At 40.9% G+C, this 144,179-nt stretch overlaps 1 protein-coding gene across 1 annotated transcript; it reads left to right on the top strand.

Moving 5' to 3' along the window:
* Positions 1-31,497: 31,497 nt before the first annotated feature.
* Positions 31,498-135,648, top strand: TGFBR3 (transforming growth factor beta receptor 3; the record flags this gene model as incomplete). Its single annotated transcript, XM_080623449.1, has 16 exons — positions 31,498-31,558; positions 68,102-68,286; positions 88,885-89,022; positions 101,696-101,879; positions 107,569-107,737; positions 109,825-109,972; positions 114,256-114,445; positions 115,675-116,000; positions 116,662-116,811; positions 118,597-118,728; positions 118,959-119,126; positions 121,382-121,681; positions 122,498-122,618; positions 126,702-126,737; positions 128,546-128,653; positions 134,893-135,648. 16 exons carry the CDS (start codon positions 31,498-31,500, stop codon positions 135,009-135,011), a joined length of 2,535 nt encoding a protein of 844 aa, XP_080479575.1. The 3' UTR covers positions 135,012-135,648.
* Positions 135,649-144,179: the final 8,531 nt, after the last annotated feature.

The raw sequence follows: 144,179 nt of genomic DNA, 5'->3' as shown, positions 1-144,179 counted from the left end.
TTACAAGACACTGCATTTTGTGTTACGCTTTTGGATGTATTGCGTGTGCAAGGGTTACAAAAATGTCACTGTATGTGCATTACTGCTGTACCTTCGTATTTATCTACATGCCAAGATTAATCCAAGATGCAGTAATGTTTTGCCTTAGAGCAATTGTACCAATGAACCTTAACCCTGATCTTAAGAGACTTCCTCTCTGTTCCTGTGACAGTTTGTTTATTCTTCACTTCAGGGCCTCTTTTGAGCTAAAAGAGCCATTAAAGGCAAATTGTTCTGGACAGCTTTTCTGCCTCTGAGTAACAAAAACTGCAACTTACTTTCATGTTTCTTATACCTTTTCCAGGTGATTCCTGCAAACATAAATCCACTGTTGTATCCATCCAACGCTGGAATATTCTAAATGCAGGAAATGATGCGACTCATTAACAGTGTGACCTTTCAGCACTCTCTCAGTAGAACTTGCTGCCTGCAGGAGACAAATCCCACTGTACCTTGTGTACTTTTCACTGTGAATACAAGGTGTACAACGTACATGCTGGAGGAAGATATTTCATCCAGGTACTTTGTATATTTTCAGTTATTTGTGCAGGTTCTTGTGGTATGTGAGTGGCAGATAAAATTACAGCCATATTAGAATCACAGAACCACCTAGGTTGGAAAAGACTGTTAAGAGCATTGAGCCCAACCGTTACCTCAGGACTGTCAAGCCCACCACTAAACCATGTCACTAACGACAAACTGATCTCCCGTCATGGCTGCCTCTCGTGGTCTCCAGTCACAGCCATCCCTCATCTGCCCCTTCATAGTGGCCCACAGTATATGGCTGCTGGCCCTGCCCCTCATGGCCACCCCTCACAGCCCATAGCTGCCTGTGATCTCACCTCACGATCTCCCCTCACAACCACCCCAGCACTCCCCTCATGATCTTCCTCACCTCTCATGGCTGCCCCTCCTGTACCTTCACAACTTCCCCTCATGGCTGCTGCTCCTGTCCCCTCATGATCTCCCCTCACCACTCATGGCTGCCCCTGCTCTCTTCTCGTGGTCTCCCCTCACCAGTCATGGCTGCCCCTGCTCTCCCCTCACGATCTCCCCTCACCTCTCATGGCTGCCCCTCCTGTCCCTTCACAACTTCCCCTCATGGCCTCCCCTGCTCTCCTCTCATGATCTCCCTTCACAACCGCTCCACCCACTGCCCAGGGCTGCCCTGCTTTCCCCTCATGACAAGCATGAATTCCTGTGTCTTGTATGGAATAACCCTATGGAAATATACTCTAGAAGAATGTTCTGTCTTGAGGGTTTAGTCCTAAAGTAGATTTAAACTGCTGTGATTCAGTGGAAGGTGTAAGTGCTCTGTATTTATTCAGGTATTTGATTAATCCAGTTAATCAACTTAAAAATTATTAAAACATATACAAAAGAATAAGCAATATCAAAAAGTGACTGAGAAAAATCCCTATATTGGGCAGGAAATATTCTTTATTTTACTTCATTCTAAACAAACACATTATGTGTGAAAGGGTAAAAGAACAGAAATGAAAAAGGACTCTTCGCTTGCAGTACAGTGGAGATATCAAGGGAAAAAAAGGAACCCACTTCAGCTGCTGTTAAAGGTAGTAAGAGCTGGATCAAACCTAGGATTTGTTACAGCTCTCATGAAGCACCATAGCTGTTGACTTCACTCATCAAGAATTAAAACTGAGTAATTATGAACTGTATCTTTCTATTCACTAAAGAAGAAACAACTCCTGGGTAGATTTAACATGGTAAAACTTGCTTTATTAAACCAAATATTTTACATTAGTTTAGGTCCTGCTATACTTATAGGAGTATATAATATATTAGAATATATATATAGTATTCTCTTATAGGAGAACTACTGAAACAGAGACAAAGGTCAATTTAGGAATATACAACTCTATATTTTAGACTTATATCTTAAATAAAAAGTTAATCAGAGATAAAAATATCAATCAAGCTAAAATCCCAGGCTGACAGTGCAGGTAGGTTTATAGTAGAATAATAAATCATTTACTGCTCTTTTTAAAAACACATTTTGTTGAATTACATTTGCAGCAGAATTTGCAAATTGCTGGAGACAGAATCTTTTTTTAATGTTTGCATTTTTCTTTGTTGCTGCCACAGAACAGAGGCAGCAGTTACAGCTGTAGCATGGCAAGTACTCTTCCTTTCTGTAACCCTAACATAACTGAGACATTGCACTGCTTAGAATGAAGAACAAATGCTATACATGTGTAGATCCATATGTATAATATTTATGCAATTACTGATTTTTAATAGAAGTATTTTATTGCTAACAGTAACTGAGAGTTCTGTTTTGCCCCCTCTATTTCCATTTATTAGAAATGGTGATCTAGGAAAACATGAACAAGTAAAAATCTGATCTAGCATTTCGTATTGCATCTCAGTAATTTTTAAGTGTCATTGTAAACTCTACAGTAATAATTGTGAACAAATTTATAGGCAGTTGAGTAGATAGAGGAGCTGAAGTGGAATCTTACAGGATACTTGAGCTATTCTGTGAACACACTGTACTGCATGCATTAATGATAGATTTTGAGAAGTGCTACACGTTGATGGATGCGATGAACAGAGCTGGCAATAAGCTTCATTACAGCTGCAGCAGTTTGTAAATATGAGGTTCATGCCAGCTTAGAGAAGCTGGAACTGAGGAGTTCTTGCAGAGTAAGTGCCTGCTCATGGGCTGTGCTACCATGAAAAATGAAACATTGAGACAAATCTCAGCCTGGTGTTTCTGTGCAAAATCTGCTTCGTTCTGGCATTATTGCCCTCTACTGGGGGTCTGAGCACCTCAGCAGGTTTTATCACATGAAGAAATCTTGTCTTGTCTGTATGATTTTACACAGAATATGGAAGTTTTTCAGATGGTGCTCAGTCAGCTACAGTTTTCAGCAGAATTATGTAGGAACATAAATAATTCTAATAGTTCATGAAATATGAATAAAGGCCTATTCAATGCTTTCTCTTTTTTTGTGGCTCATGGGAAACCTAAATTGAATGATGTTGCTGAAGCTCTTTTGAAGAGATATTCTGTAAAATCTTGAACATGCAAACATACTTTTCCATTACTTTGAAATAGTTTTCAATTCTTTCATTGTTCCCTTTGAATTAAAAGTGTTGTCAGCTGCCAGTCCTCAAGTTGGGCAAAGTTTCCAACAAGAGCTGTTGAACTTGTCCTAAAATGCTTAACCTTGGTGCTAAAAACATTTCACTTTCTGCATTGCTGCTTCTTGTTATTACAGAGTAAATGTAATAACTGTTGGGCAAAATGCTTTGCCCCTAAGTAAAATTATATTGTTACTTGTCTGACATCTCTGAACACAGAAAAGGCAGTGCTGGTGATTCCAAGCCATCTTCAGTTCCCATTGTATCCATTCATGCAAGGGGCTTTCGCTGCGTAACATCCTTGTGTACTGTGAATTAACAGGAGCAGAAAGGACAGAGTTGATATGTGTTGATAAGACTCCTGCTGCCACAACATCTTTCTTGCCCCAAATTACAGCAGGCTGCAACAAGATTAGTTTGGTCAAAAAAAGTGCTAAAAACCAGAAAAGCTTTCAAACTGAGAGGTAAAAAACTACAATTAAGGTAAAGGAAATACGTCCCCTTCTATGTGCCCCTGCTTTACACTGTTAAGAATTTCATCTGATAGTTAAGAACCAGCATGAAGATGAAAATAGAAACCTTGAAAGTGCTTTAGAGTAAATGAGGTGTTCAGCATCTTATTATTTACTGCTGAAATATGATTAGTGATATATAATGTTATTTACTGTGAAAGCTGGATGCATTTAAATATAATATCTCCTCAATATATATGAGTTGCCCAACGTGGATGCTTCTTATGCATTCTTGTTTTTGGCAGCCGATTTCATACATTCTAAACATAAACTCCCATATTTTCTCATTACTGCTGCATGTCTGAATTCAAATCTCTCTCTTATAATTCTGGGTGTGGTTTTACTTGCCTTATCATTGCCATTTCCAATAGTTCTCTGGTGGTGATTTGGAACCTGAATAATAGAGACATCCCAGCTCTAAAGTAACAGTAAAATCATAAGAAAACTAGAGTGTAATACTGCAAAATTAAACACCTTTTACCCCCTTTGTCCCTCCCTGCCCCCAGGGCTGAAGCTGGCTGAGCCACAGCTAATTCTAGTTGAGAAGTTTGTTTACAGTCTTGTGCAAGGGGCTTTTATTCTGCATATGTTACAAATAATAGCTTTGGACTAATAGGAAGATCCTAGAACATTACTCTGACATCTGTAAGTCATTCTTGGAAGCTACATTCTTGGTTGAAGGATCTCTCCAACTCTCCCCTCCTCCCCTTCTCCAAGATCTCTGCTGGAAAAAAAGCCAGCCCCTGTATGTTTGCAGAAACTGGTTCTGGTATCTCTTGTACTAGCTATGTGGATAATCCTTATGGTAGAAGTCTGATCTCTCTCCTGTGTGTCAACAATGGCTTAACTACATGACAATTAGTGTGATAAAATTAAAAACCCCTAACTTCTTGGAGAGCAGATTGTCTGGTGAACATATGTTTAAATGCTAAAGTTCATAGGCTCTTTAATCTGAAGTGGCCTGATTCAGCCCTTCTTCCTTGTGTCAAGTAATGTGTGAATTTTCCCAGTAAGCAGAGCTACCAGAACTGGGACCTCAGCTGAGTAATACAGGATTCTGCAAGGAACAAAATGCAGCATCCTACGAAATAGTATGTACTTTTTTCTCTGCTTATTTTGGCCTGAGTCTCATTTTTGTTTGAGTCTTGGTCTTTGGCTAATATTTGTTTGTTAGTACCACTAGGAGATCTGAACTCATGTAAACTGAAATAGTGAGGGGTTCCAATTTGCATCTCTTCAGGCACATGACCTCATTACAGCTTTAGTCAACACAGACACTCAAGCAGTTTAATTAACTCTGAGGGGAGCAACTTATAAACTTACTGGTGAACAGATCAGTAACTGGTTAAACTGGACCTTAACAAGATGTGTATTATGGGTCAAGTTCCCTAAAAACTTCACTGGCAGACATGAGTGAGATGATGCCCTAAATCAGAATACCAGAATAATCCATGCCTTGTTCCGGAATGCAGAACAAACATAAGTTAATACTAAAAGTAGTGAAGTAAAATCACTTTGTGAAAGTTGGCTTCTTTTGGGAGTTTTTTGACATGTAGTGTACAGAAAATGGAGAGAGCAATGTAATTAGATACTATAATGAAAATGTTTTATGAATGTCCTCGAATTAGCTGACAGTTTTTCTAAGCTCTTTCATCAGATCCATAAATCAGATTAAATTGATTTTTGCTCTTTTATTATTGAAAGAAAAATACTTAATTTGTCCAGTTTTAGTGTATGCAGAAAACACATATGATGTTTAAGCAGGAAAGACTTGCAGGCTATTTGTATGTGCAATTGATGGCTTTTTATTTTCATACATGCTAAGTTTAAACTAAGTTTAAAGTGATGGCACATTTTCACAGCACGCAATTGGTAAAAATACATTAAAAAATGTATTAAATACATTAAAAAATTACAATTCTGAAAGTTTTCAAAATAATGCTTATTCTTTGGAACATGTTACAAGGACTGTAAGAAAACAGGAAAAGAGGTGACCTAAGAAAAGATTGCTCACATTTACATAGCTAAATGAACAGTGGGCTTGTATAAGGCTTTCCTTTCTAGTGTGTGATATGCCCCATGTGCAGTATCTGTATCTGTTGGCAGATGGAAGATAGGAGCAGAGGGAGGTGTTTGTCATTTAAATGGATCTGCTTTCCTGTTTTTTAATAATAACCAAGAAATAAAGTATACTTTTAGTGTGCTTGGCTAGATGTTCTTTGTTGCTTAAAATTGCCCTGAGCATATTAATAGTGTAGCATAGCATTCAAGTAATCACTTGTGGTGGGTGTGGGAGTGAAGACCTTGTAGCTGGGTTTGGGAATATATATATACCATGGGAAATCTCTTATGAAATAACTGTTACTTCATTCAGTGTGGTCCATTCCAAATGCTAACCATTTACTCTTCAGATATTTTTCATGAGCCTTGCAGATAAGATATCTCTGTGGAGACTGATTTAACTGCCTTCAGAACAAGCTCTCAGCAGAAATGGGGCAATCACCCCACCTTTCCTTCAATTTGGTGAATAGAATATTAACAAGGGGAGTGTTGGTCTCTGGAGCTTCCCCCCCACCCTTTAACACATCAGATTCATATTAGCAGTATTTATTATCTAAAAAGGGTGACTCAGTGTCAGCTGTTTTCAGTTTTGGCTTACAGCACCCTGGAGGAAAATGTATACCTAAGTAACAATTTACATTCTCATTTCTGTGTTTCATTGTGGTGGAGCTGGTCACACTGCCATAGTAAGGGTTGCTTTGCAGATTCACTTTTTGACAGTGTTTGATTCTTTGCCATGGTGGAGGTGGTTAAAAGACTTGCTCATGGTAAGAACTGGCAAACCTGCAATTCGGAATAATTTAGTTCTATTATTTCATCGAAGGAATTTAAGCAAGCAGGGTCTGTCTTTATTTAAAGGAAGCCAAATATTTACAAAAATAAGTAAAAAAGATCTATCCAGTGCATTATTTTGCTTCAGGATTTGCTTCATACATAATGTGTGTGCATATTATGTTCAACAGCATGTGCACTGTGTAAAGACAATTTTACAACTTCCACAGCTGCTCACCACATGTGTGGCTGCATGGGGAAAACAAGCATGAGCTAAGAATGGTCCCCAACTTATGCCCCTATGAGAGATGTATATGGTTACACTAAAAAATGTATGTATAGGCGTTGTTAATAAAATGCTAATAGTTACCAAGGACTAAGTTTTGAGTAGCACAACAAACCTGTATATCAAACACTACATGTAGAACACGAAGATTCAACTAAACTGCTGAATATGTTGGTTGGGAATTTTTTTACCCACAGAAATTCAACAAATACACAAAACTCAACCTGGGCTTTAGTTTTACAACTTAGGATAGAAATTGCTTTCAAACATTAACTGCATTTCTTGTAATTAGAAAACAAAGCAAACAGCTCAGTCATGTTTTTTCTGTCTTTTGCATCCTTGACCTAACATTTGCTAACTTAGCCTTTCTGCTGGATGGATGGCTTCGTTTGTTGCCATCACACTTTTTTACATATAAGGTGACAGAAAATACGTTGCATCAGAGAAACCACTCTTGGTTTTGGTTTTAAAAGAAGTGTTCTCATACCTATGCTAAGTAAGTCTGTTTTATCATGAATGTACGTGGGATTTACTGTGCAGCTTTTAAGAAACTACCTTTGTAATCTCTTCTGGATTCTTTAATCCAGGCTTTGCTACATTTTACATTCCGAACATTGAAAATTGGACCCAAAGAATCCAGCTGCTTTTTCGTACGAGATCTGAATTCCATCGCCTGCCATGAAATAGGACTGTGGTTAAATGCTTTTACTTTTTCATTGTAAAAATATTCTAGAAATAAAGGTAAGCGCAAGGCAGTGTCTCCTGTGGTATATCTGCCTTATACATACAGGTATGGATATGTAAGGTTCCCAGTGTAATGGAAAAGTCATTTGTGTTTTGTTTTAGAGGAGAAAGAGGATTGGAAAGAAGGATTCTACAATTTCTTCACAGACGGTCAGTGAAGATCTCCCCCACAGAGAGCCAGTACAAAGCCTGGACACTGCGCTGAGTCACAGTAAGAATAAAGAAGGACAGAGCAGTACATAAAAGCTGTTTCTCTGCATCGGCACAGATTTCAATGCTTACAAGCAGAGGTTTTAAATGTTTCATGAATTTGAATTCACTTTGAGTGAGAATATCTTAGAATGGTATTAGATGCATCAATTTGGCAAGCAGCAAGTGTTAATGCTGTCATTGCCCTGCAGTGTTCTTGTCTGTTAGTTTCTCTGGCCCATGTGGGTCCCTGTACAGCAATTAGACTAAGATTGTGTTCTGTGAGGTATTTGGGATATGCCTACTTCAGCATTTTAGGTTGGATCAGGAGCAGGGTTTGGAAATTAACCTCCTGGTCATTCCCATATTTGGGGCTTTGGTTCACAAGATGGTTTAGTCTTAGAGTACACAAACAGGATTCCTCCTGGGTGAAATTAAACTGTGACCTGGGACCTAACATGCTTCAGCAACTAATGGACATGTAGTCCACTCTGAAATTGGTTGGAAGTAACTCCCCAGAAACTGCATCTAATGTAGACATCAGAGCCTCAACATACACGATTTTGTTCTGTAAACCCCTTCCCACTGTACGGTGCTAGTTGTTAGTAGAGAGATACTTGCAGTCTGATCATGTCTTGCTCCTTTTAAAAATGGTTATGGGAATCTGTTCTTGTACCTCCTGTCCCTTCTGGAATTAATTACTGTTCATTAACAAAGTGGTTGGTCTATTTCATGGGAGAGACGGGATGAGACAAATGGAGGCCAGCCAATGTTATTTAGCATGAGGCCTTTCTCACCCTCATAGTGATAGTTTTGTGGCTCACACATTAGGACAGTTTTCAATGTAGTTAACTATTCTGCTTCTGTTGCCTTTTGATATCCAAATATCTTGATGTCTTAAGTATATAGCTGTCTAATTAACATGAAAAAACGGGTTCTCTTTATCCGTGAGATAACAAAGAACTCTCTGGTTTATAGATTCTCCTGTCTGTTGGTGTGTACTTGGATGTATCAATGTATTTTGTAGAGTGGGTAAATGCTATCCTTCCATGTTTTAAAAAAGAGTATGTTGTGTAGAAATTATTTGGGGAGTTTCCCCTTCTCTCTCCCCAAAAAAGTAACTGAATGAAATTAAGTATCAAAATGAAAATGCAAGTTCATAACGTTTCTCTCGTAGTAATTTTGGTCACACCTTATATAAGTTGAACTTTTTAGGTACATTTTGGCTAGTTCAGAAAAGCATGAATTTTTCAGTATGAGCTTTGAAACCTCCTGCAGCTCTATATTGCTGTGGTGGACACCTACCATGCCAGCCTGTAAATACCTCAGAAAAAAGAGTTTGGTGCAGGTGGAACTCCCAGTCCTCAAGATAAAACTAATCCTTAAGGCAGTGGCAAAATTGAAGGACCTAAATAACAAATTTACTAGATACATAAATTTATGATCTGTGCTAAATGTATAACTTGCCTTTGATGGTTTCTGTCCATGATTTTCAACAGCACTGAGCGTGGAATTTTTTTGTCTGTCTGACAAACTTCAGATGGTTCAGCAGATGCACAGCTCACATGTGGTGAGTGTAAGCAATCTGTTTTGTACATAAGGTTCTCGGTCCAGTGATATAGCAAGGTCTGGATTGTCCTTGCTTTTAAGTGATTTCCACGTGGTAACACTGGGGGCACTGGCTGTGACGTGCTTAGTTTGCTGGTGTCCTTCAGCTCATTATTGCCTTTGTGTTTGACATTGCCGGTTCTCGGGAACAGATAACTCAGAAACACAGACAATGCTTTGTAAATTGTGCAATCTTGGGGAATCTTGGCGGGTTACAAGAAGCAGCTGTCAGAATTACCAAGGCTTGTTTGGGCCCTTAGCGAGGAATATTAATGAAAATACAGCTAGTTGAATGTACTCTGAGCTGCTTGCGGACTGACAGTTCACATTTTTTGTCTTTGGAGCTGTGCTATGATTGGTGGTGTTGGTCAGTTTATTTCAAGGTTCTTTCAGCTGCATGTTGAATGATTGTGTTTCTCCACAAGCCCCATTCTCACTAGTGCAGTCAAGAGACCCAAGAATTGGAAAGACTAATCTTTCTCTTGAAGTTTGGTAAAGGAGCAGGTAGGAGGCTGGGTGACTTTTCCTCCTTTCTCTCTTTTGTCAAGACCTCTCGTGATCATCTATGTATATGCAAAAGAAAGAGAGACATCTGGCTTTTTTAATGTATGAATGGCAAGCAAGAATGGATTTTGATCGCAATTCACACACATCTACACTAAATAATTAATACTTTGTGAATCAATGTATGACATGTAAGTCTTTCAGCAGCAAATCATATGTCAAATTTAAGTGTAAACCCTTCAAATATTAAATGTATGCACTTGTCTTACATCTCCACTCACACTCGGTGAAGGACAGTGAAGATTGAGAGGTCGCGTTCCCTGGCACGTGTTATTGTAATTCCAAGGATGATGAACTAACATGTGGGAAAAACAAACAAATATCCAACATAAGGCATTAACCAGTAGCAGTCTAAAGCAAAATAAGGAATGTAACATACTACAGATCACTTGGAGGGATGAAATTGAGATCTTAACACTTGCAAAAAAGACTAATTCTTATACATATACACAAAGACAAAAGAATATACCCTCTGAAATAGCTAACACTGTACAGTATATATGAAGAAAAAACTTATATTAATTCATAATTACAGCTAGATCTAAACTGTAAATCACATAGGAAAATACAAAATTAAACACTTCCACGCATTTCTTTTGCAGTAGTATTGGTAATTTCCATTGCAAAAGGAGAACAGAGGTGTTTTCTCCAGGAGGAGTTCTAAATGTGAGCACAGAGCAAATTCCTTCCTTGAACTTCTGCAGTCCAAACAAGAAATAAATTGGAGCCTGGCAATACGTTACTCAGTGATCCCCATATCCAGAAATGTTGCCACAGGTTGGTATTTAAGATCATATAACTAGTAGGTTTAAATGGGTGACTTTTGCCTGTGGGGGGGCAATTTTGGAAACAAACTGTGTACTAAAAAGAGGCTTATTTTATGGTTCCACTTTAAAATGTGATTACCTAAACTGGGCTCCAGAAATATCCTGCTATATCACTTTATAAACATCTCATGACCTCCTCGTTCTCAAGCCCCTTTGCAAACAGACTGATAACAAAGCAGTAGCTTTATTTAATAAAATAAGGACTTGCCCTTCTGGGATTTTCTTTGTTATTAGATTTGTTTTGGTTTGGTTTTTTACTTCACATGAAATTTTCTGATTTCACTGGGATTTATAGCTAGATCCTGAACTTTTAGCCAATTCATTTATTCTGGGATAGAAATACAGCTTAGGCAGACTTAATTCAGGCATTTTAGTGTGCTGGATGAAATCTACGTTACGGAAGAGAATAACTATGTATCTACCTGCTTGATTTTTGGCTCTGCTTCATATTGAGGAAGGAATTGTATTTGAATCTCCTTCTATTTCTGTGTTATGACCCAGTGGATTGTGTCCTTGGTATCAAATTGGATTGGAAAGGGAAAAAGAAGAGAAAAACAAGCCAACAAAAGGTAAAAATGCTAAACCAATATCCAAGCCACATAGCTAATACAGAGTTTCAAACTTCAATGCCCATTTACTTTGTCTTGCATTCCTTTCTTTCACTCACCTTTGCTAATTGAAGTTGTTCACTGTCTATACAGCAGCTTTGTCTTGATTTTTTTTCAGTAAAACATTTGGCACCCTGTGGATATTACATAAATAAAAAGATAATAAAGTAATTAGGCCATTATAACCATGAGAAGATTTTAGCCTGTGACATCCTGGCTGCAAAGAATTCCATCACATAACATGATCTTGAAACCACAAGCATGCCATATAAACTTCAAACCAGAATCCAGCAGTTTGGGACCTGATCCTGCAAACCACATGTGCAATTTTAGTCATATGTATAATTCCATATTTTGAGTATTAGCAAGGGTGAATATGAGTTATTTAATGTATAGGCTTGAATCTGAAAGTATGTGTTTAAAGGTTTTTGTGGGTTGGTTTTTTTTTTTTTTTTTTGTTTTGTTTGTTTGTTTGTTTGTTTTTATATGACTACTTTCTAGGTTTGTTTGATCAAACGTAAAGAGAATTACTGTCCAGAACTGAAGAGTTGACTTCTGCCTACTTGATTAGTTTTTGGATTGGGCTATGAACAGACAACATGCAATATGAGGAATGGGATCCAGCCAGAAAAAAGTGATTGAGCACTGAAGGTATGCTAGTTTCACATACTTCTTGTTTGATCTTTTGTTGATTTCCCCTTCTCTTATACAATCTGTCTTTCTTTCCTCCCTCTTCTGGTCTGTTGTGTTTGCACTTGTTAGGTTGAGGGCCTGTAAATATCTTATCAGAAAAATGTTGGAAGGAGGGTAAGAGGCATATCAGAGTCAGTGAAAGAGGAGTGCTGGGTATAGGAGAGCCTCTGCAAGGCATGCAGGTGAGAATGGGAGGCACGAAGGGGATGGCTAGTCATGCTGGGTTTTGGTCTTTTTCTTTAATGGGAAATCTTTAAAAATGTGTTATTCGAATTGGATATGTAACATCAGTTTTGAGGTCAAAACCCATGGTACTTTTAATGGCTTGTCTGTGTTTGGAGTTATTCCAGATTTGCTGCTGCACTTGAAATTCATTCCCTACCTTAATCCAAATTAACTTTCAAGTGTAGGCAAGCTGAGCAGTTCAACATTAACATTTATTTACCTTTGGCAGAAGTTTTAGGTGTTCAAGGAATGCAGAATCATTCAGTGCGGAATGTAGAATTTTACCTCATTAATTTGCATTAATGAGTTATTTCCTAAAAAGCTATTACTGATTTAATTTTATTAACTGAACCTTCATATTAAAGGTTGTATAGGTAGAGTCATATAACTGTAATGATGCAGCATAACAAGCCATACCTCCTCAGCAACTTACAGTTAAGGCTTTTAGACCTTTCCTTTCCCTGCCTCCAGCTGTACAATAAAACACTTCAGCTTAAAGTTAATTTTAAATAATAGCATTTTACCTCAGAGAGGAACAAAATTGGTCACCTGGCGAAAACTGCAGTCATCTGAACACACTGCTTGTGCTTGATCCCAGTTCGAAGCCAGTTTTATGTACGAGATGATACCCTTGCAGGATGCCTATTCATGCATTCCTGTTTTGAAATGTAGTGAATTGGGATATTTACTCTTTTCTGAGCATTGAAAATTACCAATGCTTCCTTAGCATTTCAAGAGCATGGATGCTGGCCTGTTTTCAGGAGCAAGGGTTACAGAACCTGCGTTGACTTAATGTAGAACATGATCTATAAATTTAAAAGCAAACAGTCAGACAGTTCTTAGAACAGTGTGGTCCTTCTCATCTTTGATTCTGGCACAGTATTTTAGCCTTGAAAATATTCTAGACACTGTATGAAGTAAGATGGAGTTTTGTGAGGGTAAGTCTGAGTATAATTTCTGTGATCTTGAAATACTTTATGACAAGAAAGCATAAATGGTCCATTTACGCATGTCCGTGCTTTCAGGATTATATTCTCCAATTCTAACCCAATTGTTATTCTCAATTTGAAACTAAACATTTTGTAGAGCTTTTACCCTCTATTTCTTTTTGGTGGGTGAAGTACTTTTAGTGCTATAGTGCATGAATTATAATTACTATTATGTAATGTATACTATATATATAATATATAATTATAATTACTGTAAGTGCTATACTAATAGTGCTATAAATAGGCAAATGATCATTAGAAGCCAGCATCCTGCAGCAGCTATTTAAAGCCCACTTGTACTTGTGACAGTGGATTCATCATAAGAGTATGTTCATTAGCAGGAAGTATATTCAGTGCTGTACCAGCTACAGCACGTAGTCCCCAACTCCATGTTTAGTCCCAAGTTCGGAGCGCCAATACAGAGAGCAGAGAGGATTTTGTGTTCCTTAAACCTTTGGAAATCACCCAGTCAATAATGGTTTTAGGATGGTAAAGTTTTGATCAGAAGAAATCAGATTTCACAAGAAGTTGTACGCTGTGGCTTTGATTCAATACATGAGCGTTGGTTAACTATAAATAATGCTTTATTATCTTCAGTAGTGTCTGCTTAAAACTTCATGCTTGAAGTTATTTGTTGAATCAGTGGTAAATGTGCTAAGCTGAGCTCCTTGCTGGATATCCCGCATGTTGGGTGCTCAAGAACCTGGCTAATGCCAAGTCTTCAGGCTCCTGTAAACCCAGAGTAATACAGGATGTATGTGTACCTTGAAGAATGTGATGTGAAGGCCTTTGACCTAAGGCTGATGAAGGCTGGTATATGTATGCTGCTTGTTACTGTAAAGGTCTAAAATAATAAGAAAGGCTGAGAGAGCTAGGCTTGTTCAGCCTGGAGAACAGAATGCTCTGGGGAGGCTTTAGAGCAGCTTCCAGTGCCTAAAGGGAGCTTATAAGAAGGATGGGGACAAACTTTTTAACAGGGCCTGAAGCGACAGGACAAGGGGTGATGGTTTTAAAGTGAAAGAGGGTGGATTTACACTAGCTGTAAGGAAGACATTTTTTACAATGAGGGTGTTGAAACACTGGCACAGGTTGCCCAGAGGTGGTAGATTCCCCACCCCTGGAAACATTTAAGGCCAGGTTGGATGGGGCTCTGAGCAACCTGATCTGGTTGAAGATCACCCTGCTCATTGCTAAGAGGCTTGGACTAGATGACTTTTAAAGGTCACTTCCAACTCAAACTATTCTGTGATTCTAGGAATATAGAGTGGTATCCAAATTCCTGTCCCTGGGAAGGAATAGTTAGTGCAGGTTGAGTGCCCTTTTAATGGATTGATGCTGTTTCTGGTTTGGGTCATGTGAACTCAGCTGACTCTTCAGTGCAAGTTAGAGCTTTATGACCATAATGTGCAGTTAGTAATTGAGGCTGGCTCGTAATTTTGTGTGAATAGTGAATTAGAGGTTGTTACCCACAGAAGTATCCCTAAAGAATTTCATGGGCTTGTGCAAATAGAAGCATTGGTGCTAATGACTCAGAGTTGATGCTGTCTAAAAAAAAAAGGAAAGGAGGGACAAGAACTTAATCACTAGATCAGCAAATACATAAAAAGTAAGTAGAAATGTAAATTACATATGTAATTGTGTTCCGCAGCTGCAAAGATTGAACGCTACAGCTAAGACTACAGGAATTTTCCTTGTTTTTAACAAGAAATTGAGTGGGTTTTGTTTATTGTGCCATGAAATGTTTCTGGGTGAGCCAACCCATGCGTATAATTGTACTTTCATGTAGCAATTTTTCACATCTTCAGCCTTTGCACTCCATGTACATCAACTATGTATTAGTGTTGAGCATGTCCTGGAGAGTATTGAACTTCTTCAGATGTCAGAGGAACTGGTGTGAAGTCTGAACTATGGTCAAGGATGCTCAGTACCTAACAGAGCTGGTGCCAAGGACAAGAATCAGTTCTTAACCAACATCAGTGAACATAGTGAAAACAATTTGGCTGGGTTCAGATCTATGTACAAAGAATCTGATTTTGCTAAGACTTGTGCACACATTTGACTTGACACACTTGAACAGCTCTCATGGCTGCTCATTTGAGTGAACCTAATCTATTTAATTTAATCTTTGCAGGACTGGGACCTCACTGAATATTTAAAATAATTGGTTTGCTTAAGTTTCAATCCCATTTTTAATCAGCACTCTGGAATTTCGGCTAGCGGAAATAGAGTAGACACACAATATGCATTGCAATACATATGTTGCACTGAGTGCTGTAGAATATTAATTTTCTTCTTTGCTGAAGGGATTTTCCCCGCCTCCATATCTCTCTTGCAGAGATTTTGCATCCTACGTATAGACATAGAGTGATAAGAGTGTGTCATGCTCCAACATGCACAACTTCTCAAACACTAAAAATAAATCAAAACTTATGTAAGCGGCCCTAGGCTGCCAACAGGCAGTCTGAACTTGCATTTTACTTGTTTCTGCAGGTTTTATAAGCCTGTTCACCGAAATATTTAATGTAGACTAAATGCTTTTTACAGCAGCATTAGATTTACTTGCTAGAGGTCTCATACACAGATCATGTAGATGTTTTGAGGTCTAGTCTTGGGGTGCTGAGCGCTTCGCAGGGCCCATCCAGTTACTGGTGTATGGCATGTGCAGCAGAACTGTGTAAGACTCATCCAAATAGGTAGAGATCAAAATTAGGTGTAAGTGGCAATGTTTTTTTCTAGGTTGCAAGCTGGCATTTCAAGAGTGGCTGGATAGTGTCTGAATGCTCTTAACATACCTCTTGGGTAGGTGTAGGAACTCATCATCAGTGGTTCAGGGACAAATGGCCTGATTGGTAATGAACAAAACCAGCACTATAAAAACTGTTGACACCACCCTAAGTGAGAAACCACATTAAACTAGTAAAGCTTTATTAAAGTATCTTGGAAGTCCTTTGCATTTCTCTGTGTCTCAGCATGGTCTCGATGCCTGTGCAGGAATATTTGCTTTTTTGGATGATAATACAATTAGAGCTCAATGTTGAGATGGGAACTTTGCTGTATTAATGTTTGCAAAGTGCTGGTAGCACTAAGAATTACCATGACTTTTAAAAGATACCTATGTAATGAGAGCAGTAGAGCAGCACAAATGAGTTCTTGTAGTCTTGGGAGACTCTATCAGAAATGAACTCTCAGCTTATCCTTGCTGAAGGAGAAAATTATTGTGTAGCTGGGCTATGTGTAGAAAGGCCTCGTCCATGGTGCGGCTGCCTTAATGATGGATTTTTGCTCCAGAATTCAATGGCTTCGACATTGTTGAAATGACAGAATCAGGGAGTAGCATGGGTTGGAATGGACCTTCAAAGCTCTTCTGTTCCAACCCCCTGCAATGAGCAGGGCCATCTTCAGCCGGATTCTGGGCAGCCCGTGCCACGATTTTACCACCCTCATTGCGCCAGCCTGAATCTCCCCGCATTTAGCTTAAAACCATCACTCCTCGTCCTATCGCAACAGGCCCTGCTAAACAATCTCTCCCCAACTTATAGGGCCCCCTTTAAGTCCCTCACACGGCTTCGAGCTCTTCGAGCCCCTTTGTGGGGCGGGCGGAAGAGCCCGTCACGGCGCCGTCCCCGCCCCGAGCCCAATGGCGGCGCGGCCCCTCCCGCCGCCGGCACCGCCCCGCCCCGATCGCGGCGCTTCCCCGCCATGGGGTTACTCGCGAGCTGGGGGCCGGGCGGGCGGCTGCGCGCCTCCTCAGCGTCCGCCTCCTGCCGCGCAGCGCGGGCCAGGCAGCAGCGGCTGGCGCTGGGCGGCCTCGGCGAGGGCTGCCCTCACGTCCCGTCCCCTCCTGTCCGTGTCCCCCTCCCGGCCGCCGCTGCGGTGCTCATGGCGTAGCCGCGCAGCTGCGCGCCTGCCCCTGAGGGACGCGGCGAGGCCAGACCTGCTGCCAGGTAAGCGCGGCGGGCGCGACCCCCGGCCCGGCCGGGATCGGGCGGAAGCGCCGGGTCCCCTGGGACATGTCACCCTGGCCGCGGCGGGAGGGTGGCGGTGGCCGCCGCGGGGCTGCCAGGCGCCGGGGGCCGGTCAGTGTGTCCGCGGGTGCTGTGAGGAGCGCTGGAAACGGCTCTCCCGTCCTCCCTGTGCAGGCGTGCGGGCTCCGTCCGTCCGTCCGTCCGTGCGTGCAGGGGTTAAGCGCAGGGTCGTGAGGGGCTTGTGGCGAGTAGCAGCTGCAGGTGTCTCAGCGAACGTGGGCTCTGTCAGGCTGGATGGGACGTGCCGGGCGAGTTACTCGCTGGCACGGAGTGAAGCCCTCTGCAGATGCTAACACTGCTGTGCGTGTCGAGGTATCGCACCCGTAACGAGCCCAGCTGGGAGCTTAGCAATGTACTAGCAGAGTGTAAATTCGGTGTGTGTTAGAAAAGTACAAACACCGGTAACGTGTCACTTCAGTACTCTTTCACAGAGCAGTTGTTTGGTTTACCGTAGGTTGTAGGGTTTACCGTAGCAGGCTTTGTAGGGGATGTGCTGAGGTCAGTTCCCTGCAGCCTTCTGAGTTGCACCTTTCCAAGCAGTAGCAGAAGTATGCCATTGAAATTAGATGTAAGTTAAATAACTTTTTCAGCTTTCCCCAGTTTCAGATGTACTTGGAATTCCGGAGATACTGTCATTGAAGTCAAACAGTACAGGAGATGATACTTCCTGTCCCGTTGAACAGAAAAGACTTCAGGTGTAGCTGTGTGTGTGGTTGCTACTTTTCCCCTGGTTGTGGATGTAACCAGATGTAAAGCTACTTATTCCAGTTCTGTTAAGCTGTAGGTGTTAATAATTTAGTTCCATCCTTTATTATTCTCAGATGTTTGATTGCCAGAACAGTTGTTTCAATAGAAACCTCTTGATAGGTTTGTAACCAATTAGAGTTGGATGAACAAGTGTCATGATTTGTTCTAAGAAGGGAATTTTCCTGGATGGGTCTGTATTTATACCAAACTAAGGATATATTTACTGCTTTTGGAGGAGGCCAAGCAGGCTGATATTAGCCTCCATCTGGGGAGAAAACCCATAATGAGAGAGCTGCCTGCTCTGTGATTGTAGGTCCGGTTAGGTTTGGCTCATGGTGTCTGGGAGCGCTGTTGCTATCGTAGTCTCGCATGCAGAAGACTTGAAACCACACGTGTAAATACAATTTCTTACAAAGACAAAATGTATTTGTTCATCACTTCTTGCTAGGAATACTTTGTTTCCCTTACAGACCACATCTGTTTCAGTGAATGCCAGGGACAACATAAATTGCTTTTAATTAGCATAGTTTTTAATTAGCACCTGTCTAATTTAATTTAGGCAGGTGCCCTGCCAAAAGTATTTCCAACAAGAGCATTAGCAAAATGTTAATGGCAGATGCTTATTCCTTTGAATGGCTCCAGCTGAACCCATGGAAGCTTACAGAGCTTGAGTGCTAGCTAAGGAGGAGCTGCTCTTCTTAGGACGCAGATCTGAGCTGACACCAATGGCTGCAGCCAATGCTCGGCATTCCCGGCTGGCTGGGGGAGGAAGGGAGGGACGGGTGTTGGAGGGGGAGCAGGTTGTTGGCTTCCTTCAGTGAAGAGTCCTTTACTCTGAATCTTGCTTCCCCCAATTGTTTGCTATGGTCCAACCTTGTTAAGTTTAAAGTGACACTTCAGATTTTTCTCTTCTACCATGCTTTCTCTCTCTGGGGAGGTCTTGTTTGATTGTTGGTTCTGATGCATGTTTTGGGTCTCCATGGCATCACCTAGTCAGAGCATGTGAGTACTATCTATTATGAGTGTGATTTCTTTTAAACAGTAAGCTTCAGTTTTTCTTCTCTGGCATGCAGAACATCTTTTAATACCTCAACATCTTGATGCCTACCTCCAGGAACAGTGTTTTGAAGTTAATTGCTAAGCCAGCAGGGGGAACACAGATCTCTCTGTCTGTAAGGTCTCTCTTCCTACCACAGTTGCAGTTTGTTAAAATGTTGGGCCTATATTTTTGATAGTATTTCCTTAGACGATGATTATCAGTTTACTTGGGAGAAAAACCCCAACACTGGAATAAACACATCATTTTTGAATGTTTGATATTAGTTTGCTAACAGGCATGTCTCCCACTCTTCTGAATGGAATTTTTGTCATGTTAGCCAGAACCAAACTTGAAAAAAGCATTAGAGGTTTATCTAAGTGAAGATAAACCTCTTTGAAGACGTTTGAGGTGAATTAATTAAACCCAAAAAAGAAGAAATATTTTGAGCAATCCTGTAAAGTTTTCAAAAATTAGCTGGACAAAATATTTCCACACTAAAACTGTTGGTGTAGCATGTTTGTGATTGCATATAGAGCTCTTGAAAGCTAAATTTGAGTTGCAAAAAAGCTGTACTCTCACAAGAAACTATTCCTAGTATTTAGGGTTTCCATAAGAGAGAGTATTTTTAGATATTCTCTTAGGTTTTAAGAAGTCATTACTAGCTTATTTTTGTAAAGGTCAAGTGACACTCCCAGCACAGATCAATAAGTTTTCTTTTTGATTTGTATTGGTGTTACAATTGATTACATCTTGTGTGTGAGGAATACTGAATGCAAAGTCTTGTGCCTGAGAAGGTCACCTGGATGACTTGCATTGATCCTTACTGCTTTCTAGTCTGTGAAGCATGAGTATGATACAGCCAAATGGCAAATACTTAAGGTACGAGTATACAAACAGATTGCTGAATGCTAAGTGAAGAACGGGAATTTGCAGCATGTCAGCTATTCCCCAGTGAGAGCCAGGGAACAGACTCTCACCCTGCAGTAAATGTGAGTTGTCTTGCTGCTTATACTTGGGATTAAGCTGTCTGTCAGTGATGCTGAGGTGAAAACGTGTTTGGGAGCATATACCATCGCGTAGCTGGTTTGGTACTTGTGAGTGATAACAATTGTATATTCTGCTAGCATCAGGAGAAGTGGAGACAAAATACATTTCAACTGAAATGAACAGTCACCGGGTAGGTTTAAAGGAAGAGATACAAGCTCCTCTGGTTTTGGAATTGCACTGCCTGAATACTGAGATATTGAGTGCGTATGAATTTTGCTCCCATTATTTTAGTGACCATGTGTATGCGTATCCCAGTGGCTGTGCATTCTTCTCCGAGAGCGTTATGTGATGTTGCCAGTTGCTGAAGGTACAAAAAGGTGCATGCTAGGTTCCACTGACAGTCTCTCTCTTCCATTGTTTTTGTGGAATCACAAAACTTCCTCCCGTTTACCGTTCTCTGAGATGCTGAAGTAAGTGATGTGTAAAGTCAAAGTTAGATTTCTGTGTGAATGTCATTGGAAAAGAGCATTAAAGCTTTGCCTAAGTTGTCTCAGAAGTCTTTTGTTTGATATTTCCAATAATATTCTGTTAAAATACAAATGACCAAGTCTTGGGCAATTGTAAATCTCAGAAAATACTCTGTGGGACACTGATTGCAAATATCTTTGCAATCATATTGCTTTTGATCTAGTTCCACAGCATTCTTGTGTATTATACATAGGCGTTACTTGGACAGCAGTAATATTTGGGGTGATCAACAGCGGTGTGCTAGTTTCTAGCCACTTCATGAATAGAAGCATGTTTTGCCATAAAAACATACTAGCAAAGAAGCGGTGCAATTGGAATTGTTTTATCCTTAACTGTGGATTCACATTTTTATGTCCTGGCAGTCATCCAATAGAGCAGCATTTCTTGTGCTATTTATTTACAGCAACAATTAACTCTGTGGTAGCCAAAAGGAAACAGATTCACATGTCTCTGGAAATCACTGAAAGAGGGACTTTAAAGCTGCTACTTTGTGTATATCCCACATTTTTTGTTTCCACTCTGGCAAAATAGAATTTTTTTTTTTTTTTTAAGAACAACCTTTATGACTTTGAGTATCTAAATGCATTTGTCAAGTTCAGCAGAGAACAGTTTCTGTATTGCACTGTGGCTGTTAATATTGTTGTACTCCTTACAAATAATCATGTTTGGCAAAATATGCTCTTTTATTGTATTTATAATAAATTAATTTATTGAGGAAAATGTGAAAGTATTTCATATTCATTCTGTGTATAGTACTTTAACAACAGACAGATATAGGTCATTTTAACAAATTTAATTGTATTACATTTAGCACTTTAATAGTCTAATTTCAATACACTCAGTGGCTGAGTTCAGATACGTTTTTTTCTTCCTGTTCCAATATGTTGTAAAATTTTGGGAGTTGGCTGGAGAGGGGCCCCTCTTCTATAAATTCAGTTGTGACCTTGCAAGAGACCTATTTAGATTGCAGAAGAATAGCTTATCTAGAGGTCATGGGTCTGAAACAGGTTAATTATAGTGCTAACATGTATAGGTTGTTTTTCTGCACAGGAGGCAATAGGGGCTGTGATTTATAAGCTGTCTATAAGAATTAGTGATTCTGAAAAAGAATAAAGAATGCCAATGCACTTATGCTTTGATTTCCTTTGTAAGCACAGGCATTTTCTGTTGGACATTATTGTGAGTTGGGGACAATTAAAAAAATCCCAAACTATCCAGTGAGCTGACTGCATAATACAGATCTGCTGAATACGTGTGTTTCTTTGCCAGGAAGCTGGAGGTGGATTGAAGGCTTCTGTCCTCTTTCTTTTGTCTTAGTTTTATAGAAGTCGTTTGTTAGACTAGAGCCATACTTTACATGTAACTGAGAACTATGGTGGTATTTCATCAAGAATGTGACGAAGAATGTTTTTGACAATCATTTGAGTAAAGTAAAATTCTGCTGATTTACAAAAGAGCTATTGCTATATTTGAAAAGGTGGGCCTTTTCTTTTGTTAAACCTATTACATTAATGGACCAAGTCACTCCTCCAGTATGTACAGCTTATGGTATGTGAGGGATTAGTTCCTCCGTCCGGAATTTAAATGACCAGTGTGTCTGAATCTGTGTAAATTTGGTGATGTGGTTCACTCCAGTGATGAGGTGTAGTGATTTCCTTCTGGCATACGAGATGCACAAATTATTTATATGAACACAGGAATTTATTGTGGCCTTCCATCTCCCTAAGCTTGTGTTCAAAGCTTTTTACGGTCTTCTTAAGTGCATTTAATATAAAATACTGAAAGACAGGAAATTCTATATGGTAAAAATTTTAGGGGAGTGGAACATGACAGTGATGTGTGTCTTGATCAAAACAAATTCTCAACGCAGTGCTTGTAAGTGATAATTTGTTATGAAAAAGTTTACCTTGTCCTGAATATGTTTCTCTGCCCAGTAAATTAAATTACACTGGTTATCTGGCTGACAAATGGTGAGAGGGTAGGTTACCCCTACACAAAGCGAAGAAGCTCCTTTTGACTCATTCTTTGAACTGTGAGGCAGTTTAAGGCCTTCCCTATTTGTGTGGGAGAAGTTTCCAATCTTCCATATACGCATCTGAAAATGTAGTGGCTAACAGCTGACCTTAGATAAATGCATTTATCTTCTTGTTTGGCAACCCAAAGAGATAATCTATTCATCTACCTTCTTTCTTGACTGTGCTTTATTCTAGAGAGCAAAACTCAGTACCTTCTTTTTTTTTCCAAAATGTGGTTTTGATAATGCATGCGGTTAAAGTATGTACTAGTTAAAATACTAACCTGTTACTTTACATCTTATAGTATCTTGTGGACAGTGGCAGTGGGGAAGGCTGATTTGTATCACCTCATCCAGTTCCCCTGTAATGGGAAATGCTGGTTTTCAATTCTGTTCAACCTTTGCTGTCCACCTTTCTCCTCTCCTCCCTCTTCCGCCTCCCAGGGGATTGCATCTTTATATAGCAAATCTACGCTTAATGATATTGTCTTGCTTTTCATTATTACCCCTTGTGGGTTTCTCACAATTAACCCAGAGAATTTTCAGGTATATGTAGGCCGTGGTTTCAGAAACACTTCTCTAAATGTTTAAAGGTTGTTTAAAGATTTTTAAATCCAGCTGAGATTGATTTTACTTTTTTCCTGGTAGGAAGGTTCCAGCTGGATTATTTCTAGATACAGGGCTAAGGGTTTGCAGTTCAGTCTTGAAAAAAACACAGCATCAAGCACTCAGTGATAGAACAATTTGCTGAACTCTTTTACCCTGAGTGGAAGAAGCCTTGCTGAGATGTTGGTAACTTTCCTTCCTGCTGTGGCTCCTTCTCCACAAGGAGATGCCTTCCCTAGAGTTTTATCTGTCTTGATAGGTACATTAGAGCTGTTATCTGTTTAGTTTAGGTGTGCAATTAGAAACCAAGCCAAGTAAAACTTAAGATAAATGAAATTTGTATGAGGTTGTTGGCTGCTACTGTGTTTGTGTAGAGTAAGATAGTCCAGTGCCAGGAAACCTATTATGTTTCCAATTAGAAACCATAAAAAAATGAAGTAATTAGGCCAAATAAAATTAACTATGAGGAGAAAAGGTTGTGGAGATTTGTTTTGTGCAATTTATGATCATCATGTTCAGCCTGAAGATTCCTGTGCACAAGAAATGTTTTTATTCAGGGTAAGCTTTTCAGAAACAGCAAGTCCCATTTAAAAAACATTAGCCTAGCTCCTGTTAGTTGTGGTGAGATATTACTGCTTGAGTTCATTTGGTACCTGAGGTTTATTTAAATGTAGATATGAGAAGCATAGATTTCTTGAGCTTTCATGAAGACTTTAACCGAGTCTTTATGTATGTACCTTTCTAGAAGTGTCTGCTTTTTCTCCTCTTTCTGCTACCTGAATATTCATCAGGAACATGGCATATAATTGTGCCCCTGGTATTGCCTGATATAGGAGCAGTGAGATGTTTTTTATCCATCTTCTAACACGAAGATGGAAGCAGAACTCCTTAAAGCAGTGTCATTTTCCTAGGTGATTGTTATGGGGGGACTGCTGTGGGCACGTCAAGATCCTGCTACAACTCTTTTGGTTGTGAAAGAATAGACTGAGTTGCACAGAAAATTCGGGGCTAAAGCTGGTACTAGATTGCAGATTGCTTGAGCCATTGTAGTACAGGAACAGTACAGCATCCCAACATCTTGTTTTTCCCACTCCCTTTAGAGATGCTCTGAAACAGGATGCCCCAAAGTGCTCTGTGTTAAAGTAGAAAACATCTGATTTGGTTTTTAAGTTACACGTAGGATGTTGGTCTTGTTAAACTCTGTCTTCAGTGCCTTGTGTGCTTCCTTCTGCAAAGATATGGTAACCTCTAGGAATTTTGCTGTTGTCAAAAAGGAATCTGTTCCAGCCTCTTTCTTGTGGAAGATTCTTGTGTAGTCCTTCCACTAAAAGACTCCCAAAGTGCACTTCCTTCCCTTCCACCTATTGAAAGCCTCCTACATCCTGATTCTGTAAGAGGCTATTCTCTTGTTTACGCTTGGTAAGCAAAACCTTGCCCCTCAGCCTATGCAGATTTAGCTGCATACCTCCCTCTGTTTGGGGGAAGGGAAGTCCTGGGAACATTAAACAGTATGATTTTTATCCTGTTTCTGTAGATTGTCTCTTTTGTGCTGTATTGTGCAGCTGAAACTTCCACAGTGTCTGGTGTCATGACTTTATATTTCTGATCTAAACTCAGAGCAGTTCAAGTCAGGTGATGAAAAAGAAACATGTTGGGAAGCTGAAGGGAAAGTTGGTTATGAATTTTACTGACAGTAGCCACTGTCATCCAGACCAGAGCTTCATGCCAGCTGTGGGCAAAATACGTACCAGGTAACAAAACCAACTTTAGTGAACCATTACTAAAAAGGTGGAATGGTTTCACAACTTTTATGGGCTTATTTGTGTATATTTTGTGGCTTCCTGTAATTTGACAGGCTGCATTGTAATACATTAATAAGAAAATAAATAAACAAAATGTTAAAACAAAGGTCACGTGGAATAGAGGGGCACAATTGCTAAATGGCATAAAACATCTTCCCTTGGCACTTGTCCAGTTCCCATAGCCTTTAACTGTGACTTGTTGAAATGTCCCATTACAAGCACAACAGCATGCGAACTGCAGGCCATCAGGGTTAGTTCTTCTTAGGCTTTTGATATGTCAGGACTTTTATTCTTGATTACTATTCATGTATTCCCTGAAATGAAATCACTTTGATTCTAAAACAGAATCTGTCTCCTTAATGGTTTATGAATAAGTTACTGTTTTGAGTTCTGAATGGTGGGACTTCATGTATATGCCTTGAATGTAGGCATTAAAAAAAAATAGATACAAATTTTCAATTCCACATTAATATTTTCTAGCCCTGTTAGCTTTCTGACCTGTATGTGTCCAAATCATGCAGAATTGACAGAGGATAAATCTGATCTAATAAAAAAGAAATCTGCTAACATGCATATTTAATAGGAGTAGAATTATAAATAAACTCTACAAATCTAGGAATAGGTTTGGAAAGAACTACTGGTGTAGTTAACCATTTGTGGGGGTTGTTTTTCCTCTATTGAGCTTGCGTGTACTTGATTACAAATGATTGCCTTTTTCTCTTCTGCATGGCATGCATGTATTCAAGCATTCGCATAGGGAACCAACACGGAGCAATGGGAGAAAACCTAGTTGAGTGAAATGGTTGCCATGCATAAAGCAAACAAACAAAAAGTGAAAAAGCTTTGGCTGTGAAGGCTGCCTTGGATGGCCTAGAAACCTGGGTTCACGTTGCTATGGCAAAACAACACAAAGGGACAGATCCTGCTGGCTTCAGTCTAGTATCCCAATTCACTTCAGTGGGACTTGTGATGTGACATATAAGAGGAGGGTTTTTGGCTTGCTTTGGTAGAGAAGTGTTTGTTACCAGTATTGTAGAGAGCTATGCAACCTCTGGCACCATGCGTGGAAAGAGGAGGGAATTACCAGAGTCCATGTTGATAAGGAGGAGAGGAAGTGGAAGTTACTCTTCAGGCAGTAGAGGAAAAGGTTAGACAACGAGGAGGATGGAGTTAAGGCAAAGGAAGTCTATGTATGGGGAAAGGTAGCTTGTGATTAAAGAAACAGATGGTGACTATTGGGGAAAAGGCTTAAGAGAACAGAAATAAAAAGGAAAAATAAAGCAAAAAGAATGCATTTCAGCAATAAATGTGGCAAATTCCTATGGTATAGAAGCCTTTTAATAGGAAACAGAAACACCCTCAGATCTGTGGCAGTGGCCACCTGCAGGCACATACATTGCTAGGTTGAGCTGGGCAGAGAAGCTTTGAAAAAGTAGGCAAAATTAAACTGACCAGCAGAAGACCAGTGATACAAACTGAAGTTAAGGAAATCACTGATCCCAAAAGTAATATGTCATGGGTATTTTGCTAGAAGTACAGAAACTGGCTGAGTAGAAAGGTGCTCAAATGTTCTGAAGGCAGAGCTTAATCCTAGGGCTTACACCTGGTCATTTTCATTTGCAAGAAACTCACATTTAGAGCAGTGTCCTGTTCCCTTTAATGTATTAAAATTCTCATAGACATTAGAAGCTTCTACTTCAGACCACATTAAAACCTCATACTTCCTCCTCTTGTCCTCACGCACTTCAAAATGTGTTTCCCCAAGTCTTCTTTCAGACCTAATAAAATCTAGTAGTAATAAGATTCTTCCTGATGTTCCCAGTAGCTCTCATTCCTGACTGCATCTGCAAAATGATACTTCTCAACAACACAGGCTCTACTGTGCCTTTTAGAGCATGACTTTTTTTCAGGACCAGTGGCCTCTGTGACAGTAAACTTCAGTGAAAATGACCTCAGCAGAGTGTGCGTCTCTTAGGCAGAGTCTTCGGTGGCTCTGGCTGCAGATGCCCTCTTTTGCCAGCCTTTCTTGCAGCTTCTAGTAGTATAAGGCATTGGCATGAAGTGTTCAGAAAACCTGAGCTCTCATGTAAGCTTCTCCTCCAGGCAGCAACTGACAGAACGAGAGGACACAGTCTCAAACTGTGCCAAGGAAGGTACAGGTTGGATATTAGGAAGAAATTTTTCACAGAAAGAATAATAAAATATTGGAACGGTCTGCCCAGGGTGGTGGTGGAGTCACCATCCCTGGATGTGTTTAAAAAGAGATTGGATGTGGCACTTGGTGACATGGTTTAGTCGAGGTGTAGGGCATGGGTTGGACTCAATGATCTTGAAGGTCCCTTCCAACCTGGTAATTCTGATTCTGATTCTTCATTGGGTTTTTTTGGTCATACTTTTAGTATGCTGTTTTGTGACCTCAGTTACAGAAATAGCCACCCAGACATACCCCAAAGGAAAAGATGATTCTCTTGGAAATTTCTTTTGAGTCTCAGATGGACTAGCACTTGTGTTTACTGCTTGGATAAAAAGTGTAGGTTCATGATCCCTTTGCAAAGATTTCTTTTCTTATTTCAAGAGAAATGTCCCCCTATTGTGCGGGCTTTTCTAGTTTGTAGTGTAGAAGCCTAGGGCTTTCCCTTTATATGCTGCCTGCTCTGACTTATGCCTTGTGAATGTTACTGGTCAGTGACTTGTGGCAGGCATCAAATGACTCTCTTGGTTTTACATAGAGATGGCAATGTGGATGTATTCTCTCTCCCTTTTAAATTGTTCTTCTCAAATCGAAGTCGAACAGTAACTGGCCTTTTAACATACATAGGTGGTCGGCACAGAATGGGATTCTTGTCAGCGTTGCTTTATCTCCAGTTCTTTCCCTGTGCTCCCTATTTCTGAACAGCTGTGTGCCTTACAAAAACCTCACAGAAGAATGAGGTCTGTGCTGGTGGAAGAGTGATCTAAGTAAAGGCTTGTGTTTTCCTATTCAGTTTATTAGTGAGCATTTGTACTGTAGTTACTCATTTTCTGATTTCTATTTTGTTTGTTCTTGTTGATGGAATGGTTATATGTCAGGAACTCAAGTTTCAGAATTCTTATTAATAACATCTTGCAGGACATTATGATGGTGTTTTATAGGTGACACTGGCTAGAAACTTCAAGATTTGCCCTATTTGATATTTTTTCTTCATGGCAGCATTTAACTATGGAGTTATCAGCCGAATACTCTCACCGAGTAGGTTTCTTTTTATCTAGAGAAATAGCAAAAAATGATTCCATCTTACAGTTGACTTCCCAAATGATGTTCACTATAGAATCATAGAATGGTTTAGGTTGGAAAAGACCTTTAAGATGGTAGAGTCCAACTGTTAACCCAGCACTGCCAAGTCCACCGCTAGGCCATGTCCCTACGTGCCACATCTGCATGCAGCTTTTGTTGTTCAGGGGACAAGGTAGCATATAGAATTCTTATTGCCAAAAACCCCTTCATTTGTCAACGTGAAATACACACTGGCTGGAAGAGACTTGCAGAGACAATTCTTTCTAGCCTAGACAAGGTCCATGTCACCATTAACAACATGAGTTGCCAGCTTCCTGTGCTTGACTGGCCAGTGGAAGTCATAAATTCCTTATGGCTTGCCATTCTGGCATTAAACCTGTTTAATTTGGATTTTCAGGTTCAAAACCGTCTGTATTACAGGATTGTCCAACACTCTTGTCAACAATTTGTTATTCTTGTTTACCTTAATTTACCACAGAGTTTGGTATCCCTCATGGATTTGAGGGTTTAGGTATATAACCTTACACTCTAGGGAGAGATGCAAGATATCTAGGAAGAAACTGAATGCTTCCAGTATGTCCAGGATGAGTAGTTTTTACAAGCCTTATAAATTGCCCAAGGAAGCTGCTGTTTTATGAGGTTTTCCTGTTTTGAGCTCTCTCTAGCATTGTGTTTGTGTGCATGTTCATCCTTCTCCAGAACTTTTTTCTTCAAAATCCATCTTCTATAAAATGTTGTGGAAGAAATCTTTGCGTAAATCATGCTTGGTTGGGTTTTTGGGGTGGACTCTTGCTGCTTTAAGGGGCTGTGGTGTTTGTCTTGCTCTCAATGATAGAAATTTGTCGCAGTGTCTTATTACCTCAGCCAAGTTGTGTGGTGGTGTTGATCCTAGCAAAGAATAGTTTGTGCTGGTGAACCTGTAAGTGATGAAACGTTCAACGTCAGTAACTGCTGTGTTTTAAGATGGAATAAGTGAAATGATACAGAACTGACGTTGTTATGTGAATGATATATAAGTAGGTATTTGTTTATTGAAATATTTTTCTCTTAGATTAATTAATCTCTATTTCTAAATTCAGGGCCAGTTTTGAAAAGGACAGTGCATGGCAGAGAACAAAAATGCAGTTTGAGGTTGTTTTTGTGGCTAAGGTTACTTTAAATGTCCAAGGATAGTTTCAGAGGTTCTTAATTTTGGAGGTCAAGGTTTTAGGTTTGTTTGACTAAATCTTTTCACAGGTAATCGCAGTCTGAATTTAACTCTGATGGAAAAGTTTGCGGTATCCAGTCATACATTAATCATACATAACTTCATGAATAGCAGATAACAAGATACCTGGATCTTTTTTACACTGTGCTAAGTGATGTGTACCTGTTCAGAATGAAGAGTAAACTCCTTTTCCTCAGATTAAGCACTAGCAGGTAGAAGATAAAGATGAGTAGGCAGTGTTAGCAGAACTAGCTTTTTTTCTACAGGTTTCCTTCGTTCTCTGTTGTGGTATGACAATGTTTCGAAGTTGGTGGAAGCGAGGCCATGAGGAGGAGGTACACATGAGAGAGGACCAGTTCCAGAATTTCAGCCTAAAATATCCAGTGTCAAAAGCCAGCAGTGAACAAAAGTAAATGTGCTTCTTACGGGATGCTCAGCTTGAAAGTGACCTGCAAGAAACCCTGTGTTATGATAGATATTCAACTCCTTCCTTGCCCCATTCCTGTCCTGCAGCAGTGTGGTGTCTGGGTGCTTTAGCACCCCACAGAGCCACTCCTGGTCTCTTCTCCTACACAGGTAGGATCTGGGGCACTGCCAAGACCAGTCGGACGTGCTAGGAGCAGGGTGCTGAGCAAGTATCTGCTGGAAGCTGTAGTTCTGTGCTTGGGCACTGACGCGCCTTTCCTGGTGGGTAGCTGCAGCTGTCTCCGCACAGGGCAGTGCCAGCTCTGCCAACTAACCTATGAAGAGGTTCTACAAAGGAGTTTCTAGTGTCCTCCTCATAGGCATAGCAGTGCTATGAGCAGGTGTCTTGAAGTGCTGGTCTAAGTACAGATTTTCCTTGCACTGACTTGACTCTGCACAGCACATGCTGTATAACAGAGCCTAGCCTTTTGTCTTTGCACTTCATTCCAGTTTAGTGTCAGCAAGAACTTTTTGAATGGTATTCATGTTTTGCGATTCGGATGTTGGTCCTGACTCAATGTTCTGCTCTCACTCTAGCCCTGTGATGGTTGTTAGTAATCGCCTGCATTGCTTTGTGGTGAGTGTTAGTGGTTGCTGAGGCACCATCTGTTACTGTCTGCTCCTGAAGACTCGGTAGTGAAGTAAAGTAGGTAAGATCTGTATTAGATTGAATACAATACCAGCATTCTGGTTCCTTACCTGCTTAGTCTATAGTCTCATTCTAGACCTCCAGATGACTGAGAATAGATTAAAGAAGTGGAAGAGGATATTGCACATCTAGTGAGTGTTTTCCCTCAAGAATCTGCAGTGTTCATTCTGCGGTCAGAATTCCCTATGCTTTTAATGCCTGTGGGCATCAGCTGTATCGCTGTTTGTATAGCATATTTAAGTTGTTTTACTGACCTGGTATATCGTGTCTCGAAATCTCTTGACATAATGATTCTGAGCAGCTTTGTGTTTATATTTATTGTCAAGTGGCCTGGAAAAGTTTTCAGAATTTGTGATACTGAGAAGTAATGAGTTAAATTTATCGTGTTCCCAGTAAACCAGCTAAAGCACACGTGAAACATTGCTCTGTGGTATAATAAAGGTAACAGCAGATAATTAAGCAAACAAATGTTTGTATGTCCCAGAGAAAGTCCGAATACTTAAAATAAACACGTCTGAAGCTTTGAGCACTACTGGCAGGCTTCAGTTGACAGAAAGAACTCTGGAATTTCACTTCCAAGAAGATCACAACTTGCACAATGTACAATGTGAAAGAGCGGCAGCCGCACAGAAGTGCAAGAGAGGGAAGAGTGCTGAGCTGTCAGTACCTAGGCTATCTGGTAATATAAAATGGACTTCTTCAGTAGTTCTTTAAGAAAGAATTCTGTTTCTGTTATTACAAGAGAGATAATTTTAAATACCTGGTAACGCTTCTGTGATATTTGTATTCAAATGTGTTTCTACTTCTTTCTGTAGGCAATTAAAAGTCTGGAAGATCTGATTTCAAAACACACCACAAATTTCAAAGGAAGTAAATCTACATGAAGAGCTACAAAGGGAGTTGATTTGAGAAGATACAGTGCTTGCAAAAATGTCTTCAAGTTGTGCGACTTCAGTGTTTGCTTTGATGATTTTGTGCTTTGCAGCTGCAGGTAGGTGACATTATGTAAATCATGCATTCATTGGAACTTATTTTATATATTCAGAATTATTGATCAAAAATACTTTTTCATACTGGAAAAATGTAGGTCAGTTGGGTTTTATATAAAACTATTGTGATCATAACTGCTGGTACGGTGATGTGAGGAACAGTGCTGTTCCTGTGAGAGCATTTTCTTGCACCTATTTTCCCCTTTAAAATCATTAAAGAATTGCAGTTGTAATGTATATTATTTTTGTAATTATTTATTCTAAAAAGAAAGTAAGAGAAGTGTGTGGTGCACATATATTATAAAGGGGAAGGTTGCTGTAGAAGCCTTTGGGCTGAAAGCAGGATAGCTCTGCCAGTATGTGATGCTGTGGAGCTATTAGCTCTGCCAAGAGGCTGGATTTACTCCCTTGGATGCAGGGTTGTGCTGGTGAAGCTGAGCTGGGGTCTCTCTCCAGAGCTGAGCTCAAAGGGTGTACCCCTTTTCAGTTCAGTGCTGCCTTTGAGGGCTGTAATCTACAATGAAGTCCCCGTTATTTTAGTTCATCAAAATAAAAACTGTGTTACAGTAACTTGGGACAGAGAGAGAGCTGTACGGTTCAAGTACCTATATTGTAGTTTCTTCAAGTGCTGAAGTGATTCTTCTCGCTATGTTTGTTTGTCAAAGTTCTTCCTGTGGTTGCAAGGGGAAGCCTCTTCTTACATGTCCAGCATACAGTGTGGGTCATTGGAGAGAAGGCCAAGTGCATATACAGTTAGTCAAAATGAGATAGTGGGAAAAGTGGACAGTGGACAGATGGTTTGCTTAAATCTGAGATGTCCTCACTGTGGAAAAGATGACCAGCTTTGGAAGAGACAGGGCTGAGCAATTAAATGTGCTACAATTCGAATTCTTTTCATCGTCAGCATGGAAAATTATGTTGTTTCAAGCCCTCAAGCCTTGTGGGACTTTCTCTGGGCTTGACCTCCTGAGGGCGTCCATCCAACATTAGTAACTTCGATTGTTTAATAGTACATGATGCTAAGGTTTTGCAATAGCTTCATTCCAGATGAACTTGCAGCAATACAGGGTGTGTCTGAGTGCGTCTGCGGCTTGAGCTGAGGATGTGAATGCTAGTCTTGGCTGAGAAGAGCAATTGCTGGGAGTGAATCTGAATTTAGAGATGCAGAAAAATTGGCTTTGAAAGAAGGTGCCAGTGAAGAAAATAAAAACTGGTTTAATTGATCACAACCACAATTCCCTTTTGCTGCTGAAGAGATTGCTTGCCCAAGAAGCCAGCTTACCTCTTAATGCCAGCTTTAACTAACCCACTAATTTAGAAGTGTTATCAAGCACAGTATTATTATTGGTTATTAGCATGTCTGTCCTGAAGTTTGTTGTGGTTTTTTGGTTTTACTCCCTAATTCTGTGTTTTTGTCTGGCAGCTATTCTTGAAGCAAACTCTTAAAAAAGCACTGTGGCCTTGGATTTGATCAGATGCTTATTCTTAAGTAGAATAGTAGAACAATTTTGGCTAGAAGGGACCTCTGGGAGTCTAGTCCAGCCTGCTGCTCAGAGCAGGGCTAGTTTCAAAGTTACTTCTTTTTTGGAGACTCATTCTTTCCACTATCTTCACGGGAAGTAGATAGCAGAAGGGAGTGGAAAGGGTCACAGTTCGTTAGGAGGAGGTGAGGAAGCACTCTGGTTGTGGTCCTGTGGGTTTTGGTTTTCTTCCGTGCTTTTTATTTTTGCAGTAAATTCTTAATGAGAACACCTACTTGATGTCCTTTACAGAGTATAGTGAGTACAGTGGGATAAGAGCAATAAAGAACTGATGTACTCTGATGAAGTGTGTGTGTCAGGGAGCGATCTCGGGCAGATACAGTTATAACCAAGGAAGGACTGTTCTCTGAAGGTTGTTTAGATAATGCTTTTGCAGTGTTTTTCTGTTAGTAGTCCTGTTAACCTAAACAATTATACTTTAAATGCAGGGAGTTTGTGTCTATAGGTGAAATAGAGGTGGGAGCAAGCAGCATGTTCTAGTTGTGTGGCAGATGTCCATGAGCTCTCGTCAGCGTGATGGCCAGGGGACCACAGGCTCGGCTCTTAGTTGCCAGTGTACAGAACCCCTGCTTGTTCAGGCTTGAACCATTACCAAGCCAGTATAAATAAAACTGAGGAATATAAAGAAGACGAAGAAGTATAAATGAAATCCCTGCATGCCTGTGGTGAAGCCTGGGGGAGGCAGGGGGCAGCATGCCACCTCCCGAGGGTGTTCAGTTTTATATATTGAGCTTTTTCCAGCTTACTCTTGGTTTCTGAAGCAGTGAGGCTGCTGCAGGAGAACACACCTTTTTCTTGTTTGCCGCTGCTGCTATTGGTCTAGGTTTTGTTGCTGGCATTCCAGTACCTTCAGCATTGTTATATTTTTAGATATAGGTGATCTTCTGGACAGAGTCTGTGTTCATGTCTTATTTTCTTTTCATTCTTGCTTTTTAAGGTACTTATGTGTGAAATCTATCTCAGGAAAGCTCCATGTGTTGGATGGCATGATGCACAGAGATGCATATTCAAACCCAAGCTACAAAATTGCATGTTTTTCATGCAGATTGCTTAAAGAATACACCTTACTAACTTTGCATTGAAAATGATCTGCCTAAGTATTCAAAGAATATTTGTCTATTCCTCTACCCTCTCTTACTGCTCAGATGTATGTAGCTAAATGCTTATCTGAATCTGATTTACTTTGACCTTGTACTTGGATTTCTTGTAAGCTCTTATTTATACATCTTTAATTGTACAGAAAAAGACTGCAAAGAAAACCTCGATTACTGTGAGCCTTTTCTTCCTCATGGAAAGTTCAAGGCAGGATGGAGAAGAGAACTGCTGGCAAGCTACCTGCCTGTCTGAACGAATTATGTTTTTGAAGTGGGCTTAGACTAAGGTCTGGCAACCTGCAATAGGAACTCCACAGAAACACTCAGAACTGCACACGCTATAGCCTTGGATAACCTCATAAGCAAGTCTGACTTTGTAGTCTTAGGAGCAAAAATATTCTGTCCTAATGTGGCTTAAATCAAAGTCTGAAATGTATTTATTTTACTTCTGGAAATTTGATTGGAGGGCAGCTGAAACAAATACTTGCCCTAGACCCTGAGGGCCAAACCATCAACGAGATAGGTTCTTCCACAAAGAAATGGGAATGTGTTTTAAACTTGGTTTTTTTTTTCCTTTTTCTTTCCTGCTTTACTGTTGAGCTGGAAAGAAGATAGGAAGGTGATGGAGCCTGTGGACCTCCCCTGGCCCAGGGTCTCATTCAAGCCTCCTGGAGTAGATCCTCCTGCAGTGCAGATCATTCCTGCTGCTGACAAAGCCGTGCAGCTGTGGTGTTGATACCAGCCTGAATTCACCCATGCAGCTGTATTCTCCTTCCCTCATATTCGGTATTTCCTGTGTCTTCCTTGTAGAAACCTCTCTGAAGCTGTCCTGTAGGGGCTGTAAGGGTTCTTGTGAAAGGTGCTGAGAAATAACTAATTAGGAACCACCTGATGAGCTGTTAAAGGTGGAAATTGCTCTTAATTTTTTTTTTTATCCCGTCGTGGAGTTTTGTGGTTGTGGTCAGGCTGATGGAGAGACTGTAAGAATTGGATATATTGAAGAATTTGCCCGTTTACTGTAAGAGTGCGCATTCTGGTTTATCTGCTTATTTTAGGTCTGTCTCTATGGTTTTCTTTCAACAGCTCTTTATTCCCTAGTTCTCTATTGTTATCTTAGCTTTTTTTCTTTCTTTCTGCATACTTGTTCTTGTAAGTAATCTTGCATTGTTCAGAGCATGTGTGCTTCATTTTCAGGAAGGCTCTTCGCCTGTGTCTGGTGTATGTTTTGGATCTGTGCCCCCCAGATATGGTGGTGGTGGGTGCCGTGTTAATAAGCATCACAACAGGAGGAAACAGGCCTTGTCATGACATCATTTTTGGTTCCGTTTGAAGAGGAGATTCCCCTGACCTTGAACATGGTGTTTCCAAAAGCAATGTAGGATCTTTCAAAGTATGATAGAAAGTCCTTCCACTGGAAGGTAAAGAACACAACCTAAAAATACATATGCTGGGGAGACACACACATTTCTTTGTTTTAAACAGTGTTTGCTGGGTATTTTCCCAATGTAATTAAATGGTAAGCTTCATTTTTTCCTCAGTACATTTGTTGCCAGAGGTGTGGGGGGTTTTGTTTAAATTGTGGTTAGAGGATAAGAACCAAGGGACAAAGGTTGGCCCTCGAATTATTAGGGCTGAAGGAAAGTGCGGACTGCAACTTGTGAATGGATAGAGTTCACCCTCCACCTTCCTTCTCCTTCAGTTCTTTCTCATAATGATTAAGTGACGCAGTGAAGTTGATTAGATGAATCTTTCAGACTCAGTCTCGCCTTCTGTGGCACTCCTCTTATGGTCTTGTTTGAGACTGGGCACAATACTCTAGAAATGTTGTAAAAAATGCTAGATAGAGGGAAATAATAAATTCATAAGCCTGCTGGTTACACTTGCTAATATACCCATGTGCAGTCATTCTTGTTTACCACAGGGGCATGCAGCTGACTTGTGTTTCCCGCTTTGCTTCACCAGAACTCTCCAGTCTCTTGCAGCAAAGCTGCTTCCTCAACAGTCAGTCTCAACTCTGTATCTCCAGAGGGTTATTCCCTACAGGATGCAGGAATTCATGCTTGTCATGAGGGGAGAGCAGGGTAGCCATGAGGGGTGAGGGGAGATTGTGAGGGAGGAGCAGTGGCCGCCATGACAGGCGAGGGCAGAACGGGGGCAGCTGTGAGAGGTGAGGGGAGATGGTGAGGAGAAAGCAGGGGCTGCCACAGGGCAAGTGCTGGGGCAGTTGTGAGGGAGGATCATGAGGGGACAGGAGGGGTGGCCATGAGGAAGATCATGAAGGGAGTTTTGGGGTGGCTGTGAGGAGAGATTGTGAGGGGAGAGCAGGGGCCACCATGGGCTGTGAGGAGTGGCCATGGGCTGTGAGGGGTGGCTATGAGGGGTAAGGCCGGCAGCCATATACTGTGGGCCATTATGAAGGGGCAGATGAGGGATGGCTGTGACTGGAGATCATGAGGGGAGATCAGTTTGTTGTTAGTGACATGGTTTAGTGGTGGGCTTGGCAGTCCTGGAGTAACAGTTGGGCTCAATGCTCCTAACGGTCTTTCCCAACCTAGGTGGTTCTGTGATTCTGTGGTTTTATAATCAGGCAATTTTAGCCTTTGTTGAAAAGCCACCCAGTCCTATCCCTTTATGATCTGGTTAGGCAGTCTTTTAGAGAATGAGATTAACCAGTACACTGAGCATGACTTGCAAGCTGAGAGAAGAGTTAGAGGAGCAGAAGGCTGGTTCACGTGCTTTGCTTGTCGTTGTTCACGTGTGGCTTGCTTGTCCCATACCTGTACTGCTGCCATGTTCTTTTTGTGAGAGCCCGTCATGCTTTCAGTGCTGAGAAATACTAATTAGGAACCACTGATGAGCCTTTAATGGTGAAAAATACTCTCATTTTTCTTCTTTTTTAATCCTTTCAGCACCATGATGGTGATTTGAAGCATCTTCATGTCAGCTGTTTAACTGATAGGAAGCCAAATGATCAATTCCTAACTTCGTATCAGTGAGCTGGTGAGATAGCTTTGAGAAGCCAAAATAGACATAAAAAATATTGATAGTTAATCTAAATTTCACACAAAAAAGAAGTAATACCTTTCAAGCAGTAAATGATGTGTTTAAGTGAGCAGTTTAAATACAAAGACTGATCAGAACTGGGACGCTAGACTAAATCTGTAGGTCCTCTGAGTTAACGTTTCTTCAGCACTGCAGTTTAGTGATCTGTTCCTGTGTAAATCTGGGTTTTTAATCTGGTTTTCTGCCTGTCTCTCAAGCAGCTCAATTGAGTCAGATCCTGTGCTGTTTCTTTGTGGTTTATGCATAAATAGTGTTTTTATCTTCCAAAATGACACAAAAATTCTGAAGAACTTTGGAGCATCACGATACAGAGAAAGGTTATGTATTTTAGAAGAGATAATTGTATCACAGACTTGGAATGGTTTAAACTCAGCAGGCTGCATTTTTCCTGTATCAGCAAGGCTCTGAAGCTAAAAACAGTTGGATTTCAGCGGAGTTCTGCGCCCGTGTTGGAGCAGTAGGATGTTGGGTTGTGGGTTCTGACTCAGCAAAACAGCCGGGTGCTGTATCTAAGTGCTTCGCTGAACGAGAGCATTGATGGGTAAACATGAAAGTCTGGCTCTTTGACTAAAACTGACTCTGGATGATGCCAAAGGAATCCTAAGTAGTATCAAGTCCATAATGCAGTATGTGTATAGGTGCAGGCAAATCTGTATGTCAGTATAGACTGAGACACAGTAGTGTCTCTGGAGGGAAGTACTCAACTGATGAAAAGTAGTTTTGCAGAAAATGTCATGGTATGGACTGGTGAATGGCATTAATCCTTGTCTTTCTAAAATCTATTGAAGTTTTTTAAGGAGAAACTTGTCTTTAACAAGTCCTAAGCATCACATAATTATTATATAAATACTGTTCTAAAAATAATTCTTTTGTTTTCCAAAGGGAATTGGGATTTTGCTTTTAGATCTTTTAATATCCTTTCTGTACTGTAGGCCCTTCTTAACTCTTTCTTAGCTTCTCCATTTGTCATTTATGTTAAAAATAAGACAAACCTTTGATCTCATTAATAAAAAAATGAAAAGGGCATACTTGGTTAACTGGAGACAATATTTTTGTCTTGTCTGATGTCAAGGAGAGGTACAAAAGTTTTCTGACTCAGGAGTCTACAGAGTAAAGTAGTAGGTACTCTGGAACATAGCTGAAAATAACTGTCTTCTAACTAACAAGTATTTGCATCTTTATGATTTTAGAAATCATTCTTCTCCCATCAGAATGACCTCAGGTGTTGATGGGCTGAACCTGTTCACTTTAAAGGCCAAGAACTTTATTTTGTGCATGCTCGTTTCTTTTGCTGCAAGGTCGTATAAGGAGGTCATGTGCAAGCATCAGTTTTATCTGTAACAGGAAGAATGAGGCTCCAAGGGCTGTAAGACCCCAAACCCAGCATTCCTGCATGTGATCCTAGGGTGTCTCAACAAGAAGTGGAGCATCTGCTATTAGAAAAGCAGTTGTTACTTGCACATGAGGAATGTATTGAGTTTCTGCAAGTCTTTTGCAAGCTTTTTGCACTGAAATAATATTTGCGTGAATCAATGCTGTTGTTTTACTACTGGTTATGGTATAGTGTAGTGAAAATAGAGGGTTCAGATATATTCCTTTTCGAAGAGAAATAATTTCATCCTCTGTAGCTAATGACAAGAAAAGGAACTGAAGTCCTTCAGGCTGTAAGTCACAGGAGAGTTGAATTTGGAGTGAAAAATATATATTTAGCACGAAGACTTTGTGCCATGTTGTTACCTGAAGGCATTGAATTGGATTCCTCTTGGGTGTAAACTTGTTTTAAGTCAGTGGTATTTCAGCAAGGATAAATTTTGACTCCAGGTGACAAAAGCAAAGGTTTAAAACAGCTCCAATGAAGTGTAGCTGCTCCAAGCACAGTGAGCTTTTCTTTGTATTTTTTAGTGTACTTTATAGGATGGAGCTGTTGTTCCATTATTGGGCAGCTGCTACACTGTGAGACTTACTAACAGGCAGTTAATAAAAAAAGGATATTACCTGTGAGGGATGGAAAGAACTAAACAGGTAATGTCATTACTCTCACTATTGGAAGCAGTGCATAGAAGAGCTAACAAAGGAATTCAGGGTTAGGTGATGGGAGCATTTATAAGGTTTGTTGCTGTTTTACCTCTTAAGCAAAATTTTACTTGCTTCTGGAACAGGTTTGATGTTTGGGGTGGTTGTTGTTTTATTTTAGAATTTTTAATTAATTTACTAACACTTGGAGCCATGAGTGGGTGAAGAGTTGGTTTTGTGGTTATCTTTGCTTCTCATCCTCTTTTTCTTCCCTTTCTAGATCACCAAATTTGCCTTATGTCTGAAAAGGATGGTTGATGCAATTCATTTTGGAATAAATAAAACTTTCATTTACTAATTTCCATTTAAATGGAGCAATAAAACATCTGTTCTATTAGAGATTCTTCTCCAGCTATTTTGATTCAAGCCACTAAGTCAAACTGAGATTTTTTTTTTTTTCCTCCACAAGATTTTGTGCCTCAGTGGGAGTAAATGGCCACTGAGCATCGCAGTGTCATGGCTGTTCTTCAGGCCTCAGCAATGGTATGGAAGTGCTCTGCTGTGTCTGAGGTCTGTGGTGGAGTCTTCTCCGTGCTGCTGACTGACACACTTTTTACACAGCCAGCTCACAGCTGCCCTGCGAGACTCGGGGGGTGTGTGTGTGTGTGTGTGTGTTCACCCTATGTGTGACTAAATACAATTGCCTGTGTCTGAAGGACCTTTGGGAGAGGGTGGAGGGAGTTACTTGCTGACAAATCAATTCTTCCCAGCTGTGGCCTGTCCTTGGCCATGAGCAAAGCTCCTGGAGAAGAGCCCAGAGGCTGGATCAGTCCTTCTTGTGGAGATGAAGGTGGCCTGATGGCCATAAGTATATTAATTATATTTTTATATATACTTAATTAAGTATATTAAATGCATAAGCCTAACCTACGAGCCTCAGCTTTTGACTGAAAGATGAAAGGCTTGTATCTGGATTAGTGACTTTCTCTGTGATCTCGTCATGAGTTATTTCATCTCTCAATCTTGGCCTCTTAATATGTAAAACAGATGCGTTCTGCCCTGTCATCTTTCATGCAGGACTGTTTGAAGGGCTCAAGTAATAGCTTTAAAGTACTTGGATCACGTCAGTGCTAGCTGCTGTTATCTCATTAATTCTTCAAAACCTCCCCCTGCCCTTTTTTGGAGGCATGAAAATGGCAAAGGTTTTATTTAAAGGTCTGTCTTCCTTTTTGCCTGCCTTGTTTGTGTTTAGACTCCTGGATGCTGAACTGCAGAAGTTCTTTGTGATCACAGATAAGGAGCAAGCTGGTTGAAGTTTTGGCAAGTCATAAATTAGTTATGATGTCCTGAGGAGTGCCTGAACTGATGAAACTGCTTCTCTTTTCTCTTTCTTCTCCTGCCATGCCAACCTGTCCTGGTTTAGCAGTAGCAGTCATTTTTTCTCATTCTTAGTAGCTTGTGCAGTGCTGTGGTTTTGACTTTCGGCCTGGGAATAATGCTGATAAAGCCGATGTTTTCAGTTGCTGGTCAGAATGTTTACCCTGACCAAGGACTTTGTGAGTCTCATGCTCTGCCAGGGAGGAGGGGAAGCTGGGAGGAAGCAGGGACAGGACACCTGACCCAAACTAGCCAAAGAGGTATTCCATACCACAGCACGTCATGCCCGGGATGTCGAACTGAGAGTTCCTGGAAGGGCTGGAACTCTGCTGGGTGGGGGGCGAGGTATTGGTCTCGGTCTGTGAGTGGTGAGGTACTGGTCGGTGAGCGGTTGTATTCTCTTCCCTTGTTATTTCCTTTATCATTATTATCATTGGTGGTAGCAGTAGTGGTTTGTGTTATACCTTAGTTATCTCAACCCGTGGGAGTTGCATTCTTTTGACTCTCCTCCCCGTCCCTTCAGGAGCGGAGGGAAGAAAGGTGGGGGGGGAAGTAGACTGTGTGGTTCCGATTTACGGCCTGGGCTTAAACCACGACACAACCCTTAATTAAAAGAAAAAAGTAAGTTAAAGTTTATATTTTACAGGAAGTAGAATCAATCGTTCTTGAAGCAAAGGGGTAGGAGTATGGAACACTCACTTCAGCTGTAGGCAGAAGGATTTTCAGGTGAAATGTTCTCTTTTCTTGCATCATTAGAAGAAAACTTAGCAGATAGGACTACGTTACATCTCATGCATATTTTGAGCAACACGGTAGAAGTTTAATATGTGGGTTCAGTTTCTTGCAGTAGAGCAGACTTCACCTTTGAAGATAATTTGTTAAACTATGTAATTTTGCAAGTTCTTGGTTTTCTGCCTGTTGTGCTTTGAAATGTTAGATCAGTCTGGCAGAACTTCCTCTTATAGAACTAATGAATTCAAAGCAGTAGTTGTTTTATGGGATATTTTCACCTTTAGGCTGAGAAATTGTTTGAGAAAACTGGCAAGAAAACTGTTCAGAGATTACCTTGGATATCACTTGTCTCAGTTGCTTTTTGGAACTAGGCCAGGAGTAGTTGTTTTTCTTGCTGAAGCAGAGCCTCATGGCCATACTGAGCGCTAATGTTTGATCTCTCTGGTATCATCACAAAGGGAAGTAAGAGAGCTAAAATATGCATCATAGCAAGGGCTCGAGGTTTTTTTAATGATTGCAATTGTCTAAACTGTAACACCCAGGCAAATGCTTCTCCAGTGTCTCTTCTTACGAAGCCAGCTAACTGACTTTAGTCATAGGTTTTATAACGGGGGGGTGGGGGGGAAATCGTGTAACTAAAATGGTTAGAATAAGGAATGTTTCATGCCTGTAGCAGAAAAATAAAAGCAACCCTGTTGCTTGTTAATACTCTTGAAATCCCAATACTTTTTTTTTTTTAAATTAGCAAAGCTAGGCTGGTTGTTTTAAGCAATCTCATGCAAAAAGTAAAACAATGTGTAAGACTGTGGTGACTGGTTTTGAATGAAAGAATTTTAAAAACAAAGTTACTTAATTCTAGGTCTGTTACATTTACTGGATCTCAAAAGTCCATTTGCAGCAAGAAGCCTGTAGGTCAGCTCTTGTAAATACCAAACTGAACTTCAACTTTATTGGTGTGATTCAGGAGAAAAGAATTCTAATGAAACAGTACTGAATATTGAGCTGCTTGATGGTGGTGTTAGAGAAATGGAGAAAACCTAATTGGCTAATACTACTGGTTGCTTCAGCATCACACAAGCAAAAGTTTTCAGCAAAGGAAATTGTTCAAGACTTTTCAAGTAAAGGTTGTTGCTAACAAAGAAGCCCCCCTGCCTCGAGAAGTCCTAGAATGCAGCTTCCTTCTTTCTCCAGAGAAATTATAATGCACTTAAGATGGTTTAGGTCAAGCACTCACATATCTATCTGTGATTTGACAAAAGTGCTGAAAGGAAATCAGGATTTATTGAGGAGTATTCCTGAGCAATGAATCAATGATTTTTTTTGCCTGATGGCCTGGATTAATTTAATTAGAGCAGTAAACATTTTTTGCTCTAATTGAGTGAACTAATTAAGTGGATTCAGTTCTGATATCTGTGTTGTCTTCCTTGTTCCACTTGCTCTCCTTAATTTTTTGAAAGGAGCAATTCTCTGCAGTAGAAGGGGTATGATTTTTCTGTAGTGCTCCTTACTGCCAGCCTGTATGCTGGTGCGCAAGTGCCCCCCTGGTAGGGTCCCTTGCGAGAATGTTTCTTCAAGGATTCATTTGGCTGCTTCCTGACCTACAAGCCCTGCAACCTGGAAAGGGTCATTACTTACTTTCTGCCCAAAGTCACTACATCTTTTGCCATTTAATCCCATTCTAAACCAGTCATTGGGTGTCTGATCCTGACATGGTCCTATAACACTACGTCTCTAGGACAATTTTGTGGCAGAAATTTGAGAGCAACGTAGCACAGCTCCTGCTTCCTGAATGGAATTAATCCTAGGATTCATGGCCTGAAGTGGGTAACAATCAGTTATCCTGGTCTGAAGTCTTCTGACACTACTTCTCCACTTCTGATTTACTTTCTTTCTTGTTAGGTCCTCCACGCTATTTTGTTAAATAAGCCATGAGCGGTACAGTTAGAGATTTAGTGGGAACCTGCTGTGGTGCCAGTGAAAGGGGCTTATGCTGTTACTCGCTTCCAGTGGGACCCTGCCATGACTGTGATGCTCTCTGCTCCCTTCTTTCTTTGGGGGTACATTCTTCCTCCTGTGGCTCATACCTCAGTGTAACCATCTATATCCAAGATGTGTATTAATATGTTTTCTTAGTTAGGATGATCTCATCACAAATGAGTATTTGATGCCTTTGTAATGCTTCTAATATACACACAGAGCAGCTGGCACAGACTTTTTAAACAACAGTCCTTGTAATCTCCTGGATAATCTCAAAGAACATTTAAATACAACAGTGCAGTTACTTTGGAAGTTTTAAATGTAAACATTTTTTCTCATACAATGGCTTAGCATTCTGGGTTATATATGGGGTCTCTCTCTGCATTCATGGCGAATGAAAGCTGTAGTTGACTGTCCTAGGTGGTTAACTAAACTGTTCATGATTATTTTAAGGGCTGTTAAAGAATTGGTGAATGGGAGTACACTTCTGTGCTTTATTTCTGAATATATTTGATTTGTTATTGTAGCCTTGTTATCCATAGAGAAGAGTGTTTGTGCTCAACAAGAACTTCATTCTTCTTTTCCAGGCAATCTTGGGGCACTGGGAGTCAGGCTGAGAGCAGTGGGACTGCTGAGCTGCTCTGCCTTGTTTCTCTCTTGTTGTGAGTCAGGTCTGTGTTGACCTCAGAGGTGTGTCTGTGCTGTGTCTGTTTATTCAGTTGTTTGTATCCCATTGGAAAATGGTGGTACCACTCTTCAGCTGGATCAGTAGGGGGTGGTTTTTTTAAAGTGTGGATAGTAAGGCTTATGCTTAACCAAGTAACTTCCCTTGCAATGTAATGTGAAGACTGCCTTTCAGTTGTACAGCCAGTAAATGATCACAAATCTCATGAGATGTTAGTAAAATAATGGGTGTTAACTTTGTTGAACAGAATGGAAGTTTAACCACTTTTCCACTGATAGGAAGAATAAGTTTCAGCCTGGCTCCTGTGTGTTTACATGAGAGCTTTTGAAGTCCTAGAAGAGCAGTTGGTTTTTCCCTGCACCTTCATGATTGCTAGAGCAAACACAGAGACCCTTGAAGGTAGGTGGCAGGAGTAGTGGCCTCCCTTTGTTTTTTTGCAGCAGTTCATGTTTGTACTAGATCAAAACTGTATTTTCTCTTATAGAAGTGTTGAAGTACTGTTCAAGTACTTTGAGTAGCTTCATCTGTGGTTCACCTGGTGGCACATTTAGACTGCATCTACTGAGTAAAACATATCCTGTCAGAATTGGAACATATGGCAACAAAACCATTTGATTTACTGCCTTAGCTCTGCCTCCTTACCCAAAAATACGCAAAAAGCTGTCAGGAACGCTTTTTTTGGTCATGTGACTGATATAACTGTACCAATAAGAAGGGTTTGCCAACGTAGCAGATTCCAACACTGATATACAATACATTATGGAAAGGAAATGCACCATTGTACAATGGGATGTTGAAACTCACATGCTTTTCCTATTAAAATTGTTAGATGAGAGGCAGTAACTGAATCTGGACTGAGCTGGAACCCTTCACACTTGGGGCGTTATGTTGCAGTGTTCCGCAATGAAAACCTGAAACATCTGAGTTTATCTCAACCCTATCAAACAATATGAAAGAACCCTTAGGGTGATTTAACGAGGCCCTGTATTGGGTTCTTTGTCTGCTTTTTCTTTTCAGTTTGTGTTAAAATGCTATTTGTTTAATATCCAACTTTTGTCAGCTGGGAAGGATAGTGCCTAGCTGTTTTTTACCCAAAATCAAAACCTTATGTTACCCCCTAATTATGGATATGTTGAAGTGGGCCATTTGACTGTTATTTTATTCTACAAAAATAATAGTACTAACTAAAAAAATATGTATATGGGTATGTGAGATGCATAGCAGTGGGCACACTCAGATTGTTACAGATTCCAGCAAAACAGATTTTACTCTATGAACTGCCACCACCAAGTGCTGACTCAGTGTCAGCTCTTATGTGTACCTCTAATGCTTAACAGGAAGGGATATTACTCACTTTTAATGCTGTTTCTGGAGGATTGTTTCAAAGCTTGCAAAGCATGTATGAGGCCCCACAGACTGCTGACTCCACTGCAAAGTTATTTTACATCTAGTAAGTTACAGGATATTGAGACCGTTTTCTAAATACCACTATCCTTTACTGATTGTACTTGAAAACAGAGTTATGCTGTTGTAAGTGTTGCCAAGTCACTTTGCAAGTCTCACTTGTAAGGTTTCTCACTGCTCACCCCTGTGTAGGGCTGGATTGTTGGTTTGTCTTTTTGTTGGAAGGAAAAAGCCACCTTGCTCACTGTGGTATCTGTTTCCAGTTAAGCTGTGGTGAGAAAGCTTCTGTGATCTTGCAGCGTGAACATCCTCAGGCTTTTACATTCAATTAATATTTTGTGGTTAGTTTTTACAGAATCTACCTGCCTTTTGTTTTTTCCCCCTCCTTGAAGCCTTGTTTGTTTGATCATTCAAGAACGAGCATCTAGAGTTTCTGTGTACTGGAAAAGACAATGACTTGCACTGCATCACTGACAGTAGGGTTCCCTGTGGGAGTCTCTGCTGCCCATAGTGTCAAGGGGTCTCTTGCTTTCTTCAGGCAAGCCCTTAAACGGGACTTGAACACTTGCCATACAGAGAGATGGATTTCAGCTCTGTGGGGTCTCTGCAAGGGAAGTACTTATTAGATGTGTGTGTATGTGAACATTTTATATTTTCATGAAACCTGAATCAGCTTTGAGGTTCCCTGAGACTTTTTTTTCCAGGCAGCAGTGATACTACAGTACATGCCTTATAAAGGTTATGTTAGCGTTGGGCACAAATGACTTATTTCCTGAGTTAAAACTCCTTTCCCCAACTTCCCTTTAAATAAAAAAAAAAAGGGTAAAAGTCAATAAAAGATTACTTGAGGAGAAGAGCCATTGTGATTTCATATGGAGGCCATCTCAGTTCTCTTTTTATATCTGTTGCTCGCCTGGGAGTATACACTGTACTCATGTCCTGTGCTTGAATTATTTCCAGCTTATTAATAGTTTTGCAAATGCATTTAACAGTTAACTGCCAGTGTGCGTGCTCCTTGTGGTTACAGCTAACAAGCAGCTGGTCAGTACATTAACAAAATTTGGGCTCAGTTAACTCTTGTAGAACCACATCTCTGCATTTCTTCAGATGCCTTGTCAAAACTATGTGGGGAGTAATCCAGTAGGATAACACAAAGAGCGTGTGCTTAATAAGAAAAGAAACGAGCAGAAGGAGGTCAGGGAGGAGAAAATCCTGTTGCATTTTGGAAAGGAAGAAGGGGTGCATCGAGCAGGGCATTGAGTTGTTTCTAGGTAGAAAGAAGAGTGGTAGCATTTAGTAAGGAAGTTCTTAAGCAAAACTTTACCTCAGGGGAAGCGGAAAGAGAGGCATTAGTAATTCATTTAAGAGCTCTGGCTGATACTGCAGATCACCTTTTGAGAGAGATTTCTTAAGTGAGCAGTTTTACTTGTCTGTTGAGAATGATTTTTGTTTTGGTGTGGGGTTAGTTTCATTTCTGGTGGGGGTCTGAAGGCCAGAGAAGAACCTCAAGGGTACTGATTAGTAAGTGTTTTATTTTACAACTGAAGTTACATACTTTTATGGCTACTTTAGCAGCTTTGACTGAATCTCATTCCTGACTCATTCTGTCAAAATGTACATTTGAGATAATCAAAATCATGCCTGTCCAGTGATGAGTCATTCTTTCTTTTAATGAAGAAGAGGTGCAAGTATAGGATATACACGGCCAAATCTTTTTACATGTGGCTGCCATCTGCGTGAGTTAAAAAACTCCCTATGAATCAGACGTACAATATGCATGTTCTCTGTTCCCTATAAAGGTCTGCTCCCAAGTTGTTTAGAGTCATCCTTTCTCACTCTCCATTTAGTCCTTTCTCTGGCAAATCTCCCATGGATTTCATCTGGATTCTTGCCTGATGAAGGACTAAGAGCTTGACCCTGTGAGATAATAAAACCCCACCATCCCCACAAGAACCAATGGATTTCAATGGGAGTTGAAGGAGGTATGTGCTGCTGCAGTGTTCAGCATGATGCTGGCTTTAAGGTAATGATTTTAAGACTTGGCTGCCTTACAGTGTACATACTTGCTGGCCCTAACTTGATTAAACTGCAAGTATATTACCATGATTTGAATCCTCAATGGAAAGGAAAACACATGGTGTCTCTGTGGATTTTGTGGCTTATTTAGAATGAATCTTTTCTTCTGAATGTGTATATTGAGATGTTCCTCACCAGAAAATTCTGGCTTATTGGTACTCTTATTCATTTGGAGCTGTTTTCCTAAAAGCAGGGATCCAAGAGCAGATTCCTTTGAGAAGTGGAGGCCATGAAATTGTAAGTTCTAGGAAGGGTTGTAACTTTGATTCTTACTGCACACAACCTTCCAATATGATTCACCATTTCCTTAAAAGACTCCGGTATCTCCAAGTTCTTGTTAAAAACAAAGAAACACAAAGCTAATTACCGCATCCCAGAAGAAAACATATTACATACTTAGGCCATATAATGAGATAATGAGTAGTGACCTTCAGCTCTTCATGTGGATAATACCCTTTAGACTTTACTTACAAAGCAGACTACCAGACCCAAGGCCTGTTGTTTGAAAAACAGAACTCCCACCAAATCTTTGAAGGGAGAATGAACTATGGAAATTCTTGCACAATCCCCAAATTAGCTTTCAATTAAAAACGAGGTAAATGTATAATGCAGTTTAACTTGCAGATGTTTTTGACATTGAAAAATTGTTCTTTACTGTTGTAATGCTGTTTATAGGTTTCTCTCTGATTACTGCTGTGCTGAAGCATAGGGAAACTCAATTTTATGTTGAAAGGATAACCTTTAAAAGTTTCTTGAGTTGAAGGCTACAGCATGGCTACATGATGCCTACCAAAGAATCACTTTGTATTGAAAAGCAAACCACAAACATAGGTAATATTCAATTAAAGCAACATTTGTTGAAAACGTAGATGTATTTGTCACCTGAAAAACTAGGTAGCTTTTTGGTGTTAAAGCTCTTTCAGCCTTTCCAGACTAGCATTTCTGTTTGTTATAAAAACATTTTTTGGTGCATGCAGTTCTTCTTTTTCACCATATAATTGGCATCACACAAGTTTTATGGGGCTGGGTTACACTGTGATTTGACACATGGTACTATCTGGTCAAACAAGATAACACTTGTGTGTTAAAACACGTCATGCTTGTTATCTTCCTACAACATGGACTTCCGTTGTGATGACCCAGTGACACATAATGTTTATGCAGATAGAAATAGTGAAGTTTGGGTGCTTGTAAGTCCAGCAGAATGGATATCCTTTTGCTAAGGCCCAAGTGATACCTGCCCCAAAGAGATTATAATGAAAAAAGGTATGAAACAGACTGGTGAAGATGTTCTTGAACTTGCAGCAAGAGCTGTGTACAAGATGTTGTCAACCAATAAATTTGTGTTTGTTCAGCTTAAGGAAGTAAATATGGAGTTTGACTGAGAAGAGTGCAAAGCTGTGAAAAGAAAGAGCAGACTGCAAAGACTGAAGTAAAGAATTGGAGAGATCATGGGGCATATGCTGTAAAATGCTGTTCTGGCCAAGTGCTGTATCATTGCATACTTAGACCTTCAGCTTCTCTTTCATTGTGTATAACAGTATGTTGGGTTTGTTTTTTTAGGGGAGATGTGAATCACAAGTGGTGTTTGTTGTGTAAATAGTTCAAAAAGAACATGCTGTGTTAGGTAAATACCTTAATTTCAAGCCTCATTTAAAAGCCATCAAGGGTTGGTTTTTTGTTTTTTTTTTTTTTTGCCTAAGGACAAGCTCACGTTTTCAACTGCTAATTTTCTTTTGCTCTATAAATTAGTGGTAGTAATGTTAACAGGTTATAAATGGGGAAAATATAGCCCTGGAGTCACATTGGGGCAAAGCATTTATCTTAAGTGCTAAGCTTCCCTTTAAATGACAGTTACATATTTAGGAAAGCGGGACCTGTTTTGCTGAGTGCAAGAATTTCAACAGCCTCAGATCCCTGACTCCTTGAAAATACTCTGAAAAATATTTGTCTAGGTCTTAGGACCTGGCATTTCTGGTATAGGTCATCTTGCTTGGAGATAACTTCACTGTGATGGTGGCAACACTGAGCTATGGTGGAATGGCCTCTGGACTAGCGGAGGGTTGGTTAGTTATTTTTCCCACTTCAGTATTAGCTTAAAAGTTGAGTTTAATATGTAACATCAGACTTCAAACACGGCCTGTTTTCAGAGTGTGGTGTAAGCACTGAACTTGTTAATGTTCATGTATTGTTTCTTTTGCTTCTAGTCAGCCTTTTTGTATGGAGATTCACAACAGCGATTTCTCAGGCCACTTGACCTCTGCACTTGTATTCCACTCATCCTGTTGAGTCAGCCTTATGAAGAGGACAAAGTTCAGTTTCTTCCAGTTTGTGGAGGAAAAAACAAAGATGTTTTCTGCTTTTCATAACTATAATCCAAAAACAGTGTGCTTGAAGAGCAGATGTATTTATTTAATTGTTTGAATATTGACAGTTTAATAGAAGCAGCACCAGATGAGAAAAAACATGCCCTTGATCTAGGCAGATCTGTGCCCAGCAAACAAGCCTCTTTGTTATTGAGGAGATATTTATTAATTTTTAAAAAAGCTTTTTTATGGTTAAAGACCATAGATACAGCTCTTCATGATGAGATGCTTTCAGAGCTGGTCTGAATCAGAGGTGGTTTTTTTCTTCCCATAGAAAGATTTCTCCTCCTCTGGGGCAACAAACTACATATCATAGAATCATAGAATAGTTAGGGTTGGAAAGGACCTTAAGATCATCTAGTTCCAACCCCCCTGCCATGGGCAGGGACACCTCACACTGAACTGTGCCACCCAAGGCTTTGTCCAACCTGACCTTGAACACTGCTAAGGATGGAGCACTCACAGCCTCCCTGGGCAACCCATTCCAGTACCTCACCACCCTCTCAGTAAAGAATTTCTTCCTTAGATCCAATCTAAGCTTCCCCTGTTTAAGTTTGAACCTGTTACCCCTTGTCCTGTCACTACAGTCCCTGATGAATAGTCCATCCCCAGCATCCTTGTAGGCCCCCTTCAGATACTGGAAGGCTGCTAGGAGGTCTCCACACAGCCTTCTCTTCTCCAGGCTGAACAGCCCCAACTTTCTCAGCCTGTCTTCATAGGGGAGGTGCTCCAGTCCCCTGATCATCCTCGTGGCCCTCCTCTGGACTTGTTCCAACAGTTCCATGTCCTTTTTATGTTGAGGACACCAGAACTGCACACAATACTCCAAGTGAGGTCTCATGAGAGCAGAGTAGAGGGGCAGGATCACCTCCTTTGACCTGCTGGTCACGCTCCTCTTGATGCAGCCCAGGATACGGTTGGCTTTCTGGGCTGCGAGCGCACACTGAAGCTGGCTCATGTTCATTTTCTCATCGACCAACACCCCCAAGTCGTTCTCTGCAGGGCTGCTCTGAATCTCTTCTCTGCCCAACCTGTAGCTGTGCCTGGGATTGCTCCGGCCCAGGTGTAGGACCTTGCCCTTGGCATGGTTAAACTTCATCAGGTTGGCATCAGCCCACCTCACAAGCGTGTCGAGGTCCCTCTGGATGGCATCCCTTCCCTCCGGCGTATCAACCGAACCACACAGCTTGGTGTCATCAGCAAACTTGCTGAGGGCGCACTCAATCCCACTGTCCCTGTCACCGACAAAGATGTTGAACAAGACCGGTCCCAACACTGATCCCTGAGGGACACCACTCGTTACCGGTCTCCAGCCGGACATCGAGCCATTGACCACAACTCTTTGCGTGCGGCCATCCAGCCAGTTCTTTATCCACCGAGTGGTCCACCCATCAAATTGATGTCTCTCCAATTTAGAGACAAGGATGTTGTGTGGGACAGTGTCAGACGCTTTGCACAAATCCAGGTAGATGACATCAACTGCTCTGCCCCTGTCCATCAGTTCCGTAGCCCCATCATAGAAGGCCACCAAATTGGTCAGGCAGGATTTCCCCTTAGTGAAGCCATGCTGGCTGTCACCAAGCACCTTGTTGTTTTCCATGTGCCTCTAGCATGCCTTCCAGGAGAATCTGCTCCAAGATTTTGCCAGGCACAGAGGTGAAACTGACTGGTCTGTAATTCCCCGGGTCATCCATTTTCCCCTTCTTAAAAACAGGGGTTATTTTTCCCTTTTTTTTTTTTTTTTCCAAATCATCCTGCACAGTAAAAACCAATAATGTAAAGGGATTTGAATTTTGTCATTCAAATTCTGTGTTGTTGATTCAGACTTTCTGTTTTCCAGCTCTGTGTATGGAGGCTCTGACTGATCATCTGTCTGTACTGGAGTGGCTGGTATCTTTGGTAGCTGTTGGTCATTTTGCGTGACCCTAACAGCTGGTTGGGTGGAATGGATGAAGGCATTGAAATACATGCAGTTCTCAGAAACAACATGTTTTAATCCTACTTTTGAGCTACTTTTTGACCTCTGGAGCATTCATCTGTATTTAAGATGCTCTAAGTGTAGCTGGCCTCGTCAGTTAGATGCTGCCTGCCTGCAGCAGGCTACCCAAGACTATCAGAAAGTAGTCTGCCCTTTGTCACCATGTCTTCTTTTTTTTCTGCCTGGAAACTTATTCTGGGCAAAATAACAGGAGTTTGGCTGTTTGTTCAGGACTCTCTGGGATCTAGGAGCTTGGTTAAAGCTACTGATACAGGTCTAGAATTGCTTCCAGGTATTTAGAAGTTCTGGTGAGATGGCCATGGTGCAGACATACTGGATGCATACTGGTGTCACATTGCTGTATAGCCACGCAGGATCTCCCCATGGGAACCCTGAATTGGAATTCTGCTTTTGAAAGAGAGGACTGACCATTGCGGAGCTTAACTTTCTTTTATTCTTTTTCTTTTTGCTGTTGTTTGTTATGGGCTGACAAATGGTTGCTCCTCTTTATATTATAAAAAGTTCAGGGCAAGACAGCATTTTACAGTGATCCAAAGAGTTTATCCTAGGCTCTTCTGCTGCAGGGCATTTGCCTACAAGCAACCTCTTCTGCCATGGCCAGAAGACTGTAAAATCTAATATAGACCCCTTCTATATCCTTGTAAACTTCTCCCTGGACATCCTGGGATATTTTAGCAACCTACCCTGTTTCAGTAATAATGCAGGTGAAGCTGTGTATGGTGTGGTATTTCTTTTAGGCCTTCAGATAGTATGGTGATCTTGCAAGGTGAATGTGTAAAGAAACTGCAAAAGATGATGTGGAATAGTTTTCAAATCTGTAGCATCTTGTGAGCATATATTTTGTCTCATAAAAAAATACTGTAATAGTAACCTGGGATAATTATAAGAATCTGTAAACCAAACAGGATTTACTCGGGATCTGTTTAATCAGAACAGTAAGTAAAACTTCCTGATCCTTATTTTCATTTCCCCTGCATTTCCTCTCCCTTAGCCTTCCCCTGTGACAGGTAGAGGTTGATCTAACTTGGACTGAGAGCTCATCTGGTAAAAGCATTTGACAGCTCCTTCAGTCTCCTTGAAAATGATTCTGTATGAAAAAGAAAGCATTAGGTTGATTCAACAAGAGTGAGTAACTCCATGGTAGCTGAAGACTTGTGCCATGGGGTCCCAAATATCTAAATTACCTGAGGCTACAGTGTATCCATTTAACAAATTATTAAACCCATTCAAACCTCAGCTCTCTCCCACATCAGGTCTAATACTCCAGTGTAGCTGTAAATGCAGTTTCCAGGAGCTGAACACAGAAGATGAGGATAAGAAGAGAGGTGTGCTGAAATGCAATTTGTTACTGCTTACAAAGGAGTTAGCCTCAGTCTTGCCTTTCATTTGAGGTATTAATAGTGGGCTTATGGGAATGCTCGTTAGGGAAGCAATTTTAAGAGACCTTGTGTCATTTCTGCAATGTCCTGTCATTGTGAATGGTGACTTTAGTAATGCTGAGGAAAGTAAACGAAATTGCTTCAGGAAGAGCTATGTTCAAAAACAACAGTCTCCTGCGTGCTCTTCAAAAGTGGAACAAATACTTTCATATTACTGAAGTGTGATTGATTTATCTCATTTCCACTGATTCTTTTGTGAACATAGAGGTCAAATAGCTTTGGAGAATGTGTGTGTATATTTACACATACACATATGTACATGAAAGTTAGTGAGGTATTGCATGAAGCCCTTTTGATAATCAGAGCAGTTGCTAAGCTGTGATTATTTGTGTTCTCCACTGTGGAAGGGTTTAGTCAAAGTGAAAATGAATGAGGGACTTTTGAAAGTGGTAGTTTGTGTCACTGTTGTGCTGATCATGGACTAGAGGGAAAATGTATTTGCGCAGACAGTACATTGTCTAAAGTCAGCTGTATCTCTTTCTAGGAAGGTCTCTTCATGCTCCATCTGTGGTTTTGTGAGCACAATCAACTCTGATAGCTTTCTGCTGCCCACAGTGGGGACAAGGGTGCTGGTTACACTACTGCCCTTGGTGGAAGCCAGCCTTAGGTGCTCCTCAAGCCTTCCTCCCTGCCATTCGTTGCACAAAAGACCAACGGAAAGCTGCTTAGTCTCTTTATTGCTGGGTTAATTTCCTGTCACATAAGTGAGTTGAATAAGCTCCTGGCAGGTCTGATGAGCATCAAAATAGGCATAAAGTAGCTGGGAAGTGTTGGTGGGAAGAAGAGAGGTGGAGGGAATGAGACGCCCTGGTTTTGGTTGTGTTGAGATGTGGGGTGATTCAGTATGTCTTGTAAACCTGCGGAGTTCACTTTCAGTGGCTTTTCATTCTTCTGCCTGTAGAATTAGGTCCGTCAAACCTGCCATCCTGTGAGAGACTTGCTCATTTGAGTCCATCCCCATGGTCCCATGTGGATGGCACAGCACCCTATGTATGTGAAGCACTGAGCTGTGCCCTAGATGCCAGTCATAGCATTTGTCACGCACAAGCCAGTATCTGGGGGCCTGCCTGCACCCACGCTGGGGCTTCCCAGAAAACTTCAAATACCATCTGTGCACTAATCCATAGTGCCCCACTGCTGCCTTGGCTTGGGGCTTCACCCCTGTGCATGGCCAAACTGTTGCACTTGTCTACCCATGCCTTTCCCTGGTCTAAGGGCTCCCATCTCCTGGGTGTAAAGCAGTATTGCAGAGTGAGTTTCATTTACTCTATTAGCTGTCATCTGATTTTTCACGTTGGAGGCAGGTCTAGGCTAGTAAACTGAGGTTTTTAATCTCAAGTGCAAATTGAGAGTAGATATGAAGGAGGGAGTTCATAATTGTAGCAACAAAACCTGAATTCCCTGATTCTTCACTACTAAAACTGCATGAGGAACATCCTTTAAGGTGCGTTCTTATGTTTGACTGGAGGGGTGTTGCAAGCTTTTGAATACATTGAGCCAAGTCCTTGCTGGACTTCCTAAAGTCCTTGCTGACTTTAGGAATATCCATGGTCTTGATGAACTACATGAGCCATCATGCCTACAGTCAGCCAATGCTGACTCTACTCAGATGGCTTAAAAAATGACTCTGGGGATTAGCTTGCAAGGGTAAGGCCTATTACCATGATAACTTAAAGGCCCTTTGTATTTCTGCTGTAATGACACTTCTGTTTTAAACAGAAAAGGCAGCTGCAAGGTTTGGTAGGCCTTTCTTTTTTATTGTTGCAGTTTTTTGCCTGTCTTGAGAGTTAAAGTAATTTTGTAGCTGAGCTTGTCACACAGCAGGGAATTGAATATTTGGTAATAAGTATTTTAAACAATGTTTTAAAGATTCTGGCATGTGGACTTTAGAAAACTCTGAGGCCTTGTTCTACAAGATGTTGCTTGACACTGTTTATAAAACATAGGCGGATGCCTGTGGATCTCTATTAACATATGTTTGTTCTTTTGCTTAAGGTAATCAGATCTAAATGGGCTTTATAGATTAATGTGTATCTTTTATGATGAGCTTGAAAACTAACACGATAAAGGTTTTTTTCTTACTTTAGTCAGAGATGGGAGAAATTTTTTGAGGATTAATTGGCATATATGGAAATAGTGAAGAAAAATGCTTCTTAAAGCCCAAATTAGGTCAGCTGCTTACTGTTGGTGCTTACTAATGGCTGTTCTGATTGACTTCTGTTCCTAGTAACTCAGAAGCAGGGGGTGGTTTTGACTTCTGCAGCAATATCCAGGTGTGTAGTCAACCCTTTTGAAGTATGGTTACACATACCACAGACCATGTATGAGCAGCTGAGCCATCAATGACCTGTGGACCACTGTTCTGTTATGTTTATAGCCCTTGTTGGAGATTGAGCTGTGGTTTGAGCTATCTCCAGCGCCAGTCTGGTTCAGCCAAGTTGCCTGAGGTACCTTGATGAGCTTGGAAAAACATTTGCCAGCACTTAGTTTTATAGCTTTCAGATAGGAGAGTGTGGACGCTGTTCTCCTGTCCAAGGGGATGCTGTCCTTGAGTTCAGGATAGATCAAGGACTACATAACCACTCCTCGATACTGGGGCCAACCTCATGTTGCCTCCTCTCCTTTATGCATAGTCAAACAGTTTTGGGTACAGGGTCCTTCCTTGTTAAAAACAAACCAGATAATAAAATTAGCAAGTCCGAAGAGAAAACCTGTAGCGGGGTATATTCCAGAACTGATTTCCTTGCTGATACTGCAACAGAGGCTGAGCAGAGTTGGTTAACTGAGTGGGGGATGGGGAAGAGTATAGCAGGTTTTGCTTTTTTTCCCCCTTTTTTTTTTTATGAAGTTTTTACATTTTTCAAGGCAAGACTGAAACTTTAAGTGTTTTGAGGAGGGAAGATTTGTTTTGCTTAAGCATTTGACACGGATTGGTTTTCAAGGTTTGTGCAGTGAGACGTTTAGTGAACTCATCCTTAAAGGGTCAGTTACAGGAATTCAGCCTTCAATTGAACTTGTAATCTTGTTATTTTTAATTAGGAAAGGGCTGGTGCTCTTTCAGTTGGGGAGCCATCTTCTCCCAAGACTGTTTCCTTCCCTTTGGCTTGTGCTGCTTCTGAGGCCCGCTGCTTTGATGGGACCAAGGCAAGCAGTTGCCAGCTGCCACAGCTGGAAGCCCAAGTAACAGAGCAACAGTTTTCCCTTTTAAGAAGGGGCCTGTCCACTGCTGAACATTTCCAACCCGTTTGCAGCTGAGGAGGTGGGAAAGGCAGCTCCAGCATGTCCTGGTCTGGCTGGCAGCATGTGCATCACACGTTTCAAAGCCGCTGCTCTTGTTCCGACTCTGTGGCCAGCGGCATGTTTATCAGATCTTCTCCGCATTCGGCACTGAGCAGATGTTCCCTTTTTTAGTATAAAGTGATGTTGCTGACGTGCTAGCTGGGATTTTAGGGAAGGGAAGGCTTATAAAGCTTCATGTTGAAGTGGAGCACCTATACATCAGCATAGAAGGGCTTCTGACAGGCAAAACGAAGGGGTAGGAGGGGGAACCAAACCCCAAAGCTAAAAGCTTTTTGCATCTGCTTTTCACTGAATGCCTGGTGTTGCAAGCAGGGTCCACATGCTCCAGTACTGGACAAGGATTAGAGGCAGTGACTGCTAGCCTGTTGTTCAGATGTGTTAGACACAAATGGGAAGTCTCCCATGTGCCCCCAGGGGTAGTGGCAAAGTTAAAGCAGAAGATTGCATGCAAGTTGCTGTTGAGCTTAAAGCTGCACTCTCTGGTACTCCACATCTCACTCATCAGAAAGATATCTTTGCAAGGAAATCACTTCTCTGTCTCCAGGTGCGTGTGCATCAATATGCAACGACATCCAGAATGCATTATTTCCTTTTTGAAGACCAAAAAATGACTTACCAATAAGCCAATTGACAGATAAAAAAGCAAGGCATCTTACTGAAAGAAAAGTCCTTTGTATGTATTGTCCTGGGTTCAGCAGTAGCAACAGCTACTAAGAAGGAGAAAAACTGACTGCTACTGCTGAACCCAGGACATGTATGTATGTGCAGTGAATGACAAGTGCTGGTGAAGCCGAGTGACTGCATAGGAACTGTTTAATGAAATAATAAGGGCTGGATAGAGCAGAAGACAAATTACAGAGAAGTTTGAAAGTTGTGGAAAGGAGTGCATAGAGAAAAAAAGGCACAGACAGAGCCCCTGTAAATTCAGTGTGACTGTGTGTAAAGGAGAAGCAGCAATTTGGGCCCAAATAAAAGAAATTAAATAAAAAGGAAAACTTTAGCTATGAATTTATTTTGGAGCTTGGATGACCTATCAAAAATGATGCTCATGTTCTGAATTAAAGGAAAATCTGTTAATGGTTTGTAGAAGTCTCTAATGCTGTAATGGTTTAGAAATGTTTATTGAGTGTCTAATAGTTCCAGTAACAACAATTATAAAATCCTGGAAATTGAAACCTCTGGTAGGTTTGCACCCTGATTCAGTTAACATGAGACATCTCTAATCTCTCCTGATCTCCTTGAGGGTGCTCTCATTAGCCATCAGGTAAGACTTGGGCTATGAACTCTTTTAACTGTGTGATAGTGCCCCTTGGACAACCAGTACAGCACCATGTATTTTGGGCAAAAAGATGGCTGCGTATGTAGCTGCAAATGGAAGTCAGTGGGGATCAAGCATAAACAAAATCCTCTTAAACCACAAATCCTGCCCCTAATTGAATGAATATCTTGTATAATCTTACTATTACTGTGTATTTTGGTACCTTCTTCTGTAGCTATTGATGCTGCTTCAGATGGGATATTAACACTTCCTGTGCTGGTTTTAAAATTGTTAGAAGTTGTATCAGCACCTTCGAGAGTACCCATGAGTATACAAAGAACTGAAGTATACATTTGCAATTGAAATAGGTAACACTTTGCTGACAGGCTCAGAAGACTTTTTTTCTTAAGTAAGCAGAGACTGCTGAGGTCTGATCTATGTTTAATACATGTTTTTATGCATGCTTTTTGATGATGCATGAATTCCTGTGTGGCTGATCATGCAGGCAAGTATGGTTCTTTCTCTTTGCCTCCTGAAACTGATTTTATGAAGTCTGGCATTTCCTCTCTGTCATCTTCAATTTACTCATTACAGTAACAGCAGTAGTATGGGTAAGATGGCTTGAGGAGTTTCAATTTATTGAAAATACAATGGTTTTGAAGTTTAAGCTATTTTTGTTCTAAGCAGGCATTTCATTTTCATAGTCTTCCCCCTCCCCGCCCCGGCTTTTGGCCCCCATACAGAGCTCTCATGTAAACCAAGCAGAATGCTTCCTGTCGTTGTCTGATAAAAAGTGCACTTCCATTCATTGTTTTCATGCAACTTCCTATCCTTTCTACGGTAAAGAGGGATAAATCTGAGAGAATTTATGGGCTATCTCTGGGGAAAAGAGACTTTCACAACAAGAAGTTTGACTGCTGTTTGGAATAATGATCAAGGAATGTTACAGATAGTTTGTATTTGTTCATTTCTTCCTTTTTGTACAATCATGGTGCTTAAGACAAATTCATCCATTAACATTGGTGAAAACTGAATGCTACATTTGGTCCTTCCATTAATGCTGTTAAGGCACAATGATTTACTTGCATTTTAGAGAATTTGTGATTGGAAGTCCGGCATCTCTGAAATACAGCCGTGTCTGGGGTGGGGAAAGCCCTCAGTCTGAGTAATGTTAGCTACTGCTGAAAAAGGATAGGAGCTCCATGGACCTGAGACTTGTACAAGAGCATGACCTACGCTTGAGTTCTAGACCAGTTGCTGGAAGCTTGTCTGTTTCTACTAGTTGAGGATACCAATGGGAAAAACTTGGCAACCTTTCTGAAACATTAATAGTGGACTACTTTGTTTTCAGTTCTTGGGCATGGAAAACAGAGGTTATACTTTCTGGGTTTATTTAAATGAAGGTCAACAAATTCATGCTGTTCTGTTTATACAGTTTAAAAAGATGCTCTTGTGTTAGTGGCGTGTTTTTCAAATACTCGCTTGGGAGAAGGGATGGGAAGAGAGAGAGAACATGTATGGAAGTATTTGGGTGTTTAAGCATGGAAAAATACTAGAGGAATTCCCGTAAGCAATGTTTTGCTGCAAACCTCAAGAGAAGGTAGAGATCTGACGGCACTTCTGGTCAGAAAGAGGTTACATGAAATGGAGCTCTATGATACAGTACATCTACTTTGAAAGACTTCTTTGTTTTGCAGGTGCAGATGTTTGTTTTCTAAGATTATGCCTCATGCATAGCTGTATCTTAAAGTTGTGCTCAGCAAATGTTAAACCAAACAGGTTTTTAACTCGTTGCCTTTTCCGTTTAATTGATTTGAGGTGTATAAACAAGACAGATGGAGTTCCTTTTGTTAAGCAAGATACTGACTGACGTCGCCTAGCTTTGCTGTGATCGTTCGGGCTTTGAAATAAGTTTTGCTGTATAATGAATTAACTGGACTTGATCATTTACTTATTTTCATGAAGTGGGTAGCTTAGGTATAATTAATTATTTCTGAATAGCAGTACATTGCTACAGAAGTTGAGCTCTGTTTGCTGGTAAACTTTTCCAATTGAACTTGCATCAATTTTATGTCCTGGTAAGGACAAAACATCAATAAAAGCTTATTTTGAAGAAAGCATTTCTACTTATGAAATGTAATTTGTTGTTCATTTTGTGTTTTCTTTTTTCCTGCATGGAAAAAAATGTGAGATCTGTGCAGGCACCATTTGAAGTTAGATAATCTCTGCTAAACAGATGAGATAAACCTCGTGTTTTTACCAGTGGTTAGAAACAGTTGGAATGGATATTTTGCAACACATTCTCCAGAGAGGCCTAAAGGATTATTTTGCTTAGAAGGAGAAACCAGCATCGGAAGATTGTATCAAACATAGCAGCGACCCAAAAAAGGTATGAGGCATGTCATCTGTGGGTCCTAATGATTCCCAGTGGGCAGGCAGAAGATTTTACTGTGCATCACAGAAACATCTAGAAAGACTACAGAAAATAGAGGATCAAAATACATTGCAGATTAAATATGATCTAATATATTGAACCATCTGAATAGTTTGGCTCCTACATGGAATAAATCTGGACAGGGTTGATAATAGTGGGATTGGAATTAATTGAGGGTTGATAGTTGGGGATTGGGAGCACACAGAGCAAGAGTCTGACTGAAGCATTAACAACAGAAACCAGCGTAAGGTGAAGTACGTAGATTAATGCATAGTTCCAGATGATTGGTTTGGGTATTTTTTCCCTTGGAGAAAGAGGGAAGGAGCAGAGATAGTGTCAGGAAGGGGAGTTGCTGAAGATTAATGGGCTTCAAGCACTGGAATGGGGAATCTCTGCTGTGGTTTTGCATAAGCACATGTTTTTAGTTAGTACAGCTCATATGTTTTATTTAACTCTTTCTACAACCAAATCTTGCCATCTGTATTGAGTATTTCTTGAGGATATAGTGGGGTTTTTTTCCTCTTCTCCGTTCAGGTTTTATAGCTCATTTGAATAGATGTATGCGGAGGCTGAGATTTGGGGTGTTTTGGTTGGTTTGGTTTTTAAAAATAGCCAAAATCAGTCCATGTCCATGAATCTTTTCCTCTGTAACTTTAAACCTGTCCCTCTTGCCCCTGTGGTAATCAGTCAAAAGTAGTTGCATCATGAAAAGTACTCTTTCATTGCTGAGAAGACTGTGCTAGATGCAGTGGTAAAAGAACTCCCTGAAAAATCAGGATATGAAGGGAAACTTACCCAACCCTGTGTACAACAGCTATGCTGTGTTTGTGGTTTCAGTACTTTTTTGTTACTTTTGCATATTTGTTTTCTCACACACTTTTTTGTTCCTCTCTCAGTTTCTGCTTGAAGTCCTGAAATGCATTCAAGGGCCTTCATGAACATTTACTCCATTTCAGTCCTGCTTTGGCTGCAGTGCACAAAGGGTCTGCTTTTCCTTCTGTTAAAGAAGAATCTGCTCTAAATTTGTCAATACCAGTCAGTGGTTAAGATGCAGTGATTGAACAAACTCTCACCAGTTTTTAAGGTTTAAAATACTTTTCCTGGTAATTCCTAGTTCGTGTAAGTAGTCTTATTGAAGGGAGATACCTGCTGCATTTCAACGCAGTGCATAGTTATATGAGGAAAGGCTTAGAAGACCTAATATATAGGTCTTCTACATATTAGTAGATATATTACTTAGACATATTACTTAAAATAAGTACATAAGTAAGTGTTGGCACATACTGTAAAATATCTACATATTAGTAGATGTATCTATATATCTATTTTAAGTAATAGGGGCATACTTTTAAGTAAGGGACATACTGTGAAAAGGCCAAATGTCATTGAGGTTTTTTGTCCTGGTATCAAGTAAACATGTAGAAAGGACAAAGAGGAGAGACTATCCAAATAAGAATGGAATTTATTTAATAGTGTAAACTTATTGCTTTTATCTCATTCCCCAGCCCTTTAAAATATCAAAGCTTTTATTGCAGTATTGAGCATATCCTATTGTATTTGCAAGGGGGTTTTAAAATGAAGGTTAAATAACTAAAAAACCCACCCCACACTTCAAAATTTGTTTCTTAAAGTATCCAGGAGTTGCCTTTTTTTTTTTTTGTCAGAGCATATCTACAGTCTTTTTAGTCCCACCCTTCTCTGACTGTATACTAAGGCAGAAAAGTGATATTAAAACACCCCCAAATTTTGTTTGGCACTGAATTTCTTCCTGCTTACCAAAATGATGGCAGATTAGCAGCAGTATCATTTTGTGTTGCATGTGCTGTGTTTCCTCAGAGGTGGAACTGCTGCCATGAGCTGTATAGAACAAGAAAACTGTAACGTTCTCCTCCCCCTCCCAGCCAAACAGTCTGGAAGATACAAAAATCAGCAGTAGATCTGTACAAATACAAAATGCTTCGGACAGTAATATTCTACTTCAGTCTTCCTACTGGCTAGTGTGAAGGCCCGATGTACAAATCTTCCTTTCAATATCCTGTTTCTCTCCCCTTCATCTTACGGTGGTGACACTCAGGGAGGAAAATCGCGTAGTCCAGGAAGAGTCTTTGACAGTCCAGCTTCTTCTTGTTGGTGATCATGGTGGAAATGCTTCTCCTTTTCCATGAGGAGAAGCACTGCAGTTTCCTCTGTGCCACTGACTCTCATCACGAAGCAGCTGTGGTATTTCCTACCATCTCATCTTGTCTTTTTCATCTCTCAGGACTTCAGGCTGCTTGCCAGAATTGACTGATCTTGATCAGGGATGTCTTACTCAAGTGCTCACTTAGGAGTTGAAGCTGTTTTTTCATGGTCCTCTGTAGTAAAAGCTGCTCTTTGTATTGATGGTAGAGGTTGTCCGTTATCCTCTACTCCATTTGAATTACCAGCCACTTGGCTTCCCAGGTGGTGTTCCATGAAGGGGTGTGCAGGAAGGAATTTAGTAGTTGTTGTTACAGAGCCACCCATACTAAATAATTGTAATGACTTATGTTTTCTCTTTAAGTGACAGGTACTCCTCCTCTCTGTAGATTCTAAGTTGCTTCAATCTTTGAGTACAACTATTTGGTATAAATGCTTCCCTCAGTGAGAAACCCTTAGTGAGAGGAAGGTTGTGTAGGTGGTAACTATTCCACAAGGAACAGTGGTCTTTTGCCCATGCACTTTGTATCCTTAGAAATGAGTGGTAAAGGTTATAGAAAGAAGTTATTACTAAATTTACTCAATTGCTCTGCAGTGAATCTTAATCTTTTCAGTTCAAAAGAAAATGGCTTCCCCTCCTCTTGTTTTTGCATAACCCTGTTATCATTCAAAAGTAGGTTGAAGGATCCTGTCTCTTTTCTTCCTCCTTGTTCCAGCTGTCATTGTCACTAGCTGATGTAAAAAAATACCCTTAAATTAACCTTCTTCAGAACAAATTTGTGAAAGACTGTCATTTGGGCATACTGAAATCTCTGCTTGGACAGTCAGCCTCCTCAGAGATGTGCTTTTCAGTATGAAGTGATGAATTCTAGCAGTATCTGCAGTCATTTATATTACTTTGTACCTGACAGCACAGAGATCTCTGGTGTACCTCAAGTCTGGATTTTGAATTTTTTGTCTTCCTGTATAATGACTAGATTTGTGTCATTCCTTCATTCAAAAAACAATTAGAATAGATCTGTCCTTCTCCTAAGGAGTGTTATATCCCATTGGTGTAGCTTGTATCCTCTGGCATGACGTATGGGAACCACTATAGCATGCCGTGTGGCCCACAGCAGAGATTGACACAATCTGCAGGAGCTGGTCATGCTTTTCAGCTGACAACAGTATAGAAATCTCCATGGAAATACAGCAGAATGTATATTAGCATTTACAATTTGAATAAAATCCATCACAGTTACGAGCTGCTCTTGGGTTGCTGTGTTATCCCCTTTAGTGTCTTACTCCCATTTCTGCTACTTTCTTCCAGCAGAACACATGTTACTCATTAGTAACATGGATGATATGGGAAACAAGAATGTTGAAAATTGTATTGAATAGGTTCCAGATGTTTGTATCAAACAAGGTTGGGTCTGCAGTAAGATTTCCTTTAAAAGACTCTTATTAATTGGAAGTGGAAAATAATTCAATACTAAATGATTCTCTAGAATTCAAAATTTGCTAAACAGTTGCCGTCATTAAACACTTGCCATCATAAAACACTTGCCATCATAAAACACATATGTAATAAGCAGTTCTTACAATGCTGCCTAACCTGCTTTCCATCTTCAAAAGGCTTTTGAGGCATTAAGCAACTAAAGTTTGATTGTGGGAAGAGCCAGGATTTGCTAACAAGGTTAACTGGATGCGTGCTCCAAAGTTAAACAAAAGCCCAGTGGTGGCTGTGCGTGCACACTTGTGTTCTTACAGAAAAGAAACAAAAGGCTTGTAGGAGCACAAGGGTGTATAAACTGGAAGATACTTTTGACTCTTTAAGTGCCACTTTGATGGGGGTGAATGCAGAAGAGTATCTGCATGTGTTTGGAGCTGATGAGGCAATCTTGGATTGTTCATTGGATGAACCGACCCTTCAGCAGTGACGATAGTGATTTTTGGCAGGACATTGTTGTTGATGGTGAAGGTGAGGTCAGCAGGAACGGGCTGTGGGGCTGGAGCAGGAAGCTGGCAGAGCCCAATCCTGGTGTTTGTAAAGGGCCAAGCAGCACAACAGTAAAATCCAGGCAGGATGAGGCCGCGTTTCACATTGGCTCCCAAATAGAAGCAGGCGCTGCAGAAGCGATAAACAATCAGATTTGTAGTGTCATAAAAAGGGATTGCTGTTTGGTTTTTTTCAGTGTGGTAAATATGCATTTTTAGGATTTAAACTGCCTCGGAGAAGTAACTAGCTTTCCAGTGGTGGCAGGAAGGAAGGAGCATGAGCAGGAGGGGTCTGTGAGGGAGCCAAAAGCCAGAGCAGCTAACTTGAAAAGATGAGAGCTCTTGCTGCTGCCACTGGAGTGAGAGTGCTCATAGTGGCACCTACCTGTCTTTGACTGGGACAGATCTGCAAGTGCAGTAGGAAGTGCCGGAAATAAAGTCACTTAATGTTTAGTGAGTAGCTCAGGCAGCACTGAGGTGTGTGCACTGTAAAAATAGACTATTTTATGCATAAAGAAATGGATAAATGGAGAGAAGGTGGCTTGTGCCAAAGACAGGCTGACCATCAGTGGACTTCGTGAGCTAGAGACAAGTTTTGCTTTCACTTGGCACTGCCTCCAGGCATGCAGGTGTACGCTGGGCATGGCACTGCACCCCATGCAGTGGTTGGGCAAGTGTATGTATTTCAGTGCATTCAGATTGCTGTTTGGTACTGCCAGCAGCACATTTAAGAGAAATAATGTTCATGAGAGTCTTGAGCTCCTAGGAATTTTATTATGGGTCTGGGACATAGCTACACAAGCACCTATGCGAAACTTGGCAAAAATGCTTCATCTGGAGTAGCCCTTATCTTACATACCCCACCATCATTCCTTGTATGTAGGCAGCCTTACAACATATGTGGTCTGAATGCAGTGGAACCAGCCTTCGGTAGATACTCTGATCTTCTGTTCCAATTTCGAGGACCAGCTGCTTATGAGGCTGGTCTGAAAGTAACTCTACCAAATGCAGGAACTCTGCAAAAACGCTGGTTTCTTATATGGAGCAGCTTAGAGCAGCTCTGTGCCCTATTTGTTCAAAACAGAGCTGACAGAAGTGGCATGCCAGTGGGGTGATGGGGTTTCTGCAGGAGATCTGGCCCACTTCCAGCCGGGATGGAGTGCAGGCAGAGCGGGCATGCTTTGCTCTGCTCTTTGCTGTGTAGATAAGCTCAGCTGTGCGCAGTTATCCAGGATGTGAACTTCTGCTCCCTCTGGGAGTATTTCAGTCTTGCATGTCAAGCAGAACAGAGGGCCTTGAAAGAAGGGCTTGCTTAAGCACACTTGAGGTGCCAGCAAGGGAGTCAGTTACAAACAGCCTGAATGTACCAGTCACTGTCATCTTCATGTGGATGAGCCCTTGTAGGAATTGAGGGGAAAATCCAGATGTCTTCTTTTCTAATATGGCCCGTTTGTACAGGATAAAGATCAGATGAAGGCTGAAGGGGAGGATTGGTAGATGTACTGCGTGGAAATGGGCATTCACAAGGGAATCCCCTCTGCAGAGAGGGAGTTACTAGCTGTTTCTCCTGAACCTTTCCTAAGTTGTTTTTGTCAACAACTCCATTTCTGTCGAGTTCTGAGTCTTACACCTTGTTCTTCATGTGTGCTTTATGATAGAAACTTCTTCACAAATGTCAACTCCGTTCTGGTCTGCAAGAAAGACTTCAGGGAACAAACACTCCTTGGCTCTCCGTTTAATCCACAGCCCAAGAAATGCTTGTGGAATTCAGAAATGCTTTTTGTGCAGCTTTTATAACCTGGTCTGCTGCAGGACTTCCACACCAGTGGCTGGGCTAATTGATTAGTAGGTTCTGTGATCTATGCTTGTACATCAGGAAGACGAGGCCTCTCTGCTGGTTGTGTTACTGTTATAAATTCTAACTGTTTCTTCAACCATTACAAAGGGCAACTTTTTAATAGTTTGTGGTTTTAGTGGTTTAGTTTTGGTTTGATTTTGAACTGAGTATCATTGCTTGGACTGGTCACACTTTGTATACGCATTCTTAAGAAGGAATTAAACCCAAATGAACCTCAAATCCTCCATGCTGGTGGTCAGTGCTACTACCAGGCTCCTTCTATACAGAGTAGAAAGTTTATCCTGTTTCCCAAGCACAGACATGCGTAATTAATGCCTTGAGCATTGCCTTTAACAAATATTCCTGTTCTGGGGGAGCTGGTGGGATATGTACTATGCACTGGTGGGTTTCAGGAATGGCCCCTTTGGCAGGACAAAGGCATGCATGGCCCAAGCCACTGCGGAAATCTCCCTGTGCTCAGGGGCTTTGCTTTTTCCAGATGAAGTCTGGTTTAAGATGGGCTCTGCCTTCTAAACAGCCAGCTGCTAGCTGTGTCATGAGTGAACTGCCTTTGTAATCAGTGATAATATAATTAAACATATGTGTGCACATAAGTCAAATGACCTCTGGGGCTGCAATAGCTGGATGTAGACTTCACAAAAGCAGATGGAGCTCTGCCATTTGATCAGCTGAGGATTTGCTTTCATTTTGAACTGGTTTTGAAAGAAGCATTTTACTTCTATTGCAGATGCACACTCTCCAAGGGGCAAAAAAAGTCATGCTTCTAGCTTATATTTCTCTTTTATGCCTTGCAGCCTCTGAACTGACTGGTTGATGCGTGTCTCATTCGTATCTGAGTGATTTTGGTGCAAATCAGGGGTTAAGCCAATTGCGTTCCCCTGTGACCTTCTGAATCAAAAACATACAGTATCTGTTAGTGTCAGGGGTAGGTTTGAGTCCTTTTGGAAAAGCAGGGCTGCTTTTCATAAATATTTGTCTTGCTTTAGTTTCCTGAGATATAGTTTAAATGTAAACTGCTCTCTATGTTTCAGCTTTTGTGCTATCTCGCTGTATCACATCACGCTGTCTCACGTACTATATAAGAGTATGGCACTACATCATGCTGTGGTGATTATTTGAAAGGGCGTACACTCTGTTTTGGACTAGATATCTGTTATCAGTGTAGATAATTGCTGTCAGACACAAAATAGACTCAGTAAACAAACATTTCATTTTTATCATGTGACAGATGCCTGCTGTTCTGTACAATCTATTTGAACAACATTCACTATAAATCAGCACTGCTTCAAAAGCAACAAATCCAACTCTCCCAAATCCTTCCTGATGTAATTACCTGTGTAGTAGAGATTAACTTTTCATTGTTATATATACATGATTGCATTTTTCAATGATTGGAGATAACAATGTTTGACATAAACAAATAATTCACATCTAAGATGACCCAATTCCTCCTACCACTATCACCACTTTGGGGTTTTTTGCTTTGGTTTTGGGGTTTTTTTTCCTCTTTAATCCTCAGTTTTTCTCTCTGGTAAAGACAGGACTACCTTCAGTTTGGAATTCATACTTAAAATTTAGACTTTCAGAGAGAAATGAACCAACGAGTTAGTGTATTCAGTGAAAATAAATGTCTTTGTTTTGTGGATAATGAACACGAAGCCTCTGCTTGTGTTCCTGTGGGCTTTATGACCAAAAGGATGATGAGTATTTGACAGGTGTAATCTGTGTATTGCTCTTTTCTCCAAATGATGTGCCTCTGTGTCTTCCTCTTCAGGTCCTGTGCCTAGGAACGAATGTGTCTTGTCGCCTGTTAACAGTTCGCACCCAGTCCATGCCTTGCTGGAGAGTTTCACAGTGTTGTCTGGCTGTGCAAGCCGAGGCACAACAGCCCTGCCACAAGAGGTGCATGTCCTCAATCTCAGAAATCCTGAGGAGGGGCTTGGCCATCATGAAAGAGAGGTAAAAGGGAAATGGCTTTTTGTCCTGATCCCTGGCTACAAGTGTGTCCGCAAATTAGATTGTTCTACATTAATTTGCTGAATGAAGCTATTTCTGAATTGTGACCAGAAGGAAGTATGCACAATGTATGTGGATACTTTCCACCTATGCTTTGTGCATCATGAGTAAACCACTTCCATACCCAGCCACTCTCTTCATCACCTTTCACAACCACGAAGTACACTTTAAAAAAGTGGCAGGGTGGGCAAAGGAAATAAGAAACAGATTTAGATCTACAAGAGGCCTTTGCAGAATTGGCTGCCTTCAAAGGCAGATTGTTTACCTAAATGTGTTGTAAATTAGCATGAATACCTTTGGATCTCTGCCAAGGCCACTATAAACAAATATTTAAGTTCACATTCTTTTACCTCCATAATACATCTTTAATGTTTCGCTGTGGGGGGACTGCCATACAGAAAGCAAGTGTTGCTGACTATGGAAGTACGTAAGTACTGTCCAATTACTCATTTATGTACGCTGCACTCAGAGGGACTGTCAAGAACTTCAGCTGCTCAGAAAGCAACAGCACAAGCAGAAAATTTTTGATGTTAAGTTGTGCAGTACTGTTGTTTACTCTCAAAACGCATCAAAACAGAGTGCCGAAAAGAAAACGTCATGGCATGACAGCTGAGCTTCTTAGGTCATGTTCTTGTAGTATTACACACACAAATCTTTAATACTGTGTCCTGTGAGAGCAATGAGCATGTACACAATTAGCGGAGTTTGTAATGAGAGAACTAAGATGATTCTATGCTTCTGTGATCTTGCAGGCAAAAGCTTAGAAAAAGAGGGTCTGTTATCTGTGCTGAAAGAACTTTTAAGTGGAGTCTTCTATATAAAGTGATTTAAATAAAGGCAGATACTCTTGGACATAATCAAAGTCTTTCCACTGGCTTCAATAGCAGCTTTGTTGGGTTTGTGGTGTGTTCAGCTCAATGTGTCTTGGATGCATCCATGAAACTTCAGCTGTTGTGTTCACTTTCAGAGTATACACTGTCTGAAATGTCTGGTGTATGATGAAAATGTTGTTTACTATTTTTTCAGTAGGCATCTCATGGGCTACCCTTAATCAAAAATGTCAGGTGTTTCTCAGTTCAGCTGTCACTAAATGAGTAGAAAAGCACTTTGGGTTTTTTGTGGGACTCAGAATGAGGAACAGAGATTTTTATATTTGTTTTGGTTTGGGTTTGTTTTTTTTTTTTTTGGTTTGGTTTTAAAAGCCTTTCTTAGTTTGCCAGGCACTGGATTATTGTGTGATGAGTACACTGTGAATGCCTGACAAAGCATAGGTACAGTCAGTTCTTTGGCCATGAAAGCTAAAGCTGTAGGTGATTCTGCTATGAATTTGTCATTGCCTCTTTCATCACTCAGGGACCTTTAAGTCCGTTAGCAAGTCATAGACAAATTTAATATAGGAGGTGGTAGATCTCACAAGGTGATCACAAATTTTGTTGAAAACAGGCAGAAGAGTGCTCTTGCTGTGAGAACATGGGATAGCGGGAACTAGTAACTTCTTAATTACTAAAGGGTGCCCGGGGATGAGATGGAGCAGGCTACAGCTGTGGCTTGTACCTCCCGAGAGACCAGGATGAATCAGCTCAAAGAGGCCATTTGCATAACCCTAATTTTCCCTCTGGTTTGATGCTGTTGGAACTGCTTGTGTAACAGTGGGCACACACGACGTGAGCAAGTCACATGTGCGCAAGGCTGCAGGCTGTGCCACTGCTGTCTGATCCGTGACAGAAAGACACATGATTTAAATATTTAACTTGCAATAAAAATAATTGCTGTCTAGCAGAAAGAGGCTGCTTGTGCCTCCTCTAGCATGCTTATGGTAAGAAAGCAGCTTGCCCCAATCTGTCCTTTCCGCGTGCTTCTTTGGCATGCCAAAGTGTAGGGCACAGAACATGCTTAAGGATTTGTAGCCCCTTAAGCTCCTTCCCTCATCTCCCAACCAGTTTCCAGTCACAGCCCTTCCTTGGAGATAGATGGCTGCTCTAAAAATGCACAGGAAGCTGGAGCAACGCTTGCTGGCAACAGTGTCAAGCAAAAGAGCATAAACAACTTGGAAAAATCAGATTTTACTTATAGGATCAGGGCCGGGAAACAAAGCAGAGCAAATGTTATCTTTTCTATTATTGTAAAAACCAACTCCAAGTGGCCTTTTGTCTTGAAGTAGAATGTACCAATCACCTCAGTTACATTAGTTTGATTTACCAACTGAGGTATTTCCTGTTGCCTGCAAATGCTGATAGCAAAGGTAGAGATCTGTTTGTCATCCAGTATTTCCAGGATACTCCAGAATAAAACCAGTATTTTTGTTTGACAGTGCCTTAGTTAGGTTTAGCAGCATCAAAAGCATGTTTAAAATAAATCATGCACTTGTTCAGAGGCTGGTTGAAGTTCTGATAATGTGGAATGCAAAATCTGAGAATCTTTAAATGAAGGCTGTCTCTGGGGGAGGAGGTCAGCTTTTGTTTTGTTTTTAACCTGCCCTGTGCTAGATACTGCTAAATTACACGTTCCTTACTTGCTGGGAGGAGCGTAAACTTCCCCTAGCAAATTCCTTGGAGGGCTTACGCATTAAACATACTTGTGCAGTTATTCTGGTTCTCATAAAAACGTGTATGCATTGGTTTAACTCATATTGACACTTGTGTAGAATACACAGACAAGTGCTAGCAAATTTAAGCACAGGAGGAGTGGCTGACGCAGAGGGGAGGACATGGCAGGGGCATGTTCCTCCTGTGATACATGCAGGGTTTCTGTAAAGATTGGTAAAGTTTGGGTGCTTTTTCTTCCCTGTAAATATGAATAAATAATAATAATAAAAAGGTGAACTGGAAGTTTATGGGTTTATAAGTTCTGAGCAAACTTTGCAAAACTAAATCAGGAACTATATTGCTTTCATGTTAAGGCTGAAATCTGGTCCTATCTGTGATCAAATGCTGTGACCATATCTGTGATCTTGAAGGGATTTGTGTTTTACTTCATTAATCCATGTTGGGGTGAAATCTCATTTGATAAGACTGTGAAGGCACTTTCTTCAAGTAAGAACCCCAAAGTTCCAATCTTTTTCAAGTATTTCTTAGAAATGTCTTTTATCACAATTCATACTGACCATGCTTTATCATAGGAAATAGAATACGGGTGCATGTAATAGCCACAAGTGTTTATGTTGAACTTGGCATGAGGAACGCAAGCCTTTTCTGTTTGTTTTATTTGATCAAGTATTCCTGGGGAAGTGAGTGCATGTGTGCATTTCAGTACTGTGACCTGGTTGTCAGCTAGAAGCCAGCAACTACTGAACCCTACCCAAAGCTGAAGAGAAAGTTACTGTATCTTCACTGTTTCAGTTTCCCTGGTTTTAGAATGGAGGTATTTGCTTTCTCATGGAGCTGCTTGTTCTGTTACAAGAAAAGGTTATTGTTTGTGGGAGCACTTGGAAACTTGATATTTGTACCAGAAAAGGTGTGCCTAGAAAATGTAGAACTTATTTGAAGATCAAAGTCACTTCTTAGTTATCAAGTCCTAAGTTAATGGAGGATTCTTTTATTTTACCTGTCAGTTGGATTTCCCTGAGCTGCTTCAGGCATGCAGCCACAATTGAAATAGCTGAAGGTGGAGCAGTGGCATATAAAATTAATCTCATGTGAATACTTAGGATTGAATACATATGAATACATGGAGACAGAGTTCCTGGCAATGGATTCACTATTGTTTTCATTGACATCCTCATCCTCAATAGCTTTTATGCCTGATGCAGATGTTTAACACGTGTTACGTGAAACGAAGGCAGGAAAACCAAGGGCCCATCTTTATTCCTATAATTTTGAGTAACTCCCCTGAGGCTGCAGTAATTTGACAGATTTCCCCCATGGTTTAATCGCTGTTACTTGGCAACAGTTTCATAATAAAAAATATTTTCCTTTGAGAGCAAACCTGATATTAAAATGCCTGTTAGCTCCTGTGGAGCTGGCTAGTGATAATGGCCAGGTACTTATTAGTGGTGTATCTCAGGTTCCTGAGCCTGACCCACTTTGAAGTCATAAAATGATGGGCAAACTTATGTAAGTCCAGTGTTTAAGTACTTTTTGAAGAGATCCTCTACGTTGTAAAAACGTGACAGGAAAAGACTCCGGAACAGTAACCTGATAATGTATTTCTCCATCCTGGCCTTTGCAATGCATCCTGACTTCAAGATAATTCCTTTGTGTCACAGTGGTTGTGTATTTTAGGACTGTGAAGACATGGACAAGGAGGATGATGAAACCTGGTTCATTTTGCCTATATTTCCACATATTTACTGTAGTTCCCAGTGTGTTCATTGCAGTTTTTCCTCAGGAATTTAACACGAGCTTTACCCAAGGCTATGTCAGGGAAAAATGTTTTGTTTCATGCTCAGACATCCAAAGATCTGGGAACAGCCTTGAGATTCAGCTGTGATAAAGGGGCCACTTTTTGAGTGTGGTTTAAACGTGCTGACCTGCTGCACCAGGGCTATGGTTGGGGGGCCCTGGAGGTCGTGTGTCATCAGCAGGCAGGAAGGGGTTCCAAGGTTTGTTATTTGACAGCTGGAGTTAATGACGGGTTTGTTACCTAGTCACTGGTTTGATTCCATTTTGTTTATTTCTTCCTCTAAGAGTGCATTTGTTGAAGCAAGTTTCCATTTAGCATCCATCAATGTCTGCTCTAGGCTGTTTCCTGAGACTTTAGGATCTCACACAGTAAAAATAAGTTCAGCTTCTTTTTCTACTTCGGCATTTCAGTGCTGAGCTCTCCATGTCAGCTTGACCAGCTGCTCTAAAACTGACAAGACAGGCTGGTTTGATTTGTATTTTTGAAGCACCCTGCAGTTTGGGCTTAATAATCCAAATTAAAGTAATTGGATCATTATCCAATGCAGTCCTAAACTTACAGTAAAATAAGAAGCTCAAGAACAAAGAGTTTGTTACTTCTGTGAGATTAAACCTTTGAGTAAGACCACAGATTTCACTAATGTTAATATTTGATTTGTGCACTGCCAGGTCACTTGGCTGTACAAATTTGATGTTTCTGGTGAGCTGACCAGAACATGTGGTGCAGAATTAAGCTGGGAAGTAAAGGACATGTTGCTTGGTTTGCAAGGCTGCATTGCATCTGCCCTATGCTCATTTACTGTGGTGTAGTGGGAAGCCTGCGCTGCTGCTCATGGGTATATTTGGTACTTCTGGTTGGCCGCAAGGCCTTTGTTCTGAAGAAAACCAGTTGCTGCTTTAGAAGAAGCTGTCAAAGATAAAACAAAGCACCGTGCCTGTGCCTCTGCCAGGGTACAGACCGGATCTGAACATCGCATGGGAATGTTGCTGTTCTTGCGTCTCAACTTTCTGACACCCTTGCTTGGCAGCAGTAATGGATATCTAGCTATGGCAGCAGACATACAAATGACAATGCAAGTATATGCAGGGGTTTAGAACTAGGAGTGACATGAACTACCTATAGTGAGATGGCTTGAGAGAAGAGTGGTGCAGGTGACTATGTTCCTGCCTGGTATGTCTAGGGGTGAAGGAGAGAAGATGGCAGTATTGGAGATGCTTAGTCTTTCTGTGGATGGGGAAGTCTGAGGTGAGACTTTTGATGAGAGGACTGGTAACTTGGTGGCAAATGATTTCGTTCCCAATGTGAGAAGGTAAACCCTAAAAAGAAGACTACAATTTGGGGAGGTTTGGTGAAAGTCTGGGCTGATCTCATCTAGCTTCATGGGTCAACCAGTAAGAGAGTGTCTTCCAGAAAGGATGGCCTTTGTCACTTGGAGTGTGACATCTAAGTCACATAGCCAGCCAGTTCTGTACTGGAGTTGACAAACTCCAGAGTAGTTTGGGAAACAACTTTTGCCATGTGGGAAGTTCTTGCCCCATGCTTCCTGTGCCTGACTTTGCAGTTTTGCTGTGACACATATGCTATGCTTTGCTCATACTGGCTTCCCCAGCTGTCAGTGTTTCACTGAGGCTGTAGATCTTTCCTGGTCCTTGAGTACCAAGAGTGGTACTGCATGTTTCTGTAGGCCACTGTGGACATTTTAAGATCCCATATTTGGGTCTGGGTGGGTGCATGATATTGAAGTTTTCCAAAACACTGGTTGGCTTCGACCTCATATATGCAGGCCAGCTGTCCCCTTACATGGAGCCCAGCAAGGTCAACTTCATCATTTTCACCCTGTAACTGCTTGTTCCTTGGTGATCTGTGGCTCACAAAATCATGAAGAGGCATCCTTATCAATCCAACTAGGATGTGCAGTGTGGCAGTGGAAAATCAGTTTGACTGCCTGCAAACCTCTCTGTCAAGCTTGAAGTTGACTGCTGCTTTTTATCACCATCTTCTTTCATGGTGCTTTGCATACCACTTGTAAGAGCGAGGGAAGGGGCCCACATCAGAAGACCGAGAATGGGAAGCCCAGGTGAATTACTGCTTCCACCAGTGCTCTATGCCAGAGAGGTCTCAGAGTCCAGTTGAGATGTACTCCAGGAATACCCTGTATTTGTTGCTTGGAAAGCAGTAGTCCCTCATCATACGCATCTTTGGATCCTGAGTGTTTTCCAAAGCTTGCCCACAGCCCCGTGGTAGCTCCGCTGGCTCACCAGGGTGGTTTCACAGGCTGTTGTTACTCTCTTTCCCCACAGCCTTGTTCAAGAGGCCTTTTGGGGCTGCCTGAGTGCTGGACTGAATCAGAAGTGAAGCACATGGTAGACCTTAAAGCTCTAAATGATACTTTGAGCGTGCTCCACAGAAATTGTAATCGTTCAGTGTCTTTCTCAGATGATGCCATGTTTACTGAAAGTGGCAGCTTGCATGCAGCTAATACACTATATGGCACTGATGTCTTAAAAGAAACACTGAATTGCCGTGTCTTTAAAAAACAAAGAAACCAACAGCCACCCAGCCTCCATTTCTTAGAGCTCTTACAACCCTCTTCCTCCTCTTCATTAGCACTTTGAAGCATCTGTGCTTGCATAAAATCCAGCCTTTTTTAATGTGTTTTTTCTGTCTTGTTTGCTCTGGACTGCAGTGTTTGTGGGATGTTTTTAGCCAGCTCTGGATTTGCTGGTCATTGGGACTTGGCAATCTTTTCAAGTTCTGCCCACCAGAACTGCCAAAGGAAGTCATGTGTCAGCCAGAGGAGTCTGTTTGTGCAGAGCCGGCTGTCCTGCAGGAGCGTGGCTTGGTGCATGCTCCCCTTAAAGAGGCAGCAGTGACTTCTCCTGCCTTGGAAAGTCATGGTATTTTCCACGGTTAGAAAAGGGACTGTTTGCTGTGCACAGGAAGTGAGACCTGTTCTCAGTTTCAGAGCTGCATGGAACGGTGACTGAAGGCATGCCAAGGCCCAGCACAGAAGGCTAAAGGGTTCAAACAGAAGAATGTCAGAACGACTTCTCTGATCTCTCATATTGTTCAGTTTTGCTGACTGCTGTTTAAAATGACCTGCTGGACTCTTCTTTTCCTCTGCTTCAAGTGCCCGGCAGGTACTGATACGCAGTTGTAGGACTGTAGAGGGAAAGGGGGCTACTGCTGCTGTCTTTACTAGATGAATTCTTCTGCTGCTTGTGTGTGTAAGCACACTGTGCACATACTCACATGTTCTCTTAGTGTGTTTTGATTTTCGTCCTAAACTGTGATTCACATTTGTGGTCTCCAGTCCCCTCCTCAAAGCTTTTCCCTGACATGCCCTGGAATATTTATGAATTACTGCTTTGTCTATAGTTAATTTCCCCAAGAAAAGGTAATTAAGGAAGTGATGACATTTCCAGGAGTCTATCACAAACTTGATGGGCAGGTTCCAGTCTAGCTTTGGGCTCACAGAATCAGAATGGTTTGGCTTAGAAAGGACCTTAAGTTCCAACCCCCTGCTATACATGAGAGAGGTGTTGGAGCACCACTTGTCATGAGTGGTTATGTTCATGTTGTTCTCTGGAATGTCTGTTTGAACCAAAAGCTGTATTTAGTGAAGCTGTCCTCCAGCCTCCCAGCACTGAGGAAAACTTCCAATATAACTTGTGTAGAGCTGTGCCTGACAGTCATGCTCCTCTTGTATCAGCTAAAAAAGTAAAACCTTGCAGTGGCAAGATATAAGAAGCACAAATGGTTTAATTGTGTTGGCTTTTTATGTAGATTATGCTTTTGATAACACCATATACTCAAGTTTGTGTTTGTCTAAAAGCACATCTTATTTCCCTTGTGACACATAAACAGAGTACTTCTGCAGGAGTAAAACTTGTTATTTAAAGAAGATGCGAAAATAGCACCACCGTGAGGTACAAACATCTGAAACTTAAATTGCTTGAGAAAGTTTCAAGGGATTACAGGTAATTTATAGCTGATAGTGCCTCTTTAACAAGTGCCATGGCAATTTAGAATATAGAAGTATTTTTCTTCTGTTTGGAGCTGATGCTGTATGTGATAAACATGACTCTGGCAATGTTTCTAGATGAGAGGTAATATTTGGTGATGAGCCAAATCTTATCAGTAAGGGAAAAGTACTAAAACATGTCACCTTTCTGGAGATAACAGGCATTCTCTAACCCTGAAGGCTGGTTGAAGCCTGGCTTGCTCTTTTGTCATCACCCAAGGATGCAGAGTTTTCATTTCTTCTGCACAGACATGATCTGCTAGGGCATGCAAATACATAAGTGAAGTTTTGAAGCCTGTTGGGAAATGTGACTCTGCATGACATTAGTTTTGCAGAGAAGCACAGTGCACTTGCTTTGCAGTATCATTTCAGAATAGACCATTGGAACGTTGCTTCTTTCCTCCATTAATTTGGTTTCAAGTGATACTTGCATTCAGGACACTGAAATGCAGCTGAAGCGACATGGGAAAATACAGCACACAAGGAGTCTGTTCTTACCCTTAGGTGGAAAGCATGCCAGTATTTTCTTCAGTAAACCTGTTTTCAAGCAGGAATCTACAACACAGTGCAGATAAGTGCATGGAGTGGCATCATTGTGCAAGCAAATACTTGCATGACAGCCTCAGTAATGTCTTCTGGAGCATTTTGTCAGTTCTCATGGCTTTGATTCTGCAAGCATATACAAAATATACATATAAGTGACTAGGTAGGCCTGATTAAATAGAAGATTTGGTTCGTTGGGGGTTTGATGATTATGTTTATTTTCCCTTTTTTCCATGTAATCAGTATCATAAATTCATTCTTTAAACTATTCCCAGAATATTATTTTGTTTGTACAGGGAGTAGTGAAAGTTTCGATTGTTTTCTCAAGTTTCCAAATAGAAAAAAACTTGGAAAGAATGAAAACCTGCTGCAGAGGAGTAAGAAGACAATGTGTTGGTTACGGTTACTTTGAATGTTCTGAAAGCAGTTTCCGTTGTATTTAATTTCTAATACATTTGTGAGCGTCTGTATTACAGACACACAGTTGCACCAACTCCTACTCAGGGTGGTGGGTTACTGACTACTAGTAAAGTCAACAAAACTGTTCCCTTAATCTGGTGCTGCTGCCCAGTGTTTTAGTTTTTTATGACTCATGCACACACGCTGTTCTTTACTCTGGCTTGGGAAGCAAGAATTTAGTTTTACATGTCCAATAAAAACGTGAGCTCCACATTTTACACATCCCAATGTGACTGTGCCTCTCTAAAAGACACCTGTAGAATGGCGTTTCTTTTTTCCACTTATCTAGATCTATGTGTGATCTAGCTGCAAAACCTTAGAGGAACAAATTGTTTTGTATGTTTTTCAAATGGCATAACCCTTTGTCCTGCACTCGTTCCATCATCTCATGTTTGTTTGCAGTGTTTTCTTGCTTTGTGAAGCCTCATTGTCTCAGCCTCTTCCCCTTCCCCACCTGCAGCTTTTGAAACAAGTGAGAGAGGGTGTTCATCCCTTCAGGATTTACCCTGAGATTTGGATGATTCTGTATTCAGATTCCAGTTTTTCTGTGATGTTCTTATGACACCATGTGCTCTGTTACATCTGCATGTTGTTCTGCAGTTGAGAGAACTGTGAACTTGCTGTGTCTACTGGCAGAGAAGAGATAGTGCTAACGCTGAGTCTCTGGACCCACAGTTAGTATCATACTCTGATTAATGAGACCTTGTTGGGAGGCAGGATATACCACCACAGTATCAACACATTAATGCAGCTATGTAATTTCTGGTCGGATGGCTAGCACCTATCTAACCAGCTGAAAAATACAGGTGGTGGAATCCTGTGGAAACCTGGAAAAGCCTGTGTAGATTTGCTCAGAATGCCCCAAATGCATTTAAGGAAAATGGTCCTGGCAGCAGTTTGCCATCTGGCTTCTACCTGTCAGTTTAAGAAGCATTTCCTTTGGCATAGAAGCTGCTCTTTAGTATGTACCCATATATGCCTCAATTTAGTGGTTAAATCCTTCCCTCCCCACCTTTGTTTTTTCAAGGTGTTGGGCACTATGTTACACAACTATCTGGTAATAGTACAGGGATAAGAGAAAGGAAAAGGAGTATAAAATTAAACTTACATTGCAGCCCAGCTGATTGACCAAAGAAAAGCACAGATCTACAATATAGCTACACATAAGTGCAGAATTGTCTGGGGTAATGTTGGCTTTTCACATGAGTCTGCTGCCTTAATTGTTAAAGTAAAACTTAGTCTGATGTGATAGCATTTTGTGAATAGGCCACTTAAGAACAGTAGGGGAGGTGCTGTACTTGTGGCTTACAGGAATGGATCCTGTGACCTTAAACAAATATAAAGCCAACAAGAGATTTTCCCACAAGATGTATAAAAGGATGACTTTCCCCTTAGGATTCATTATATGGCATGTGAACAGTATTGACATCTAATGATTTATGCAAAGCTGAGTGAAACATCGTGGGTTTAGGTCTCAAGAGCTGGGAAGCTTGGCTGCTTTGTGGAAGGGCAGATGGCACAAATGGTTTCACTTAATCTTTGGGAGCCTGAGCATCTATTTTGGGTCACAAGAGGAATGTGTGAAGTGGCCCCAGCCTTGCTCTGGTGGGCACAGGCCTTCCATTGATGATCCCTGGGACTGTCACTGTGGGCAGTCCTGGTTGTGCAGGTGCCCACAGCAGGGATGGCCTGTGAAGATCAGATCTGGTTGTCAGAGCTGGGTGAGATACTTGTGCAGAGACTGTCTGCTTGCTTTGCTGCAGCCAGAAGGTTTTGAAAACCCTTGTTTTTCAAGAGAATTCTGGTTCTCCAAATGATATAATGCATGAGATAACACAGCAGAAGTAAAAAAGTGGATTGAAATATATAATACACAGGGAGAGACGGATCTTGTATTATTCAGGTAAACAAAACTCAAGTAGACAGTTTACACTGTGTATGATGTCTACGTAAAATTTATCACTAAACTCTTTGGGTTATACTTTTGAATCGTAGAATAATAGAATGAACCAGGTTGGAAAAGACCTTTAAGATCATCAAGTCCAACTGTTCCCCAGCACTGCCAAGGCCACCACTAACCCATATCGTTGAGGGCCTTTGTCTACACGGTTTGTGAATACTTCCAAGGATGGTGACTCCAGCCCTGCCCCGGGCAGCCTGTTCCAATGCCTGAGCACCCTCCTGGTGAAGAAATCATTCCTAATATCCAATCTGCATCTCGCCTGGTGCAGCTTGAGGCCATTTCCTCTTGTTCTGTTGCTTGTTATTTGGGAGATGGGACCAACCCCACCTCACTACCTCCTTTCAAACAGTTGTAGGGAGCGGTAAGGTCCCCCCGAGTCTTCTCTTCTCCAGTCTAAACCCTGCTCAGCCGTTAAGATCATTGTCACAGAAGTAGCACAGTCTAAATATGACTTGTGCTAATGCAGTTATTACCCTTTGAGTTCTAAATCTGCTGTCCTTATGTAAAGCCTCAAGTTTTTTCACTTTTCTTATTCTCTTACTGTGAAAGTAATACCACTTTCTAGTGCAAATTAGGACTTCAGTAACCATCCTGCCAGTTTGCCAAGTTATTTGTATTAGGAATAGCTTTGCTCTGAATATTTTGATTGCCTAGCTATTTGCATAAATGATTAGTGTCTAACATAACGTGCTCGCATTTGGCAGCTCTAGCTTAAAATAGCAACTTTGGAACGCTAGAAATTAACTGGCTACATTTTTATCTGAAGATAAATTATGTGACTTAGCCGTGGGCAGAAATGGTCCAATGTTTTCATGAAGTTAGAACTACTATTTTATAGCATTGTGTAAGAACTCCTACTTGTGTACGAACCGTCTGATGCTGTGTGAGCTGTGGTGCTTTCTGAATGGGCACTTCCATCACTGCATTTCCAGTTAAAACTTGCCAGCACAGTTGCCTACTCTTAAACTTTTGAGAAGAAAGTTGCTACCGGTGCAGTTGAACCATCAGTTATGAACCAGATGAAAATTGCGGCACTGCCAGGTACCGAGCAGTATGTTTAGTGCCATACAGCATGCCACTGTACTGTACTGTACTCATCTTGCACATAATGTATTTGACAGTGTTACAGCACTAGATTTTACTTGTAGTTGGGTTTTTCGGTCTGTCTGGAGCAACTGAATGACAAATCCATGTGAGGAGTCTATACCTAAATGTGCTGTAATATCATCCTGTTACACAAATCCTCAGCTTGGTCATTTAATATTTAGGGCTAGAAAGGTACCAGAATGTAGACTGAAGGGAGAACTACAGACAACATTTGAATATGCTGCAGGCTCTTAGTGTTTTGTTCTAATGGACTCTGTTTTATCAGGCTGTTGGACACAGCTACCATGTCAGTGGATAGGCAGGTCAGTTTTCAAGTTGGTTCTGAGGGTAAACTTTAGATCTTTGTTAAAGGTACTGAAGATAACGTGTGCCAAATATAGAGCTGATGTTGCATCCTCACTGAGGGTGAAGGGAGCTTTGCTTAGTTCTTCACTTGAACACACAAGCTGAGGCTGCATTTCTGCTCTGAGCCATTAATAATGCATCTTCGTTTTGAAGTGGCCTTCTGAGAGCATCATGTATACTTCAGAATAGTTTGTTGGTGGATCCTGGCACACACGTGGTGCAGGAGCGTGCAATGGGCTGTAGTTTATAGTTGGATAGTCCTTATCAACCTTTCTGTTCTGTCGCATAATTTTTGGAGCCCAGTTTTCCATTCTGGGTGGTGGTAGATCATAAACATCAGCAGATTTGCAGTAGTATGGGACCCCATCAGTCGTGACTTAATGCTTCGTTGGAATTATGCCAGGGATGAATCTTTCCTATGATTTTCAGAACTGAGGTATAACTGCTGTTTAGTCAATCTGATTCTCTTTGTGGAGTGTGGCTGAGAAGGTCCGGGCAATACCAGTCCATTTGCAACCATATATTTAGGATAAAATAAGCAAAGGGTTTATTTTAAAATGAGAGTGTTACATGAGCCTTGGAAATAAATCTTAGTCTTCCACACACCTGGTAGTTGCTACCAGGGACTTAGACCCCTTTCCTGAGGACTGAACTGTGCCTCATCCTGGCAGTAATGCAAAAAGAAAAGGCTTTCCCTCCCCACATGTGCTTCATGCATTGCAGCTCCTCTGCTTTCTCCCAAAGGGGCTGGTCCCCGCCCAGCAGCATCCTTTAGTGCTGGCCTGACAGAAAGATGGAAGCATGGTGCACCTTGCAGGGGCTGTGAGGGTGGCACAGCTTTGAGTTCTGCAAGAGAAAAAGTAACTGTGTGTGGATGTGAGTGCTTGTTTTTAATGGCATTGCAGTTTTCCTGGAGATATTTATTTCTGTGATGCTGTTCTGAAGATCTTCTGTCTCATTGCTGGGGTAAGTTTTAAAAATAAATAAGTCCTTGCCCTGTGCAAATGAGTGTGGCAGGTGTCTCGTGCTTAAAGGAACTGGCTTATACCGTAGTTTGATTTAAGAGTGCAAATATGTAACCCTTTACGCAAAAGTACCTTCAAGCAGTAACACCACGTGAACATATTTTGTGTTTCTTGGAAAAATCAGCAAACTTTCTCTCAGAAACTGTTGGCTCCCAAAAGCTGGACATTGCAATCTACTATAGCTGGCTCAGTGTCAAATCTGTAACACAATATTCAGTGAGCATAGCCAAAACACAAGGCAGGGGGAGGAGGGAAGTGTTCCACTTTGAATTCACAGTGCCTGCCTAAAGAATACACTTCTGCTTTCATCTTGTAAGAAAAACTGGCCTAGAGATCCTTCCTAAAGCAATTGATAAATGCTTTTATAAATCAGTGCAGTACCAGATCCCACCACAGGAAGTGGATTCATGGATTAATCCTTGACTGAATTCTTTTATAAGCAATGTATGGACATTATGTTCTTCATGTGGATTTCAGTAGAAATTCTAAACCTCTTATGTTGGATATTACACAGTGATGAGCTGTGAAGATAAGTTTCTTCATGTTAGTTTCTTTGACTGCTACAATACCAGAATAATTTGTCTTATAAATATTAACAAGAGAGTGAAAACACTTAATAGAGGGCAGTGACAGGTATAGATCTTCAAATTTCAGTTCTGTATTTTGCCTGCTTTGTACTGATTACCTTAATCTTTGCAGCTGAGCAGTGAGTTAAGAAGTCGCAAATCCCTCTTAAGTGCATCACTTTTAAGTCAGAAAATGTATTTATATGATCTGAGAGTTAAAATTCATTCTTCTCTATTAAAGAACAGCTGTCCTAGCCTGGGCAGTGTAATTCAATACAGCACAGCATATTTTGTGCACGTTTATTAGCACAAATTCGTAATGGCTGTTTTGGAAAATGTGCTATGAATTTCTCTAAAGCCCTTCACGCTGGAATAGTTAATTCAGCCTTACAAATCCTTGGCACTTGACTTTCATCTTTTCAGAGCAAAACACAGAGGCTGTGATTTGATGCCTTGAAGTCAGCAAAACAAAATGGTACTTTACCAGCAGCATTTACTTTGATCAGTTTTCACCATTTGTGCCCTTGCCTTTCACGTAGTACAAATTGCTTTACCAGAGGAATGGGGCAGGAGCCCGCAGTCTGTTTTTGTAGTTGGTTTCTGTGGTGATACTCAGCCTTCCATGAAACTGCGATCCCCGGGGATGGAGGAGCCTCAGCAGCCGCCTTAACTGTGCTGCTGCAAGATACCTTAAAAGAACTCTGTGGAGACTGTGCAGACAGCAGTGACCTGCATGGATACATGCAAACAGAGCTGACTTGATAGACATGGCACCTCTGAAATGTGCTATCTTTTAAAAGTCTTTATTTTTCTGCAGTTTTTATGACATACATTGAAAAATGCATTCTGTCAAAAATGGCAGAACTTCTCTGTGGTTCATGTCCTAGTCACAGTCCTATGCTTTGTGTTGGTGTGCTTTTTAAAAGTGAATTTGTAGGGTTTGTCATAAGGTTTTTTTAGAATAGCTCTAATCTTTACTTTTCACCTCTGACCAAGCTGTCATATTCCTCACAAGTTAGTAATGTGTTATGTGGAGGAGTGTGTGCCAAAGGAGGCTGCAAGGGCAGACGTGAGTCTGGAAGAGGAGCTTGCTCTGACAAACAGCTGCTGAAGCTGAGCCTTGTCGAGAGTACTGTTGCTGACACGCATGTCCAGAAGGTCTGGCTTAACTGTTGATTGCACAATGAAAATGCTGGCTATGCTCATCTATGGAAGTGAGGGATGTATTGGACTTATTGTCCCATTTGCAGCACTGTGCAGTTCTAGTGTCCTCAACATAAGAAGGACATGGAGCAAGTGCAGAGGAGATGTCATGAAGATGATCAGGGGGCTGGAGCACCTCCCGGAGGAAGACGGGCTGAGAAAATTGGGGCTGTTCAGCCTGGAGAAAAGAAAACTGCGTGGAGACCTCATAGCAGTCTTCCAGTATCTGAAGGGGGCCTACAAGGATGCTGAAGGGGGACTCTCCATTAGGGACTGTAACGATAAGACAAGGGGTGATGAGTTTAAACTTAAACAGTGGAAGTTCAGGTTAGATATAAGGAAGAAGCTTTTTACTGTGAGGGTGGTAAGGCTCTGGAACAGGTTGCCCAAAGAAGTGGTAAATGCCCTATCTCTGGCAGTGTTCAAGGCCAGGTTAGACAGGGCCTTGAGCAACATGGTCTAGTGTGAGGTGACCCTGCCTATGGGAGGGGGTTGAAACTGGATGATCTTAAGGTGCTTTCCAACCCAAACCATTCTATGATTCTGTGATTGTCCTGTGCCATTGTTATGCTGATATCTGCTTGGTTAAAGTGCTGGTCCTTAATATGTTTTAAAATCAACATGGGCAGATCAGTAGTAACTGCTTGTTACATGGACTAGGTGAGCTAAAAGTGCATTAGTTCATTTAATAGTTCTGGTTTAATTTTCTTTTGGTATTGTTTGACCAAACTGTCTAAGATGCAGAAGACTTTGAGACAGTATGTTGTTGACAGGTACAAAATGTGTATATTTTTATAAGCTTGTTTGAACCTGTAAGAATGGATGGAGAATATCCCTTTTTAGATACCTAATGTTAAAAAGGGGAAAAAAAGCTTACATGGGAGTTCCAGAAAAATAATGAATTTTACCACAGAGTTCATTGAGTTCAGAATTTCACACCATGTCTTCATATCCAGCTGTACAGCACTGAACACGACTGGTTTCTGATGGAGTTTCTGGGCAATGTTTCACTTAAGTATTTAATAATATGGATGCTGCCAGTGAAAATACAAAAGGAAAGGGAAAAATTCTACTTAGCTTTTCGGCTGTTAATTAGAAACATGTTGTTTGGTGGTTTGAAGTGATCCAGTACCTTTCTGTTAATTTGTGGAGTGTTTAGGCGGTGTTATGAACTGCCTAGACACTTGGGAAAGGATGTGCCTTGAAGAGCTCATAAGCTAAGGCGAAACACAAAGATGGCCATGGGAAGGGGAGAACACTCTGGGATTCAGCCAGTGTCTGGCTTAGCTGGAGCCACAGTGGGGGCACTCCAGCAGAAATGACATTTGGGTGAGATAACACTGCAGATCATCCACTGCAATGCTGTGGGTGGAGACAACCATGGCAGAAGCTAGCAAAACAGCAAGAGGATGGGAGCTTAACAGAGTGTGATAGTCCACTGACTGCTGTTACACAAGGTAAAATCCACATGGCTGGCAACTAGGTCATTGGCAAAATCCTAGTAACTCCCCACAGCAGTTTGCTGGAAAATCTTTCCAAGGGCCAGGAAAAAGTCTCCTGTAAGAGATACCACTGTTATGTATCAAAAAAATCACAAAAACAGGCAGGGATGGGACAAGCATAAATACGAGGCAGGGGAATAATTACACTGAGGAGTCTGCTAATTTTGTGTGACTTCTCAGTGGGAACAGTCGCGTTCAGACAGTGCTGCCCAGCTGCTCCTCTGAAGCAAAAATGAATGATGAAAAATACGATGACCAGGATGGTGCTGAGCCATTTTTGAGCAGCTCTGGAGGTTGTTTTTCTTCGCGTGTAAAACCAAGCTGGTGCTGAGGACCTCATTATTCTAAGAAGTGTAGTTGACAGGAAATATATATGCCAGGAAATACAGTGACAGAGGCTACTGCAGAAGCATGATCACGTTGACTATATTCTCTCTCAAGTTTAGGACTAGGAATCTGAATTGCACATTCTGTGGTTTGTTGCTGTCTCATTCATGAGCAAAGTTACATTTATTCTGAAAACTTTCACAGAAATACTTAATTTGCTAATGAAAAATTGATTTTTGTGTTCAAGACCTGTAGCTTTTCTTAAGCTTTTCTTAAGGATCAGTATGCACATTTCAGGCAGAAATGCAGGAAAATTCCGTTATGTGATATAACTTATCCTACAGTTCCAGCCAAAGGCATGGATAGATACATCACTACTTTTGAATATGGCTCAAACTTTGTTGATTATTTCCATGCATGTGTGGAAATAGTCATATATGTGCATAATATATGCATATTTAATTTCCGAAGTTTAAAGGAATAGCAGCTACAAAATCTGATGGTAGATCCAGTTGCAAAGAGTCTCTGATTTTCTCACTAAGATGGTGTGATTGCTCTTAATGCTCTCTCATGTGATCAAACCAACAGGCAGAAATCTTCCTGAAGTCTAAAACATCTGTCTTGTCTGATAGATGTTGGCTTTGAATAAACTTGTCTGAGACTAGTTGAAACAGAGGTACTTCTCCATTTCCTTATTACCCAAAGGACTTGGCCCAGCTGTTTCTGAGATGAAGTTTTCAGAGTGTGTCATATTTCTTGTATCACTTCTGGTTTTAATAAATACCAAAGGTTTTAAATAGCAGAAATGTTGAAGATTTCTAATAGGAGCTGCTTCTTTACATTGACTTGATGTTCTAATGAAAACACAACCAGGGTGCAAACCCAAACTGAGTTACGTGTGGGCCAGAGTGACAGGATTGTTACTGTTTTCCTACTCTTGGTTATTTACATAAACCTATATTACAGCTGATTTCCTCAATAGTTATATTAGCCTTTGCTACCTTTAGGATCAGTATCCTTTAGGAAACCCAGTTATCGTTGGGTGTGAAAATGGATGCATACGTTAAGAGTGCATGTGTTTAATATTTATTCCATTTAATGTAGTAGACTTTCTCTTTGAAACTTTAGAAAAGTTTAAGGTGGATGCACTTTATGCCATTTAGAGCTAAGAAAACCCTAATCAGAATAAAAATTGATCTCATATTTGCCACATCAGGACCGCAAAAGGTATAACTGGGCTGCTTTGGTCAGCTTAGATTACAGTATTTTTTCTGCTTTGTAAGAAAATGTAACCCCAGAACAAGGTAATAATATTTAATAGTTTAAACATCTTGTTACTAATTAGCTGTGATTACAGCTGAAAACCCACAAGAATTACTGAAAGCTTTTAATAGCCATGAATTTAATAGCAGTTCTAAACACCTTTTTCTTTGCACTTCCATCTCTCCATTTCTAGACAGAACAACAAATTGGAAGTCTTGTAAAACAAATAATGTTATCTTCTTTCTTATTATAGCCTGATACTGTAAAGCAGTTCTTATAGCTAAGGTCATGACTTTGGCATTTGAAGTCTTTGTCATCCTGTCAGCATTCAGAGTGCTGACACCCTGCAGTTACCTAAAATGAGGTATTTTATTCTTTTGAGGCAGAAAATGGAGAGAAATGTGGTCCCTGGAGTACATGGTAATCTGTGGTACTCCATGTTTTCTGTTGGAAATGCACAAATACAGCTTGGGCCAAGCAGTGAGGAAGGTGGCTCCTTTAGGGGGAAGGTGGTGGTGCCCAGCTTTCCTGCAGGCAGGACTAGTGCTGCCTGGACTGCTGGCTTTAAAGCAGTTTGGGTTTAGCACAAATACAGAATTATTCTTTTAATATGAGTTTTCCAACAAGTTTTAATAAGGATAACGTATAGGGATGTCCTCAGTGCCCCCAGGGGTGTACTTATGGGATTAGACACCTGTTTCACTACTTAGGAAACTAACTGATGCCTACAGCTATGTAGGAATAATGCAATGAACTCTTAGCACTGTCCCTGTCTCAGATTTCCTTTCAAATTCTCTAGCAGGAGACAAAATGAATTCTGAATTACCTGTGTGCTCATTCGTGCATGCCACCACTCAAATTGGTGGCTGTGTTTGTTCCCTCTACACTTTTCCTAGGAAGAACTGTGATTGTCCCACCTGCCTTCCACTGTTGTGAGACATCAGCTTGCCTGCTCAGTCTGTGTGATAGATCATCTCCCCATTGCGCACTAAAGCCTTTTTCCTGTAAATCAGGATGAGCTATAAAGCCAAATGCTGACTGCTTAAAATCATAGATACTGCAAAGCCACTATAATATCAGTTAGTAGTTGTTTTAAGCTGAACACTGGCAGGCTTTTCTGTCCTGTGTTTGGTTAGGGTTTTGCCCCAGATTGTGTCCTTTCTAGAAGGACAGCATTGGGACAGAAGGAGCCAGGCAGGAGAGACTTCCAGCAACTGCAGACTGGTTGCTTACAAGTCACCTCTAACAGGTTGCCTCTCTTCTACGATGTCCGCTTTCCTAGGATCGTTTTCCACATGTATTTGTTTAGTCCCTGAAGACAGGCATTTTCTTTCCCTGTATGTTAGGTTTTTTTATTGCAATTCCTTCCACAAATCAGTGCAGTGCTTGCTTTGTGTTTCTGGATGTGTCCCTCCTGTTTTTTGTTTGTTTAGTTTCATTTGTTTTGCAGGTTAGATTTATGCCCTAATAGCATCAGCAGATGAGGTTTGTACTCTTAGCCAGCTTTGTAGGCTACCATCTAGAAACCAGAAATCAGAGTTTGCTTTGCCATTCTTTTTATCTCCTTGTTCTCCAAGTCTCAGCTTAGTGGTTTGACCTTTTGCATAAGCTATTTTTCATCAGCATTTGCCAAGGTTTTCTTAAACACTTTAGCAGCACTTCGCAAGCATACAGCACAAACGTTAACTGTTTCATTCTTTGTATTATCTGTGCTCTGCTGACTGATTTTTGGGGGAAGTAGATTAGTCTATAATCTTGAGTCAAGAGGTCTGAATGCTGAAAGCTATAATATGTATAAAAAAGACCTTTCAAATTTCACTTTGGTTTTGAAACTTGCATGGAGGTATTCATATATTTATGTGTTCCTCTGTAGGTCACGTTACATTTGAATCCAATTTCATCAGTGCATATTCACCAGAAGCCTTTGGTGTTTCTTCTCAACTCTCCTTTGCCTCTGGTCTGGAAACTGAAAACAGAAAGATTGGCACCTGGAATCCGAAGAGTTTTCTTTGTAAGTACACACAGACCTCTGGCCTGCTCTGTATCATAGCTACTGTCGCACAAGACTTGGTTAATGGCATTCATTTGGAAAGTTTTCAAACATACATTAAAAAAACCCCAAGGTAAGAGGAGGTCAGGTTTCACTGTGGGGCTCTGGGGAACAGTTAGGTGCTAGGGCAAAGCAGTTTGGGAAAAGTAACCAATTCCTTGTTAGGTGAATTCAAGGTAAAGAAGGCAAACCTGCCTCTTCAGGATGTGCATATTGTGCGGTTAGCAGCTGCTCCAATTCAGAAAGCTGTGAGGTTATAATAGGTTACCAGTCCTGATTAGAACTTTAATAGTACCATAATGCAAACAGTATTAAAGCAATGGGAAATACTGTGGGTGGACGCTAGTTGTGTGGTCTGTGACCAAAACAAAAATGTGTGTGCATTGAGCTCAATATGTACAATTATGGTTTACTCCTCTAATGGAGGTTTTTTTGACTGAGCTAAGCCCAGAGTGAAGTAATTTTTATTTCTCAGAAAGACTGGAGCACTGCTTATAATGTAGGATCCAAATATTACCTAGTATTTGTAAATCATGTCCTTACAGTTTGCCAGGACATTCAAGTTTGCTATTTGTAGTGAAACAGACAATTTGTTTGGATGAAATGTTTAATGCGTGACATCATGTCTAATCATGAGTTGTCTTTATCAAAGTTGCAGCTTTTACTATATTCAATTCTAATTGCAGAACTAACCTTGATTATTTTTAGCTATATCCTTATAGGGTTTAATTTTGCTCTTCCAGCACAGATGACAGTGGTAGGTAAGACTGTTTCTGCAGTACCAGATAGGAACTTGATGGTGTCACTTTTGCATCAACAGCAGGGGAAGATGGACAGTACTGCAGCATTAGTGCACTGGAAAGGGACAATGCTCTCTCAGTTGACCTGCACTTAATGACACCGTTAAGTGCACCAGGAGTCCTATCGCTTGCTGGACACCTAAAGCTTTCTGGGTTTGTTTTATTTTTTCCTGTCATCAGGGTACATAAGTAGAAGTATACTTGGTATTTTGAACTCCAAAGGTTCCATCCTGGTTTTGGTACAGTGTGTTACTGATTGGTGCTAAGAACATTTGCTTTTTTGTCTTCTAAGGTATTCATAATCTTAGTTTTTTCATTACTGTGTTAGAGACTCTTGACTGTTACCTTCTTGTTGACTGACCATTCCTGCTATATGTTCTTAATGCAACCAGTACAGTTCAGGTCTGCTTAGAAAATGACTGAGGAACGAGATGATGAACAGCAATATTGTAAGAGTCCTCATTCCTGTTCTGGCCATAAGAAACAGCACTTTTCATCAGTTAATCAAGTCTTGGATCTACTTCCAATTTAGATCTCCTCCTACAATTACTACCTCATCACTCCATATCAGCTAGTTTGTTCAGCTGCCTCTTCCCCTCTCTCCTCCTCCTCCTCTTCTTCTTCTTCCTCATACTCCTTCTCCAGGATTTCCCTCTCCCCTCACCTTGCCTGTGGGAGCAAAGAAGTGCTCTGCTGAAAGCCATCATCCATTTCTGCTCAGGAGACTGTGCTGGTGTTCAGGCTGCTATCATGCTGGGCTTGCTTGGTTTGGCTCAGCAGGGCTTCAGCAGACTGCATTAGGGCATAGGAACAATAGGAATGTGCCTAAGGCCTTGTCTGCCCAAACTGTACCATTAGCTAACTGTTTGCTTCAGAAAACTGTTTCAAGCTCTCCTGGTTACAAAAACAGGCTTGGAAATGTGAGCAGCAGCACTCATGATTTGTGCCAGACAAGAAGTTGTCTGACCTCAGGAACTGCCACAGTGGTCTAAACCTGATGCTGCAGGAAAGAGTGTGCTGTCTCTCAGGTGTGGCAGCAGTAGCTGGTAGATGCTACAGGTTCGGTTCTTTAATGGGAATCCAGTAACTCCTCTGAGTACTCCAGCCTCTTAGGCTCTGCTGGTCATAGGAAGGGCTGAAAGTCATAGTACTTCATCCATCCTCCCAGCACATGCCTATGGTGGTAGGATAGCACTGCTTCCCACATAAACTGTGCAGATACGAACAGGGAGCTCACCTTTCCATTGCAAGGAGTGAACTGGCTCTCAATGTTGACCCATCCCTAATCGTGTTTAAACAACTGAACAACAATTTTGTCCGTAACAATTTTATCCATAACAATTCTGGATCTTTTCAAGTGCTATATGATTCTATGTATTCTCCTTCCACTGTGTTAAGGTTTCTATTCTTTTCTGTAAAGAGCTTGAACAAAAAATGCCAGGGTACTGGTCCACCATTACCTCTCCCAGTTTAGTCCCTCACCCCCTCTCACCCCAGAACTGAATTCTCTGTATGCTCTCTTAGCTGCAAGCATAAGCTAACTTCTGTCTGTTATCAGGAGCCCATCAGCTTTCCTGCTTTTCAGGTACAAATTTCTCAGTAGCTAGTGTGGTTGGGATGATAGACCGTAAGGTTACAGGTGAACAACTTCAACTGTGGTCGTCACCCATGGGTTTACCACAGTTCCACTCTACACACAGGGACAAATGCATTGTTTTCCCAAAAGTTTTTTTCAAGAAAAGAGCACAGAAAGCATGGGAAATGCTGAGGAAGTCCTAGCAGCACCTGTGGGTGAGTGCAGTATGCCAAAAAGAAATGAAGGGGCTGTAGTTTTGCAGCCTTGGTGTGTAAATAACAGCTCCAAGGGCTGCAGAGCACAGAGCTTGCTGCCTTGGCCCTAGTTTGAAAACACTTGGCTTATCCTTGTACTTCTGCAGCTCTGTCTTGCTCTTTCTCCTTAAATGTATAGTCAAGCCAGAGAGCAGAGTGTTTTGAATCAGAAAAGATTTCAAATTTAAAAACCTTTTTTAATGCCCACGAATTCTATGCTCAGAACAGAAATCTGTGTCACACATACCATAGGAATGTCATAACTATTGTGTCTGTCTCTATGGAAGCCTTGGGCAGAATAATCATTGACTTTCCAGCTTCTCTTTCAGACTTTGCATACAATACATTCATTCACAATTTTATTAATATACTGTATGTAAAGTATGAATTGCACCAGTTCATTGATTGATCCCTAGTTAGAAAGGTAAGAGGTTTGAATGGCAACTTCTGGGATTTACTGCTGACAAAGACGACACCCCTAGAGCCAGGTCAGGGTTTGCTGTTAAAGAGTCATGTAACCATTAGTGAAGTCCTAGCTGGTTATTTATTTTTATTGCTAGCTACTATTTTTTTTCCCTGTAAAGCATCATAATAAAGTTCTTAAACTGTTACAGGGAGGTGTGTTTTGAATAAATTAATACATAAAAAATACATGTTAATTGCGTTAGAAGATCCAAGGTTATTTCTACCAAAGAAGATAACTTCAGGATACGAGCAGATAATGGACTGGAGCACTCTGTTACGTGCTGTTAGTACCACTATATAGGCGGAGAAACTAGGGCATACTGAGCTTAAATGATGTTTATATTGGAGCAGAGGGTAGAGTTAGGGCTCTGTGTTCTCTGTGTCCTCATTAGGAAGATGGTCTGCTGCCTCTGCTCTTTGAATTCATTGTTTGAGTTTCCACTAAAGCTTTATTTAAAGGAAAGGATGAAAAGATTTAAAGCTTGTGTCAGCACATATTCTAAAGACCAGGAAAATACAGTACTACTGAGTTGGGCTGGAGTTTAACTTCTTATCATACGGTTCAAGCTTGGATTTTTGCCTTGATTCTGGTCCTCCATTAGGCAGAAGTTTAAAATGAAGGGGGCGAAAATACAGCCTTTGGGCATATAGTTGTAGCGTAGAGGGAAGCACAAAATACCTCCTTGATAAATGCTTCTCAGTACAAAAAAATACGAATTTGGTGTATAAACGTGGTTTTGCACTTATATTCATCATGTGATGCACATAGCTTAACTCAGCACAGTGGTTTGGCACATGCTTTATCTTTATGGACACAGCTCACAGTTTCATTTTCACAAAATGTCTATTGGTACCTAAACCTCAGAGTATAACAAACTGTCATTCAAATTAAAGCCTATTGCCTTATTGTATTGTCATCTTGCTTCTCAGGGTCCTTTCCCTATCTGTAAACCAGAAAAAATGCTAGTGAATGGTCTTAAGTATTGGCATCTTGTTAAAAACCTGATTTAAATTTCTATATGTGTGTCAGAGAAAAGTGGATGTGTAGTGAGTATGCAGTGTGATGTTAATACATTTGGCATAGACAGGGTTATTTTCAGACTCTGCATGAGTTATATACATCTTGATGGGTTAAGTAGGTGGTGCTGGGAAAATTATTGTGATTTTAGTAAAGTCAGTCTCATTGTGTTAAAAATAAATATACCTAAAGTATTATGGCGTTTCAGTACAAAAATACCTGAAATGGGTTAGTGCATGAACTCCACCTGACCTAAGTATTGAAAATCACGTTTGCTTACTGGTATATAGAGTCATATTAGTCTGGGTGGATATTTTTTATGTATCTCAAAAATTCAACAGTTTTGGACTCTGCATTTTCTATTGAGGTGTTCCTGGCCTGGACTGTTGGTCTTCTTGTCACTCAGAAGAGCAGTGCATGAATGGAAAGATCTGACCAGTTCAGCAAGGGGGAAACACTTAATACTGTGCTAAATATATATATTTATATTTTTTTATATATATATTTTGCTCAGCTGGAAATAAATGCCAAAATTATAACCTAAAAGGGGAGCAGGAGAGGAAGTTAATGGGTGTTTAGATTGCAACAGGTTGCAGTTTTATGTAAGCGAGGTAACACCTGTAGAAAATGCTTTTACCTGTGACCTTTTTGCAGGTCAGTCTTGCAGAAAAACCTTACCAGACATGTCGCACCACCACACTTTGAAGTTTTCATATAACAAAATAATTTCCTCCCTTTCCATCAAGTCGTTATTTCTCTCCTTCCTTAAAGCAATTTTTTGTGAACATGTCCTGGCAGAAAACCAGCAGTTTGATGTAGCTACCCAGAAAGAGGGTTTTATAGGTGCTGCTCAGCTAGTGATATTTTTTAGTTTTAATTTAGATTTGGTAGCCTTCTCTATTGCTTTTCTAACCTAGGAATGTCTTTACTGGGCAAGTGAAAGTAGTGAGAATTAAGTTAGTGAGAATTAAGGAGCCAATCCTTCGGGATTTCCTGACAGAAATCAGTGTTAGAATAAATCTCAAATCCTCTTCAACGTATGTGATTTTATATAATATTTGATTCAAGATGTGGTGCTTCAGCTGTTTCTCTGAGTTAGTTTTTCAGATGATTGAATGAGTAAGTTATGCAAGCAAATAACGTTACTTATAAGAACCCCTTTAACAGGAATGAATGTGTGTATTAAGTTAGTAAAATGGAAGAAGCAATAGCATTAATGATAACTACAAAACCAGATCACATGCTCTTGGCTTGAGATGTGAAAAGAAAAAAGCTTTAAAGAAGAGTAAGTGATAGAATTAAGAGTTTAATTATTAGTCATTTCTGTATTTATAGGAAGAAAAAGGCCATGGTCTTACTACTTCAGCCAATAGCTGGTTTATTCTTTTGACTTTGTGAAAATATGGTTCACATATTTTGGGTCCCTGCCACCAAACCACAGGCTGTTCTATGGTTTGCACTAGATTTTGGATGATTGACAAAACTCACTGAAAAACAAGTGCTATTTGTTTTCCTGTGCCTAGTATTTAACGGGAAATCAGGAGGCTAAATTTCCAATCACTGGTTAAACAGACCCAGATGTGAACATAGCGCTCTGCTAGGAGAAGAGTGAGGAAGGATAGGAAATGCATGACTAGTGATAAATTTGGTATAAAAAGTGACCTTTCACTATTCTAAGTAAAAGGAGGAGATTTTCAGTGTTGTGTAACAGTGTGAAGAGGAATTTAAAAGGACGTTTACATTTCTGTAGAAACCTGGGTCTGGTTTTTTTTTTTTTTAGATCTTCATCCGCCTCCTACTCAGGAGCTGGAAGTAATCCTGTAGTTGCCCTTTTTCACTTGGCAGAGTTGATATTCCCTGTCACCCTCCCCCCACCATTTGCTTGCCTTTTCAAAGAGTGTGAAAATAACATGAAGTGTCTAATTAAAAGCAATGTTTAATAAACAGTAACTCTTACAATGCTTTTCACAATAGTCAGTTTCCTCGGAGACTTTGTCTCCTGGCCTGGTTCACCGCCCTGCAAGATCCTGCTTCTCTGAAGTCTATATAACTGGTTTACTCCCCAAAATGTCGGGGGGACGTCAGGCTATGTATGGTGGTTGTTCTTGGCAGTAGAGTGGAAGGATTTTGTCAGAAGTAAGGATGGCAGAACATGACAGGGTGGTAAATCCATGTTTGAAAGTGATGCATTGCTTGCATTCAGTAAAAGGAGTTTGAGTACAGTAACCCTAGTGAGGCATCTTTAAATATCTGGTTTTCTTCTTTTGGTTGGTTGGGGTTTTTTTGTGGTTTTTTTCTACTTTTATTTTTATTCAAAGCTTGCTTCAGGAAGGCGTTCCAGAAGAGAGTGATATTTCTGGCTTAGGAAGCAAGATACCCAGTACAGGAAGCAAATAGGCAGTGTATGGTAAGAAATGTCTATATGTGGTATGTGATGTCCCAAAATAGGGAAATTTTATGATGCTTTGGTGTCCTCTGCTTTCACTGGAAGCACTTCAGCTTGGACAGAAATATTGCAAAAATACCAACTTGCCAGTAAATTTCAGAAGAAGGAAGGCACAGGTCTGTGTGCTTTAAATTTTCCTTTCTTGTGGCTTTCAAGTCCTGTACTTTCTGGAGCCTGCTTTGTTAAGAGTATCACCTAGTTCGTACCAGATCTTTTCCTGTCCCAGGTGATTCAAACCATCTTTCAAAACTCAGGCTTTATTGCTTGGTGTTTCTTTCAGCTTCAGGAGTGGGCTGTCTTCATGGGTCACCACTCCAACCAAAACTTTGTGTTAGGAGTGTGGATGGACCACATCTTGGATCTTTTGCTGGTCTTTCTCATTGCTGCCACTGACTAATCCTGAGTGCTCCCTCTCACAGTCCCTCTAGGAGCTCAGGCCCATCACTTTCAGAGTAAGGGAGGCTGATAGATAGGAAGACTTCGGTTTTAAGTTAAACCAGGCCGCAAAAGTGAGGAAAGAAACAGCATTCAGGCATTTAGTAGAGATGTGTTTGCAGACCCATCGTGCAGGAGGCTGAAGGGCCTAAAACAGGTGTCTGTGATGGTCTTCTCTGTATGGTCACAGCTCCTTCCCTTCTCTGCTTGTTTCAGTAAACAGGGGTTTTAGCTAGTGGAAGTTCACAGAGGCAGGCAGCAGATTCTGGCAGGCTATTGGTGTTAGTGACGTGGAGATAATAAATCACAACAGGTTGTGTTACTGAGTCATCAGTTCCACTGGAAAATATAGCTGCAGTTGCATAGATACGCTTTTATTCTCCCCTTCTTTTCTTCCACTACATTGAATCTAACTTGAAACAATCCCTGCAAAGGCTTCTGCTACAGTATTTTGTTAGATCAAATGAGTGTTACATTGAGTCCATGAAGATGTTGTTAGACTAATGTGAGATGAGAGGACAATTAGCTGTGTGCAATTAATAAACCCCTGCTGAGCCCTAAACTTTGGGAACAGATTTCCCTTTTACATGAACTTGTTTTCTTTTTTGTTTCCTTTGTATCATTCTAATAACTGTTCCATGGGGGTTTTGAATGTTGCACTTGTTTTGGCACAGTTTCAGCTTTGTTTGAAAATCCCAGGATCTTCTTTCTAGGTACATAAAGACGTACAAGAGTCTGATCCCAGAAGGTTCTGCTTTCATCCTAAGGAAGTGTTGAGCAACCTTAATTCCTAACAACATCTTTTGTAGTTGAGCATCTCCTAGAAGTAGAATTAAGATCTAAAATATAACTAAGATAATGCTGCTGCTTTTATGTGTTTGCTTTCGAAAACTGGAAGTAGAATTTCATTATGACTGTATGTGGTCTCGAGAACACTAAACTCAAAATTAAAAGCTTTACTGCTGCATGAAAGCATCACACCTCTGTGGCTGGTAAGGACCATGCAAAGCTGATAGATGATTCACAACTGTTACATGTCATTTCAAAAGCAGCATGTTTCTTAGTCACTTACCAAAGAGAATTGTTCTCTTGGTGATTACTGACTGTTGAGTGTAGGTTTATGAACATAAACGGATATATTTTTGAGTTCCCAAATACCTGGTATTTCTCCATCCATGACTTTACTTTTCCTCTGTAAGGGGACCAAAACACATCAAAGTACATTAACAGAAACCACCAGCTGAGTCTGAAGCCCATGTTGGCCGCTGTGCAAGTTGGTTCGAATTTTAGAGTTTCATTCTGATCAGACTTACTCCTCTCCAACACGTTTTGCCACAGGTCTGATACTGTATAGCTCAGATAAAACTACAAAGGGTTTTCTGCGGCTTTTCTTCTGCTGGTGTATTTGCTTCTGTCTTGGCTTTATGGGTGGCTTTGTTGGTCCCTTGTGCTGGAGGGGCCTTGTTAGGTAGTCGTGTAGCTGTTGCTGTAAGGGGAGGGATTGGTTCATTCTGTGTAGCCATGGGCACATAACTTTGTATAATGAGTTATCTCCCAAAGGTGCCTACCTCTGTTTCAAGGCTAAATGATAAACTTGCTTCCTACTTCTTCCTACTTGGGAGTTCTGAATTATAGCTATATTAAATACTTAAAATGTCATAAAACAAAGTAAATATCCCACTTGGATCAGGCTCAAAGAAAACAAAAAAGCAATAAACATTTAAAAGGAGAGAAGGAAATAGGTAAAATAGGAAACAGAAGACGCTGTTTTGAGTGTGTGCAGTGTTCACCTTAACCACTCTATGTATTTGAGACAATTCAGGGGTGATTCTGAGAGTTCTTTCTGGGGAGTAGTAACTTACGCCGTTTGGCACATCTGCCAGGTGGCTGATGTCCTGAGCTACCACAGCAGCCTGGCAAGGTCAGGTTTTGTAAGACTGGAAATTTTTCTTAAGGGACATACAAAGTTGTCTGAGTTTTGTATTTTCTCCCAGCATGAGGGATGTATGTTTCCTTGCTTCTGTACAGTGCAAAGGAAATCAGAGTCCTTATTTTCCCTGATGGTCAGCAGAGCAGCAGCGTGTGTAATTAAAATAGGTTCCTAAACATGTTCTGCTCTTTGATAGAATGCTCAGGTTTTGGTAGCATATTTTCAGAATCATGTACTTGATCCTCACTTCTTCTGGGTGCAGAAGTGCCCTTGGAACTGTGGCCCTTGCTGTGATTTGTGGCCATAACCATCTTTTTGTCTTGCAGATTGATTTTTCCAAGTCAGGCTTGGAAGTTTCCTCATTTAGCCTCAGAAGTGTTGTGAGGCATGTAGCTGAACTTGGCAGCAGAGGATGTTTCTAATGCAGTCACTTGTGATGTCCTCAGAACAACAGGAAGAAATAGACCTGGGGCACATTTTTCCATTCTGCAACCTCAGAAAGTAACCACTGGGGATGAAGTGAGGAGATAAAAGCGTACGTGGCAGCAGTTCCTTAATCATACGGTCAGCTGTGTAATGGGTGCTCAGATAAATATCCTTGATATACTCCCAAATACTTAAAGCATTCTTTGGTTTTAATGCTCTGGCTTATCCTAAGTACGTTAGGGAAAGTTGCTTTTGGTTTGTTCTGAAGAGTAAGTAGTTAACGTTCAAGGCAGGTGTTGAAACAGTGATGGCTGCCTTTTTTGGAAGAGGCTCTTGAATTCATTCCAGAAAAAATAACGTGCTTGGCTCACTTAACCTTGCCTTAGGTCCGTGTAGTAAAAATCCCAACACTGGCAGGCACAGCAGTTCAGTCCTTTCTAAAACCTGGTAGTGGAACCAGCATTTCAAATAGACTTGAGCATGTGGTTAGAAAAATAAATGATGATAAGCTTCATGTTTGTTTAAAGATATTTACTGTATGATCATGTAGGGAGGATGCTTGTGCCAGACTTTTTAGTCACTCTGCTTTCTGTCTGTCCATTCTTCCCTAGTAGGGCTCAGTGCTCTGGGGGTTCATTGATAAGATCTATCTCTGAGGAAGACATTTGTCATGCCACAGAATGATGCAGAAGGTTTTCAAGTTTAGTTAGGAATAAATGGAAAGCCAAGTGTGTTCTCAGGAAGAGAGCTGTCGTATTAGCAAACATTTAAATATCTCAAATGAAAAATACAATGAAAATGCATTATCGCAGGCTAATGCTTGGGGGTTTTTTTCCAATATTTAGGAGGGATAATATTTTCTCTTAGACTTTCCTCAGATGTTTTAAATCCTTAAGCCCTGCAGTTCTTAAGCACTGTTAGGCCAGAGCTCCAAAAAGATATTCCACACGCCTCAGATTTAAAAGACAGCATTGCTAAGAGGTGGTGCTCTTGTGTGTGATCCCTGCATACCTGCCTTGTGCTATGTCACCTGCGAGACTATGAACGCTATAAACCTTCATGTGCTAGGAGCATTGTAGAGGTACCCCGTAAAATCAATCCATGGTGTGGCTGCTTTCAAGTGATGAAAGTGTCAAGTGAATGCTACTTGATAACTAGATTTTAAAGATAACTATTGTTCTCTTTTCCTAGTGTTATAAATTTGGGGACAGTGGATTTATTCTAATGGCAGAGTTTGCTTTCTTATTTGACGAGTATTGAGAGTATTGGAAGAATATGGTGTATTCTGCATTATGCTGAATAAAGACTTTTCATTTCAAGGAAATGTTTTATGGTAGTCATGTGCAAAACAACAAATGAGGAAGATCATTCAGAATTGAAACAGATGTTAAACTTTGAAAACTCTTCTGGCAAAAGGATTTCTAAGCTGGTTTTTTGTCACAAGCCTGGTCAAATTGAGTTACATGGGCCTCCTCTTAGAGGCAAGTATGTGATATGTAAGTGCTAGTGTAATAGCTGGAAGCACAGGGAGGAGTTTTGAAATTCTTTCCATGTGCCAAAGGGTGTAATTTATGTGTCTACTTTGACAAATATTTGTAGGTGCTAAACAAACTGATGTGTAACATCCTGAAATAGTGCTGGGAGCAAGAGCTCCCGGGAAGGCAGCAGTTGGTTGCTACTAGTTCATTTCCCTAACAGGAACCTGAGCTCAGATAATCTTTGTTAAATAGTTGCAATTGATGCATTTTGTTGTTTAGAAGGTTAGAGAGAGATACTAATAACCATTAGCCTGCTACAATGTGTAAATAATACTCAGAACAGGTTAGAAATTGTTATAATGTATTTTTCACTCTTCCAGTCATCATCATTAATCACTTTGGATTTTCAGTTGGAGGAAAAAATATAATGACAGGGAAAGGGACGGGGGGAGAGAGCAGCTGAGTGCATTAAGCTTCTTTCTATTCTGCCCTTAGGACGGAAAATAGTACTTCTTTCCTGAAGCCTACTGCAGTGGTCTGAAAGTAAGGGCTGTGTTACATCTGGGCAAGCACTGGGCAACACACTACTGCAGGGAGTGTGTCCAAAGAAATCTTTACTGATGCATTCAGACCTGAAAGCTTGTTCATCTTTCTGTGCTTGCTCACTCAAGCACATGTTAGTCGTGACTTGGTGTTTTAGATCTTGGTGGAATCAAGCGCTGATGGAAAGACCAGCCTGAGCAGGGCATGCAGGCCCCAGTCCTCCAGCACCTTGAAGGAGGAAACGGGGAAGTGCGTAGATGAGTGGTAGCTCCTGAGGTTGGGCACATGAAGAAGTGCTCTTCTTTCACTACTTGATATAAGGACCTCTTGAAAGCTGACAAATGTTCTGAAATTGTTAGCCACATCCGTCTCTAGGAGCAAGAGAGCCAAAAGGTTGCTGTTGGCACAATCTAGCTTTGCAATCAATCTGAAACAACTTGTTTTTCTGTTGAGACCAATGCAAGTTGAAGCAGGTCCCAATCTGAGTCTGACCCTGTGCTGTTGCCTTTTCTTGAATGATGCTATTGCCACTCCAGTGAAGTTGTATTTGAAAATCTTAGGCTTTCTTGCAGAACCTGTTACACACCCACTTACTGTTTCTCCATTTTGACTATTTCAAACAGCATTATAGTTTTACCAGTCAAGACCTGAGTTAATGCAACATTTATAAAGATTTTTCCAAAGATGTATAACCCATCTGCTTTACGTGTTAGAATAAAGCAATTTCTTGCTTCCTGTAAATAAAGCAACAATAAATATCTTCCCTTCCTCTCAGCCTTTCTCTTTCCTTACTCTGTGTTTCTCTGTTGGCCTTTATCTGTCACTGGGCTTGGACTTATGTTCTTTCTGATTTAGGAGTTGCTTCAGTACTTCCAAGTTTTAATGAGCTTCACATCCTTGTCTTGCTTCAGCTCCTCAGACCATCATCTTTTTATTCTGTCCTTAGTTTTCCTGTTGTCTTCCTGCCCTCCCCTCGCGCAGTTCAGCTCCTCTTGCAGCACAGCTGTACCACTTGTGCAGCAGGATGATTTTGGACTGTAGCACCCCAGCTGGGCTGAGGGATGCCTCATTTTATAACAACATCTCTGAAAAAGGAATCATGATGCAGATGTGAAAACATGTGAAGTTTAGGCGTTGTTGGAAATAAGCCGTAATCACCTTCAGTGAATGCATGTGGGTGTGACAGATTATGTTGCTTAAACATGCTACCTTGTCTGTGGGGATAAATGTACCACATTAAGACTATGTTTTTATTCCCATCAGGTGTCCTTAGGTTCCATTGTTCAGTTTGAGAAGGGAAATTTCTCCTTGTCAGCAGAAACAGAAGAAAAGCTTTTTCCTGAGAAAAATGAACATCTGCTACAGTGGGCCCAGAAGGAATATGGAGCAGTAACGTCTTTCACTGAGCTCAAAATATCAAGAAACATCTATATTAAAGTAGGAGAAGGTAAACAAAAACAAACCCAACAGAACTGATAAACACTTCTGGATGTTGAGAATGTCTTGCTGTAGTTTTTTGAATCTTTAAATGTAACTCATTTTCTAAGGGATGTGATATGAAAGGGGAAGGCAGAGAAATAAGAGCAAGTGTAAAGACCAGACCTTGGAGTTAGGCATCTTCTAGTGGATTCTGGTGCCCTAATTTTATGCTCGTAAACATGGATGCAGTTGGCCAGAATCTTACAGGAGTCAAAGTTTCACTTTTTAAAAAGGAATAAACTACTCATGGGGATTGTTTGGGTATCTTTTATCTAAAGGACTGAAGTGAAGAACCTGAGGTAGGGGGTAGTTTCTAGAACAACCTGAGTTACGGGGTTGGGGGTTTTTTAGCATTTGCTTGTATAAGGCTCTAGACTACTCTGGACAAAGAATTACTGCTTTCTTCACAGACATAAGCTGGCTCAGTCTGGTGTCTTTCTGTGTTTTCATCCCAAGGAGAAAGATTTCCTGTCCATGTGAGCTGCATGCCAAATTCATCAGGTGGCCTGGGGCAGGTGGGAGAGGACTCCAGCTCCACAGAGATTTCACAGGCACATATTAGGGTAGGGTCTGGGCTGTAGCTCTGTATCTGAGCAGTGTTGGAACAACTTAACAATATGAACCTCTGCAGAACTTTGTCTCAAGCTGGTGCTGATCACATAGCATGTCTCCTGCAGGGGAATTCCACCTGAATCAGTCATAAACCAGGGATAATGCAGGAGCCATGGCTCTTCAGCATTCTGGGAGAAAGGCAGTCGGTTCAGAGAGATTTATGCCCTACTTATCTCTATTCAAGTTTGGGGTTTTTATGGTTAGTAAAAAGAACTTTACAGGGAAAGCAGACCTTCTCTATGATGCAGGATGATTGGGGGTGAAATTTGCTTTCTTGCAGGTGTGGGATATTGTAAGATTTTTTTACCTACTAGCCTGCAATTCACTGGGGATTTTTGTTTTCTGAAGATGTCATCCAAGTTCAGGCCAAAGCACACATCTAGGTTTAGGCTAAAACAAAAGCAGCAAGAATAAATGCTGGTAAAAGTGAACTGGAACTGATTTGCATTGCAGTGAGGGGTTCATATATGTTGAAACTAGTTGTTGTCTTTCAAGAAGCTCAGCAATGGGAAGAGTAGAAACCAATAAAACCTGTGTCAATGTCCAACCTGTACTGGTGGGCTAAGCATTTACTAGCACCAGCAGCCTAATTTAGTAGTGTTTCAGCAGTACTTCCAGAGATGCCCCTGCATAGCTGAACTAGTTGGCTGCAAAAAAACCCACCCCCAAAACCTTCTGTGGAGAAAACATTCTTTTCTAACCACCTGTATCTAATCATTTGATTTCCTGAAGCCTGAGGCTTGCCCCCCAAAATCAGAACATGTCTGTGTTGGCTTTATCCGAATCCTGCCAAATTTGTACAGGATTCCCCTGTGTGATTTTCCTTGGCACCAGTTTTGGATTTTGGTGCCAGAAAATCATTCAGAAATATATTTATTAGCTTATTAAAGTGGTCTTGGAACATACAAATGGAAGTAGTGGTCTCTGCATTGCAGAGATGAACGTTTAATTAGACACATCAAAAAGCAGATAAAATTGTGTTGATTTGCACATCTCCAGTCAAAGCAGGCAGCTAAATAGGAGAGCTTTGCATCATCCTTAGAATGTTTTAAAACATAATTTAATTAAGAGTCAGTACACAAAATGGAACTTGGCAGGTAACCAAAACAGACAGAAGGCTGCTACGAACTAGCTCAGCTGTAACCATGTTTGATTTTGATTTAAATTCTTGGCAGAGGAGTGAATAAGTGTGTATGTTTGGGGGTTATGCATCTGTTTGGGGTGGGGAGAGGGTCAGTTCTTGAACTGCACCAGGCGTGTGAGGAATTCTATGGAAACCATGTGGGATGTGGACCTGGTCTGCTTCTCTGCAGAGTGAGCGATGGAGTCAGTGGATTCCACAAATCTCAGTGTATGCTGATGGACATTCAGGCTTTTCCTACAAAACTCACACTCCTCAAGTGCTTTAGTCAGGTAACCCTCAGCTGCCAGTTTGTGAATCACAGCTTAGTATTACTCATAATTTATAGGTACTCATATAAAGTAGTTCCTTGCTACGTGACCAGTACAGAATTTAATGGCAGTGTTCATGTAATTGTCTACATTTCAGCTTCACTCAACTTAGAAAGATCTGAAGCTGAAAGACCTATAACATTTTAGAAGCGGAGGCTGTAGCTGAATACAGAAAGTGCAAGCCAGAGGACAAAGATCTGAAGAAGGGTGATCTTTCATAGAATAAAGCTGCTGCTTGTGCCTGTGAGACGTGGGTCTCTGAAATCACTTTTGAAGCTGCAAATGAAAGGCAGCTGAGCGAGCTAGCAAACTGGGTCAGGGCCGAGTGCATCTAAATCCTGTCAATTCAGAAAAGTGGTGGTTCAGATACTGCAGGGATGGTGAGCACAGTGAGAATTTACAGGGGCCAGAATGAGGGTTTGGAGGACAGGGGTACAAGAAGTGGGGTTTTTGTTCTTTGTTTGATTTGGTTAGTGAGGCTGATGGCAAAGTGACTGTCATGATAATCGCTGTTAGATTCTAGAAGGCGAAACTGGTCATGGTGAAAGTGATCTTAGTACAGGTTTCCCAGCAGAATTCACTTTAAGGTTTAGTGTGAGGTGTCCCTGCCCATGGCAGGGGGGTTGGAACTAGATGATTTTAAGATTCTTTCCAACCCTAACTATTCTATGATTCTATGCTTCAATAAGATGCAATTGTACAACTCAGGAAGACTTAGCAGTTAGCTAAATGTTACCTAATGCATCCAGTATAAATCCAGGGCAGATGTCCTACCCTGGGGGAGCCTAATTTCAACACATTTCTTAGCTAAATAAGAAAAAAAAAAAAATTATCAGCTGTAACAATAACTATACTGGAAAATATAGTCTTTTTACAGATGGTAACATTCTGCTCCTGTCCGGGCAGAAGCTGAAGCTTCAACCCTGACTCTCAGTATGTAGCCTGTACATACCCAGTGCATGTATCCTGCCCATCATACTTGCTTGATTTAATACTTGCAGGTGATTGCATGGTGTCAGGCTTTAGCCGTATGTCCTGCTGGGGAATGGACACTGCCAAGTGTTTCCACCCTGCCTCTGGAGACCACTGCAGTCCCTTCTCTGCTCCCATTTATACCCTGCCATTAAATGTCAGTTGAGGTTCTGATCTCTGTCATGCTAAGAGCTAGTAAACTGCAAAATACACATGAAAAAGCCCTACCGTCACAGTGGCTGGGGGAAATCCCATATGCCTTGCTTATTCCCAGCTCACGCTTTGAAAGGCAAGCTCTGCTTCGATGGGATTTTTATTGCTGAATCAAGCTGCTACTGGTGCTGTACCTGTTTTGGAGAGTTACACCTGATTAATGGCACTCACTTTCACAAAGACCTCCTCATTTAAGCCAGGATGCTCAACTTTAGCTTAGCTACAGCCTATAGATGGCACCTAATTAGTGCTGAATAGAGCAGTGTCTGTTGCTGTCTGTAAGAAGGAGGTGCTGCCCACAGAAACTCCAGATCCCAGTGTGCAATCCTCTGTCTTCATCTGAGCAGCGTGGCATGTGCTGCTGGCCGCTGTGCACAGCTCCATCACTTGCTGGCCAGAGCCCCTCTGCTGAGGGTATTACAGGCTAACCTCATGTCTGATTCCATACCGGGAGTCTGCGGAGGTTAGAGAGGCACAGGGTCTGTAATGTGACTGCTGGCTGGTTTAGTAAGGTTTTTAACTGATTGCAGACACCTGCAGTCCCTTTCCAAAGTAGACAGCCCTGAAACTAAAAAAGTAGTGTGGTGAGCAAAGAAAAATGAAATAGATCCCCTTTTCTTTTCTGTTCCAGCACAGATCTTGGTAACTGGTACAGATGAGAGTAAATACATTTTGTTAAGGTGGGGAGGAAGTAAATGTGTACATCAAGACAGTTAAAATTTGTTGCAGAAGAAAAGCATGCTATGGAGCAGAGGCCCAGGCTGGGGAGCCTGTGTGCTCGTGGTGGCAAAAACAGCAGTTCTTGAGAGCTCCAGAGATGTTTAATGGAAGTGCCTGGAGCAGGAACCAAATTCTTTGCCATAGCAAAAGATAGCACGTGTGTTACTATCCACAAACTACTCAGAGGCTGTTATTTTATGGCTTGAATTGTGTTGTATGGCAGCTGAGAAGCAAGTACCTAGTATATCCATCTGTGTGTGTATGTACAGATATAAATTCAAGCGCAGTGTAGTCCGTGTGGGATCTTTCTCCATTCTGTGCTGCTGTGGGAGGAGCTGGTCAAAACTGCAGCTGCATTCAAGGCTAATCTGGCAAGGCACATAGCAGATGTTAGAAGAGTGCTTTGCTTGGGCAGTATGAATTGTTACAGCTTCATACAGCTTTCATAGATTCTGTAGGGAAGACAGCAGAGTCAATATTCAAAGGCTACTTTGTGTACAATCAGGAGAAGAAACTTCCCTAATTGTTTCTGCAGAGGCCGGGTTCACCCGTGTCTCTGGTCTCCCTGCAAAGCTGTGTACCACACACAAATACTCTTCAGGGGTGACATTTCAGCTTTCATTTAGGGAGCAAGTGCTAACTGTCGTCTCAACTCAGCTTTTAAGAGCTTTTCCACAGTTCTGCGTGCAACTGTCTTGCTTCTAACTGTAATAGGAAAGCCTTCTTTGTAAAGTGAAGGTCAAAGGGCCAGCCCTTTGGAATTACATTCTTATGGGACTTTGCCTTTGAACATGGTACTTAGTCCTTCTGTGTGTTGTTACAATTCATATGTAAAGCTATCTCAGAAATATAAAGTATTCCCATTCTTCAATGGAAACATTGCTTGGAGTACGGCAGTGTAGGCTGTGCATGAGAACTTTACACCAAGCGACTATGTTTTGTGTTTGGTGTTGTATGCTAGTTAATGCTCATCATCAGCTCGGCAGTTAAAACCAAAAGAGAGATTGAATATCTACTCTAGAATTTCTTCATTTCGGTTAAGGATATTATGGTCAGACTTCTTTAATATCAATAACTGGTTTCATTATTTTCTTACTATATTTTATTTTCCATGCACAAGAGAACTGCAATAGTTCTAGACAGCACTGATACTATACAATATATAGGAAAAATGTATGGAGTAAGGAAATGGAAAATACTTTCTGTGATCTTTTAAATACTTTAAGTTTGTAATAACAAGAATAAAACATTTTCTAAAGGGAGAGGGAATTGATCACATTTTCTGCAGTTAATTTCCAAAGAAATAAATCTTTTAAAGATGCAAGGAACAAATTAAGTGTGTTTTACTCCTTTTGGAAAATGCTCCATGTTTTGCTTCAGTTTTGTTTTCAGATTTCTCTTTCTTGGGATTTTCTTTAATTAAATATTTAAATCCATAAATATAAACTCTTCAGTTTCGAAGTATAACTTTTACATCAGGTATACGTTGTGTTGTTGCAACAGTTATCTCCCAGTCAGTATTAGGCTGATTTGTCATAAGTGCTTATGATAGATAATACATAAACTTTATAGCCTAAAGGCCTGTGTCATAAAATATAGTGCTGCAGTGAAGTAAATGTGCATACATGCATGTAAGCTAATATCTATGTGTAAAGGTGCATATGCTTTCATTTCTTTTCCTCCTTCAGATCAAGTTTTTCCTCCCTCGTGCAACATAGAGAAGAATTTTCTCTCGTTAAATTACCTTGCGGGATACCTACAACCAAAAACAGCGGAGGGGTGCCTTATGTCTCACTTAGTCCAAGAAAGAGAAGTTCACATCGTTGAACTAATCACTCCAAATTCCAATCCATACAGGTAAAATATTGTCTAAATACACTAAATCTGTTTGAAATCACAGCTAAAGATTTTAGCTGTCTATTGAAAATCAACTGAAACTAGCCATTTCAACCTTACAAGAAGAGCTTGGACCTTAGTACTTTGCCTTAAATAGAGATCAGTTTTTCAGTATGTAAAGGTTTTGAATTCTGCTTCATGATCCCAAGATTTTTCTGGATGAGGCTGCAGAGCACATTTCTTATGGACTGTATCCTGTCCCTCTTCTTGCTCACTCAACCAAATTATTCCAAAAATAAGATGAATGAAAGCAGCATCTGACAGACAGTGTTAAAGATGGGACCACTGTATGAGGAAGTGAGAGAGAGGTTAAAAGTAATCTTGACCTATCACAGATAGGGGTAGCTGGCAGCAAGGCCTAGGGCAGTCAACCAGTGGTCCAGAGGTCACAACTGGTCTGTGGTCCATGACAATTGTTCCAGTACGGGTCTGCAGAACCCTAACAGTATTTTCTGTCAAGTTTCCGGTTGAGTTTAATGGATAGTGTGTATTGCAAAAACTGTTAAGAGTTGACAGTGGTCCACTGTCCAAAAAGGCTTATAAGTAGTGGTCAGGGAAAATCACTTAACTCTCTGTATGCAAGAAGAAAAATACAATTTCCTCACGGATCAGGTAGAATTAAAATTCTGTCTGTGTACTGCAGACACTGGATATCCAGCACTGTCTGATTGTACTCCTCGTGTAGTTACATTTGGGCATATCCATTCCATGATGAGACCTTCACCCAGGGAGATAGAGGTGGGAGGGTCTTTGCAAGAAGGGTAACTATCTCATTGCAAGATGGTGAATCCAGAGCCTGGAATATTCGTGCCTATCAACCTTGAGAGAGTAAAAATATCCTGAGGTATAGTGGAAGTGGAGTATAGGTAAACCCAAATGATCTGCCTCTGAGTGGCCTGAGTTGCAGCCCCATTCTGAACACAGCTGCTCTTCAGTGTCAACATCAGGAAGTCCCTTGCAGTGCTGCGCAATGACAGCCCCATCTCTGGGTCCTCTGAGCTTTTGACTTTGGCTGGTAGTACAGTAGGAATTTGTTTTTCAGATGATAACACTGCAAAATGTTTTTTTATTAAAAGTAAAAAAAGTAATAAATTTGTCTTGTGTAGTTTTAGTTTTATCTGTTATTCACAGCTATTTTTGCAAAGTTTATATCCAGAAAGAAACATACAGAAGTTGAGCTGGGCATGTGGAAAACTGCAGGAGGTGAAACAAAGGTCCCAAGATACTTAGTGTACCTTACTTAGTATCGTACTTAGGGATGAGCACGTTCTTGTGACATATGGCCCCATAAGACAATTTGGAAGTAAAGGTTTTTCTATTCAACTAATACTTTGCACGACAAGATATTATTGATGGGTACAAACCCATTTGCTCTACTTATTTGAGTGAGGTCTTAAAAATCTGGATAGTGTTCATCTATTTTCCAGCAAGCAGTAGGCTGGACATCTGCTTTTCTTTTCATTTTAAAGAAAGTATATATCCAGAAGTATTGGAAACTGAATACGCAACTTAATTCTTCAACGCACGCAAGATCCTAAGCAAAGTCATTTCCACAATTTAACTGCCTAGGCAGAGACACTCTTCAGTATAGTATTTGTACAATTTTTTTTGTATTAACCTGTTTAATTTGTCTTTTTTTTTTTTTTTTGGTATGATTTTGAGCTTTAATATAGCCAAAGGAAACTGGAACAGCTATATTTAAGCACTCTCACAGTGAAATAAGAAAACAATATTTACTTTCTAAAGCAAACTGCTAGTCATATAACTAACCTCCTCTCACTAATAGCTGAAATGAGTAGCACAGCTCTTGTAAACAAGAGACCAAAAAATATGATTTATCTAAAAAATATTTTATTTCTGTTGTTATTCAAAATCATTTAAGAGTATGTGGAGTAACAATCTGTTTTGCACATGTTGTGTTGCCTGGGATAATCTCCAGCATTTTAATCAGCTGGCCAGACAGTGGAAACATGATGGATTGGAAGAAGGTTGATAGCTGAAAATTTCTGGCATTCTGGTCTGACTTTCTCCCTATTTTCCACACACAGTGCTTTCCAGGTGGATATAATCGTTGACATTAAACCATCTCAACCAGGCGCCAAACTTGTCAGAGATGTCGTACTTATCCTCAAATGTAAAAAGTCTGTCAATTGGGTTATCAAGTCGCATGATGTCCAAGGAAAGCTGGAAGTGATTGTAAGTTAAGACACCTTCATTTTTTGCAACAGTATAGAATCCATTTAAATGTGATACAGTGCTGGATCACGTTGTCTCTCTTAGCTGCTTTTTTAATTATTAACTGCATTTCAAGGGGTAAAATCAGAAACTATGGGGTTTTTCCTTATTAACTTAATATATGGGCTATTAAGCTGACCAACACATCACAGAAACCAGGTGGTAAAAATGCAAGGATTTAGGGTCTGTGTCTTTTCTGCTTCTGCTGAAGTACCCTAAACACTGAGTTGGATGTTCATCTCCCTTTCTGCTGTTACTTTGGTGAGTGGATGTACAGGTTCATCTCAGAAGTTGGAAAGATGCCTATGAGTGCAGAATGGATAATCCTAGATACATGGCACATACATCCCTGTGGAAATGAAGACTTTTTTAATCCTTCCACTTGTGGTTCTAGTAGTCTTTAGCCCTCTTGCCTGCCAGTACTTCTGTCCCCAGCAATGTTTGTTCAAACTGACCTCACCTCTCCTCAGCCCACAACTAGGAAGCTTTAAAAAAACATAAACCCAGGATCTATAAAGCTAAACTTCTGAAACTATACTTACACATAACTGGAGGTTCTGATGCAGAATGATTTTTGCTACAGGCTTTGTGGCTCAACACCGTTTCTACCAAGAAAATGAGCTTTTCCTTGCTGAGAAATAAATAAATACAATTGGCCTGCTTTTGCAGCCTATAGATGTGTGGCCTGTTTCAGTCTTAAGTGATCAGTTAGGAGCATATTGTACAGTTGAGCTGAATGTTTGCTCAGGACTTCTGGGTGGCCTCCTAATTAAGCTTTGCAGTAACTTGGATGCATTTTCAAACTCCAGCTATCTGTATTAACAAGAATTTTACTTTGCATAGTAGCTTTCTCCCTTTAATGTGTGCAAGGGCAATTCTGACAAGATCAGAAGGCTGCTTAGTCTAAATCTTCTGAGGGGACGGATTGATAGGCAGGATTTCATGCTAGATTTTGACAGTAAGGGAAATAAAAGGAAATAAATTATTGTGCTGATCAGGAAATCGAATGGAAAAATTGTCCAGGGTGGATGATGAAATTCCCTTATGATCTCTGACACATCTTTATCTAATGGAAAGGAAAGGATGTTCTGGTCGTTCTGTAGGTCCTGAATAGGCCTGTTCGTAGGTCTACAGGATAGAGAATTGTGCATCAGTTCACTTCATGCTTGGAGATAGCCAAGTACCATATTTCATATCATAACCAAACATTTTATTTAGATTAAGAAAAAAGGAAAGGAATACTATATATGGAAATGTCAGTATATAAAATACTGTATATTTATATTAGGATTTGTAACTGCCATACTGCTTCATTTGCTATACTGCTTCACTTACAGAGATGCTTCATTTTCTCAATGTGTATTTGTTCTCCTTCATTTAGAGGGGTGTGGGAGAGAACTAAACACCCCCATGTCATTATAAAGCCTGTACATCCAGCATTTAGGATCTCTTCATATCTCTTTTAAGCTGAAGGCCTTTCCAAGCCCAAGTTTAGACAATGCATAATAACATTACTGAACAATTAGGTAATGTTTCACAATGTTCTTTTTATTAGTTGAAGCAGTTCCATGCACTTCAATTTTCCTAACTTCTTGCCCTCAGTACTAATCAGAATTGTCTTGAGGGGATTGGCAAACAGAGAGGGAAAGGTTAGTGCTAAGCTGCCTCAAACTCAGGACCCTAAGTTATTAAGGTCTAAGTTCATAGACAAAGTGAAAAGGACTTTTTGGGTCATCTGGCTCAGCTCCCAGCTTGCTGTGTTTTTGGAAACTGTGAAAGAAGATGAACACAAAATCAAGTAAAATGGGAATAGTTTAAGTAAAGTAACTACATGTGATATAAGCATAAAGCTTTCCTCCCAGGCTGCGTGCAGCTCGTGTGTGCAGTCTGTCCTTCTTCAACCCCCGTGCAGTGCTTGTGTATTTCTGTGCTTGTGTACTCTCTGCCATTCACATTACTTTGGACTCGGTGTCCTTTGAGAAAGCTGTAAGCTGCACAGTGGGCAAAGATGTTGTTCCAGAAAGAAAATAAGTGTGTTGAGGGGCAAAGAGTGAGAGAGGTGAACTGCGCAGAACAAACCCATGAGGGTTTTGAAAGCTTGGAGGGACTCTTCTTTACAGGAGAACAACTGCCCACCAGTTTCTGAAATGGTCTCAGTAGGTTAGAAGGTGGCTTTTGTTGCCTGGTTTTATCTACTGCGAGTGAAGCTGTTGGCAGTGCAGGCAAGTGAAGGCACTTCACTGTTATCTGTTTCTGCAAGCCCTTGTACTTGGTTTTGTTTCATTGAGGCAATGCAGGACTGAATGTTTACAGGCTCAGTATGGAGTGCAGGGGTAAAAACAAGCCAACAAAATGGTCAGGTGCCAGTTAGGACAGTAAAATTCTGAGATAATGTTTATTCAGCTGTCTCCTCATGACAAAAAGGAAAGCAGAGAGGGAGGTCCAGCAAAGTTGGGGTAGCATAATAATTCTCACCAGTCAAAGCTGTGTGGTAATGTGAAAATGTGTGATAAATCACATCCAGATTAGTATCTGTTGAAGAATAAGAGATATTTTTGATCCAAAACAGTAGTAAGGCACTAAAATCAGGATACTTATTACTTCCTTTCTGTTTCTTATCTTCAGTGGCCTTTGCTGGTCGTTGATAACTGTGCTGGTAACAGTATCTTCAAACCAGACACTCTGCACCTAAAATTCTCTTTAACTTCAGTTGTGAAGCTGTGAGTGTTTAAGGGATGTAGAACTGGGTCATTAGGAAGAAATGAGGGAGGGAGCCGAGCGAAAACTGTGCTGTGCCATTCCATCAGGACTCTGTACAAGCTTTATTCACTACTTTCTTCAAAAGCTCCATTTCTGAGGTCAGGCAAAGACGTGCAGCTGAGCTCAGTGATGCTGGGTAGCAGGTCCATACAGTCACTAAGTAAAAGCAATCTGGGCAAAAGAGATTAGTGCAGTCAATCTTTTGATATTCTAGAGTGAAAGAGAATTAAGATTGGCTTACATTGAGGGAAACCAATGGGGATTTAAAAAAATGCAGCCTATATGATGAAGGTAATCAGGCATAGAAGTGAAAGTGCGTGTTGTAGAGCATTCAGTGGTGTCATCTGCATATAGAAAGTGCAGTTCGATCACATGGCAGAAATCCTTGGCAAGTGGGTCGTTGTGCCTTTCCTGCTGTGTGTCTGCTCAGCTTGTTCTGTAGTTGTTGATGTGATTGTTACAGGCATAATAGTAATGTTGTGTATATGAAAATGAATATATATGTATTTAGCTTTGTGTGAATACTAGTTTAAGATGCCAAGCACTTAAAAGCAAGTGAAATATCAGTGAATTTCCTAACTGCCTCTCTAACAGCTAGAGATGCTTCTTATATTTGTTTTACTCACCCATTTGTATGAGGAAATTGGAGGTTTTGCAGAACTTACACAGTAAAATGAAAGGGAGCTGATTATGTGGCTTATCTGTATTCCATGGCCAACTCTGAGGAGCTGTTATTTTTAATGACTTAATGGTAAAACTAACAGGTCAGCAAGCGCATTATGAGTTCACTGTATGAATGAATTTGTGCAAAACTTATATTGTTAATGAAATCTGAAATTTTATTGTGAAGAAAGTGTATGTTTGGCCTTGCATAAATGTATATGCTCTTGCTTATTGCTCTATTAAGAGTTGAATTCAGTCCTGTTTAACATACTCAACATTTTGCAGGAGACACACAGCATGAAGCTCATTCAGAGAGGCACAGACTATCCTCGATTCCAGCTGACTTTAAAGCATTAGCTGGTATCAGCTCTCTATTTCATGAGCATGCTATGTTTTGCCTTCTTTGGTAATGCTCATTTGAACAAAGGTTTTCCCATGTGTAGCTTAAGTAATGCTCTCCTCAAAGAAATGAAGGGGGCATTTGAAAGAATCAGTTGTCATCTTGAGTTCCCCTTACCTCAGAAGTCATTTCAGCTCAGTTTTGAAGAAAATACAGACTTAAATATGCCTTTGTCTCATTAGGGATTAGCAGTTCCGAGCTACCTTGATTTATTGTACTCTTGGCAGAGGCTGGGAGGAAGGGGGGCCTTTTCTCCATGTGTGCAGCAGTTCTATGCCTAAGGTGGCAGAGTCTGGTTTATTTCCCAGGTGTTCTCACTTTGCTGTTACTTAATAGAGTAAAAAACCATGTTCTTTCAGTGTCACTATTCCGTTTTAATTATCCTTAAATGGTAAGTCATGAACCAAGTTTTTCTTTGCAGACATCAAATAGCATTGGCTTTGGAAAGGAAACAGAACGATCCATGAGCATGAGTAAATCAGTAATACCTGATCTTCCCTCATCACATGAGAGTTTGATCAAGTGGGCTTATGAGCATAACTACAGTCCGGTTATTTCCTACACAAAAGCCCCTGTTGCTAACAGATTTCATCTGCAACTTGAAGATACAGGTACGCTTGAAATGGACTTCTAGCATATAGAAAATAGGTCTTGTATTTCCAGGAATATGATGATTTGAAAGGTGCTTTGTCAGTTGTTGAGGGTTGCACTACTTTCGTTACTCATCATCAAGAAAGTTGGTGTTGGAGCATCTATGAATGCTGGTTAAAATAAGTATTCTGTGGCTTTTTGTTGAGAAAAATCCAGGCAAATTGTGTTATTTCCTGAAATTTTAGTGGAATTAAATGGTTATAGTTCATCCAGCTCACAAGCTGTTACAGCTGACCATGCTCAGCCTTCACTGCAGTGGACTTCAGTAGCTGGATATCTTGTAAGTTAATAAACGCAGCTTTGGTTCTATAATATTTTTTCCCAAAAGTGTGAGCATAGTATTTCCTTGAGATAATTAAATAAACTTTTAAATTGCTGTCAGACAAAACTGTCTTACCATAAAAATCTGAACAAATTGAATAAATACAACCCTTAAATTAGTTATTTGGCCGGAGTCATTGCTGATGTAAAAATATCTGTGTGCATTGAAGCTAGTAGAGCTGCATCTGCTTATTCACTACTTCAACCACTAGAAGTGTTGCTTAGCTGGTTTGATAAAGCTGATGTTCACATCAATTTTATCAATTGCACTCTCTTGGGTTAGAGATAAACTACCTGCTTGGGGTGGGTGTCGAGACTTCTGTCGTGAGCAGTTGCGTGTTTAAGGCAGCAGATAGTGTTCTCATTTACACAGTATAAAGTTAAGCCTCATTTAACTTCACTTTTTTTTTTTATGTAAGTAATTCCACAACTGTGGAGTGACTGAATGTGTGATGTATTTCATGTCATGGTTTGCACTTAGGCTATTTCAGCAGCAGTAAACTAGAATATTTTCTAAATGGGGTGTTCCTTTTACTTCTGTGGTTGCCTTTTGCATATAATAGGCCCACTCCTCAAAGTTTATTTTCAGCTCCTGGTGAGGCAGATTTCTAGCAGGGACTAAAATATACCAAGATCAGATGTCACAATAACAACTAAACCCTTATTGGAGGAATTGTGGCTAGATATCTGGAAAATACAAAGATAGTGCTTTAGGCGTCCTTCAGGAACTTCTTTTCTGGATAATATTTTCTTCTTTTTTTGTATGAAAATGATTAGTTCTGAATGCTTTCAGGAAAAATATCTAATAACCTAATGTTTTCCCTTTTTTATTTTTTTTCTTCATTTTTTTCTTCATTTTTTGTTTTAGAAGAGATGAATGATGAAGAAGATCATTCCCTTCCTCCGGAGCTGACAGAATTGCTGGGTGCTAACCCACTGCCTGCCCCAAAGAATCCTGCATTAAGTGATGGCCTGACTTTTCCTTTTCACATTAACAGAGGAAGACATGACACAGTGGGAGAAGGAATCTTCCCATCCAGGGATTCAGTGGATACATTAATAAATCATGATTTTGAGCATTCCCTCTCAAAACGTAAAGAACCTGAAGAGGTTCAGGGAAGTGCTGATATGGCCTTGTCAATAAAGTGTGATGACAAAGTCATGACAGTAGCTGTAGAAAAAGACTCTCTGCAGGTTGGTGTGGTCTCTTTTTCTCAAATTTGGGAAGGCTTTTCTGAGCAGATAATTTTATTTGTATTTTGATAATAAAAAATAAACATTCTAAGCTCTATATCCATCACCAGCCAGCCTCCCAGAAAAGAGTTTGGTGAGGAAACTGTAATATAGTTGTAACTCAAGTCATGTTTCTTCTTCCCAACAATCAGGTAGTTCGTAGAGGGATTTTCTGATTAAAGCTTTGAAGGGTTGGTTTGTCAGAAAACGACTATACTCAGCCATCAGTCTGGTTTTAATTTCTGTAGTACAAAGAAGCTGCTTTTGATAGCTGCATGAGACCTGAATAGATCTGTCTTTACCATCTCCTAGCTGACAGGTTGCTTGTGGCCATTGTGGAAATGAGCCTGACACAGACAGCATTTTTAGCTCATTTCAGACAAAACAGAGTCAGCATTATTAATCAACAGATTAATAATGAACCTGTTGTTTTTTTTGTTCCATGTTACATTTATTCCCTGTCTGTCTTGTACAACAGCATTTTGAGAGTGACCTTCCCTGAATGTCAGTACAATGAACTTCACTTCCTCCTATTAGCAGTCATGGGCGGTAGTCTGAGCTGCAGTTTAAGCAAGAGCCTAACAATTGTGTTTCAGCCACTTACAAAGCACCTTTGTTTCAGGCTAGTGGCTACACAAGGACAGAACTCTCGCTGTTGGATCACTCTTGCAAAGCCAGGATGAATGGTACCCATTTCATTTTGGAGTCTTTGCTGAACAAATGTGGGACTCGGACAGCATATATCTTGAACAAGATTGTTTATTTTAACTCTGTGAGTATTTTACAAAGAAGAGCCTCCTGCAATGCACATCATAGTGATACAAGGACAAGGAAGCCATTGTAGTTAGCTTTGGTCTTAGCAAAAGGGATGCATCCAGATCTTTTCCTGTCTAGCTCAAACCTAGTTGTAGTCACAGTCCCTGTATTCAAGGAGGTATGAAGGCTGCACATTCAGTGTGCTCCTGTGGTCAGATAGTATTCCAAAGGAAAAAGGAGGAGTTGGAATGAAATACCATTACAAAACTGCGTGACTGCAATTTGAGGATCATCCGTACCAGTCTCAGAGAAGTTGCACCAGCTTTTCCTATGCAGCTTTGATGTACCTGTACATAACAGTACTACATAGCTGTAAGGAGAAATAGGAATGAAGTTTTGTGATTGCACAAAGCAATACCATTTAATTCATATGCTGAATTACTCACTAATTCATTATTTCATCAAGTGAAACTTTTTCTTCCGAAATTGCATGTGAAAAAGGAGAAGATATTATTTTTGTATGCTTCTCTCTTCTAAATTGGATTCATATTTGCTATCAGTTGATGTACACGATGAAGGGATTCTTGAGTGCTCTGAATGAGTGATGATGCTAAGGAGCCCAGTTAAGTTCTAAGCAACTGCTTCCAGACTGACTCAGCTTATGCGCTTGAGTACAGTGCAGCTAATCTGGGTTAGAAAGTAATGACATGTTTCTCATACTGAGCTTTCCAGTACATAGAATTAACCTCAGCAAACGATGGTCCAACCCAAACACAGCTAAGGCAATCTGATCTGGCCTTGCCTGGTTAAAAAGCATTCTGTACTGGCAAGTCTGTAGCACCTAACTTTAGAAACAGTACCAGACCAAGACTGTGGATAGAAAAATCTCCAAACTACAGAGTAGCACAGGTCTAGAGTTAAATACTGTTATTGCCCTTATATTATGGCCCAAACTAAAATGGGTATTTGCCTCTTGTCCTTTCTGCATCACATCTTCTAGTGGTCTTGGCTACTCGCTGACACTCCAAAACATGCATGGTATCTTTCAGAATTTGGAGCATTTCTCCGAAAAAAGGAGCACCATGCAGTGGACTCTCAAAGAGTGTATATGTCACTTCTGAGCAGTTGCTCAATGGCCAAGAAAACCAAGATGAAGTTCTGGAGGGGGGAGGGAACTAGCTGAGGATCTGTAGGGCTTACAGCAGCAGAGTGCAGAACATTGGAAAGCAAAAAGAGGAATTGTCAGGTGAAGAAATGGAGAAGTGTGTAAAGGAGGATGAAAAGGGAGGGGGAATTCAGTAGTAATTCAGAGAAAAACGAAGGAAAAATGAAGAAAGGGATATGGTGGGTTTAGGTGTACATCTCTGAAAAAAATAGTCAGATGACAGGAGAGAAAATCTTTTAATGACCCGAACACTTGCAGTGATTTTCCATGAGTGCATTAAGGAAAACTAACTTGCAGAAAAAAACACTTTAGAAAGCCATTTCTTTTTTCCGTGTTGGTTATAGGAATACCAGAAATAGAATGGAAATGCTAGGCTGCTCATTCAGACACTAGCACCAGACTGGTGTCTTTGCTGGCTCTGAATTCTGGAAAAAAAACTAAGGAACATTCTCTAAATAGACCCTACATACCTTACATGCTCATCACAAGGCTGTTTAAGACATGCTTTTCACTATCTGCTTAGCTGGTGCACTTCTGGCCTTTGTATTGTTCTGAAGAGAGAAGGAAATAATAACCATGAAGAGAGAGTGCTGAGTTATCACCTAATTTTATGCATTTGCAATCCCTTTTGTGCAGATTGTCATTCAGCTGTCATCACCAGCTGAAAGCAGTGGCTTTGATGATGATGACATGGAATCAGGTGATAATGGATTTCCAGGGGATGCTGATGAAGGAGACGTTGCTTTCTCAAGCTGGCCTGAAATAGCGGTATGTCCCTCTTGGGTTTGCACCTGACACTAGAGAAATGCCTAGTGTACTAGGCACTTCACAAGAAATCACATTAATTGTATAGCAATTCATTTGTCTTTTAACACATTTCTCTTATATTGCTTGTGGCCCTATTGAAGATTTACACTGTATTGTACACTTCAAATTTGTTCTTATCCAGCTACCACCCCTGACTGAGGATGTTATTGTGTTGGTTTGTTTGATTTCAGTTTAATTGCACGTTGCATCGGCCAGAGGATGACAGAAGCATGTTTTGGCCTCCTGAACCACACATCACCAATGTAACCTTCAACATGGAGCTCTACAGAACAGATCTGTTCCTTGCTCCCTCCCAAGGACTCTTCTCTGTTGCTGAGAATGGGCCAGTATATGTAGAGGTAACAAACTGAAAAAGGCTTTCAAACCAATGGAAACGGTTTGCAAGGCCATGCAGCTGCGCCAGATCCGTTCTTGTCAGTTGAAAGGTCTCGTTGTGAAGTTGCTTTAGGCAGACAAGCAGGTACTTTAGTGGCTGCAAAGAACAGAAACTGTGGGGTAAGAAGCAGGGCAATCTATTTTGGGTCAAAACCAAGGGATTCCTGCAAAATGGGTGAATTTAGCAAAGTAAATGGGTCATTCTTGCCAAATCTGCTTTTCTGTGCAGAATTTCAAGGTGTTCTCTGAGCTCTTCTTCTGAACTGGCATTTCTTGATGAAGACTTCAGAGTTCACGTTATTCGGCGATATGGCTGAGAAACTTCAGACCAATACAGTCAGTATTTTGGGCTCATAAGACCAGGAAAATGAGGATGTTGCCAGAAGCAGTGCTGTGCCATGTTCCCCTTGCCCAAAGTAGCTCCTCTTTGGGAGCCCATGTTGCAGAAGTGTAGTTGCCCATTTGACATTGGTGCAGTTTTCATCATTGTTTCAATGTATCGTGTCTCCTCCCCGTTCTCTACCCAGTGGGAATATTTAATGCAGTTGAAGCAAAAATGTGTTGTGTTCAGTTAAGAATATGGGGTTTTTTTCATTTGGACAACACCAGCTGCTTCCTTCAGTGATCTGGGATGAATCCCCGTGGCTCCAGGCCCTCTGGATTTGACCAGTTCTGGAGCTGTTTATTCAGACAGATGTTCTGATTTCTTCATCACCTGTCCTGGCAGAAGCCTTTATTTTCCCTGCTTCTCCTTATTATTGCACAGTGGAAGACCTGTATCAGTTTTGAACTTTTGTGATTCTATTTTTAGCTAACACAGACTTCTTTTTTATTTCTGTTTCTGTTTTGCTTTTGTTATTAATATACATAATTCTTTTGGTCAATAGATTGCTTAGGTCACAACCTGTAAGAACTCTATAGCTCCCTTTTGTTTCTCTGCTAGAAATGTTTCTTTGTATTTGAATCTTTTGGGTTTTTTTCTTCATCTTTGTTCTCTTCTGTCATTTTGTTACCACATTTTGGTCTCACTATCCTCCTTAGTTCTCTTCTTTCCTTGAAATACCATTCCTCCCTTTATTTACCTGATGGTGTTTCATGATAGTGTAGCATGCATGCCCTTGACATAATCTCTTTTTAAACTCGTTTATGCCGTTAGCTTATTTAACTGTCAGTATCTGTGACTTGACTTTCATTCATCAGTCTTTTATTTCTGTTCATTTTAGAAGATGGTCTTTCTTGCTTAGATGCTTCAGCACATCCCTTCATTTGTAATTTGATTGCTGTTCACATAAGGGAGAGAAAAAATGCCTTTATTCATTGCACAACTCATAGCATCCAAAAATTTCTGTACAGACCACAGAAAACTTTGGCAGGCTCTTCCTTAAATATACACGCAGCACATCAGGATTAAGTGCACATAAAGCACATTTCTTCTAAGAAGAAAATAATTTCTTGTGTAACTGTTTTCATCAGGCAGTGTTAATAGTTGAGGCACAACACTTCTGTTGTTTATTAAGACCAACATGCTTCATTTGTCACAAATTCCATTAAATTTTTGCCCCTAATTATTCTGTAGCATTTCTTGCTTGCATTCCAGCCCAGCTGAACAGCATCAGTGTCCCGGAAGTTTGCAGTCATTTTTCATAAAGGAATATGAATTTCAGACTTACAATAAACTAAAAGGATCCTTTAGGAGGCTCCCCTGCCCCCTGAGTCCAGGAATGCCACCCACATGTCAGACCATGACCTCCTCTCTGCCTCTGCATTCCTCTCCTGGCTGGGGGTGGCTTCTCTGCTGTGTCTGTTGCCTTTCTTTTTTTGCCTGTTTTCATTAATGTTTCAAATGGATACAAGGACCTGGAATTAGTAATCGACTTCCATACAGCTCTGTTCCAGCTTGTATGTCTAAGGGAAGCAGAGCCATCTCAGGTGGCAGTTGCAGGCACTGTGTGTCTGATCTAGACTGGGGTTTAGTTCTGCTTTCAGAAAGATAAGGGATTGCTGTATTTAGGCACGGTTGTGCGGTTAAACAGCTGCTGGTTTTGAAACCACAGCTTTTCTGTCTCGCAGTTTGACAGCCTACCCTTAACATTTAGCCTTCAAAATAGTTCAGATTGGAAGTGGCACTGGAAAACTGCTTGAAAAATTGTTGAAAATATTAATGAAATGTGAACTGAAAATGCAATTTCTGACATCTCGCTGCCTCTCTTTAATGCAGGTGTCTGTGACTAAAGCTGACAGATCCTTGGGCTTTGCCATTCAAACATGCTTCGTTTCCCCATTCTCAAATCCCGATAGAATGTCTGACTACACCATTATAGAAAACATTTGTCCTAAAGATGAATCTGTTAAATTCTACAGCACTGAGAAGGTGAACTTTCTGATACCATATGCACAGAAGGACAAAAAGAGGTTTAGCTTTGTGTTTAAACCAATATTCAACATCTCACTGCTCTTTCTTCACTGTGAGTTGACTTTGTGTACCAACAAAGATAAAGATACTCAAGGACTGCCAAAGGTCAGTAATTTATTGAAGTCTTAAGTTTCTGATTTAGGTGAAAATAAGAGATTTTTTTGTCATCTGAACTTTGAAGTGAATAAATGTTTTTTCTGCAGCATTGATGTCATGAATATTTTATCTCTAGGGTCAAGGCTTTAACAAGTAAGACTTGTGATGCTAAGCATTTTGACTGCGTGATTTACTGTTTTTGTTTAAATTGTATTAGGTGGTTACATGGGATAAATAGAAATTGCTTTTTATTATACAAGTGGTTCAAATTTATCTTTGCTACCTAAAATCCAGAGCACAATGTTACCTTTAATTTCCGAAGACATGCAAAATACCAGCTAATACTGCGATCTGACTGCTACAAAAGAGAACTGCCAAATTTTCTTTATAACTAATGGAAGTAGCTGTAAATTAGTTGTTGAAGAACATATTCTAAGAATTTGGAATTTCGTTGGGATTTATGCACGTTCTCCTTAAAATGTTTTGTTTGGAGTTTTTAAAGATGACTTTCCAATGTTGATCACGAGGTGGGAACTACAGTTTTGGCTACCAGATTTTTAAAAACAGATTTATCATAAAATAATTGCTACTCTTCAAGTTCAATAGTAACACCTGTCATGAAGGTTAGAGGATCCTTAATGAAGGCAAAGGTTGTGTCCTGAAGCACAGCTAAGAATTACCTTTGTCAGTACGTTATATGGGGTTGTTTGGAGGTTGTCCTCTTTTTTTGGTAAAGAATATAGGATAAAACTGATGATGGGGCAACTGTGGAGCTGGCAGTGGGTGACTCTCTCTGACCTCATGCACTGCTTCTTCCACTTGCAGTGCATTCCTCCTGATGAAGCTTGCACTTCTCTCAATGTGGATATGATTTTGGCTATGATGCACAACAAGAAAACCTTCACCAAGCCCCTTGTTGTAGTATCACATGAAGGAAAACCAGAAGGTATGAAAATGAGCTTGTACTGTTGTATAAGATACAGCTGCTTGAAATAAAAGGGTGCTCCATATGGCATTGTATGATCTTATGATACTGTGTTTGTAAGATGTAACTAGTTGAGACATCTCCCTGGCAGCAATCATCGTGGCAGTTCATTGCTGGTTTTTGACTGTCGTTACTATCTCTGGGCATGTGGTTTTGACAAGCATTGTGGAAGGAATACCATCCTACACCAGTATGGTTTTCAGAAGTATGAATATTTATTAATAGCACTTGCAGCAACTTCTAGTTGGCCAGAGATCAAAGGCAGTACTCTTCTCCCTGTTGTATGATTTCTTTATTTTGCTTGTAAATACATATTTAGGAATAACACCAATGGAATTTCAGAGTACTGGGGACTCTAAAGCCTGATATTCAGAGCAAAAAGTGAGATGCACAAAGGGATTTTAGCTCCACTTTCAGGCTTGTTTGAGTCTGTAATCTTTAAGGAAAAACCCCACGAGTGTGGCTCGTAACTGGTTGAAGGAATTGGAAATGCTGAAGAGCATTAAAAGATAATGCCAAACAGCACGATGGGACTGGACTCTTAAGATTATGCCCTGAGAGTGATGGGAAGTAGGAATTGTGTTCACAGTTACATTAAATTTGAAAGCTTTTCATAGTGAATCCCTCTGGCAGCATCAGTCACGTTCTGATGCATTTGGAGAAGAAAATGTGTGTTGTCTTTTCCTTTTTTTGTATTAGCATGGGAGTTTAACCAGAAGCTTCTCTAGCTTCACTTGCACATTAAAATCTTCCAATTATGTCCAAAGGCTGTTTGACCCTTGAAATGCTTTCTGGGGAGTGTCAAAAAGAAGGAAGATCGGAAGTCCTTTAATGTCCCTTGTACAGTGCATGCTTTTTAGTCTTCAAACAATGTAAAGTTCCATACAGCATTGCTAGGGGACATAAGCAGCAACTGCTTCTGTTTAACTCTGCAAGTCAGCTCATACTTAGTTTTGGGGGATTTTACAAATTTACAGATCAAATCCACTTTGTATTAAAGGCAAGTATTTGATCTGTCAGTGTGGCAGAATTCAGACTGTGCTTTGGGCCTGATTCTGCACTCTTTCTTTTTGCAAAGCTCTCTTTCTTATTTCCTTAGTGGTTATTCTATTGGGAATGAGTAAATCCTGCAACTGAAGTTCAGCCTTCAATAAACAGACTCATACTCTGAGCTCTCTTGCCCTTCCGATGTGTGGAGCATTGTGCGCAGTTCCCGTCTCGGGCTTCACTGAGAATGTTGTCTTTGTGAGAGGCACAAGCTCTCAGTGTGCGAAGATGATCCAAATTTATAAAGATTAGTTACAAGACACCAGTGTGATAGAGCATTTTGTTGCATTGTGGGTGATTTAGTCTAATTGTGGGGTGTTTGGTGGAAATCTCTCCAGCATATCACAGCTTTCAGACATCATACAAAGCGGCACATGAACAGCATAGCTTTATTGGTATGCAGTTGTTCTGCAGTGAATCAAGCAGCCCCTTTCTAAAAGCCAAATGCCATTGTTGGCCAATATGTATTGAAGGGGGCCTGCAAGGATGCTAGGGATGGACTATTCATCAGGGACTGTAGTGACAGGACAAGGGATAACGGGTTAAAACTGAAACAGGGGAAGTTTAGATTGGATATAAGGAAGAAGTTCTTTGCTGTGAGGGTGGTGAGGCACTGGAATGGGTTGCCCAGGGAGGTTGTGAATGCTCCATCCTTGGCAGTGTTCAAGGCCAGGTTGGATGAGGCCTTGTGTGGCATGGTTTAGTGTGGGGTGTCCCTGCCCATGGCAGGGAGGTTGGAACTAGATGATCTTAAGGTCCTTTCCAACCCTAACTATTCTATGATTCTATAAGATTTGAAGAAGAAATACTGAACAGGAGAATTGATATTTCAGAGGTGTGGTGTCCTTCATTTGCTTTCATGGGAACAGGCCAGCTTTCATTGTTGTAAAGCATCTTATGTCAGTTACTGCCATTGGATCTGTTTTCTGAGCTAAATGCAGAAGTCATGCACTTGACATTTCAAAAGTCAGAACAAACTGGTCATTGCAAAGGTGTGCTGTCTTTTGTTCTTCGAAGATAAGCTTATGACTGTCTTTGACTGTAATAGAAACCAGAACTGTGTGTCTGAATGGGAATAATTTTCCTCCTAATTTTGTTAGTTATTTCCAAGCTCAGTTGCTTACATTATTGCAGTAGATCCCAATGGAATGTGCCACATTCTTTGCCTTTGCATTCCTGCATTTCATGCACACACTCTCTCTCACTTCAATGAGAGGCATATTTAATGGTGGCCATTTAAATGCCAAGAAATAGGTGTTCTTCTGTTGAAATAATCTACTAATTGTTCAGATTTTTGCTAAGTGTGGAAACTATAGGTTATTTTTTCCACAACAAAAAGAGAGAGGTCATAGAAAGGAGGTCAAGTTAGCAGCTAACAAGTGCCCCTATGCTATAAAGCTGTAGAAAATCATGATAATTTCTAAAGACTGGCTGCTGGTGATTCTAAATTAGATGCTTTTCTTAAGATTAAAGACCTTAAGAATTCTTGCTGCTTCTGTGTTGCACTGAGCAAATCACATTAAAATATGTGTAAGAACTGGATGACTGGGGAAAATTGATAGTGGGTGACGCAGCCTATCATTAGCAGACTTTATATCCTCTGTAGAGAGGCCAGTGGCAGAATGAGCATGGAAAATTCATTCTCCCCTCAGCTCAGAAGGCATTTTCTTGGCACTTGGGATATGCTAGTGGAGTGTTTGGACTAACTGATAGTGCCCTTACCCATGTTTGTACAGTTCAGTGCTCCTTGGTTTCAGTCCAGCCCTCCTCACAAATCTTGCATTAAGTAACACTTTTGCTGTGTGTTTGAGCAAGTGACAGTCACACAGATAAAGAATAAAATGCTTTTTTGGATGTTGTAGGCACATGTGAGCTTAATGATTTTTTAGCGTATTACTGGCAGTTTAGTGCTGCCATTTGGGGTTCAGAAGGTAGAAGCGTGGTCTTGGTTTAAGGGTAATTTAACATACTTATTTGCAGTATTTTTGAGCTGCTTTGTTTACGTAGCAGTTAGACAACTCTTGTTCTCAGTTGCTAAAGATACAAAAACAACTACTGGGACACTGTCTTACCAAATCCTTTTACAGCTGTTGCACTGAACACACTCAGATAATGCTAGAATTTAAATGAGATCCCTAGGTTACTGGGCAGTCCAGAAACAAACTGCAGCTAACCAAACAGGTCCTTGGGACCGAAGCCAGAATCTCTGGCTCTTCTGCTTGAGGTGGCATATTTGGAGAAAGATAAGAGAAGCCAGTTATCAAAAGAAGGGAAAATTCTTCGTTTTTAAGTATGTGTTTACTTGTCTCCTTTTGTTACATGCTGATAATGATGATGATATTCGATATTCTTGCCAAGAATAATAGCTTTGATATAATAGCTATGAGCGTTTATTTCTTATATATCATTATATCACCAAACTTCTAAAGCAGAATACCAAGTATGATGGACTCAGGAAACCGTGAATCAACACATACTCATGCAATTTGGACAAAGCAGTGCGTATCATGCAATAATACTGACTTTTCTTCAGTTGTGATAGCCAGCGTTTGATTGAATTTTGTGATATAGCTTATTGATATCTCATGTTTGTCATTAGTGAATACTCAGATGAATGTCATCACCTTAAAACCAGCCTTTGCAGTCTGTGCTCTTTAAGAGCTCCATGTAGGAATGACCAGAGTTAGTACGGGTCAGACCTGGTGACATCTGGATGTGAAAAATTGCAGTGTACTTGCCAGCAAAACATATGATGCATGAACTGTACTATAGATACGTTCCTCCAAGGAATGATCAATACACGAACAGAATTCTTCTGAGCTGAGCAAGATTATTGAATTTGGGCTGGTTTTCCTGAAGTTCCTGGTTTGTAAAGATTACAGTTAATACGTTTATGTCAGATCAGGTCCTGAAGGTTGCTTGCATAGTTTGTAGGCTGTATGTGGAACTCTGATTAATGGTTTGTGTTTGGTTTTTTCTTTCTTTGTTTTTAATTAGATTCTTCCCTTCCAAAGCCAAATGTGAGACAGCCGCGTAAGTAACTCTTGAATAAATCTCTTTTAAGCCTAAAACTTTTATCTAGAGAGTATTAGATCAATGAAGAAAATGATCGTAAAGCTTTCTGAGCGTTTGTGTGTATGCTGTGAAATTCTGGGACAAGACGGAATTCTGCCTGTATTGCTGATTGAAAGATTCTGATCAGCGTTTAGAGTGAAGGGCTGTGACCTTTTGTACATGTGCAAATCAAATCTGGGGAAACGCCATGCAGCCTTAGGAAGTGCATTTGCCGATGTGTGTTTGTTATTTCCCCCTTCGCTGCTTCCCTATACCAGCATTTCAGCAGCAATGCCAACTTACAGAGCTCCTGTGTTCTACTCCAAACCTCGCTCCTACCCTGCACTGCAACTGGCCACATCCCCAGTTACTTTGGCACCAGCGCTTACAGGTCATGCTGGAGATGAGATCACTGACTTGATATGGATTAAAATCTCTGTGGTTTTTTGTTGTCTTGACATACTGAATTAATCAGGGTCAATAGGAAAGGAAGAAAAGGAGAGAAGCATCACTAGAAGACAGTAGTAAACAGGAAGGTGAAGATGATTTGTAGCCAAAATCAAGGATAGAGAAAAGGAAGTGCAAAGAAGGGTTTGTTTTTTTTTTCCTCTGCCCTTGTCTCTGTGTCTTTGGGGCTAAATTTGCTCGAAGTAGCAAGGGGAATGAGAAATGATGCTTCTGGGACAAAAAACGTTCTAAGCCACTATCTGTCAGCTATTGCATGTGCAAACTTGGTCACAGGCACCCAGAAGTGAGTCCTGAAGGCCCTTGCCAATAGGAACTGTTGGAGAAGACATTTGCCAGAAGACCCTCAGGAGCTCAGGAGTTTTTGGACTGGGGGATGTCCATAGGGACATCTGCTGGATGCAGGCACATGTAAATTGAGGGTGTTGAGAAGATCCAGTCAGCTCATTTCCTGGCCAGCTTAGTAAAATGTTAATGACTGGTCTAAACCATTTTGTGCACTGAGAAACATTAAAAATACTGAAACTAGAAATCAATTTTGTGAGAGGAGATTCCCCCAAATGATCACTAAAAGTGATGATTATTTTTTTGAATTAGTTCTAATCACCAGAAACAAAACCACAAAAGCCGAGTTTCACTGTTTGGCTGGTTAACACTGAGGGGCAATACATGCAGGAACCAGATGCTGTTACCCTGGAAATGGCACTGCAAAAGGGCCTCTCCCCTAGAATGTTATTTGCGTGTGTGTGTGGTTCTATTTTTGTGCTCTGGAATTAATTTCAGTTATTGAAAGCATTGCCAAATGTGAAAAACAATTGTTTCTATTTATGTTTTCACTGACTTTTTGCTGGCATCTCTTTCCTCTTAACAGCAGTTCCGTTCCCCACCTAGATTTCAGACTGAACTTGTAGGAGATGTAGGGGAAAGTTTGCTTGAGTATTAGGGAATTTAAATGAAAAGCATCTTTTGCTAAAAATCTTAGCCCTTTAGAAATACATTTGTAAAATAAATGGATGTATCAGTGAAGGCAGGTTATTAATGCCAACTGAAAATGCTTAATTTTTGCAACATTTTCCAGATTTGGATGTGCTGAGGTGGCTTTTTCCTTTGTGATGTGGAACTGTTGCTTGAAGTGAAGCCAGTGTCTGAAAGCATCACTTTTATTTCCTTGATGCAAATCAGCTCGTCTGTTCCTTAAAATAGTGCTTAATTAACTAGGACTTTTTAAAAGACTTTCCCATGAAAGTATAAGATGAATTTCTATAAACCAGTATTTGCCACTGAACATGAGAAGTGCTCATAATGTGCGTTTACCTTTGCAGCTGTGTTCTACGGGCTGGACACGCTGACTGTGGTGGGCATTGCCTTTGCAGCATTTGTAATCGGCGCCCTGCTAACAGGAGCACTCTGGTTCATCTACTCTCGCACAGGTAAGGGTGAGGGCTCCCACAGACCTCAGTGCAGATCATGCTGCAGGAAATGTGGTCTTCCCTTTCCTCCCACCTTGCAGAGGCTATCCTGGGCTTTGTTCCTTGCTCTCTGCTCTTAACTAGGGTGTTTCCAGCACCTCCTCCCATGAGCCTGTTGGTGCGTATCAGCAGATTGAAACCCGCCCTTCCCTGAAGGGATGGAATCATGTTATGTGTTATGAACATGATTTGAAATTTGCTGAAATAATTTTAAATGCAGATTTTGAAAACTCACTTGGGACATGAATGAAACTGAGTATTCCTCGTGCATAATCATTAGTAGCATCTCTGTATTTCAGATTTAGTTAACATTTCAGTTAATGGATCCCTTTTGGCTCCCATACTCCTCCTTAAAAAATTTCTTGCAGTTACTAAATTAGGCTGATGTGACTGGGGATGTGATGTGATCAGTATGAGTAGTGGGCCAAATGGCCGAGAGAATTTATTTACATAGATGTATTCTGAATGTTACTAGACTTGAAAATGTTTCCTGTGCTTTGATTACATAGAAATTTTGCCCCAATTATTTATTCCTCCATTCTTCAACTGTGACATTAAATTGATAGAAGTCATGTGTCTTCTCACTTAATTTTGTCCAACCAAATAACCAGGAATGTGCCCGAATTGGTGCAGCCTTTATGCATATTTGGTTTTTCAGTATCTTAGAATTTTTTTTGCATAGTAAGTTAGCAGGAACACAATACTGCATTGAAAGAAGAGAGAGTTTGGAAACTTTGTTGCTTGTAATCTGCAAGGTGGTACAGACAAAGACTGGACACTGATGGGGCTTTGATTTGCAACGTCTTACCTTGGGTGCTGGTGGATTATGGGGTATTTCAGGATCCATACAGCCTGCTGGATTCCCAGCTGCTTCCACTTCTGACCTGACAAGACCCTACCGAGACCTCTGGAAAATGAAGTCTATTACTTCAAACCTGTGAGGCTCTGGGGCACTGGAATTCTCCTGTAGCCCACTGCAGGGGTTTTCAGCATCTAAAACCTCATGGAAGCTATTTAGAAGTGAGAATCCAGCCCTGTTGGTCAGAGCTTTTGTAAATATTATGATCCAGGAGCTTATGTTAATTTGGAAAAAACCAAAACCTGTGTGTTTTTTTCTAGTTGGCAGTACAAGAGCTTTGTGTAAGCAGTTTAATACTTCTCAATGCATCAGCTGTGCATGAAGCTTGTTTGGAATTGAGGCATGGAAAATTTAAAGGTTGTGATAATATATATAAACAGTATAATTCTGCCTCATATACTACTGAAACATTGTGGAAGCAAAGCAAGTGCAATTTCAATGAGTGAATGTGTTAGTTGAGAAGATAATTTCCGAATAGATAGATTTTATTAACATAAATTTAAGCATTGTTAAAGTAATATAATTTATATTGGAAGTTATATATTGAAGTTCTGTCTCTGTTCACATATAGAACAGAGACACATGTAGACACATGTTGTGTGTCAGTAGTCAAGGAACACTGAGAAGCCAACATGATAAATCCTTCAGGGACAATACGACTTGGACCAATCCCATTAAAAGAAGTACGTTAACGAAGTACATCATAGTGGCTGCATGCAAGTAATAGAGCAGGCAGCTGCTCTTGCTTTGTGTTTGAGAGATGAAAATAAGTGGAGAAAAAAGCCAGACAAAAGTAGTAAATGAGAAGAAAGGAAGGGGACATTGTAACTCATCAGAGATTTGCAGAAATGATAAAAAGTACCTAGGAATATCTGGTTCAGATTTTGAAAGGATTGTGAAAGTGAACCTGTGTTCCTGTGCACATAATTCTTCTGTGCATAGTATCTTCTATCTCCAAAGCACAACTTGCAGCAGAGCACAGTGAAGGCTCTGGCAGGGACAGTCTCTTAAAGGCCAACTGCTGTGGCAGACAAGATAATCCAGCTGCAGTGGAAACATTCTGGAGCTGGCTGCAGGCCTTTATTAAAATAAAGGGGGAGGGAGGAGGAAGATCATCTAAATTTCATCTACAGAGTGGCTGTCTTCTGCCATTAGAGAATTCATGTATTGCTGAATTGTGCCCTGAAATCTCATCTTTTGTTGCAAGTAGCACGGGGGTTTCTAACATACTTCAGACCAAAGGTTGAAACATAGGAGCTCATTCTAAAATATTTAGCTGATACTCAAGAGCATGGACAAAGCTACTGCTGGTGGAGAATGGCAACTGGGAATTTCTGAAGAAAGGTATTTTTGTTGCTATAGTCCTGTATGAAATACAGCAAAAGGCTTTTATCACTGTCAGACTCATTCTAGCGTAGAGAAAGCTTTATGTAAGTGAGCTGGTTTATTCATCTTGATAGGCCATTAACATTTAAATCTCAAACAGTTGACAGCAGAAGAGAACTACAAAATAAGTAGAATTTCATCCCCAAATATTAAAGGAGGATTGTTGTGTTGAGAGTTGGTTTGCGGTTTTCTTTTATGTAGTGTTTTGCTGATTCAGTCATGGACAACTTCTGCCAAAGCATCAGAATTGTGCTTTAGAATACTCCAGTCTCTCTGAAACAATTAATAATGGAGTACAAATGTCCTAAAATACAGAGATAGTAGAGGAAAAGAGAGGGGAGGCTAGGATTACAGCAACAAAGGAGGAATTTTAGCTAACTGCTGTGCAAAAGGACTCCATACTTTCCTTTCTCCAGTCAGTGAAAGGACATGGAATGTGACTGAAAGCTTTCCACAGTTGTTTTGGTCCTGCCGGGGGAGGAACAAAGGGAAAGTAGCAGAGATTTGCCACAATTAACCCAATTTACCTGGCTGTCTTTAGGAAGAAGCACAAATGTTGCAGTGTGCATGGATGCGGAAACCTTTCAAAATGTAACCAGATAAATATCTGTTAAGGTAGTATCTGTCCTAGTAGAGATAATTGACTGTGTTTGGGAAGGGACATGTGCAAGTCTGATGAGTTAGTGAGACTGCTAACCCATGTAAACTGTGTTACACAGAATATCAGTCGCTTTATTCTCTTAGAAAGTGTGTTTTTCCTTCTCCAGGCAGTGTTGCAAGTGTAGAGGGTAAAATGTTCCAAAATCTGGGAAGTTAAAAGCGTCCCTCCTCCCCCACTGTTCCCTTTTTTATGGATCTGATTTAAAATAAACTAACATAGCAACCAATTATATTTGGCAAATGGAGATAGAAAAGCAAACATTCAGACTTCCTGGACAGGGAGTACAACTGGCAGCTTTCCTAAGTGTGAATAATAAAGTGCATGTTGTCGCATTGAGATGGGTAAAAGCTTGTTTACCGTCAATAAATGAGACATGTCCGTTTTGAGCAGTTCTGGTTCAGGAACATGAGATACATGAAGCTGTTTACATGAAAAAGGCAAATGGAAATGCCTTCACGGTGATAGTTTACATCTCTTTACATCCTTTTGTGAATATTCTTTAAAAAGTCTTCACTACAGATCAGCTAGGTGTTGGGGAAATAAAATGCGGGCGAAGTCAGCCAGTCCAAATGTGATTGCTAGACTGTGTTCATAACGTCCCTGTGATTTGGATTGTTTTTTTGCTTGAGGACATTGAGAATTTGTTATTGTTTGACAAATGTTTGGTGTATCAGAGTTGCTGATTGTGCTCTAGAGATGATGTGCTGCAGAGGCAATTGAATTACAGCAGAGGGAAGGGGGCTCGAATCCCAAACCAAAGGAAAGGTGCCTCCTAAGGTGCTTTCTAGAGGAGCTGGAAGGAGTAAAGCAAGCTGTTGGGCTCGCACAGGGACCCCAGCGCTGCGTTTGTCACTCTGCCATAAAGCAAAACCAACATGTGTTTAGCTTATAAGTGAATTTATGGCTAAATGTATGCAGATTGTATTGCCATGCCGTGGCTGACACAGAGCAGTGTGTAACCATGTGGTTTGTAAAATGGGTGACAGTGGAGCTGCAGGGAGGGCTGGCGGGGGCCCTGCCAGGGGAGCTGCGGCTCCTCTGCACATCCATCGCGGCTTCTCCTCCTGCTGCCGAGGTAGGGTTCGCTGCCTGGCTGCTTTCTCATGTTTGTGTTCGCTTGTTTTGCTTTAATGAAGGGGAGTTTGCTTACCACTGCCGTTGTAAATATATCCTGTAGTACAAAAAGAAGGAAGGCTTGTACACAAACAACTGGGGGAGAAGGGAATGAGTTGTGAGGGGAAGGCATCCAAACAAGGCTTATGAAAGCTTTTACAGCATAATAACACAGGTATTGATTTGCTACAGTTTCTTGTGATGGGTTGCAAAGCCACTTCCAATGCAAATTAGAGCTGAAACTCAGTTTATTTACTGACAACTGAGGGTAGATTCTAACCTGCAGCAGAAATCTGCTGCTCGTGAACAAGCTAGGTAGATATTTCTTACACTGGGAAAAAAAATCAAAATCAAAATTCACAAGAGTAAATACTGGGCTGAGTGCTTGAAGTCAATAGTGAGATCCTCACCCCCTTTTTAAGCATTTCATTGGTCTCCTGGGCAATGTGGTTTAGTGGTTTAGTTTGTTGTTTCACTGTTCTGTCCCGTCCCCCGTTTCCTCCCCATTCCTAAGCCAGTGGGGTGTAAGGCAAAAGCTGTGCATGTGGGGTCTTATGTGCGCTTACAGCTGTGGCACAAGCCAACAGTGAACCTGCTGGTTCCCATTACAAAGTTCAGATGCAGCCTCTGCTGTGAGAAATGCTCAGAGCTCCCTTGTTTGTAGCAGACCTCTGAATACCGAGCAGCCTGCAGGACATCTTCTGGCCTGAGACACAAAGTGTTAAAGACACACTTCCTCCGCAGCGCATTCCCGGGAGAGCGCAGGGCTCTGGCAGCTGGGCAGCAGCACACAGGGCATGGGGATGTGCCAGAGCAGTTCCTGGAGGAGGAAGCTGGCTTGTCCCTGCTCTGTAACCCTCTGGATGCAGGCTGTGCTTCCAGCCTTCAACCTGTCACTGAAGCAGACACCGGGTAATGAGAGCTTTACCAACTCCTGAGCAGGGATGAAAAACTGGACTCTGCAGAACTGGCCCATGGCATAAGGGCAATGTAGAGCAGGAGAACTGTGTCACTATAACCTCATGAGGCAGGAGATGTACCAGCCTTTGATTTTTTTTCCCCAGTCATCCCTGCCCATGATGTGGCAAAATGTTTCCGTCTTGCTCCTTGCTGGTGCTGGCTGCCGTGGTTGGTCTGCAGCTCAAGCAGCAGCAATCTGTTACTGCTGCTGAGATCACAGCTTCACAGCCTGAGAGAGGCGTTCAAGGGAGGGGCCAGCTACAGTGCGAGTCATACAAACTTGGTCTTGCCATCTGTTTTGAAGAGGCTATTTTAATATTGCTAAGGTTGCAGATTTGAGCACTGTGACTTTAAAAATGTCAGTTGTGGTTTCCTACATGGCCTCTTTATGATCTGTTACGTATTCACGTAATTTTTACTTCCACCTTAGTCAAGACCTGGAGTTTTTTCATAGCATCCGAGCCACAGGTGCCAGAGAGGTGTGAGGTGAGCAGACAGAAATCTAGGTTTTATCAGAAGCCATAAATACGGCTTTCCGTCCTAGTGCTTGATTTGGCAGTGCAAGTAACAAAGAGCTTTTAATTTATCATCAGTAAACCACAAGAAATGGTGAGATTTCTTCTCACTTCAGGTTGTAAGTGCTGCAGGTACTGTGGTAGCTGTAGGGGAACTTCCTGCAAATTCTACTTGGAGTAAATCAAGTCAAGCTTGCAGGGTAGCTTGTTGGTTTTGTACACAAAGAAAACTGGCCATGTCTCAGGGTATGTGCTGTCCAGCTGATTGAAGAGCATTCTCTTCAGCTCCACTTTTACTGAGTATGCTGCTCTATAAGCTGACGTTAAAACTAAAGCCTACATTTCATTGGCTTTTTTCCAGGAAACAGCAAAACTATAAAGAGGTCAAAGTCATGTAACAGGACCCATTTGAGTGAGAGCTGACAACAAAGATAGACAGTGTCTATCTTGGCAGTTTTTGTCAGCTGCTTTTAAAATGCTTAAGAAAACAGCTGTATTGTTTTCCTCATGTGCAATGCCCAGGTGTCAAAGTCTAGTAGCATTTTCAGCAGTACTCTGAGGATTGTGACCCAAGATATTCATTGCATGGCAGTACAAACCGCCAGAAGAGGAAGACTGGGCAGGAATGGAGAATTGTTTTTCATGACAACTAACATTTTCTATTTCCCTTCTCCCAACTCCACTTTTTGTCTCCCCTTTCCCTCAGGAGAAACCACAGGAAGGCAGCAGGTCCCTACATCCCCGCCAGCCTCTGAGAACAGCAGTGCAGCACACAGCATCGGCAGCACGCAGAGCACCCCCTGCTCCAGCAGCAGTGCCACCTAACACTGCAGAGGCACATATGAGGGCATAGGTTCAAAGGACTGTGTGTGGACATCAGCTTTTTAAAGTTAAAAGGATTGCTTTTGGGAAAGAAAAGGTAAAAAGAGGAGGGATTTTTCTACAAAAAAAAAAAAAAAAAAAAGACTTATTTTCTTTTGGGGAAGCCACTGTGTGTGTGAGTGTGTATCTATACGTGCACACAATGCATGGGTAAACACAGCCTATTGGATCTTCTATAGGATGTTGTGCAACGTGTGACAAAGCTACTAATTTTACAGTACTGCAATCTGTTCTAGGGGTCTGTGGGCCCTCAATGTGAAATCTGTGCCAGTTTGGAAAAATGCTGCTTTGTCTGTATGACCTTTTTGTTTCCCTAAGCCTTCTCATTGACATGCGGTATTAATTATGGGAGTTCAATCATAGAGTCATAGAATGGTTTGGGTTGGAAGAGGCCTTAAATATCATCTAGTTCCAACCCTCTGCCACGGGCAGGGAAGCCTTCCACTAGACCAGGTTGCTCCAAGCCCTGTCCAGCCTGGCCTTGAACACTGCCAGGGATGTGGCAGCCACAGCTTCTCTGGGCACCCTACCCCAGGGCCTCACTATTCTCACAGTAAAGAACTTATTCCTAATATCTTATCTAAATCTACCCTCTTTCAGCTTAAAGTTGTTACCCCTTGTCCTATCACTACACAACATAAGCAAAAGAAAGCTAATCTTAGGTCAAAAGATTTTTGTCTTAAGCAAGAAAGCCTCAAGGTCAGATCTCTTTGGTTAATAACATTCTATTACTTCAGCTATGTTTAGCTACTTTTGAATGACCTTTGTTTTGTTCAGCCTACAGCTACAGCATCTCATTTGCTTTCCCGTCATGTTTGCAGCTTCAAGTTTGTTCCAGGTATTTTTGGTTTACTATGTATTGATTTGCTAATTGGAGAGGAGCACACTCTAACATTCCCTTTCTTGTTCTTTGGGCCAAAGCTCTTTAAATAACAGGGGTTTTTAATATCCTATACCAAATTGAGGCACACACAAACATTAAGACAAATAATGGTCTTGTGCACTAACATAGATGTGTGTACCTTTAATGGCAATGTCTTTATGCAAATAAATGTATACCTATGTATACAGAGCCTAACTTACCACTTTAACAATTGGAAAATTAGGTTAGTATTCCTTCCTTACATAAAATATATAATGCATATATATAAAAATATAGATATATTAAAAAACAGCTCTCTCTTCAGTTTATGATAGGTAGATAAGATAAAACAGGTGATTTGGTTCTAATCCTTCAGGTAGCCCAAATTTCCTTTGACATAAGGGGTGGTTTTGAGGGCACAAAGAATGTACAGTACAGCCTGTTTGTGCAGAACACTGCGTATCAAAATGAAGCTATTAAGATAGTTGTGCAGTTGTTTATGTCAAACTGTTGTATGAACATTGCAATAGACCCAAAGTAGTATTGGAATATGGAAATGGCAGAAAGGTACTAATTGTCACAGTATTTCTTTAGTGTCATTGCTATATCCTGACCTCCAATTCAATGCCAAATTAAAAAAGACACTTTTAAGGTGTAATCGTTTGACTGTTACGTTGACACTTTGTAATTGTAATGTGTTCTACTGATCCTTCTCCTTCTGAAGAAAAACAAGCATTGTTTTCCTCTAAAAATGAGATCAGTAACTTTCATTAATTGTAGCGAAGGTTACCTGTGTTCTGCAAGAGGAGAAGGGAATTAATTACACTAGAGTGATAGTCTGCTCTGAAGTCTGAGCTGCAGATTTCTTTTGCTGATTCTACACTTGTGCCTTGCTGATGCCAGGATGGTCAAAGTGCAAGAAATGCAATAGATGTAAGTGCCCAGGATCAGGTGGAATATTACTCATTTTAAATCAAATCTGTTACTAATCCTGCAAGCATTTATGCATACGAGTAACTACACACCTTGTCCTTGCTAGTACAAGCACGTGCTCAACTCTACATGTTATGGCTATTCTTGGAGTCCTTGCGGATGGTCAGTGTATAAAGTTGCTTATACCAAAAGCGGTTTATGTTACCAGGCCAATGAGCTGTGCTGGTACCATCAGGAGGATGTCATGTAAGTGTAGTTATTCCTATGCTTAAGGGGATGCAGGATTGGCTCTGTTACAAGATGTTGGGAGGACGAATGTGCCTCCTGTGTGGTTGAAAAGAAAGCGCTTTGCCTAACCTTCAGCAGAATGTATTGTATAAGCATATTCTATGTGTAAAGTCTTTAAAGATGTCTTCAAAGAAGACTAGAGTCTTTAAGTTCAATCATAGCTATATTTTACTACATTAAATTTCTGTATAAAGATATATTTAAATGTTTTAGATAAATGTAAGTTACTCTATATGAAATGTTTAATTTCAATTACTGTGAAATTTATATATCTTGTAAATTCTTTTTCCCTGTTTTAACCCTTTCCTTCCTCAGATATTTTATTAAGTAGTTTCTCATAGGAAGCATTGGATTTGGTTGTTGGGATGGACAGGTTGAAAACTTTTATGTAAAATAGATAATTGTATATTTTTGAGAGAAACATGCTTCATTATCGATGTTTTTTATCAAAAAATACTCTAATTTTAAAATAATTTACAGATTTATATTTACCTTTGGATAAACCAAAAATATATGGAGATGAAAGATTCAATTTGTTGCCTTGTATTTGAAATGCAATTTAAGTGAACTGAACGTGGTGTACTCAGCTATTTAATTCAGACATTTTAATCAATCTGAACTAATAACCTATTGGAGGTTACCAAAACTACGTGTAATTAGCAGATGGAGCAGCCATTTCTGCTTCAGTAAAGATGGAGAGAGAGAACCAAACCAAGGCATTCCCAGATAATAGCTTTATAATGAAAGTGGATAGTACTTCCCAGCAGCTGGTAGCTGCCTGCAGTCAGAGTACTGATCCACCTATAAACTCTACTTGTATCACAGCCATTTGTCTCTACAGCAAGTTTCTGTGTGTGGTGAATGTGTAACTGCAAAGCCACTGGCTCCCACCTGTCAGACCTGGTCTCGCTGTGCTGGAAGGGCAGCAAGGCACTTCTGTCCCAGCGGAGGCTTTAAAGCAGGACTTCAGGAGGACGGGCGCAGGGGTAAACTTTAGTGTGATGGAGTCGACTGCAAAGGAACTTCTTATATAAGAATGGGAGGATTGGGCTTAAAAGGGACACCTTTTGTCTGTAAAAGCTATTGGTAGCATACTTAAACTCCAAAGTAGACTGCTCGTTGTGTCATGCCTTGTCTAATCACTAGGTCTAACCTTTTACAGGATTTGGTTTTGAACATTACTATATTCATGTTTTGAGAAGTCACATCCTTCTGTGTTAGGCTATTTTTGTATCATTTTCCACATGGAAATGGATTTGCGAAGTGTTTTTAGATGCTGATGATTGTAAGCTTCCCCCTGCCCTTTTGTAACCATTTTTTCTCCTCTATGTACTGTTCCTTCTGTTACGTATATCTACCTCATACTTCACAAGAAGACTGTACTGTTGATTTGCTGACAACCCTTCGTGTGAGGTGACTGTTCTGTCCTATTGTTTGTCATTTGTAGGGATGTTCATAGTATTATGAGATCTTTGCTGCCATGTTCCTACCATTTCTTAACACAATATTCTCATGTTTGAATTAAATAAGTATATTTCTTTAGGATCTAAATGCCAGATGTTTTTAAAATCAAAGAATGGGAGAAATTTACTTGCTAATACCTGTGGCCAGTCTGAACACTCCATTTGTATTTCATATTACATTCAGTATTTCAGAGACTTGTGGAAATGCGTAGTTGTACAGTTTTGATAACCACAGTGTCGTGTCATCTTAGTCTCTTGTGCATAATAAAGTATATATCAATTTATTAATAATTGGTGCTGTGATTCATTTATTTCAAGTTGTGCAGGGCCAACAGCAGTAGATCAAGTTCTGTCTCACTGCTGTGTCCTCATGTCCCATAAACTTGAGGGCTGCCTTGGTTGCAGCGACCACGAGATGGTGGAATTCAGGATCTTGTGTAGTAGGGCCAGTACAATAGCAAGTAGAATTGCAACCCTGGACTTCAGCAGGGCAAACTTTGGCCTTTTCAAGCAATTGCTAGAGGAAATCCCATGGGCAAGGCTGCTTGAAGGTAAAGGGGCCCAAGATAGTTGGTTGGCATTCAAGAATTGCTTATTCCGAGCTCAAGAGCAGAGCATCCCGACACGTAGGAAGTCAAGGAAGAGGGCCAGGAGACCTGCGTGGCTAAATAAGGAACTGCTGGGTATGCTCAAGTGGAAGAGGAGAGTTTACAGGTCATGGAAGGAGGGGCTGGCCACTCGGGAGGAATATAAGGCTGCTGCTAGAGGATGTAGGAAGGCAGCTAGGATGGCTAAGGCCTCCTTAGAATTAAATCTGGCCAGAGGGGTCAAGGACAACAGAAAGAGCTTTTTCAAATACATAGCTGATAAAACTAACACCAGAGGCAAGGTTGGCCCACTGGTGAATGGGATGGGTGCCCTGGTGACAGAAAATACAGAGATGGCAGAGTTATTGAATGCCTTCTTTGTCTCTGTCTACTCTGCCGGAGGCAGTCCTGAAGAGCCCTGTACTCCTGAGACCTCAGATGAAGTCAGGTCACTGGAGCAGTTTGCCTTAGTCGATGAGGAATGGGTTAGAGACCAGTTGAGCAATCTGGACATCCATAAATCCATGGGTCCAGATGGGATGCACCCCCGAGTGCTGAGGGAACTGGCGAAAGTCATTGCTAGACCACTCTCCATCATCTTTACCAAGTCTTGGGAAACGGGAGAGGTGCCTGAGGACTGGAGGAAAGCAAATGTCACTCCAGTCTTCAAAAAGGGCAAGAAGGAGGACCTGGGTAACTATAGACCGGTCAGCCTCACCTCCATCCCTGGGAAAGTGATGGAACACCTTATCCTTGGTGCCATCCTAAGGCATGTCAAGGATAAGAGGGTTATGAGGGGCAGTCAACATGGCTTTACCAAGGGGAAGTCATGCTTGACCAACCTCCTAGCCTTTTATGAGGAAATAACATGATGGATGGATGATGGCAGAGCGGTGGACGTGGTCTACCTTGACTTCAGCAAAGCATTTGACACAGTCTCCCACAGCATCCTCATAGCTAAATTGAGGAAGTGTGGTCTGGATGATCAGGAAGTGAGGTGGACTGCGAACTGGCTGAAGGACAGAAGCCAGAGAGTTGTAGTCTATGGGGCGGAGTCCAGTTGGAGGCCTGTATCTAGTGGAGTGCCTCAAGGGTCAGTACTGGGACCAGTATTATTTAATATCTTCATCAATGATTTAGATGAGGGAATTGAGTGTACTGTCAGCAAGTTTGCTGATGGCACTAAGCTGGGAGGAGTGGCTGACACGCCAGAAGGCTGTGCTGCCATCCAGCGAGACCTGGACAGGCTGGAGAGTTGGGCAGGGAATAACTTGATGAAATATAACAAGGGAAAGTGTAGAGTCCTGCATCTGGGCAGGAACAACCCCAGGTTCCAGTATAGGTTGAGGAACGACCTGTTAGAGAGCAGTGTAGGGGAGAGGGACCTGGGGGTCCTAGTGGACAGCAGGATGACCATGAGCCAGCACTGTGCCCTTGTGGCCAAGAAGGCCAATGGCATCCTGGGGTGTATTAGAAGGGGGGTGGTCAGTAGGTCGAGAGAGGTCCTCCTTCCCCTCTATTCTTCCCTGGTGAGACCGCATCTGGAATATTGTGTCCAGTTCTGAGCCCCTCAGTTCAAGAAGGACAGGGACCTGCTGGAGAGAGTCCAGCGCAGGGCGACAAAGATGATTAAGGGAGTGGAGCATCTCCCTTATGAGGAAAGGCTGAGGGAGCTGGGTCTCTATAGTTTGGAGAAGAGGAGACTGCAGGGGGACCTTATTAGTGTATATAAATATATAAAGGGGGAGTGTCATGAGGATGGAGCCAGGCTCTTCTCAATGGCAAACAATGATAAGACAAGGGGTAATGGGTACAAACTGGAACACAAGAGGTTCCGCTTAAACTTGAGAAGAAACTTCTTCTCAGTGAGGGTGACGGAACACTGGAACAGGCTGCCCAGGGGGGTTGTGGAGTCTCCTTCTCTGGAGACTTGGGTTTTGAATACCTGCCTGGACACATTCCTGTGTAACCTTATTTAGGTGTTCCTGCTCTGGCAGGGGGATTGGACTAGATGATCTTTTGAGGTCCCTTCCAATCTCTAACATATTGTGATACTGTGAAACTTCAGTGGGAATTGTGTGTGTTAAGGCGGTATATGATTTTGGGTGGCAACATCCATTTTCCTTCTGTCTTCTTTTATCCACAGACTTCTCCGTATCATGGCTTCTTGCAGAAACCAGTAGATCTATTTAGGTAAATGCTGCTGTTCTTCACTCTAATTTGAAGTTCAAAGCTCTGATTCTGCAGGCATTTAGTTGTTGCATGTCAAGGCACAGCCTCAGTCCCATTATGCACAAAGCCTGGCTTGAGCACACTCAAGCCAAGGAGTCTGCTGTTAGTCTTGTGCCTGAAGAGCTCCATTGGGCTGTTGTACCCCTTACTGCAAGTACATTGGAGCCACGTGAGCAAGGCTGAGGTGTGTTTTTGTTACTGAAGGGTCTTCCTGTGCTACAGCAGATAGTTTGGCCATGTGTCAGCAGGGCAAGGATTTGGGTGTTTACTATCCTGCTTATTGCTTTGTTTCCTGTATTTCATGTGCAAAATATTCTTTATGAGCACACTGGGGGAGCCAGCCTCAGCAGTATTTCACTGGGTTATTCAAAGGTTGTGGTTATTAACTCAGAAAAGAAAGTTCCTCAAGAAAGGGATCTAAAATGTGTAATGATTACTTGTAAATATCAAGATTCCTTCAGTACAGAAAAGGCTGGTAATTAGAAGCAGTTGTAAGCTTACACGTTGCCTGTGACTTACAACTTGCAGAGGTGCAGAGATTTATTGCTTCATAACAACATTATTTCAGTTTCTGCATAAAGCGGTTTTTTTTCCCCTTTTGGAAATTAACTCCATAGAGCTGACTCTCAGCCTAAAGATACTGGAGCTATTCTTCACCTCTAAGATCTGAATTTCAACTGAAACATGATGTGAAAGCATGATCAGTGTTTCATATGAGGAATCAATTTTAAAATGCAATTTTTAGCCACCAAATTGTGATATATTTGAGTGATTATTTTTTGACAGTAAGAAGAGGCTCCCCATATTACAGAGGAGGTGTCAGTGCTGTGCGTGTTTGTTCCTATCAAGCATTTGCGATTGAAGCAAACATTTTGGAGAGCCAAAAAATACCAAGTGCCAGTTTCGGCAAAACCACAGTCCAGAGCTCTTTAAACAGAATTAGATTTATCGCAGTGTTCCCTCCAAGACAATATAAAAGGGGAAGGAGCCAATATTTTGATAATTTTCAGAGCTGTCACTTTGTAATTATAAAGCAGATATTTATGAGGCTGGAAGTCTGTTTGCAGCTTGATTTTTGTACTGTGCTCTCACATCTCCAGGTCCTAGCCTTGGCCTTGCGAACCTGTGTGCATTCACTGTTTGAATTCTTTGCATAGGAAAAGATCAAGTTACATCACTTCACCTTCCCAAAGAAGGATATGGCTCAAGTTACGTTTTTATAGTCTCTCCTTTGCTAGAACTCTTTAGGGGCTCAAAGCAGCACATCCAGATGATGTGCACCGAGGTGGCTCCAGGCCTGCTATGCAGCCAGGCTGGCATTTAGTGCTGCACTCTTCTCCCTGTGTTCAAGATAAAGAGGAGCTGGTTTATGGATAGTTGAGGAAGAAAAGCAGCACAAAATTGTTCCTCTTGCACTTTCTTGAAATGACAAGGTTTTTTCCATCCAGTTATTTTGGTGCGTATTGCTGGAGAATTGGTTAAAAGATACTTGGGTGGAGTCTCTTTTTCACTCGTGATGTTACTTACTGCTGCTTGTGAACTGCCAGCTCTGGTAAGGAACAGAGTGTACTGACAAAAAACTGAGTTAGTACTGTAAAAATCAGGCTATTGAGTGTTAAGCACTGGTGGTATTTAAATATACTGTAAGTGGTTCAGGAAACTCCCTTTCTGTTTGGTCAGCCACGTCCATTTTTTGTGATATGCCTGCTAAAATTAAAGTGCAGTCCCTGCACTTTGGTGTTCCCAGTTCTCTGTAAGAATTTCACTTCCAGCTTTGCTTTGTAAATAGGGTGAAAGGCTCAAAAGAGTTCTCAGTCTGTCCTTTAGTACAAGCAGGCATATCCCATGGGGTTGTAAGCGCTTGGGATGTAGGGAAAGCCTTTGCTCTGTGCTGTATTTTTATTAGCCTGTGATCCTAAAAGTGATTAGTAACGTTAGCTGTTAAGAATGGAAAATAAAATAACCAGGAAGGTTTAAGAGGCTCATACATGCAGGGCACTTTCAGCAGGAATATTTAGGTTTTCACAAAATATTTGAGTGCCAAAACATGTCACAGAAAATTTTAATCATTGAAATAAAATAACATGAAGGAAGCAGTTAGGAAGTGTCTGGAAATGGGAGGCTGAAGACTCACACCGCACTTAATCCTGAACGGAGCTGGAGCTGGCTGGCTCCCAGGGCCACCACACACCACTGCAGCCATGACCTGGTCTCTGGCGAGCAGAGGGTGGGTATGCCATCACCGGGAACTCACAGAAATGAAGCAGGATTATTGTGGACAAGACTTGGCAATACTAACTTTGGGGTATCTCTTGTAAATAAGCCCTTTAATAACAGGCTTTTTCAGACAAATAAGGTTTTAGTATAAGCTCTCTCTGTCTTTTGCTTCAGGAAGAAATGCTGTGAAATACAGAAGGCTCTAGTTAGAAGCCACAGAACCAAATGAGAAGCCACAGTGCTGGCGCTTGGGATGTGCTCAGATGGCATGTGCCCATGGTGGCAGGAGAAGAGGTAAAGTGCTAGTCCTGCCTTCTGGGGGGAGCTTCTCTGCTGCTAAAAGCCATGCTGAAACTGAAACTTTAGTTAGAACTAGGATTCAAGCTAACAATCTGTCATGAATGAGAGCAGACTCCTGCCTCACGCTGGAGTGGAGGGGCAGGGTGAGACCCGCGGCTTCTCATCTGGCTCGAAATGGTGGCTGGACCAAGGGGGTTCTGTGGTGACCTCAGACAAAGCAAGAGGGAGG

Source organism: Psittacula echo, assembly GCF_963264785.1.
Source record: "Psittacula echo genome assembly, chromosome: 7".
Classification (NCBI taxonomy): Eukaryota; Metazoa; Chordata; class Aves; order Psittaciformes; family Psittacidae; genus Psittacula; species Psittacula echo.
Note: the sequence above shows the minus strand (reverse complement) of the source record. Positions and strands in the feature narration are given on the sequence as shown.